At 39.5% G+C, this 108,175-nt stretch overlaps 4 protein-coding genes across 5 annotated transcripts; 2 read left to right on the top strand and 2 right to left on the bottom strand.

The window, feature by feature from the left end:
- Positions 1-988: 988 nt before the first annotated feature.
- LOC140232511 (uncharacterized) lies at positions 989-45,394 on the top strand. Its single transcript, XM_072312605.1, has 41 exons — positions 989-3,096; positions 3,442-3,563; positions 5,739-5,888; positions 6,609-6,778; positions 7,372-7,510; positions 8,002-8,259; positions 8,864-8,994; positions 9,551-9,668; positions 10,152-10,379; positions 11,807-11,934; positions 12,181-12,424; positions 12,793-12,969; positions 13,714-13,875; positions 14,538-14,618; positions 15,002-15,161; positions 15,825-16,062; positions 16,772-16,848; positions 17,226-17,344; positions 17,978-18,151; positions 19,112-19,291; positions 19,947-20,051; positions 20,380-20,624; positions 21,154-21,241; positions 21,701-21,812; positions 22,343-22,502; positions 23,014-23,103; positions 23,589-23,689; positions 24,485-24,608; positions 25,597-25,759; positions 26,811-26,898; positions 28,047-28,171; positions 29,962-30,038; positions 30,812-31,026; positions 31,807-32,023; positions 32,585-33,632; positions 35,890-36,090; positions 37,198-37,261; positions 37,831-38,159; positions 39,533-39,649; positions 40,495-40,767; positions 41,284-45,394. The coding sequence occupies exons 1-41, from the start codon at positions 1,071-1,073 to the stop codon at positions 42,031-42,033; spliced, it is 9,774 nt and encodes a 3,257-aa protein (XP_072168706.1). The 5' UTR covers positions 989-1,070; the 3' UTR covers positions 42,034-45,394.
- Positions 45,395-48,904: 3,510 nt separating this feature from the next.
- Positions 48,905-79,603, top strand: LOC140232504 (retinoblastoma-like protein 1). The gene is made up of 20 exons (XM_072312599.1): positions 48,905-49,077; positions 54,751-54,884; positions 55,938-56,135; positions 57,683-57,747; positions 61,679-61,804; positions 62,917-63,077; positions 63,602-63,666; positions 64,309-64,471; positions 64,980-65,228; positions 65,658-65,789; positions 66,950-67,032; positions 67,721-67,841; positions 68,605-68,848; positions 70,052-70,375; positions 70,972-71,153; positions 71,680-71,856; positions 72,624-72,789; positions 74,380-74,525; positions 75,218-75,448; positions 76,251-79,603. The coding sequence occupies exons 1-20, from the start codon at positions 48,937-48,939 to the stop codon at positions 76,428-76,430; spliced, it is 3,288 nt and encodes a 1,095-aa protein (XP_072168700.1). The 5' UTR covers positions 48,905-48,936; the 3' UTR covers positions 76,431-79,603.
- Positions 79,604-82,667: 3,064 nt separating this feature from the next.
- LOC140233045 (protein O-linked-mannose beta-1,4-N-acetylglucosaminyltransferase 2-like) lies at positions 82,668-88,231 on the bottom strand. 2 transcript variants are annotated; one of them, XM_072313154.1, is made up of 2 exons: positions 88,111-88,231; positions 82,668-84,954 (listed from the first exon to the last, which is right to left on the bottom strand). In XM_072313154.1, the coding sequence occupies exon 2, from the start codon at positions 84,804-84,806 to the stop codon at positions 82,956-82,958; it is 1,851 nt and encodes a 616-aa protein (XP_072169255.1). In that variant the 5' UTR covers positions 84,807-84,954; positions 88,111-88,231; the 3' UTR covers positions 82,668-82,955. The 2 variants fall into 2 exon arrangements, with proteins under 2 accessions (XP_072169255.1, XP_072169254.1); XM_072313153.1 differs by having other exon boundaries at positions 88,155-88,211.
- Positions 88,232-94,634: 6,403 nt separating this feature from the next.
- LOC140232885 (uncharacterized) lies at positions 94,635-96,206 on the bottom strand. The gene is made up of 2 exons (XM_072312998.1): positions 95,914-96,206; positions 94,635-95,283 (listed from the first exon to the last, which is right to left on the bottom strand). Exons 1-2 carry the CDS (start codon positions 96,204-96,206, stop codon positions 94,635-94,637), a joined length of 942 nt encoding a protein of 313 aa, XP_072169099.1.
- Positions 96,207-108,175: the final 11,969 nt, after the last annotated feature.

Here is a 108,175-nt window from a genome sequence, read left to right on the forward strand (position 1 = left end):
GACGCACACCTCAGTCACAAATGTGACTGACATCCTTGGTAAACTGATACACACCAGAGTCAAAATTTTCATGAAAACAGAACAGTTTTGCATGCATATTATTCAAGAATATTTATTTTCTTTTGTTTTATAAGCATAATTTGTGAAAGTTCTAGTTTCCCTTACCCTGTATGTACCATAATAAGTCACTTTGCCAGTGATACTAACTAGTCACAAGCACATCCACTGCTGCATTTGCCATAAATTTCAGGATTATGATATTTTGCAATTTGGGACTTGCAACACAATTTTGCAAGTGGTTAAATTCATGACTGAGAACCTTGTTGACAGAATGAGATGAAGTACAAATATGTACATCTGCTATGTATTTTCACTTCTCAAGATACAAAAGAGTAAAGTGTGCATTTTCTGCCTTGAAGACAGTAATACAGTGCCTGTAAGGTCTCCCACTTACTGTACACAAATCTCTACTGAATTTCTTTGTTGACATGAAATCAATGAAAGCAACAATATATTCCTTCGACTAAAATTGCTATTCGATTTCGAGAAGGAAAATTATTCCCTGGAAGACATCGTGGATTTGCAATTCTGCATGAATACTAAATGGTCTTCACAAGCTGTAAAGGAATTTTTTTTCCTGCCTGATGCTGCAACACCTTTTATAGAGCAATTTTTGCAGCTAAATTGGTGACAAATTACTTTTTGTTTTTTAAGTGTAAACAGTATTCATAAGTAAAACAAGCCAGTATTTGTGACTGATTTAAAATAATGCAAATTTCTACCCGATTTCCTCTGTGTAATGACTGTTGCCTCTCATAACACTGTCACAGTTGCTTTTTACATTGTCTCCATTTATGAACTTTTTTTCTTCTACTTTAGTGTATCCAGAATGTAGCTTATTAAGTTGTATAATCTTCTCACAATTGAACTGATTTGCAATTGATATGAATATTCTGCCTCAATTTGGCAGGTGTATCATCAGTGACAGGTGCAGCCGGCTCTTACAGATTCTCTGCAAACGTCCCGCTGCTTCATTAGCAGTGACAGAGACATTTAAGGAGGTATCAAAGATGGACGCTGATCCGGAGTCCTCTGGGACTCCTGCAAATCCTGGTGCAGATGAGAAAGAGGATTCAGTACCAAACACTCTTGGTCTCCAACTTCTAGCAGGCCTTGCTTCTCCATCTCCGCAATCCCACGTCCAGGATGTTGCTCCTTCAGCCACACCCTCAAGTGCTGGTGCGACCGCGAGCGCTTCAAGTGGGGCAGTCAGCCCAAAAGGGCAGAACAAGGTTACAATTGGTGTCCAGCAGGTGTCAACCATGCTACAAGATAAGACACTGAAGCAAAGTGGTCAGCAGACCTACTATATTACCAAGTCAGCAGGCACTGGTAATGTCACAGGAAAAACGGTGCAACTGAAATCGCCAGGCGCAAGCAAACCATTCCTGATCCAGACCTCTGGTGGATTGGTTTCGGCGTTACAGACAGCGCAGCCAGGACAAAAGGTGATCTTGACTGGTGGTAGTATACAGCAAGCGACATCGAATGTTGGCGCCACCATTTTGACATCCATCCCAACAACTTCCACTGTACAAGCCACACGAAAACCCATAATGGTTTCCCAGCAAACTCCAGGACAGTATAAGATTATCACTAAAACGAGTCCTGTTCAGCAGAATAAATCTCCACAACCAGTCAAACTTCAGCTACAAGTCAAGGATGCTACCATTTTACAGAAACTGCAGCAGGCGGGCCAAGTTGTGACTTTGGGTGGGCAAGGAGCTCAAGGGGAAACCAAACAACCTATTCGTTTTGTGCTGCCGGGAACCTCAACTGGCACAACAGGTGCAGGACAGATTCAACTGGTGCAAACTCAGCAAGGTTTACAGAAGGTAATCACATTGCAGCAGCCCCAACAACAGTCACAACCACAGCAGCAACAGCCAGCAGTACAGCTCTCGCAGCCACAACAACCAGCAGTACAGCTCACCCAGCCACAGAGCAAGTCACCAGTTCAATTCACAGTCGTGCCCCAGTCTGCTGCAGGTAGTACAGGAACATGTCTAGTGGTGGTTTCACAGCCATCTAGTGCTGCTGGCACTGTGTCTGCCACACCGACCAGTCCTGTTGCAAAGTCGCAGTTAGTGACACAACCTGGAAGTATAAGAATTGTACTCCCTCAATCTCAGGCTGCTGATGGCTCCAAGGTGGCAGATGCCACAAACATTTACCAAATATTGGCCAACAACAAAGTACAAATTCCCAGGGTAAGCAATGTGAACACACTAACTCAGGGTAAAGTGAAGCTTATACCAAGTAGTGTTGGGGGCAATGTTGGAACATCACAGGGCCAGACATGCATTATTGTCCCATCATCAGTTGGTGGTAGTATAGGCAAATCAATTACTATTGCAACTAAACCTCAAGCCACGTGCACCACGACTGTTGTACCAACAAGCAAAGTTTCCCCTGCGAGAGCTGGAAGTACAGTTGTCCGTATCGTATCAGGGGCTGGTGGGCAGCAGATTGCTACAGTATTGACTACAACAGCCAACACCCTCACAAGTTCAGCACAACCTAAGCCAGGAGTTCAAACTGTGCAGGTGGTTTCTCCAAATAAGGCGATCTCTCTGTCTCCAAAAGGTGGTCAGCGAACAGGCGTGTCTGTTACTCCATTGTCCATCATCACAACCACCAGTACACCCACCGGTCCCAGCATCAGATACGTCACTAGCACCGGTTCAAATGTTGCTGGCAAAACCATTTCAGTTGTGCCAACTATTACGACCCAATCTCTCACTACAGTGTCCACTGGTGTCCAACAGAAGCCAGTTGTCAACAAGAAAATTGTAAGTTTTACCTCGGTGCTGCCAAAAGCTGGTGCTGCCACAGAAACTGGCTCGTCGATTGTCGTCACATCCCCAGTCAAAGCTGCTCCTGGTGTTGCATCCACTGTATCAGCTTCTGGTAGCAGCTCACAACCGCACAAGATGGTTCGCATACTGCCAACCAAGCCAGGCCAGAAACCCACTCAACTAGTCATCCTCGTCAACCAGACAGCAGCTAATATTGGAGAGGAAGTGAAGGAGATAGGTAATGTAGCATTTATAATGAAAGTAATATTTATTTATTTTTATTTTTTTTTCTTTCTGGCATGTTTGATGAGTTACAGTTATTTGCCCATAAGATATTGGATGATTATATTGGATTATAAAGATAACATGAGGTCATCATAAACAGTGTCTAGAATTTGTGTGAGAACCCTTTTTTGTTTTTTTGCTATTCTTTTAATATTCTGTATTAATCATTGTTTTAGTATGTTTCAGTTATGTGAATTGTAATGGTAGAATGTATGTTCAGGAAAATGTGAAGCTGTTCACTTAATATTTTCATTTGAAATGAAGTTTCATATGTACCTTTCATATTCTATTTTTGTAGGAGAAGAATTGAATAAACTGCAAAACCAGCCCAAAACCCAGGAAACAGTGGATAAGCTGAAACAGTTGCAAGCTCGTCTTCAAAATTTGCAAGTTGCTGCCCAGTTGTCGGCTAAAGCCAAGGTTTGTGTTCCAAGTTTCCAGGACCATGAGGTTGTTTGCATATGGAAAAATCAGGATGATTTAAATGTAAAATTGTGAAAATTTTTGCATGAAATCTCTCTCGTACTTGCCAAGTTGTTTGGGTTGAAACATATGTGACCGGCGACAACGGTTTCAGGCAAAAATCGCGAATTTTGAAAATTCATTTTTTCACTGAATCACATTGCCCATTTCGTAAGCTTTGCATTGATATAAAACACTTCTATTCTTCGGCACCATAAGTGGGCATAGAAAGAGAAATAAAATACACTTTTTAAGTTGTTAGCCTGACAAAATTGCGAGAAAACAGGCTTTGAAGATTCACCTCTTTCTCAAAGACAATGTCCGAGCGGCGATGCGAGGGGAGAATCACCCATCCGTACGATGGTGCCAATTGATGTTAAGCTCCACCTCTAGCAACCACATCGCCTTCTGATTGGCTCACTGAGAGAGTCAAATTTCCTGGGCACCTTCCTCGGAGCTCAGGGTATGGAGCCGAAAAACAATGCGTTTCGCTCGGGTTTGTTTACCAGTACGTCTTTCAAATGGCGAATACGATAATTACACGTATGGTGTACATGTACATGTGTATGGTGCATGCATTACGCAATGGCATCCACACGCCATGTCCGTGTGCATGTAACAGGAGCAGTGGCGAATCCACACATTTACAAATCGCGTTTTCATTGTGGTTGATTTGTCTTTATCATTGGCGACCCTTTTGAAGGCAGAAAATTGCTAGTGCTGACAAGGGTCACGCTTCTGTTTGTTTTGCTTTTACAAGACATGCATATAATGTTGCTTTGATCGGTGGTGCTAATTGAATATAATGTTGCTTTGATCGGTGGTGCTAATTGAATTAAAAAAAAACAAAACAAACAAACAAACACGACTCGTAAGTTTGGTGCGAACTTGACGTGTAGTATTTGAATATAATTGGTCACATGTGACCGCTCCTTTCCTCTCATCTACCTTCCATTGAGTCAGTCTGCTGTCATAATTTATACTACATGTACAAGTAGACAAATTTGAGAATATTTACACTGTAGTTTTCTTTTCACACGATTATGTTATGCTACATGATTTTTGTTTCACTTCCGTTGTCGAACATTGCGGTAGAATAGTTTGGATAGAAAGCCAAACGAAGAGCACGCACTATACAGAGCGAGCGTATATAAACCACTATACCAAGAACAATGGAGCATGTAATCGTGCACGCGTGGACAAAGCATTCCCCAAACGCTGCAACTGGTGTCTCCGAAAGCCGAATTATGTAAATATGTGCGACGCACCAGCCAATCGCGTGCGAGACCCTGCGCCGTAGCAACGCTGGGGATATTTGCGCGGCGTTCGAAAGAAGCTCGAAACTGACGAGTGCGATCCAATATAGGGTGCTTAAAATTCCATTTTCGATAGGAAAAACTTAGTCTTATGCAATGAAATTTAGTGAAGATGTAGAAAACATATCAAAGATTCGATTTCTGCAAAAAACCTAAATCGACAAAAATAATGGTCAAAATCTTTGTACCCCGCCTAGGAGGGAATTTGCTCTTGCGACTTTTGCCTGAAACCGTTGTCGCGGGTCACATATGGAACACAGATAGGTTCTGTTTAATTCAGATGGGTTAACTCCACAGAGCAATGGGCTGTAACCTCCTCCAATTGTTAGATTTTTTTTTCACTCTAATAACTTGAATCTGTGATGTGAAGGTAATGGATGACAGTCATTGATAATGATTGTTGCTTTACTCATGATTTGCTGCATGATTCAGTAAATCTAATATAATTACAATGTTGACAATCCAAATAAACAAATTTGATGTAAAAGTTGGATCAGAAATGGGGCATGCCCAAGATGGTTATCAGGCAAGGTGTATTTGTTTCTCTTTGATACTATGTTGTCCAGACTGAGAGCCGATAGCACATTATGAACAAGAAAACACTGGGAGAACTTAGTATCAGATATTGTATGTAATACAAGAATCTTGTTCTTGTCCCTCTGAGAGACAAGCCTTATATCATCTAAAATTTTGCCATGTTACCACTTCTTTCTTCTCAGTTCGCTTTGAACCAATGCTTGGATTCTTTGAAAAGTATAATAACTGATTCTGTTGCTTCCTTCGCTGGTGCACATACTTCCCACCTATTTTTTCACAGGGACAAGGTTCAGTGGAGGAGCCCCTTCCGACCAATGAGAAGGAGCGCAAGAAAATGATCAAGCAGCGCAAGTTGCAGGAAAAGGCAAATCGCATCATCGCAGAGGCTGTCGCGAAAGCCAAAGCTGCGGGAAAATCAAACATTCCAAAGGTATACAGACTAAAGAGTAGGCCCTTTGCTAGCTGTAGGATGAACATTTACTCTACCAGAATACTCGAAAAGAAAAATCTAGAATGGAAATGTTGCACCACTAATCATACTGTCAAGAAATAATAGATGTGATTTTGTAGGCACTTAACCCATTGTATAGAATAAGACTCTCATTGCTGCGATCTCATATGTGTTTCTCAGCCATTAATTAACCAAAGTCCAATCCTTGTGGATTCTTCTCGCACCAAATTTTTGAAATTATTTTGATTTGGTGGGATCACAGAGAGTTGAAAGATGGTGGCTTGCTAATTTTGCTAGTGTTTATAATGTATTGCAAGTTTAAAATGTAGATAATTAGCCTGGAGACGAGTGCCTGGTTGCAGAGGTCCATTACACATTCTATTCCAAATCAGACAGGACGTTTGTTTGAATAGGGCCACAAGTAATGGAGGGGACAGCAAGCAATGAGGGAACAACTCCTTGCTCCTGATTTTTTTCTAACGCAATCACCCAGAAATTATAAAAAGAGAATGGAACAAGGGGGGAAAATCATCATGGGCTGTGTGTATTTTCTAATGACACTCTATAGTTTAGATGGTTTCACATGATTGATTCCAGCAGGGTTCTAATTGTTCCATGTTTAGAGGTGTGCACTCGTCCTTTCGCCCTAATTTGACGTGAACGAATGACCGTTTCGCTCGTCTCCTACTCCCTAAGCAGGTGCTGAGAGATAATGACGAAATTCCCCCCGAGCTCTTGGGAGAGATAGAAGAACTGGAGGCAGAGGCCAAGAAAAAGAAGAAGTCCAAGAAGAAGTCCAAGGAGTCCAAGCAGCCCAAAGAGAAGAAGATAAAGGAGAAGAAGGTGGTGATTGTGAAGAAGAAGCCCAAGTAAGTGGTATTAAGTTTCTGCCGAATTTAATAAAATCCTATAGCAGCATTGTGGAGATATTGGAGGAATCTGTGAATTGAATTGTGGAAGCTTCCTTTTATCGGTCCTCGCAATATCCCCCAGAATGCTGTAAGAAGTTTGCATCAGTGCTGTAGTAAACTTTCCTCTGATTCCCTTCAGGTTTGTCATTGGAAATTATCATCATTCTCGACATTGCTTTTTAAATTTGTCTTTGCTAATTGTTATCTGGTTGCTTTACCTAAAAGTCAAAAGCAGAAAAAAAAAACCGTAAGAAAATCTATTATTTCAGTGTGAGAACAAGAATTTGACAGTCTGCCAATTTCACTTTTGTTCTGCAATGTAAGAAGAAGTTTTATGAAACCATGAATGGTAACTGTGAAGGATTATGTTGATCATGGCTCTAAGATATTAAATTACTGTCTTTAGTGATGGCAAGAACATAATTAATGAATGCAGGAAATAGTTGAATTAAGCTCTTACCATCACTATGTATGAAGAATGTAGTCCGTAAAATTTCATTTCATTTAAAGTTGGGCTTTCATTTGTGCATTTTTTTTTTTCTCTCTCCCAGGAAACTTCCTGCAGCAGCAATCAACAAACTGAAGCGACAGAAAAGAAAGCATGGAGAGTTCAGCGGAGAGAGCTCAGACCTGGATGAGACCCCACCACCGTCTCCTCCAATAGACGAGATGAATGGACCTGGCATAGAGGTAAATTTGTCCCTACCCTGTTAAAAAATATGCGTATCGTTTCGATTGAGATAGATTGTGGGGCTCTTTCTGTGTGCATCAATTAAATTGACAGTAAAATTAGACGTTCAAGGAAGGCCATGACAATTAAGTTTTGCATTTGTTCTGCCAAAGTAAACATTGATAGTCTTTTTTTTTTAATGATGGCGCATATCTCCATGCCTTTGCACTGAAAAGGTGTACTTGCATGCATCCACGTATACATGGTCATAGAAGTCCGATAATAATTTGATGCTCCTGATGATTTATCATGCAGTTTGTTGCTGAAAGAGGGTTAGTTTTGTGTGTACAAGGTCACATATCATTGACACCATGGTTTTAGCTGTTGTCAATTTACCCACCACTGAAGAATCCTACCGAGGACTTTCTGTCGGGTCAATAGAATTCATGGCATGAAAGAGTCATTGCCTCTACAGCCAGTGATTCATCCTTCTCTACCATTCATTGAGCAGAAACGACGGTCCGCCCGCAACACGAACCGGAAGCGTTATACAGAGGACTACGACTTCAACATCACCTCTGACGACTCATCGGATGACGACGACAAGAAGAAGAAAAAGAAGAAGAAGATTGACCCCAAGATCCCGATTCCCAAGACCATCAAGCTGAAGGTCAAGACAGAGAAGCAGGACGAAGACGTGGACGTTGAGGGTGTCTCCGAGATCGATGTAGTCTCTCTCGAACCATCAGAGTCTACAAAGTTTTTTGTGGTAAGACATTTACTGAAAGGAGATAGGGTGGATTCTTATCCTACGCACAGACATAGCACTGTAATCTCTGTAGTTTTGCTTGAGAAGTGTGAAGAGAATTATTGCTGAAAAGATGTTATTAAGTTACAGAAAACCCATCACAACCCCCCTGATTTGGTGAGTGAAGCGATAGCCTTCCAGATTCCATGTTTGTCACTCTCAGTTATGTTGTGAGTTGCTCCTTACAGGAAATATTGCATAGCACTAAGTGAAGCCCAGACAAGGAGGAAGCAGTTATGAAGATAATGGTAGTTTTATCCTTCAGTGTGCAGAAAATGTATACCATAAATGTTGCGAAGTCTAATATTTTTGTCGGCAATTAAGGTCAGCGAGGTTTGGGCTCTGCAAAACAGGAAGCCTTTGTGACAAGCAAGTCGCTGAGTGATCAAATTCTTGTCACTGTCTTTCAATTTGAGACACAAAATATCCTCTGGGTTCGGAGCGCTATACGTTTGTCGATGACGTGATTTACACGTGATTGTGAAGACGAACCTTACAGTGTGACCTTAATTATGGGTGTGAGCATTACCTCCTCATAATCATAGATATTTTTGATGTATTGCAGGATAACCCAGATGAATCACAGGCCAATGTTGTGGAGAAGATTCTGGCCAGCAGGATCACCAAGAAGCCTCAGATTCCTGGTGAAGCCCAAGTGGGAGAGATTGAGGAGTTCTACGTCAAGTACAGGAACTTGTAAGTGTCCATGCCTTCATTTGTAGTACGGCGAGGTTGGGAGAGGAGGTACTTTGGTGATATTTGCAGGAATTTCATTACTTTGTTATCGTACAGTTTGCTGGGGGGGGGGGGGGGAGGGGAGTTGATAATGGAAACAGGCAAATTGTGTATAATGATAATCTAGCTGGGAGGCGAGTGGCTACAATCACTATGCTGTCTTGGTATACTATTTACCTGTCAAGACCTTGAAAGAAATAGAAAATGTGATTTCTTAAAATGGCTCAAATATGTGACCACGAACAAAATTATCAAAAATATATGTGAACATGTAAAATCGATTAAGTTACAAGAGACTAAACAATACTTCAGATTATGCATCCATGACGATTTTTCCCCCTTTTGTAATTGTGTAATTTTATTTCTTTATATGAATTCACTCACATAAGGCATTTCACATTCCATATCAGTTGTGAAAGCAGTACTCAGTTGAAAACTGTTACCATGACAATATGTTGTGCACGAAGCTAAGAGATATAACTGAACCGTGCTTGATACTGTTCTGCACTTCCTGTAGCTCATACCTGCACTGTGAGTGGTCCACAATTGAGAAGCTGTCGGCAGATCCCAGGATCTTCCAGAAAATCAAGCGGTTCAGACTCAAGCAGCTCGCACAGTATGGGATGGCATCAGAGGTGAGAGGAGAATGCATGTGGCTTTGTTTGTGTTCACAACATTTTTTGCAGCAATATTGTAATACTGGTTCCATAGTTTTACAACATTTGAAGTCAAATATGTGCATTTAGGCACCCAGAAGAAGTGATTATTTTCAAAGTCATGCCAACTCCTTTCAAGTGAATTCAGGAAGTGCTGGAGCATATTGACTTGGCTTTTCAGTCTGTTAGAGCAGTAGGATTTGATACAATTTATGATATACTTTCTCAGAAGAAAAAAAAAAAAAAAACTACATTGAAAAGAGGCAAGGCTCTTTATAAGCTCCATTTGAGTCCCAGATCTGTAGCCTTCTGCTGATGCTTTGTACAAATTTGACAATTAAATTTAACATAGCACAAGCTTACATGTCACTGCAGTGGCTGCAGTATCATGATTCACTTGTTTTCTCATGAATACTATGGCCTCACTCTCCTCCCCCCCCCCCCCCAAATTCCCGGTGATAGTTTGATGAGGGCGAGTACTTCAACCCGGACTTCACCACGGTGGACCGCATCCTGGACAAGGCCATCACGAAGGATGAGGAGTCGGACGAGATGGTGACCCACTACCTGGTGAAGTGGTGCAGCCTCCCTCACGAGGAGAGCACCTGGGAGCTGGAGGAGGATGTGGAAAGAACCAAGATCAAACTCTACGAGAAGTACAACAAGATGCCCTCCAAGTCAGAGAGACAGGTTAGACATAGTCCGGCACACAGGGTGCTGTCACGCTGGCAAGAGATTGAGAAGTTTAAGATTGCGAAGTCTTCGCGATCTTTTGTCCTCCGGTCGCACTGGCAAAAGATCGAGAAGTTTGGCAGGGGTGGCATATGTGGAAATATCCCTAGTTGGAGTGGGAAGTTTCACCGAAAGTTTTGCAGGAAGTTTGTGGTCACATTGGCAAAACTTTGAGATCTTATTCCAAAATTTTGTGAGGAGCCAAGATTCGCAAAATTGAAATGCATAGAAATAGAAAATTTCTTGTTTACATGAATGCATTGAATGCCATTGGCAATTCGCGAAAACATCATGCCGCATACATTTCTGGTTTTACAGTGTACAAAAAAAAAAAAAAAAAAAGTTCCCTGTGTTGGGAATTGGTTTTACTTATTGAGATGCATGTGACAGTCAAGTATCTCCCTGATTTTGCTCTGTGGAGTTCCCCTGAGTTTGGTGGATGACTGTTAGCAGCACTGGCCATAACTTAAAAGTTTTTGTTGTAGAGCAGCTATTTCCAGTGGTAGATGGGCTTGCTTATGTTCTGTGGCATGTAAGCCCATTGAATTAACCTTATTTTATTTTTAAATTGTGTGTACACCCCGTTTGTTTGATGTGATTTATGTCATAAATTGAGGTTTGAGTATCTGGACAAGGGTTGAAGTATGATTCAGGAAGTGTGTCATTATTATAGAATTTCAGGTAGTGTTTTTTTTTCCACAAATAATACAAGGATTATTCAGTAACACAAATTTTCCCCTTGTAATGATTTAAAACATTATATGCAAACTTTATTTTAGTGTTTCAGTTAATGGTCTAATGTATTAAATGCATTTTTGGAGATGACCTGAAAGTAACAATGTTTGCATGCACAGCATATGTTAGGAACTTCTTGGATGGATGTCTGAAGCTATTTTCTTGATATGATGATGACGTTTCGTATTCTTACAAACCGTACTGGTGACTCTCCACCAAATCTGATCAAGAAACCAAGTGCTGTCGAATCCACCCTGTGTCGTCATGTGCAAAGCAGTAGTGTTCTTCAGTCTACAGTTACAGAGACGAAAACATTAGATAAAAATAAGTGAGCACAAACCATGTTTAAATTGCAGTATTAAGTTTAAATGTTTACTGGGCTTCACAAAGAACGGTATGAGTACACTGCTTTTATGTGCAAGCAGAAGCTTTTGCAAAGTGGAGTCTGAATGTGATGAGAAATAGGTGAAGTAAGAGACATTTTATGTGAATGATCTGGTCAAAACCTTAGTTTGCATCTAAATGTAAATGTATGTTAGTGTATGTATTGTTATGCATATATTCTAGTATATTTGTTTGGTTGGTGGTAGATTTGTTAGTTTGCTATTCCTTAAATGTGTTGTTTCTTCCTCTTCCATTGATATGTTTAGCGCAAACCCAGACCTAAGGCTAGCGATTGGAAGAAACTGGACAAATCACCCAAATACAAGGATGGCAATGTCCTGCGGGAATACCAGCTGGAAGGGGTCAACTGGCTGACCTTTAGCTGGGCAAACTCGTAAGTAGCTTTGAAGAGCCCTAGTATTATTCCATACTATTACAAACCTTTAAAAAAAAAGAATTCTTGCCTACCTCTACTTTTTTTTTGTTCTTTCTTTTCACTTTTTGGAGTATGCCTGGCCGTGAATAGAAATTTTTGAGGAAAAAAAAGTATATGTTAAGAATAAAAATAGATTAATAAGTACCAATACATGAAAAGTATATGGGCCTTACACTCATCAAAATGATTTGTTACTGCCTGCAGGCAAAGTTGTATTCTTGCGGACGAGATGGGCCTGGGCAAGACAATCCAGACCATCGGCTTCTTGAAGGAGGTGGAGAAACATGGCATTCGGGGCCCATTCCTGGTCCTCGCTCCACTCTCCACCATTGCTAACTGGCAGCGTGAGGTGGAGTCCTGGACCGACATGAACAGCGTGGTCTACCATGGCGGGTCCCAGAGTCGACACATGATTGCCGAGTATGAGATGTTCTTCAAGGACGACAAGGTAAAGAAGTGGTTACAATGTGTTTCAAGGCAATGAATAACCTTTCTCCAACATATCACAGAACTTTTTTTTTTTTCACCTATGTACCACATCTTGTAGCCTGCACTCCTCGCAAAACCTGTCTGTGCAATTAGTTGAAATGCAAACATGTGGCACTAGAGCCTTCTTGGAACCTATAAGTGGTGTCACAACTAGGCAACGCTTGTTTCATACCCATCTCCAGTGGGCAGGCATAATTATTCCCATCTTTTGGTAATTCCAGGAATCATTGAGGTAGTATCCTGCTACAGCTATGTGTTTATCATGACTGAGTCGTAAGCCATTGTAAGTAAGTCTTCTGACGGTGCTATTGGTATTCTCTTGAGCAGGGGATGAGGATCCCAGACCTGTACAAGTTCCAGATCTTGATCACAACCTATGAGATCCTGCTGGCAGACTGCCAGGAGCTGAGCGAGATCGAGTGGCGGGTGGTGGTCATCGATGAGGCCCACCGGCTCAAGAACCGGAACTGCAAGCTCCTGGAAGGACTGAAAATCTTGGACATGGTATGACATACTTTCACTTCTTAGATGGAAGCCCTGTGGCATACCGCACATAAATTGATATCTGGCTGATCGGAACCCAGCATCAAAAACTTTGTTGAATAGCTTCACCATATATTGTATATTTGAGGTGTAAATTGCTTCTCTGAGAATCAGAAATTTTGTTTTAGGCAGTCTCCACTTGTTGGTATTGAAAGATGGAATACTGAAGAAATATTTAGAGCTTTTGTAGGATTCACATGCTAGAAGGAAAAGAAAAACAAAGAAACAAGCAGATAAGTTTGAAAAAAAAAGAATTTTGAGTTGAATTGACTTGAACTGAATTTGAACTGAACCGAACTGAACCATGATGAATTGAATTAGACTAAAATGAATTGCTTGAATTAGACTAAAATGAATTGATTGAATTGAATTGAATTGAATTGAATTGTCTCTGCTTTACCTCTGTCAATACCAGTGACATCTTGTTTGCATACTCTCAATGGCATTCTGAGATTGTGGGCATGGAAGGGTTCATGTCATATTGAGCTTAATGTGCTCGGCTAGATTTGAATTTCACTTTTCTGCATTTAGAGAGTCTCTTGTAGTAATGTGCCATCAAGGAAATTCTCAGGTGATATTTCATGCCATAAAACTGGCTCAAGCTAGGCTTACTCTGGGTAAGATTTTCCCAGTGAGGCATGTTGAGGCATTTGGTAATCATCTAGCCCTTCCCCCGCTCTCTCGCCATCCCTCTCTCTCCTACAGGAGCACCGTGTCCTCCTGACGGGTACGCCCCTTCAGAACAACGTGGAGGAGCTGTTCAGTCTCCTCAACTTCCTGGAGCCGGGCAGGTTCCGCTCCAGCAACCAGTTCATGGAGGACTTTGGGGACCTCAAGACGGAGGGCCAAGTCGAGAAGTTACAGCAGGTGAGTGGAAATGGAGTGTAGATTTGACACAGATGCAGTTTTTGTATGGATATGAATGGTTGTGTATGTTATCACAAAGTCCCTACGTGTCGGAATTTGTGACGTTGTGCATTTCTTAAATAGATATCAGTGGTTGTATTAGTTATCAAGAAGTATTTACATGGAGGATGATAGCTCAAATTCTCAGATACCTTCTGATTATGGCTTATATTGTATAACCTTTTGGTATTGACAGCTCTGCCATTGATTACATGGCAATTTCATATTTTAAGACTGTATCCACAAATGAATGAAATGCTTTTTACAGGGTAAGTTCTATGTGGCAAATAAGATGACTTAGTATAATTGCATGGAGACCTATCTTCTGAAGAAAAAATATCCCGCATATTTTCGGAAGAAAAAATATTTCACATGTGGTAACTGACTTCGCGAAGTGCATGTTAGCAAAATTGGCATATGACTCTTGCTGTATTGGATGAGAATTTTTGTGTTAAATCAAGATGGCTATCTCAAAGTGTCATTAAAGTAAGTCTGTCTTTGAATTATATTTTCTGTTTGTGTGAGAGATGTTTGTCCCATTTACACTGGTGCTCATTGTTTTCATCCCACTTAGTAGTATACCAATGTGAACATTATGTTTCTTCCTTCGCCTGCCTATGTAGCTTCTGAGACCAATGATGCTGAGACGTCTGAAGGAGGATGTGGAAAAGAATTTGGCTCCCAAGGAGGAAACCATCATCGAGGTATGAGAAATAAAAAAATTGGTCTGGTAAAGATTCTGGGTGATCATTACCTTTTTTCAAATTTGCGTTTTTGTTGGGTTTGTTTGGTTGTTTTTCTTTGTGTGTGTGTGTGTGTGTGTGTGTAAGGGGGGGGGGGGGGAATAGTCAAGGGAGACATACAGGTTTATTTTGAAATTGGTAATTGGATAATTGTTCATTTCGAACTGTAAGGGCATATCTTTCATGTGATAAACTTCTGTTTTTTGATGGAGGAAATTCCTGGATTACTTTCAGATTGGCAGGAATATTGATATACAGATGTTTGTCCAAGCACCTTCTGAAATACGTCCCATAACGTTACATGGCATGTAATGCAAAAAACCGTATCTTCACTCTCGGAACAGGTTGAGATGACCAGCATTCAGAAGCGCTACTACCGTGCCATCCTGGAGAAGAACTTCAGCTTCCTGACAAAGGGGGCGGGCTCCACCTCCAACCTGCCCAACCTGATGAACACCATGATGGAGCTGAGGAAGTGCTGCAATCACCCCTTCCTCATCAATGGTCAGTTGGCAATGTCTACTCAGCTGGTCACTCCTTTAGAAAGGTCACAGCTATCTTACGAGCATATGAAGAAGTTCCTCTTGGAATGGAAAAAAGTCATAACAGAGTATACATGAAATGTGATACGTGACATGAGGCAAGCAAAAGATGTCTCGAGCAGTACAAAAGGACAAAATCCACCAAACGTTGTGATTGCTCTTTTCAAAACTTGGAGGTAGTCAGGTATCAGATTTGACTCATGGTTTTGATACGATGAAATATTATCGAATGGGAGCTAATTGTGTGAGAGGACAAGCTTCTTTGTACAACCTCCCCGTTAGTGTAAACTTATTGCATCGGGCAGTGTATGGAAGCTTTATACTTCGGTAAATGAAGATTTGGTTAAACTTTGTGATGACAGTACTGATAATCCCACATATCTGTACTTTTAACATGGCTTTCAAACACCAGAATTAGTGCTAAAGAAAATGCAGGATGTTATGGCACATATTATTTTGATCATAGAATGCCAGTAGATTTTCACTAATGTTCTTTAAACAATTGAAGTCGTCCAGATATAACAGTCAATGTCAGAACTGTGTGATTTAATGCGGTCACTTTCACCATGGTGCCCTCCTAGCATCAACCCAAGTTGATTCGTTTCCACTTCATTGTCTGTCATAGGTGGAGAGGAGCAGATTGCCAAAGAGTTCATCGCCGACGAGGGTCTGGCGACGGGGACAGTCATCAGTGTCCAGGAAAACCCGCTCCTCCACCTCAAGGTGTTGATCCAGTCGGCCGGCAAGATGGTGCTGCTGGACAAGCTCCTGCCCAAGCTGAAGGACGGCGGCCACAAGGTCCTCATCTTCTCCCAGATGATCCGTTGCCTGGACATCCTGGAGGACTACCTCATACAGAAGAGGTAAGGACTTCCGACCGGGGGCGTGGTGGCTCTGTAACTCTTATTGTTTGCACTTGGCTGAGTAAAACAGTTTGAAATTAGTAGAAGTATGTATTTTCTCTCATTCAAAGTGATAATCTGTTGAGAGACAATTCATAGCAGTGCTTATTTCCCTTCATTTCTCATAATAAAGGAACAGTGAATGGAAACAGAGCAGCACTCATCATACTCATCATACAGATAACAATGTCTTGTGCTGTGATTGGCTTTTCAGTTTAGGATGCTTGCCATATGAGCAAGAGGAGAAATGGGCATGTGTTTCCTCATTCGATGGCAAGTGATTGTTTTGGGAACAAAGTCCAATTGAAACGCTGTGTTCTTGAGGTGATGATGAATATTTGGGTCTTACCTTCCATTCTGGTGACTCTCCACCAAATCTGATCAAGAACCAAGAAGTCTCACAACCCCAATATGACCTCATGTTCACATCCATCAATTGATGTGATGGTGCATCACATCAAAGGGTGATGACATGTAGACGGTAATACAGTGAACTGAGGGATCAGTGACTTTGAACTCATTTTAAAGGGAAGTGATTGCCATCAACATTTAGCATATAAACAGTTGAAACCATTTTGGACCAATGACAATCAACAAACTTTCATGTAATTGATACTTAAATGTGAATGCATCCACCCTGTGATTAAAATGTGACTATTTCCATCTTTAGGTATCTGTTTGAGAGGATTGATGGCCGAGTGAGAGGTAACATGAGGCAAGCTGCAATTGATCGCTTCAGCAAACCAGGTAAGCAAGCCTTGATCCTTAATTTTAACAAATTTCATATCTTCATATATGAAAAATTATTTGTCCACTGTATGGATATCACTGATGTCACCATGTTGTATTGTTTCCTTCAGCATTCTGTCTGTGAAAGTTATGTTTTTTTTTTGGTATACTTGACCATGCAGTACAAGGACATTTTTGGAATCTGCCATTCTGAATGAAGTGACCACTCCAAATGAAGTTTCATGAACATAACTTAAGTGAGGATATGAAACAAGGTTTATTTCAAGAAATATTAAGGACAGAGAAGTGCTTTTGGATTCAGCATTGGTGATGAAGAACATCAGATGGGATAAGAAATGATAGAATTTGCAACTCTTCCTGTGTTCCCCTTCCAGATTCAGACCGCTTTGTGTTCCTGCTGTGCACCAGGGCTGGAGGCCTTGGTATCAATCTTACAGCTGCTGACACCTGCATCATCTTTGACTCTGACTGGAATCCGCAGAATGATATTCAGGTGAGACTACTGCACCTTACATGTCACATTTAGTTTGCTCCCCTGGCAGAACCACTTGGTGGTTTGTTCAAGACCAGCCTTGACACGATGGTCTCCTCCAAAGCATTAAGCAAAACTAGTGCTTGTATACTTGTCATTCCTGAATGGTATAGTCTAAATAGCTACACTTACATCATTATGACAGATCTTCCTTTGTGCATTAGGAGATATGTAAACCCTTCCTTCCATCCAGATATAAAGATATTTATATTTCCCGAAGTTACCAACACTTGAGTTAGTATTTATCTTGGATAATGTAAGTGACATTCCTTAGAGTTTGTGTGTCCCCTTTGCAACCCTGCAAATTAGGTTACTTTGAGACCTTTCCTCAGAATGATAAAACAAGACTATAGATTTTCAGTGAATTTCTTCTGACCCCCCAAATATTCCAACTGCTATTCTCAGCTCAAAGGGGGAGTGTTTTCTCAAGTGACGGGGGTTATTTTCATTTCTTTTTGAAAAATCGTAAGGTGTATTATGGAAAATTTTCATTTACGATGTTGGGAGATGTGGTAACCCGTGTCACCTATGGTGTTCACAGTTTGCGTTTTAGTGCACTAATGCGTTCTATCATGGTGTGTCTTGCTCCCACAGGCTCAGGCTCGATGCCACCGCATCGGTCAGGAGAAGGCAGTGAAGGTGTACCGCCTCATCACCAGAAACTCGTACGAGAGGGAGATGTTCGACAAGGCCAGCATGAAGCTTGGCCTGGACAAGGCCGTGTTGCAGTCGATGCGGGCAGACAAAGAATCCAGCTCCTACAACCCTGTAAATGGAGTCCCTTTTGTTTTCAAGTAGTGTCCCGTTGCCCTACCTTCCACCCCCTCTTATGCAATAGCCTTGAATGAGGAACCAGATGTTTGCATAGAAACAAAGTGATATTTGCAGTTCAGAGGGGCATTTCATGAAGCATGTTGTGCGACAAAGTTGTCCGACAAATTTGCTCTCAGCCAATCAGATGCAAGGATTCAGTAATTTCAGAAGCTTGTAACAGCTTGTCAGAAAAATATCCGACCAGACTGCTTCATGAAGTGCCCCCTGGTCTTCCCTTCTTCACACTCTTGAGAACAAGTATAGAAATGATGTTTTATGTGATTGAGGTAGCAGCCTCGGCAATAACATGGAAGGGGGAAAGTGCTGTGCATGTGATATAATGCAAACACTCTTGATATGCTCTATTGTTACATTTTTAGATAGATAGATAGACACAGATTTATTCTGATCAAACAGAAATGGTACATGGCAGCCCAGAGACTGAATGATAACAAAAAAGAAAAAAATGATAATTTTCCTAATAATAATAATAATAATAATAAGGTCTTATTTACCCAGGGTAGCCTCTTCAGTGTTGACACTGCTCTACCAGAGGGCCTTGCCATTATTATTACCCTAGCGTTGCCAGGTACCCATTTATACACCTGGGTCGAGAGGGACACAGTGGGTAAAAACATCTTGTCCAAGGACGTAAGCACTGGGCGGGATTCGAACTCGGGTCCTCCGATCGGGAGTCGGGAGTCTTATTCACTGTGCCACAGCGCCCCCACTCTGAAGTTTTGTTTTAAAGAGCCCCATAGATGTTACAAAATGGTGTCTTAGATTTAAAGAAGTTGTTGGTAGGCTTATGATACGCAGTAGCAATGTAAGCATCAGTGACATGAAAGACTGGCCTGTGGTTGAAATCCGTATGGATTGTGTATCCAAACACAATCTGCTCACGCTTCTCTCCAGCAGCAAGCTCTGTCGAAGAAAGAGATTGAGGACCTGCTGCGGAGGGGGGCGTACGGCGCCATCATGGACGACGACGACCAGTCCTCCAAGTTCTGCGCAGAGGACATCGACATGATCCTGCAGAGACGCACACAGGTCATCCAGCACAAGCCTGGGATGAAGGGTTCCTCCTTTGCCAAGGTGAGTGTCATTCCTCATCTTTCAACTTTGTGACAACTATCACTGAAATAGCACTATCTACATATTATAGCAGCAGTGACACAACATCTGCTCCTGTGACAATTGCTGCAGTCTTATTTTCTCCAAAGACTAAGGATTAGAGTTAGGTTGTGATAGGGCTTTAGGTTTAGTTTGATACGAGGATTAGGATGAGGGATAGGGCTATGTTTGTGGGTAGAATCTATGTTTGGCCTCGCATGCAGATATTTCATGGGAACAATTGTCACAGGAGCAAATGTCATGGAACCTATAGCAGCTCGGAACAGATTTTTAGGCTCCATGACATATGCTGCTGGAAGTTGCAATATCATGGCTGATTTTCATTTCATAGATACCATACATATTCTTTCCTGGTAAGCAGTGCCAAGCTTGCTGTACATTCGTGCCTCTGCGTCTTGTTCATTTGGGAAGAGTTGTAATTGCATCAATTTTTGTCAGATGACAAATATATGACCTCAGTTTGAGGAAACGTACTTCCTAATATGCTGCTATGGTATGTTTTGTGATTGATGATGTAACGTCGCATTCGGTGATAGTAAATATGTAATGGGTGAAATAGTAAGGGACGTTCAGGTGCTTTGAATGACGTGCAATCATCCTAATTCCTCCCATGCAGGCCAGCTTCACTGTGAACTCTGACCACACGGACATCAACATCAATGACCCCGATTTCTGGCACAAATGGGCCAAGCGAGCTGACATCGACACCACTACAGGAAAGGTGGGTTTGTTTGTGTTCATGTGGCACATCTCTTCCATGGTAGAAAAAAGAATATATGCCTTCATCGTCCGATTATTTGGATGAAATCCCAGACTTGACCATACCTGTAATTCTTCATGTAGACTAAGTTGATATATGGCCATGATACAGAATTTTACCATTTTACTTGTGATGTGTTGCTGACATTCCTCATATACTCATTGAGCATATTTTAAAACTTCTATGAAGAAATGTATTCTAAAGTAGTGGTATAAGTGTGTATGACGTTTTTGAATCGGGTCATATTGAAAACATGCAGTCAGTGACAAGGTTCTCTCTGCCTCCCCAGGACGAATTCCTCATTGACGTTCCGCGGCAGCGCACCAAGACCAAACGCTTTGGTGACATGGACGAGATGCTCGACCTGACGTCGGACGAGAGCGATGATGACCGCAAGCCGCACCCGCCGCCGTCCAGTGGCAAGAAAACCAAGGAGAAGAGGGAGCCGTCCCAGCGGCCACCCAAGAAGCAGCTGCAGGCTGGCTGGACGAGGCTGGAGTGCTTCCGGGTGGAGAAGGGGCTCCTAACCTTTGGGTCAGTGCCTTGAGCAATTGCAATCTGCTTCAAACTAGTAGTGTCCTATCAGTATTTGATATTGAAGATCATGACATTTTCTCTGTAACCAGAAACCCTGTGAATCTTGATGATTGGCCTTGATGAAATCCTGTTCATCACATTTTCTCTGATTTCTTTGACCCTGACCGCTAGTGGCTGACACTTGAAGGTTTAGCCAGATGCAACTCCTTTTCTTTTTCCCTGCATACTATAGCAGGTCTTAGAAGCTTATATTATATTTTTCCATTTAAGACTCTTAGTGGCTTTCTTTTTGTCAAAAGGAATGTAAAATCTGCTTAGAGCTTCAAGCAGCAAGTTGCCCAAAACACAGCAACAACAAGACACAATTATATCCCCTTTCCTTTAGCTAATAATCTTTTTCCTGAATCCAATGCATTTCATAGTTGTCATTCGGCTCATCTGTTTGTGTTTCAGCAGTGGTAAAAGTAGGTTGCTATATGTTTTTTTTTTTTGTTTTTTTTTTCTCTCTCTCCCTTTCTATCTTCAGATGGGGAAGATGGGATGATATCCTAGCTACAACAAGATTCAAAAGGAGGCTGGGAGAAAAGGATGTTGAATCTGTTGCAAGAACAATGGTAAGAGGAATACACCTCTTCTCTAATGTGGAAAGTTTTCATGTTGGACATATCAGAATTTTGATATTTGGCATTGAGCAAAATTGACATCTCGCCCATGATGAACTAGACTAAATTTGTGATGCAAGTATGTTTCATTCAATTTTTATAATCATCATTTTGCACTAACACAGTACATTAGCATTCAAAGTCATCACATGACACATGCATCAAATCAAACATACAAATGTTACAGTCCCATCTCCCGCCACTCACGTAAGATGCGCATGTTCAAAGTGTACACAGTCTGCCAGGAAAATCACTGGGACTATAATGAGACTCTGAATGATTTGAATGCAAGATATGTGTGTTGAAATTCTAATATGTAAATGTCCTGTCGAAACGTACACGGATGGGAACAATACTTGTAGGTTATGTACGTTTGTATTCGTAAGAAGTGTTTTGGATGTTTGTTTCCAGTTGATGTACTGCCTGCAGCACTACAAGGGAGATGAGAACATTAAGAGTTTCATCTGGGACCTGGTGACCCCAGCACCTGATGGAACAGTCAAAGACTGTAGGAACCATAAAGGTACTTAAAGGACATGCATATTGAACCCTTATGTCGTGACACACTGATTATTTGCCCCCCATTTTAAAGTATGCACAGAAGACAAATGTTTTGCAAGCTGTTTTGACTATGTAAGTGTACACAGTATGTTGTGATTGATGCTTCTCTGAAAACTTGGTTTTTGTTTGACCGAACCTTTCAAACAAGCAGACAAATGGGGCTGGGGGGAGTCAATTCCTTTTGAGCTGTTGGTATTTGTATGTCGCAGGGATTGCCCTCATGTGGAGTGCTGTAAAGAGCTGCACATCAGAAGTTTTGCCATGTAGACATTCAAACAATATGTAATAGTTTAATTAGTAGAGGTGAGTTTTTGAATGCTGAGCTCAGACATTCAAGCAAGATACAGGTTAGCAATTAGCCAAGTGTTCAATACCCAAACTCGAAACAGTGTGTGTTAATACCAGTACACTGTGAGTGATTAACTCCAGTATACAGAAAGCATATGGCAGTTCTTGTTAAACTGTAATTGTCGAATGTTGCCGCGTTTTCAGGTTTGTCTGCCCCAGTGCCGAGGGGCCGGAAGGGGAAGAAGCCCAAGAAGGAGCCGCAGCCAGCCCACATCAGTTACGACTTCAGCGCCAAGGACCAGAACCCAGACCTACTCCTCACAGACCAGGGCTACAAGAACCATCTGAAGAGGCACTGCAACAAGTAGGTTTCCTAGGCCTAGACCAGCCGTAAGGAAGGATTACCCCCAACTATTTATACACTGGTAGACAGCCAAAAAGTGTCTCCGGGGCCGTATTTCATAAAAAGTTGCCATGGTAGCAACTCTTGCTGGAATAGCAGGTGTTATGACAACAGCAAGTATCTTACTTCCTGGTTGGATGCTGCTACAAGAAGTTGCTATTCGAGCAGAGAGTTGCTGTCCTAACATCTTGAAATGGAACCCGGATTTCCCCTCGTGCATTTGATTCACGATATCAAAATACATGATCAGTGCACTCCTTTAACGAATGTACGAGGATATTACAGTTTTAAAGCATAAGTGGAATATTTTTCTCAAGTCTTGCTGTGATAATAAGTCTTCATGGAGTAGAATATCAGTTGTGAGTAACTTGACTCATTGTATCCTATCCAGTTGTTTATATATATGTCATGATCATGTAATTTGTCTGTCTTCATGTTCATGCACCTTCTTTTTCTTCCTTCTTGCCTTCAGGGTGCTATTGCGTGTGCGTCTACTGTATTACCTCAAGCAGGAGGTAATTGGAGACCTAGCCGAGCAAATTGAGAATGACGTCAGGGCAAAGTGAGTTCACTAACCATCATGTGCATTTTGATAGTAATCAACTATGTAGGATGCAAGGCATAGTGCACATTCAGTGATGACATTGCAATTACAGAAATGTGAAGAAATCTTGGATATACTATGCCAGAACAGGGCGGATTAGCCTCATTTTTAAAGCCCTACCCCCTTGTATTTTGCTGAGATATTATTGAAAGCATGGAATGTGCATGATGTGGTGTTTATCTTGATATAACCAGTGTTATGAGATGTGCAATATATTGTGGGGAAATCAGTGCTGCATCATGACCACTATTAGTCTGAAATATCTTACATGTTTCATACAGGCATTTGGAGCAAATATCGATTGCATATTTCGTAGGTGTATGCTCTAAACAGTGAAGCTTAAGCACCGTTTTGTATTTACCAGTAATCCATAATGCCTCTTTGGCAGCATTTGAATTAAGAGTGAAAGATTGCAATGTTCCTTTCCCCTTTTACTTGTCCAGATTAATGCCCCTTGATGTCCCCGTCCCTGAGGGTGAGCCACCGGTCGGCTGGTGGGACAGTGAGGCTGACCACTCACTCCTCATTGGTGTATTCAAACACGGTAAGCCAGAGTTGGACGCGGTCACAAGTCTGGTGTACTGAGTAGATTTCACACTCCATTCCCATGTGCATAATTTCAAATTGACTGACATTGTTCAGGTATCGCAAAAAGCTTCTGTAACATACATATTGATTATCATTCCAAACGAATCGGTTCTGTGAACAATACACTTGCATTTATTTGATAAAGGTGTCTGACAAGCTGTGTGGGAAATGACTTGGTACGGAGGACACAGGTTTAGTCTCTCCAATATCTAAAAAGTCTTAGCTGCTAATATCCAATTGTCACACCCACCTGTGTCATTCCACCCATTCAGGATCTAGTGCATTGTACATAAAACAGAAGAAGAACAAAACAAACAAACAAAACAAAATCTTTACCATTTTATCAGTGTTACGTTCTTGATGCATCAGAACTTCTGTGCTCCAGTTGACATTACCAGGAGAACTTTTTGATTAGGTAGTGTTTGACTCTTAGGCAAGATAGTTGTTTTTATTATGTGTCTATCAGGTAGGAACGTATAGTAAAAATATCACATTTAAAGGAAAAACTCACATGCATCACATGCATCATCATGTTAATGCTCATAGGGAAGTGTCTTGGAATTGCGTAAGTATTAAAAGTTACAAACACATTTCAAATTGAGAATGATGATCGTTAATTGACACATTCCAAGGACAGACTTGAAGGTTGATCGATATAAAAGTGAGCTCTAGTTTCATTGACAAATACTAGTAACGTGTGACGTGATTCATTATGGTGAGGTCACCTTGAATGTGTCTTTCAATGTTACAGGGTATGAGAAGTACGCAGGTATCCGTCTGGACCCATGCCTGTGTTTCAGAGAGAGGTGCGGTGTCCCGGATCACAGAGAGATCATGGCTGCCCAGGCTCAGGAGAATGAGGACTTCAATGAGAGGTAGCTTTGATCTTTTAGAAATTGTCTGTAAAATTTGTAAGATTTACTTTATAGCAAACTTGTGTTTCGTCTCGGTTTCCTCATTAGCACTCCTCAGGCTTCATGCCCTTGTGAAGCAGATAAAACTGTTTTTCCTTGTGGGACATCTGAATCGCAGTGTATCGTGAGTTTGTGTAGACCATTCTGAATTGTGCAGAGGGTGATACACTTGGTTTGTGTGAAGCAACACATAGTTTAATGAATTTTTGTATGAGATTCTGCGTAAGTTCAGTGCCGAGGTATGAATGCCTTTCACATAGCCTGGTGTTGACAAGCCCATTATTAGATTTTGGGGCTAGAATTTCTAGGATGAAAGTGGCAATGTATTCTCGGTGCTGTATGAAAAGCCATTATAATGGAAGGGATGTCTTGTATTGGTATGGATGAATGTTATTGTAAGACACCATTTTTAAAAATCTGTGACATGATGAGTTGCCATGCTAATACTGAAAGTCTCTGGTCTTTGGACACAGTGACCCATGAGTTACACCAACTTCAAACTAAGGGGGCAGTGGTCCCCGACCCTCTGATCACAGATGAACCTTGTCCTGCCAGGTTTTTTAAGACAGAAATGTCTTAATAATTGCTGCTGTGAATGTAGTGAGTTATGGGGGGTTAATTACAGCAGAATCATTGTTCTTCTGTCTCGGGGTGCACTGTAAATGTTCTTATTGTTGCTGAATGACTTTTATTTGAAGCTGTTTTGAAGTAGAGTGTGATAACTACTAATACATTCCATTTTTTGCTAGATATGATAACAGTATAGATCGTAGATTGCAAAAGAATTATGTTGTTTGCATTAGAAGATCAGTCACTGAAAAAAGTCACATGGCTTATCAAAAGCGAAGATTAGATGGTTTAAGAAAATGGCTGAACTTTTTGCAAACCTGAAACAGCTTAGAAGAGTGATTAACTGATTGATATGTATTTTGCTCCGCCCTCTGTGCAGCCAACTGGACGTGGAAGGTGGCGAGGGGGAAGGCATGGAGGCTGATGACGGAGATGGTGATGGGCTTGGAGGAGAGCTGAGTCAACAAGGTGCTATGTCAGGCAAGGAGATTCCTGCCTCAGCTATACCCAAGCACCTCAAGGAGGACCAGGATGCCAGTGCCGTAAGTAATATTCCTGGTCCCATGGTACTGTAAAAGCTGTTACATTTGCGTGGGTTAAATTTTACCTAAATCACTTGTAGGGGATGCAAATTGAACAGCATAGGATGTTATCATCACTTGATCTTGATTGCATTCAGTTTGTGATGTAAAAATATCAATGTGCTCATTTTGTGGCATTTGGCACCTTCCGACAAGGGGTGAAACCATAACCATGGCCATGGCTGGCCAGACACACGTATGCCACTATGTCTAATGCTACATGCATCCCTCTTTATTGACAAACCTCCATTGTGAGAGAGTGCAGTGATCTTGGTTGCTAGGAATGCAGTTCAGTGTTGGAGTGAACATACAGGCATTGCTTAGTGCACGTTAAGGTAGCCTCAGTGTCAAATTGCAAAACAATGTCTCATTAAAAAATGTCCGACCTCAATCGGCAATAAAATAGCTTTTACAGTACATCACAATAGTCTTGTGTGGGTGATGATGTATGGAAACATTTTTCCAACAATGTCACAATACTGTAAAACCTGCACCTCGCAAGACATTCCAGCAGTCTGAAAGGCAAAGTCCTCAACAACGTGACTGAAGTGATATTAAGCCTGAGCTGTTCATATGCGCTGATAGTGGATTAGTAGCATTTCCATCTGTGACATGATGAGTTGCCATGCTAATACTGAGAGTCTCTGGTCTTTGGACACAGTGACCCATGAGTTACACCAACTTCAAACTAAGGGGGCAGTGGTCCCCGACCCTCTGATCACAGATTGGCTGCATATATTTCTTCTGGAAGTCGTTACCCTTTTTATATTACATAATAAATCCACACCTTGTAGATACATATAAAAAATGTAATCCAAAATTACACCAACAATCATATACTTAAGTATGGTGGGACAGGGTATGATTTTGAAAGCATAATTTGTAGTGATGTTGAACATGCCTTGAAGCTGCAACTGTTGAAACCTCTTTTGTGTGCAGCAATAGAGAGTGTTTATAAAAAGTTAGTAATTGCTGTGCATGTACTGATGTTTGTATTGTTATCCCCGCCCAGGATGAGTCTGTCTCACCGGCGAGCACCAGGCCCTCATCTCCTGCACCACCCAAACCAAAGCAACCTTCCTCTACCGTCATCGTGCCAAGTAAGGACAGTCATAAATTATGTCAAATACTTGATATGGTTTGTGTGTGTGGGTGGAAGTCCATAGAAAGACAATTTATACTTATTGGAATTTATTCTATTGGTGAAATATCTCTGTGTCTTCTCTCATGTACAGTTGTGTCATCACCTTGTGAAAGTTTTAATTTACTTTAGGAGAGTAGTATTGGAATTAGATGACAGAAACACAAAAAAAAAAGAAAAAAGAAAATGCAGCATGTGAACTGTCGAATTTACTTTCTTTTTTTGCACAGGTACAGTGGACTTTCAGAAAGTGCCTTTATAAAGTACCTTTAAAAGTACCTTTCAAAGTGCCTGTGTTTGAGTTTGAAGTTTTCAACTCATTTTCAGTCAAATACTGTATACGCCATATATTTCGCGAGTCTAAATTTTCGCGAATCAGGAACTCCTGACAATTTCGCGAGTTGTTAAATTCGCGATCGTGGAGTCGTGTACTGAACGGACAAATGTACATGCATACGTCACATTCACATCGGGATCGGAATTAATATTTTCGCGTATCTTTAATTTCGTGAATAGCACCCGACTCGCGAAATTCACGAAAATAAAAACCTCACGAAATATTCGGCGTATACAGTATAGAGAAAAGCATACTCACTGCTGCGTGTATAGTTTTTGTATGTGTGAATATGAGATGCTTTGCTTGAAGATGAACTCAGCATGATACATGGCAGTGGCAGGTTGGGTTTCACCATTCTCTTGAGGTGATGAAAGAATTCATACATTTTCTCACTGATTTTGTGATGGTGTTCTGCAATGCTGATCAAGAGTTTGGTTAACCCAGTCAGCCAGAATTTCCTATCCCATGCCCTCGTTTTTCATCATGCCTCAGTAAGTCAGACTGACTTAGTGGCCGTAGTCATCAGAATCTGTTACATGTAACCTGATGCCATGCAGGCATTATGCGGCCTTTGGCAAAGTCATATGCAGTTCGACCTCAAGTTATCCAACCATCACTTTTCTGGATCTTTCTATTATCCGGTAATGAGCTTGCACACAATCATCTACATGATTTCATGTGTTTTCTGTGCAAAATCAAGTCAGCAAAAGATATGGCGTATATGTGATTTATTGAAGGTGTTAATGGATATTGTGTGCTTCCTTTTACAGCTGCTGTACCAGGCAAACTGCTCTTCCCAACAGCCCCTGACCTGAACACCAGGTTGAGGCGACTCGTGGCTGCTTACCAGAGAGACAACAAAAAGAGACAGCTGAAGGCGCAAAAGAGAGAAAAGGTATGGAGCAATGTCTAAGATCAGAGTTCCCATGGAATGAAGTATACATTTGTGGATAGAAACTGCAGGCCCTTTTCTCCTTTTTTTATGCCTCCGCCACGAAGTGGTGCCGGAGGCATTATGTTTTCGGGTTGTCCGTACGTCCGTCCGTACGTCTGTACGTCCGTACGTCCGTCCGCTTTTGTTTACGCGATAACTTGAGTAATATTTACTGGAATTTTACCAAACTTGGTCCAAGTATGAAGTATGATGGGGCAATTATTTGATTAGATTTTGGGTGAAATCAGCTAAAGGTCAAAGGTCAAGGTCAAATCATGAAATTGTATCCGCTTACGCGATAACTCAAGACTGCATCAAGCAAATTTCACCAAACTTTGTTGGAGGATGATGTATGATAAAACAATTACTTGATTAGTTTTTCAGTGAAATCGGACAAAGGTCAAAGATCAAGGTCAAATCCTAAAATTTATCTGTTTACGTGATAACTCAAAACTGGATGAAGCAGCTTTCATCAAACTTGGTCCAAGGATGATGTATGATGGGACAATTAGTTGAGTAGATTTTAGTGACATTGGCAAGAGGTCAAAGGTCAAAAGGTCAAGGTCAAATGCTACAAATGTTGCAATTTCCCCCATATCTATGCAATGCCCCAAAGGTATTTTCTTGAAACTTGGTGTGGACATGTACTACTGCGTAAAGATTCTCCAGAGAGAGTTTCATGTCATAAGGTCAAAGGTCAAAAGGTCAAAGGTGAGGTGAAAATGTTGCAATATCACTTTTCTCGCAAATGGTTCAATGTATCTTCGTGGAACTTGGTAAATATGCATGTACTGACTGGCAGGGATTATCTAGGGAATTTAGGGGTCATGGGTCAATAGTCAGGGGGTCAAAGGTCAAGGTCAACTCCTCAGAATTTTATTATGTCCCTCATATACTAGTATATGCAATGCTTGCATTATTAGTTTCAAAACTTAATACATGCATTACCTAATGGAGATTCTCCGGGAAATTTCCAGCCAGAAGGTCAAAGGTCAGAGGTTTAGGGTCAAAGGCCAGGTTTCAATCCCCCCCCAAAAAAAAAAATAAATAAATAAATAAAAATATATATATATATATATATATTGTACCATCATTACACTCTTTCTTCATACCTTGGAAATTACTCAATGCCTAAACTAATAAAAAGGTCCATCAGAATTCAAGTAAAAATTCTCAATTCCCCAAATATGTGTACCTGCACTCTTAAAAAAATTATAGCAAACCCAGATCAAGACATTTCTGACAGACCTGTCATTTCAATATTTTGCCAGTTATGTGAAACTGTCATGGATTACACATTGTGAAGACATTGTACTATACGCCTATTGGGAGAATCATGCATTATGGCGGAGGCATCAGTCGCCATAGCGACATTTCTAGTTTCTTTGATTCTTTCATCCTGGTGAATCAAAAAATAGGCATTCTGGGTTTTGCATTTGAAACATTCTTTTAGACTGGATAGAACTATACATTGCAATCCTCAGATATGAAGCTTCAAAGATAACCCTGTAAGTTTGCGCTGTATAAAGATGTTATCATCAAACTGTCTTTTGAATGTGGTTTTTCATGCTGTATGTGGGGAAAAAAAAGAAAAGAAAAGGATAGATTACCTTGATTGAGTAAAAGCCTCAAGTATTTCACCAAAGCAGGTATTGATGGTTAGTGAGTTTGTAAATAGATGTAAGTGTTGGAAGGAAGTGACTGAGAGGGGATTATCTGTAATGCTATGTTGTCTACCTCTAATCTTTCAGAAAGAGCAAGTGAAGATGCTGAGGATGCAGGAGCAGCTACGCCAGAGGGAGTTGCGCAAGATTGAAAATGCTCAGAAGTAAGTTGTTGGAGAGATCATCGGTCTCTTTTGTGTTTGTGATATCAAACCATCAGCTCCAAATTCCTTAGAGAGAAGTTGGTAAATTGTCCGAAGAAAATTTAAATGTAGTAGATTCGCAAAGGATAAACATTGTAATGATGTCTGTGAATGATGTGAACTATAAAGAGTCGTAGTAGTTGCTACATGTCATTTTACCATATTCTGCATGATATATGTTGCTCATAATGGGATATTTTAGTGTCTAGGAAGTCTGGGAGGACAATATGTGTTATTGTGGATGCATTGTGGCTATCTAAAAGTCAGGTTTCTTTGTAGATGCAGCATTCCATTTTGCATGGGAAGTTATGAAATTAACTATTGTAAAACATGATATATTCGCGGCATGAAATTTCGCGAATTGGAGCCGATGGCCTTTTTTGTGTCATGAAATTTTCTTGAATTGACACTGGCATTCAATGCATATAGTGTAGACAAGAACTTTCGCGTGCATTTTAATTTCACAAGTCTTGGCACTCGCAAAATTCGCAAAATTAAAATGCGCGCGTACATTTCTCATTTTACAGTAAACATTCCTCTTACAAATCATCTAGGGTCATCACAATGATCACAGGTCTTGCATAATCTGTGTATATATGAATAATCTCTTCAATTTACGAGGTGCTAAACAAGGAAAAGTGATATTAAGGGGAACCTACAGAACTGGTTCGGTACTTGTCTCATTTTACAAATCTCTAACTTTTTATTTATTTTTTGTTGTAATTTTCCCACAGGTGGTCACGGCGAGAAGAGGCAGATTTCTACCGCATCCTGACAGCGTTTGGCGTGGACAAGGACCCCAACACGGGCAAGTACCGCTGGGAGCGCTTCAAGCGGCTCGCCAAGCTGGACAGGAAGTATGAGGAGAAGATGACGGAGTTCTACGAGCATTACTACTCCATGTGCCTGCGAGTGTGCAAGAGGGCAGATGAAATACCAGAGGGATACGGTATGTATTCAAATTCACGATTCTTGCGTCATATTTGTTTTCAGTTTGTCATTCAGTTGGGATATGGTATGCTTGGCCAACAGTCTTTCCTCTTCTGTTATTTATCATATTCGAATATATCTATGTGGAAGGAGATGAAAGTTTTGTCTTTTTCCATCCATAAATTGAATGTAAAGTTATTGTTCTCAAGTTCAATATGCATACAACTTTATGGATCCTGGGTTTCGATTCAAAGGCATGATGTATTTCAGGTTGTGCTCATCCAGCTGCTAAGAACGTGTAACAGAGTATGCATCAAATAAAAGTCAATTTCAATCCAAGCGAGATGAGCTGGTGTGATTTTGCTGCACTCTTGAAATGATGACAAAAATATCATTTTCACTGACTCACTGATGGTGTTCTGCAATGCTGATCAAGAGTGAATTTGTTATACTAACAAAGTGGCCCTGTCGATGAACCGTTTGTTTTGCCTCGTGCATACCTGCTGACTGTTTCCATCTCATAAGAACTTTTTTTTTCTTTTCTTTTTTTTTCAAAGGAGCTGCTTCATTTAACCTTGTGGTGATCCAATTCCCATTTTCGCACCATTTTCTCCCAATTATTCCTATTTACAGAATTTTAGAGTTGCCAGGTATCCATGTGGGTGTGAGGTAGCCTTTTTTTCCATGCAGATATTTACAAGTGTGACAGGTTTGTCCATGACAGTGGCAGGATAAATACGGCTTGAGATTACCCATAGGTCAAACTGCCTTAGAATGTCTATGCTTCCATCTCTGACAGCCGCCACACCCTTGCAAGACTTCACCATCGAGGAGATCACAGAGGAGAGGGCCAGCAAGTGTCTCTCCCGCATCGAGCTCCTCAACAAGATCCGCACGCAGATCCTGCCCCACCCCGAACTCGACGAGCGGCTGAGGAAGTGCCGGCCCAGCATGGAGCTACCCGACTGGTGGGAGCTGGGTCGCCACGACAAAGACCTCATCATCGGTGTCTGCAGGTGGGTGGCCGCATCACTTTCCCTACTCCCTGCATTGTGTTTCTTTGTCAACTGTTAGAATAGAATTACCAAAAAAGTGATATCACAGCACATAAATTGAGTGCGCTGTTTGCATTTATCCTGATGTTTTAAAAGTAATTTGTCATGTGTAGGTTAGTTACCTAACAATTTGCTAATGATGCAAATGCCAAGTCAGAAAGGAAATGGGTTTTGTCTCATAAGAGGACTGATGCTGGTGAATTCTTCTCCATTGAAACACACCCATTTGTGTACCTAGTTGTGTTAATAATTTCCTGTCGGGATTCTTGTAGATGAACGGAAGTATGAGAGATGTGAATGACTAGACATTTTGATCTTCATTCCTTAGCGTTGCGTTAATCAGAGTTTGTGCCGTCTTTCCTTAGCGCATCATGGAAGTGGAGGAAAATGAAACAAGTTCTGAGGGATGTGTGCTATCTTGAGGTCTGCATAGCATTGCTAATCGCTAAAAATTTCCCAGCCATCTTCGTTATATTACACTATATATAATTATTTTTTGTCCCCTCCCCCCATGGCTTCTAGGTATGGAATAAATCGACAGGAAAGTCAGCATGCCATGATCAACGATGAAGAGCTGTGCTTCAAGGAGCTGAAGGAGAAGTTCCCTGAAGCGGCTGCTGCCATGCCTCCCCCACCCACAGCCATTGGACAGCCAGGGGCACCTGGCATGCGCTTCGGCCCCTTTCAGCGGAGGCCTGGCCTGAAGAAACCGGGCCCCAAGAAGGGTGTGCCTCGCAAGAAGAAGCAACCTCCTCCAGGGGCTGCACCAACGGGCCAGGACGGAGGAGTCACTGCCCCAGCAGGTGGACCGGAAAATGTATCGCTGGGTAATGGAGAGGTTGCACATGACGTGAAAAGTGAAAGAACAGGGGAGAATAATGGCAATGTGGTGCTCGGGAATGGAGATGGGGGTGAAAGGACTAGAGAGGGAGAGCCTACGGCAATAGAAGGGGAAGAAAATGGGGAGCAGAGAGATAGGCTTGGCTTGGCAGGACTAGACTCCAAGCTGCCTCTGGACTCGGGGCCAAACAGTTCAGATAGGTTAAGCCAGGGGGGTAACAGCATGGATGAGGATATGGATGAGGGCTTGGGATCGGGCCGCGACGATGATGATGACGACGATGAGGACAATGAACCAAGACAAGATCAGGAAGGATTGCTCAAAGCGGAGAAACTTGAACTTGCTGACGATAGCATGGACGGCTCAAGCAAAGTCTCGGGAAATGAGGATGACGAGGCGTCCAGCTCGTTCGCTCTCAAAAGCGAAAACATCGCGAGCAACTACTACCTCGACGATGAGACAAAAGATGGAGTTGGTGCTGTAAACTTCCACGCAGAGCATGCCATGGACAGTGACCACGCTGGTATGGGGAATGAGGCAAGGGAGGAGAAACCAGCCATGTCAGTTCTGCAGCAGGTTTTGATGCAGGGAGACAGGGCAAACAACATTCCAGGCTTGAAGAGGGAAGATGGCGCATTTATCGCTGGGGGAGACGGAAACAAACCAAGCAGTACTAAGAAAAAGGAGACGGCCCCAAAGGTGGTTGTCCCGACATTCCGGTGGCCAAAGGTAAGCAATGGATTCTTGTTTCACATCCATTGTTGCAATTGCTGAATGAAAGAATGTTTCAGTTGGTTTATACATGTATGGTAACATGCTTTCTAAAATGAAATATGTGTGAACATTTGAAATTTAGGCCAACATGCTAGTATATCTGTGAGTTGCCATGGATGAAAGTATTAACTCTGGTAAATGATGACAGCTCTTTTTATGCCTCTGCCAACGAAGTGGCCGGAGGCATTATGTTTTCAGGTCGTACGTCCGTCCCGTTTTGTTTTTGTCGATATCTCAAGAACCGTGAGGTGGTTTTGCATCAAACTTGGTATGAAGGTATATCCTGGGGGGATAATACTTTGTTTGGATTTTAGGGTCACGGGGTCAAAGGTCAAAGGTCACAGGTTATTTTGTGAAAAAAAGGTTTAAATTTCAAGTATTTCTCCATATCTCGCAAATGGTTCAAGGTATCTTCATAGAACTTAGTTTATATGCATGTACCGATGGGCAGTGATTACCTAGGGAAGTTGGGGGTCAGGGGGTCAAAGGTCAAGGTCAACTCCTCAAAATATCACTACTTTCCTTATATTTATGCAATGCCTGAAGGATTTTTTTTTAACTTGATGTATGCATGTATTAACCAATATATATTCTGTGGGAAGTTTCTTGCCAAAAGGTCAAAGGTCAAAAGGTCACAGGTCAAGTGAAAGTGCTAAATTGCACTTTTTCCTCCATATCTCAAAAGTAACTCAAAGTATTATCATGAAACTTACATATTTATGCATGTTCTACCTAACAGTGATTCTCTTTGGAACTGTGAGGTCAAAGGTCAAAGGCCAGGTTTAGATAATACTATTTTACCATTTGATACTGAAATTATACTTTTTCTCAATACCTTGAAAATTACTCAATAGGCGTGTCTTCATCAGCCCGAAGTTTCAAAATAGCGCGCTATCTTGCGGTTACCAAACTAGTCCGATGTCAAGATAGCGCGCTATCTGTGTAGTGAAGACGCAAATAGCGCGCTATTTGATCGGGAAAATTTCCCCCGAAATCTTGGTCTAGTTCGTGAACTAGAGCGCTATTTCGGGTGCGTCTCCATCAGCCCGAAATTTTCTCGATCCCTCCACGCTTCTGGTTAGCCAGCTGGCTATTGAAAGCGCATGTATAAGCTAGTGATTGTGTATAGTGCATACACTCACGGCGTATTCAAGGATCACATGTGTGTACTAGGCCTACTGTTGTTGACATCTTTAAAACCAGGAAGGTGATTCCGTGCATGCTTGCTGTTTTTTGTAAACTTCTTCTTCTGGTCCACTCTACCTTAGCTAAAGATTCTTGCAGATTGTGTGTATTTTGGATTTGTTTAAACATTGCAATTCGTTCATTTCATATAAAATGTGTCACTGGACAGAAGAGTAGCGTTATTAATATCCCTTTGGAGAGAATTTCCTGTACTGCTCACCTCCCTGGTTGTAGTATCGTACATACGGTGTTGTAGGAGATTTTGAGCGGGAAATCCACTTTCGAACAGCGAGCCAGGCAGAGTAATGATGCAAAGTGCGCATGCGTCAATTTTCTGACTAATTTCCCGAAGTAGGCTGTTCGAGCTGATGAAGACGCACATTCGCTCTATCGGGCTATTTTCTAAGACCGCAAAATGTCCCGCTAGTTTGAACTTCGGGCTGATGAAGACACGCCTAATGCATAAACTTGTAAAAGGGTCAAAAGTCAAGTGAAAATCATCAGTTCCCCCAAATACCTGCACTCTGACGTTTTAATCATTCATCCAATTGAACCTAGTTCTAGGAAAGTGAACATTCAGCACATTTGTGGCAAACCTGTCATTTTAATATTTTGCCAATTGTGTGAAACTCATCACACATTGTCAAGACATTGTACTATAGACCTATTAGGAGAACCATGCATTAATGCGGAGGCATACCAGTCGCATTATGGCGGAGGCATACCAGTCGCCGTAGCGACATTTCTAGTTCCCTTCTAAATTCTATTCGTTGTTTTTTTTTGTTGTTGTTTTTTTTTTTGATAAACTTTCAAACTTTCCAGAGTTGTTTTGGCTTAGTTTAGTTTCCTTCTTTTAGTGACCACCACAGAGGAATGGTTACAGAGTTGTACTCGTTGGAAGTTAAACTGACAGTGCGTGTCTTATGATAGATCAGAAAAACAATGTGGACAAGTCATTTTACTTAGAGTGGAAGTGTGTAGAGCCCCACAAGACTCAGAAATGTTGTTTGGTATTTTTGTCCACCAGGACCGAGTGATTGTTCACAGACTGGAGCAGCTTAGCCATCTTGTGCTGAACAACGAGTGGCCCGGGCGCAGGCACCACCACCAACCCCCTGTAGTGGAGCCTGTCTTTGAGGACACGGATGCGCCGGGCCCCAGGGGAGGACTGGAGCACAACTACGCCGGTGGCATGAGTGCGGGACGGAAGAGGGCTGCCCCACAGCTGGTTAGTGCTCGGGGATTTGTGACACTGAAGGAGGTTTATCATTGGAAGGAACATGGGAAAATATCTCTGGGATGCTCGTAACCTAACTGTGTACCCACATCGTGATAATTTCAAAATAATCATATTTTTACCATAAGATAGTATTTGCAACTGATTGACAAATTGCCCTACATCGACGTAAATAAGCACTGAATTGATCAGTGTTTTAGTAGTAGCCATGATAAAAGATCATGGGCGTACATACTCGAGTAGGATTCGAACCTACGACCTCCTGATCACCGGACAGGCGTCATCTCCACTAGACCACCGAGCTTTCGCCCAACAGCAAGTGTTTGTTCTAATCCTTATAGCATGCAGCGGGTACTGCGTAATTATCCACATTCATGGGATTATAAGGATTAGAACCAACACTTTCTGTCAGGCGAAAGCTTTATTTTCGTATGGACTTTCAGTGGACAAACTTGCACCACCCCTTTTGTATTTTCATCATTTGAGTTACTATAAAAATGATGTGTTTTTCCTTGACACGATGATCATATTGATCAGAATCCCTATGGGGCAGGCAATAGCCAGTTGAGATAGGCATGTAATTGCCAACACAAATATTAGGGCTCGGTTAAACAGGTGATATTTGACAAGTAGCCTAACACTAGCTACCGTAACTACGTCATGATCGTGGGGTCAGCCTGCTAACACTGACCGATTTCAAGTTTGGGGAGTATGGCTGCTACTTGTACACGTATTGAGACAGCACAGACACCTGTTCTGTGCGTATGAATACGCATGGATATGTCTAGAAAGAGGGCTATTAGTGAAAATTAATCTGCACAAAGTGTGTCATTCTCTGTTGCCTAACTTGTCCAGTATGAGTGTGCCTTCCTGATATGATGTTGACTCTCACAGAGAGAAATGCAGACATTTGAAATCTGAATAATCCTTGTGATTGACAACTTAAAATAACTGATCAGGAAGCTCAAAACATCTGCATAGTTTTGCAGGGATAAATTCGTGTCACAAAGTGACACAAATAAATAAGTGTCACAAAGTGATATAATTGATCTTTTTTTAATCTGATTTATGTTTCTTTGTTTGGATTTATGTTGATAGAATCCCGATGGAACAGTCAAAAAGAAGAAAAAGAAGAAGAAGCTGATGTTGGATGCGCAAAGAGGTAAGCCTTTTGTTTCATCAATTATTGCATTGTGTGCAGCACTCTGGATGGCTTTTATGAAATGACTCGTATGCTGCATTCTGTGATACTGTAGTGGAAGTCGAGACTTCATCCTCTGTGATGCTCGTATCTCTTTCCTCAGGTACAACAATGTACCAAGGAGCTACAACAATGTACCAAGGAGCTCCAAAAGCTCTTGAGAGAAGGAGTACAAGTAGGAAATATTGAAGGAAACATTGAATGAAACATTAAAGGAAACATTAAAGGAAACTTTTTTTTTTTTTTGATAAGAGAAGTTTGTGGCCAAAAACACCACCAATGCACAGACACACACACACAGACAGTTGGATTTCCAACCACCAAAAAGTATCGTTTTGAACAAAAAAACAAAAGCTAACAATTTTCCCACCTTCGACATGATGTACAGAGCTTTAATGTTATTGAAGGTAATATTTTCTCGAGTTATTAATTTCCGTAATATTGGTCAACTCACAAGAATAAAAATACCATTAAATAGTCCACGTATACAGTACTAAAATCTCCTCTTGCATTTTTATATGTTAATCTAGCTGCCCAGTTTGCTGCCCTCATGCGTCAAAACCAGGCCATGATGGCGGCATTTACTGGTGGTGCCCTTCCTCCAATGAGTGAAAGTCCCGCAGCCATCCCAGCAGCGACTCCGGCACCCCCTGCTCCGCCGCCGACGTCCAACTACCACATCCACGACACTGAGTTCAAGGCAGTGCCGGACTTTGTCAGGGAAGGGCGGGGCCCGGCCGAGGGCAAGGTGGTCGGCGTGCTGGACCTCAGCCGCAAGGGGATGGTCAAGAAGAAGAAGAAGGTCAAGGTGCAAACTGTGAAGTTGGATGGAAGGATAGTCAAACTCAAGAAGCCAGTGGTAAGTGGTCAAGAATTTGTAGTGTTCAAATATAGAGGGATTTTAAGACTCAAATTTTGGTCCACATACACTCTTCCTTGCTGTTGTACAGAGATTGCACTTTAAATGTGACCCCTTTCTCTTTCCATTTTATGTGGACTATTGCATAGTGTTGCTTAAAAGTGAGAAAAACCATGGGACTGTTGAGAGATAACATGGGAAAAAAAAATAGCTGTCAAACTTGGTCTTGTTTCATCATCTGAGCACCATTGTGAGGACTAATGTCACCTAAGATGTAAAGGCATTCTGCATAATAGTGATTCAAAACTAGTACAAGAATGTGCTTGATAGCTGTTTCCATTCAGTTGCTGCATTTTCTTGTATGCTTGACAATGAACTTGTTTTGAGGCTTGAGTTCTTATGTTTTCAAGGATGACCACACCTCGGGCATTGCAAGCAATCACTGCTAATCTACCCAGCTTTAGTGACATTCAGGCCAGGAAGTTTCTATATTATCCCCTGCAACAATGGGAGTAGTCTTTGAATGTCTGGAGCTGTGGTAATTAATTTTCTTGACAGAGTACAAAGGAAGAGAACCCAGTGATCCCCCTCTCCCCTGGTGGAATGGGTCCTTTTGTCCTCCAAAGGAGACCCAAGTAGGCCACACAAAGCTTTCTCAGAGAATGCTGCTCTTAAAGGCAGGAAGCACCTGCATTAAGTGTCTCGGGAACCACATTGAAGAGAGTGTATAATAGAATGGGCATTGAAATCTCGAGCAGCAGCCTGCCCCAGCACTTCTTTTGATGTGATCTTACACTCAGACAATGTGCTCCCCCCCACCCCCCCCCCCCCCCCACGCACACACACAAATCAGAGTAAAGCTTATCTGATGTTCTCGACAAGCATGCCATATTCTGAGGGGAGATTCATAGTTGTATTAAGAAAAGGATGGGTTGATTAATTGTGTAATATCTCTGCACAGCAGTGCAAGATGTAATCCTGGAAGACTCACACATTCTAGCTGCAGTTCATGAACTTACAATTTTGTTCAGTCTCTTAAACCTGATCACAAAATAAGACGATGCAGATAACACTTGATGTGGAATGTGCGTGTACAATTATTTTTTTTTGTGTGTGAAACTTCGTCAAATTTTGCAAGGAGCCACGACTTAAAATGTACACAAAAGTTTTAAATGTTGTTGTTTTTTGTTGTTGTTTTTTTACACAGTGGATTGGATGCCCATAACATCCTGCAAAAATTTCCCGCTACAAAAATGCTGTTAGCTCCGATTCACAGAAGTTTCATGCTGCGAATGTTTCTGGGTTTACAGTAATGTCAGTTAATTAAGAAAAATCGTTAGCATCTCTTCGTTCTTATGTGGATTTCTTGTCAGGATGCCTCCAACCCACTGGCCAAGCAATTAAAGAAGAAAAAGAAGAAGCACAAGCACAAACCTGGCTCAGGGACTGGTCAGTCAACTGACCCGACCACTTCCACAGCAGCTTCTGAAGTAAGCATGTGATGTGAATTTTATTATACAGTCCGACCTCTCCTTGTCCTGACATGTCGGGACTGTCGGGCGCTTATCCGGATAAGGGATTTGGCCTGATATGGGAGACTCATTGTTTAATACACGCGGCTGCCTACCCAGCGGTAGCTACATGTGCAAATGTATCAATTTTGCGTGGACATGTCACATCCTCATCATAGTTGTCCCAGGGGTCAGCTGGTCTGCGTTCAGAATTCTCTGATAATTTGCTCAATGAACTATCGCTTGTACCATGCCCTGATTTAATGAAAAGTTTTCAGTTCAAGTTCTTGCGGTGATTTGGGGGTAGTGAATGTCTGAATGCATGTTATTTATAGATGAAAATTAGATGTGAATGTATGTTAATTATGTTGGGAATAGTATGTAATTCATGTGAGTGTGTATAGGAATTTGTTTGAGTTTGAAATCCCATTGTCTCCGGTAATTATGAGATTGGTAAAAAAAAATCACACCGAGATCGCTGCCAGATAAAAGAAAGATTCAGATAAAGGGAGGCCGAATAGGAGAGGTCGGATTGTACCCCCATCTAAAAGTAGCCTTGTAGGATGTCAGCATGCATAATTAATGTTACCTCTGTTATTTACACATTTCCATATCCATTTTCTAATGTTATATGATTTTTTTTTTACCATTATGGATAACATGTCACATTGGAGTGGCATCTGTTAAGTTTAATTTTAAACTTCCTAAGGCTGCTTCACTTTTCAGTTACAGTCTTCCTTCAATTTTATTTTAGTTTCCTGAATGTTAAAATGTTTGAAATTAGAGGGGGAGTTATCATCTTATTTCCCCTCAAATATTCACAGTCTCAGGAATCCCAGGAGGACGCTGGGAGGGGCGTGGTCCCAGCATCAACCCTTGGCTCGCCTCCTGTCAAGAAACGCAAGCGGCTGAAGAACCCCATCCGACTGGATGAGAACCAGATCACGGGGGAGGAGAAAGTGGGCATGATCTCCCGCGAGTCTGGAAAGAGGCTAGCGGGCAAGCACTGTCCCTCCCTCAATGCCCTGTCCGATTGGCTGGTCAAGCACCCCTCATACAATGTGGCCATGGAATGGGGGAACATTGTCAAGACAAAGGTGAGTTGTGAAGAGTTTTTTCCTTTTTTTTGTTAGAAAAGCAACAGTGTCTGAAACGGTTTATTGACACTTCTTGTACGGCCATTTTTGAATGTTTGTTTTTCAAGTTCATACGCAGTGCTTGATTTAAGTAGCAGACACTTAAATAAATGCATTGAAAATATGTGCCTGGGAACCCAGTGCATTGCTATTCTGCATTTTATGTCCTTTGTACATTCCTTCATTTAGCTCCTATATCCAAGTTTATCATGTATTTCTATTTTTTTTTTTTTTATTCCAGGCAGCCTTGAGTGATTTATGCTTGTATTTACTTCCTTTTATCTGAAATTAATTAGAGTCAAATGTTTCTTTGAGTTTGTATCTGACACAGAGTCAGCGGTCCAAGAAATTCTTGAATAAACTAACTGTTAAGAATATCTTGGAAATTGTGCACCATAAAATCATCTGCTGTAAATTTTTATCAGAGTTAATGGTATGAATTTAAGTGTCTTTGTGTTTTATTCACTTCTCTCCAAGGGCTACTTGCGCGAGGAGCTGAGGGATCGTGTAGCAACCAGCAAGTCTCGCCACATTCCCATCAAACCTGCCCTGACAATGGCCAGTGGCATCACTCCCTCCCCAACCCAACTGACAATAGGCAGACTACCTGGGTCAAAGGTCACTATGCAAATTGGACAGAACACCTTAGGGGGTATCACCTTTCCAGCTACTTTCTCTGGGGTTGGGATGGGGCAGGTGGTGTCCTCCTCAGGGGTGGACATGTCTTCTCCGGGAATCAGTGTCTCTGCCCCAGGCATCGTGCCGGGTCAGGAAGTCTCACCCAAGAAGAAAAAGAAAAAGACGGCAAGCTCCTCTCCGCAGGTCGCTGCCGTGAAAAAGAACATTCTACCACGGACGATAACAGTCGATGCGTCTGCAGCCAGCCGCCTGGCCGGAATCTCCCCGTTCCTCCTGCCCAACACAGGCAACGTCTTCTTCTCCCCGTTCCTGGCCCAGCAAGGCGTGCTGCAGACGCCGGGCAAGACGGTCAAACTGGCCAGCACCGGAGACTCATCTCCCGGGACAACGGCGACGACGGGTCTCGTCGTCCCCACCATACAGGTGGTGGGCGCCGCAGACAAAGGCGGGAGGAAGAGGACGCATTCGGAGACCGTGGATGGAGCCCGGCAGAAGAGTGAAGCTGCACAGGCAATGGACAGTGATGATGATTCAAGTGATGATGGCGATGAGGGTCAGCTGACGTACGATGGAGCAGTTGGTGTATGATGACAGTCTCTCCCTGTCCTATTCCACATCTAACGTTATTTTGAAATCACTTCTCTTGCAATTTGGACAGGTTAATTTGTGTACAAATGGAACAATAAGATTAAAAAAAAGAAAGTATACCTTTTGATGTGTACTAGGACTGATGGCACATTAAGTACTCCAGAAGGCTGTTTACATCCCTTGGTAGACAAAATTTGGTGTGTGATCCGTCTATCATAAATGTAGTGCTTGCAGAGGATGATGTACAACCCTGTCATTAAGTTATGAGTATATATTCTCAAAAGATTTGTTGTTGTTGTTGTTGTTTTGTTTTTTTTTTTGTTGTTTTTTTGTTTTTTTTTGCATTTCAAAATCCTTTTTTCACACTAGTGTCTGTCATCTGCACACAACTTTGAACATGTTCTGCTCCGGTCCACATACTCTCACACAGTTACCTTGGATAACAATTATGAGTACCACCCATAATGATATGAATAGAGTCGTGAGCTGGAAGATATATTGATGAAATGTTCTTACAAAGGGTAAAATATGTAATGAAATGGCATCAGGGAAGCCTGGGACATCCCACGAGGCCCTGGAACTGTCAGCCTTCTGATCGTCCACCCTCCTTCATGATCCCCCTCTCTCACTAGCTTTTAGCAACAAAATACTGACTGGCGTTCCAGCAAGTCTTTGACGATCAGAACAAAAAGAGATTTGTGTGGTGTTGTGTGCAGTAAGCAGGGTAATTTCAGTGCACTCCCCGCTGTGCTTGTCCAAAGTTTCAGTCTTTGCAATATCCATCATACAATGTATGGTGATAAAACTCACAGTGTGTATTTGATATCCCACAACTGTAACCGCTTTGCTGTGAAGATATGCTGTGACTATTATTTATAAACCTACAATACTTTTTTAGCTTTAATTTCAGTGTATGGTATCACACCCATGTGTCACAATGGCCTCACATCTCAATGTCAATGATACACACCGGGCTTAGTGAATATTCAGGATCCAAAAGCCCTATTATAAACTTCTACAGCTTCATGTGGGTGGGCAGGAAATCTTGGATATATTATGTTTACTGCGCACACCATGATTTTGCGGGGGTTTCATTTTCACAAATTTTGCCCAAGTCCGCTGATATTTGTGATATCAACAACTCACAAAAAGATTGCCTCTTGTGACAGGTGATATGCAAAGTATGGTGTCTTCAATGTGAAAAGTGGCCGATTTTTCATTTGAAAAGTGACGATACTAAATTGTCTCAAGTCGTGGATTTGCGAAATATTACGCTCAGGAAATATGCATTAGACAGTATTTTCTCTTCACATGTATTGAAACTAAACTCTGGTGAGGGGTTTTATCTCAATTGTAGTCTTTGTCGCTTGATATCTTGATATAGCTGGCAAACCTGTTTTAGCATTTGGTTAATCGTCATATCTATAGTAAAGGGAATTTTGTCCCTTGAAGTGTAAGGCCATCATTGAACACAAAAGCACATAGATACTAAGACAGCCTGAGCTTACACCTATCAGTGTATACTGTCATTGTTTCCGATCAACATCTATGATATTTCCTAGTCCTCTTCAAAGTGTTCAAAGTGTAGTACAGGAGATTCTTGATATAACAAGCTGCGTAGGACCTTTGAATTTCCTTTGGTATATTGAGCATCTTGTTATTTCAGGGATAAATACAAAATAGTATAATAAATGGAATGGGACCTGCAGAATTACCTCGTTATATCAGGAATCTGGCTATGTCCGTCCTCGTTGTAACAAGTACCCACTGTGTACCTGGGGTACCATTTCTCCATTACACTCTTAAATGAAATATCTGTAAGGTTTTTATTGTATGTTTTTATTTTATAAGTTAGTTTGCCTCTTTGCTTTAAGCTTTGAGAGATGTTCTGAACTGGAATCTTGAAAGGGCTTTGCATAAAGTCTTCAGCAAACACATTATTTTCATTTTAGTGAATAGACTAGGGAACAAGTCTCTTTTTTTTTGTGGGGGGGGGGGGTTTATTGTTCACTTTAAAAGTGTTGGAAATACATTGCTCCATGTATTCTGTTTACATGTACCAATCATGGCTCTTGTCATTGAGAAGCAGAACTGAAGTACAAACAAGTTTTTCAATTTTGCTAACAATTGTGAATTTTGAATATATATGTGTACATACAAATAAATTCTTTGTTATCACCTGCGTGCAGAATATGATAAGTCATGTGAGGATTATATGAAATACAGGAAGTATTCCCTTTACTTGAATATCTGAACTTTATCATCTGAAATGTGTCATTCTTTTGTGTTGATTTATATGAAACTGATAGCGATTATCTGTGAATGGAGTGCCTGAACCTCTAGCAATGCAGAGAGATGGCAAACATTGATCCTCTTCATATGAGAGTCGACTTTGTGGAGGAACTGTACATGCATGTTAATCCATTCAGTTGTCATACTGAGTTTTGAAATCCCCATAGACTTAAAGGGGCATTCCAGACGATTTTCATAATTTCACATCATGTAGTACATAAATCGACAGCTCCATGTATAGATTTGTGGAATTTCTTGTGGTCTTTGAGCAGAGAAACCCAATACATACTCTGAAAAACCTTCTAATTACACTGAACATTGTTGATGACATAGGAGGCTCACATACACGATTTCAGAAATGTAGCAGTGTAATTCCATTACAATACCGCTTGCTGAACAAGTTCACCTGTGTGGAGTCTATGCATGCCTTCTTCTGTTCTTCTTCCTTGAGAAACCACTCAAGCATTCTTATGGTGAGACTGCCATGTCATCTCTCTTGTTCATTGCAATTTGGTATAAATTTTGAATACATTCTTATTCCTTATCCCAATCACTATAAATTCTGAAACTCTGTACCCGGTATAAATAATATGTAGTTGTTCAAACGTACAAATCTGAAAATCATCTGGAGGTCTCCTTTAATATGCAGGCCACCAGGTTCCCGTAAGGAACAGGTTAAGTGCAATTTTTATGCAACCTTTACATGATGTGAAAAGGGGCACTGTGATTTATGTCTCTGGTGGCCAGGAAAAGTCAGATATTGTGATGGTCACTATTCGTTTGTATTGCATGTATGTCTATTAGTATGCAGGGCAAATAGCCACACATTGCACACCCGTAGCTGGGCAGTCGGTTGTCAGGGTTAGATGACCAGAAATGACCGTAAGCCTTGAGACCACCTCATGATTCATTCACATTTAATGGAAGCATACCATAGTACTGAGTTTATTAGACCACTCCAAGTAGAGATGTGTCGTTCTAGTGGGGTTGAAAACAAAGGAATAAAAAGCATCCAATAGGAAAATATGGATTGTCGAGTGTAACACAATTTCATGTGGAAACAGAATTGTGTGGAGGAAAAAAAAGGTGCGTTCATATCGGTGAATAATATATGCATGTCTGTGTTGATGTGTGGATTGCAAAGTGTCTGTGTTTATCTTGATTTAAAGGGGCATTCCAGATGATTTTCATAATTTAACATCATGTAGTACATAAATCGACAACTCCATGTATTGATTTGTGGAATTTATTGTGGTTCTTGAGCAGAAAAACAATACTTTGAAAAACCTTGAACAAATTACACTGAACAAGGAGTATGAATTGGGAGGATCACATATTTCAGTAATGTAGCAGTGTAATTCCATTACAATACCGCTTGTTTGCGAGTTCACCTGTGTATGATCTGTGCATGCAGATGCCTTCTTTTGTTCTGCCTCCTTGAGCCCCAAACTCGTGCATTCGTATGGTGACTCTGCCATGTCATCATCCTTGTTCATTTCAATTTGTTCTAAATTTTGAAAATATTCTTATTCTTCATCCCAGTTATCATATAATCTGAAACTCTGTCCTCACTATAACTAATTTATAGTTGTTCAAATGTAAAGATTTGAAAATCATCCAGGAGGTCTCCTTTAAGGCTCAGCTCTCAATTCATCAAAACTGTCAAATAACAATTAAAATAGTTCATTATATATATAAATATATATACGCAGGGCTCTACATTAGTGGTCGCTCGGGGCCACGTAAAATTGATCCTGGGCCACCAAAGTTTTCTTTTGGTGGCCCAATTTGGCAGCTGAAATTCTAAGTGAATTTTTATTTCCTATCACTTTGGGCCACTATACATCTCTTTTTCAGGCCACCAAAATTTCAAATTCAGAGATTTTAGTGCTCGAGCAGGCCAGCAGAGAAAAAAGAATTACTAGTAGTGTCGCGCCCTGCAATATGTACATTAATTCATATACATAGAATAGTAATTACTATGATATCCACAATACAGGGTACCAACCTTTTTTTTTTTAAACTGTATCTTTACTTTTTTAAGGTAATAAGTGTCTTTTGCACCCCAAGCATTTTACAACAGTGGAATGACAAGACCACAAATTCCAGTACAGTGTATAGGAGTCTAGACTACACACTGCAATGGACGTGAAGTTCTATATGGAACATTGTCATATATGTGTATTCCAGCATTGTGCGAAGCAACTCGTGAGGATTAAACCCTTGAGCTAAAGCTAGTTTTTATCCTCTGTGCAACTGCTGTAGATATTTGTTTTCAAATTCATGTAGTCCCTCCAAACAAGTAAAAACGAAGAAAAAGAAGAAAAGTATAAAGCAGACTAACTAACAGGACACCGGAATGATCATGTAAGGGAATAAATAGACTCTTTATATTTTATACTGACAGTTCATGCGGTCTATTCACGATCATACCTTTCATATTTTGTATTCTGCACAATGAGTATACACAGAGTATTACTCATGCGTAATACACTGTACATTCACACATACAGATGCGTAAACACATCCATATTTTTCACTTCAAAACCTTGAGAATAGAATAATGTATAGGTGATTTCTATTGGATGGATAGCAGAGACTCCAACTCTCTCGTTTTCGACGGGAGATCTCCCGCCGAAAGCCCATTTTTGCAAAATCTCCCGTTTTCCCGCTTGAGATTTGATTCTCCCGCCCTGGCTCTGTGTCTTCCTTTGGAAAGGATTTCTTACTTATTGCCATCGTATGTTGAAAAAATAAGCCTTAGATAAACGAGAGAGCATCTGCATGTAGAACCCTATCTATGGCCCTGGACCCGGCCGCAAGGAACTTCGCACTCATGATGTGCGCTTTGCGCACATCTTGGGCACATCAACTTGGAGTCTCCTTGCTAGGGGTTTCAGGCGGGAGAATCTCAAGATCAGTAAGTACTTGGGGTTGGAGTCTCTGGGATAGTAAATGTCAAAAGGAAAAAAAGAGTGAAGAAATGAAAGAAATTGGCTATATTTACACATTTTTGAGTCACATATTTTTTTTTTTTTAATAGCTTAATCTGGTTGAATTCAGATAATACAGCATAATTCACTTTGAAAATATATAGGCCCTATAAACAACTACATGTATTATAGGACCTACAATCAAGAGAATCATAGAAACAAACCTTCCTCACACACCAATAATTTTGTTAATTTCTCAAAAGTGTATTATGGCCATCTGTGATGTCAATTTGCAGAAGATAAGAATGTAAATTTCTTGAAAAGCATATATCAACACTTTTAATACAAAGTATCTGCATTAGCGGAGAGATGTGCTCCCAGCGCCCCCCCCCCCCCAATTTTCATTGTTGCCAGTTAATATGTGTAAAAGTCTGCTGGCATTCCATGCTGATTGTGATTTCATCATCTCAAGTAAAATCAAGCAAACAACATGGTAGAATTACACATAAGATTGGACATGAAATATTCTGAAGTGGTTCCTGTTGGTTAATTTATTGAACACGCACAAACCCTATATTAAAGAATCAATTTTAGATTGATATGAATAATATTATTGAAAAATTTCTTCTCTTTCAACATATGAACAACAACATCAACAATTAACTGTCATATGGTTACAGGTACACTGTATTACAAAACAATGAACTGGGATAATCCATTTTCTTCCTGATATTGATGATTCTCCCATGAATAAAAACAAACAAACAAAACAAATTAATACGTTATGATTTAGTGAAGATCTTGGGGACAGATCAAATAACTTCTGAGCTGACAACCTGATCACCGACAATTTGCAAGCAAGCTTATGGGATATAACACAGTCTCATAAACACACTGACACTACAAAAATCCAGTAACTTTCACATCTTTGTCAGATTCCTGAGAAACATCAATTTTTGCTGACTGCATGAAGTGGATCATATGGAACCCTTGTGAACACGAGTGGGAACACGCGCGCTGTTCATTTACTACTACCATGGGGGTAGGGTCCATGCTACTACCAAGGAGGTACTCGCCTAGTACCTCTTTGCTACTACCAAGGAGGTTACCTCCTTGCTACTACTCGTAGCGCTCAGCTTTTCACACCCTTGTCCCCCCTCTCCTCCCCCGTCGTAATGCATATTCATGACTTGCTTTTCTTTGATTGGTTAGTTGGCGTTAAAGCTCCAGCATGTGCATGCTAATTAGAATTTTCACGCCGATAATGAAATTATCCTTCCGCGGGCTCACAGTTGACAAACTCGTTCACAAAGTTTTCCTGATTTATACAACAACAATTATGTTTATCTCATCATTTTATAGGATTGAATAAAATCTTTGATCAAAATCAGGCTGTATCAGTGCAAAGTAGAGGACATAAAATTCTTCTAGACTTAAAAAGTGTGAAACTGTATGTCACTGCGCGGATGAACATTAGCGACGATATGTTTTCCCGCCCTTTTCAGCTTGTGATCATTTCGCGTCTCGGTCGACCGCGAAGACGTGATCCTTAGTCCCACATGCATATCTCCAGCGCTGTTTGGGAAACTACTGCTGTGACGTGGTATCGGATATTTTTGTTGTTTTTCGATTTATGTTTCAGCATTTTGTCTCTAAGTCTGCGACACATATTAGAAAGATGGCGGATCCTTCAGAAGAAGACGTACCCAGCACAAAGGATCGTTTTGAAGAGTTATGTATGAGCTTAAATTTGGATGATTCAACGAAGACGACTGCTTGGGAATCGTACGAGAGGATTTGCGTAAACTATACGCTAGAGGTCAGTATAACACTTACAAAAATCATGTAGTCTTCGAGTACCCAAGTTTCGACGGACGAAAATAATAGGGAAACCTGCCATTGTTAGAGAGTGGTCCCATGTACTGGGAACTGTGGTTGTTATTCATAGGCTTCAAAAGCTTGACTCTTGTCTTTCTCTCTTTCTTCCGCTCCTTTTTGTTCATTTCAACTAACTCAAAAGAAGAATCTAGATACGTTCTACATGTGCAACATTTCGTTCGTAGGCCCAGTTTCTGTCTTGGCGTAGTCAGTAGGGACTCCCACTCTACCTCTAGTCTTAGCCCGCTCCCACTCCAGAGCTCAATTCGTATTGAAACTCGTAAGACGTTCAGAACCACTGCATAGCATTGTCATATAGCACTGCACTTAATAGGCTAAAACAGCTGCTGGAATAATTTAGATTCTGCCTGCTGTAAAGCTTACCGGTCATAACGTCCCCACGTCAAAACGTCCCCGAGCCAAAACGTCCTCGGGTACGACCAAAACGTCCCCGGGCCCAGCTGGCACCAAAACGTGTTCGGGTCAAAATGTTCTATGTCATAAATTTTTTATAAAATCTAAGTATCACTTATCAATTCATAACGGTAAATGTGAAGAAATTTTGTTATTTAGAGCAACATTTAGGTAGCTCTCTGCTAGCTAGCTGTGCTGCCATGCGCGGTGTCTGCTCCTGTGCAACGCGAATTCGATGCAACGCAGTGATCGCCGAGCGAGTAGTTGCGATCAAGATTATTCCCATAAGTAGATAAGTGACAAGAAAAAAAAAATGGTGAAAATTCCATTTCTTCTGGACTCGAATCTCACTCAGATGCAAGTATTTAGGTTACTGGATAACTAGGGTGAGTTTGTGCATGTTTGGAGGTCATTCGACAAACAGGTGCGAAAGTACCTTAGCGTCCATATGCGCCAGAGTGTATTTTCTTCATGAATGTGTGCATTTGACCCACAGAGCGCGCGCGGACAAAAGCGGGGACGTTCTGGTACGCGACCCGGGGACGTTTTGGTTGGAACACGGCGGGGACGTTTTGACCGGATTCGGCTGTAAACACCACCGTGAAAATGTCAGCTATTCAAGTTGTGAATTTCTTATTTCATGTCTTTTGAACTTGTTAAGTTTTAGACATCTAAACTGCCTTATCCCCTGGAGAAATTGAACCTTGACTCTTGTCAGGCTTGGCTTTTATTTGACCGACAAGTATGTGTAATTCCGCGAAAAACTTCTCATTTATAGTAATGACATTTGTTGGGTCAGTTTTTCGCTTCTCAGACAGACACCATTACATAAGCCATTGCAACGGTTTCCACCGTTCTGGCTGAAACGCAACTTCCACCCAGTTCCCCCCGCATAAAAATGGTTATTATTATTTTTTCCAGCTTGGTTTTCAAACCATTCTGGAAAAAAAAAATACAGGATTAATCAGTAAACATTTTGACTCACCTCTTCCACTGTTTCTTCCTGTTTTCTGGACCATTCTGGTTGTTTCCTCCACTTCTTTGCAGCGCTCCCCAATTCATCGCCGCCTTGGTTTGAAAAATGACCGCACAAACGTCCATGGCAAGCCAAATGCTCATTCACAATATTACAGCGTTAAATTTAGCACTCGGACAACTTACTAGTACTTTAGTTAATAAATGTAAGTGTACCGGTGCCAGGCAATATAGTGATTGTATGGAGCAATGGCGTATCAATGGTGTCTGTCTAAGAAGCGAAAAACTGACCCAGCAAATGTCATTAAATGAGAAGTTTTTTGTGGAATTAGACATACTTGTCGGTCAAGGCTTTCATTGACTGCTTTTGTCTTGAGAACCTTTCAATTCAAATGCAAACAACAGTCTACTAAGTAGGCTTATTGCAAGATTTGGGGGAATTCTGTGGTCTCCTCCACTGATATTTAAAGTTTCAGGGTTGCACACTAACACATTTTTTTTTTTTTTCCCTGCTGGTCTGACCTGTCTGTTGCACTAGTACCCGGTATGTAAATTGCCAAGTTTTTACATTTTTTACTGGTAATTTCCTGACAAAGTTACTGGTCTGACAGTGATTTTTACTGGTCAGGGACTGTTGGACCATAGGGTTTCTAGACAGAAAAATCTTGTCTGTCCGGAGGAGTCTTTTATCATTTTTTTTTAACTTTATTGGCTCTCCGTAGTAGGAGGGGATTCGTGAAGCCAGATGCAGTCTGCATGGAACATATCCCTGTCCCTGATGACCAGATGCAGACTATCTTTCGGTCAAGTCGGACCAGTGCCAGTGTGCAGCATTGTTATGTTGATTGTAATGTTAGACCATACATATTTCAAATTATAGATTGTTTGTTTACATTTGATATATGTGGGAAATGTGTGACAACAAATAGCCTATTAGTATAAATATCGCCTCTCATTTCTATTTGAAAAGTCATGTTTTTCTTCTAGACTAGAGATAGACGTCTACTGTACACATCTTAAAACCTGCAATTGCACACGTCTACAAATGTGTAGAAAAGGACATGAGGTAGACCCTAGATTCTATATCTCCTACCATGAGAGTTCTGCATAGTCTACATGTATAACTTCTTTCTTTTCTTTTTAATCAAATGATACATACAAACCCTTTATACACCCAGTTTCACAGTACAATTAAGGAGCCTCAGCACGCTCTGTGTTACTGTTTAAGTTAGCAATACATCCTAACATTAAATAATAGATAGTGTTCCAGTGGAACAATCTTCATTTGTTCCAGTGGAATAATCTTCAGTTTTGCCTAATAATAACAGTAAATTTAGAATGATCAATGTTTACTTTTCTTTGAATAAGAAAAACAGTTAAAGGGAACTGATACTCATTCAGCATCTACATAGGTAGTATTCTATTTTCATTTTTCTTGCATAGCGAAAGATAACTTGATTCAAGATGAGGGAATGATATTACCTTGATATGTTAACAGTAAAATGTCATGTACTTTTCATGCATTAAAGAAAAAAAAACAATTTTTTTTTTAAATTCTCTTTATACATTGTATCATCTGTACTTCAGTTCATGGTTTTCCGCTCGACAACCAGATGGCAAGTTCCTGCTATGACAGGAATTGGTGTCTTGTCATCCAGCAATGGCTGCACCAAACGTTAAAGATTCACATTAATTTAGCATTGAATGGATTGTCCAATTTTCCGCAAACTTCACTGATTTGTTCATATAATTTCTGCCTTCACTATAAAACCTACTAGACTTTGATTGTATCATTCCCTTTAATGCAGTACTTTTTTTTTCCACTCCCAAAGGAGAGAAATTTACTTGGAAAATGAGTTAAAGTACAATGTAGTTTCCTTCAGTTTTGATTGGTGTACCAGAAGAATGATTTCCTTGTAACTCGCAATAAATGGAAGTTGGGTCTCGATATGTATTGTCACAATGCGCAGCATGGAAACTGAATAGCAAATTTGTACTTTCAGACTGAGATCAGTGAATGTTTAATACATTAATCAAATATTTAGAACCAATGGATGTTCCATTATTCAGGCATGGTATTAGTAGTACACTGTAGTAGAGTTACTACTACTGATCGATGTGTACCACTACTACTTCTACTACTACTACTACTACTGCTGCTACTACTACTACTATACTAGTACTACTACGTTGTACTACTACTACCTACTACTACTACTAACTACTACTACTACGTAGTACTACTACTACTACTACTACTACTACTGTAGGAGCTGAAATTTTCGCGGTGGTTTTATTTTCGCAAATTTCGCGAATCGCCTTTGAACCGCGAAAATAACAACGCGCAAATAAGTAAGTTCAGTTAGACCCTCGCAAATAATCCGCGAAATTAACAACACGCGAAAATGTCCTCCAAGTAGCAATTTGCGAAAATATCTGTACGCGAAAATTTCAGCTTGTACAGTACTACTACTACTACTACTACTACTACTACTACTACTACTACTACTACTACTACTACTACTACTACTACTACTACTACTACTACTACTAAAAAACTATTACTACTACTACTACTACTACTACTACTGCTACTACTACTACTACTACTGATGACTATACTACTACACCTGTAGTAGTAGTATTTAGTAGTAGTATACACCTTCTTCTTTTTGTGTGTGTGTGTGTGTGTGGTCATATTGTCCTACTGTACATGTACCAACATCATTTCCTCATCTGATTGAATTCATCTCTCTGTTCTATTAATATAGAACAGAAATATATTTAATCACATGAAGAAATAATGTTGGTATAGGCTCAACCATGAACCAGTGTCTGGTAGTTACAGTAATTACCAAGAGTGAGATGCAATTATTGTAATGATCAATGAAAGATTTGAGAATAGATACTGTAAAAGTGGAAATTTTTGCGGTGTTGAAATTTTCACGCATTTTGCGCAACCAGAAACTAGCGCGAAAATAAAAGCACGCAAATATTTTTGCTTGCTGTATATTTCTGTGTGGGATGTCTTGATTCCGCGGAATTAAAAACACATGAAACTCTTCTTACCCAGCCAAGCACGAAAAATTAGTACCCGGTAGCGCGAAAATATCCACTTTTACAATAACCAGTAATTACAGAAAGCAATCAGCCCAGGGATAGAGCATTAATTGTGTATTAATCTAGTTTTCTCCTACTCTTGCAAAATTTGGATAGGTATATTTTTGTTTGAAGTATTTTATTGAAATAAACCAGATGCTGAGAAAGATGGTTGATATAGCAAGTGCATTGTGTGCATCCTTGCTACAACTGTAATGTCTGCAGTTTGTAGTTAGATATCCATTGGAACTTTCTCCATCTTACAACTTGGTCAAACCAGTGGTGCAATGCTAAGTTACTTTGTGATTTGAGGAGTGAGACATGGAAGCTACAGTTGTACACAATGATACAATATTTTGCACATCTTTCCTATACAATTTGCAAATTATTTCTGTACAGTGTAGACCTACAATGTACATTGATGTACATGTACCCGTATCTTGCATGTTGATGTTCAGTCTAAGGCAGTGAATACTTTGTTATTTAGGCCATTTTCTGCTTTTGAAAGCTGTATTTGTCTAAGGAATTTTATTGGGAACAAGGTTACATTGTTTTTCAGTTACCTGATGAGTACAGTGTAGTTATACTTAGGTGTGGATAAGTGTTGACATTGAATGAGTATTCAGAATAAAGTTACCTTGGTACTGTATTGCCATTTATCTTGACCGGAGTTGAGTGTTACTGATGAGCGTGTATTATGCTGTGGTTCACTATTAGTGGTTTTAAAAATGTACTTGCTATATTGAACAATATAGGGTCCTACCCCTGTGAGGAGCGAATGAAAATTGATTCAATCAGGCCACGTCTCCCCAGGCTATTGCGTCTTTAATAACCACCTTTCCAGTACCCGGGATACAGATGATGAAGATGCATCCTTGAGACTTTTGCGCACCAGTTTTGAACAATAGAATGCAAGTCCATGTGATTTATATATTACAAGTACATGTAGTAAATGCACTCAGGATTATTAGTCAATTGAATGCTCTTTTGTCGGCTCAGATCAATGTTAAGTTCACAACTAAATGAGGAATGCAAGTACCATCGCACAAAAAGAAAGATGCAACGGAGTATGTTGTGCAAGAACCATTATCTAAGTTTGCGGTTTCATTCTCTTTTCACCTCACAGGGAGATGACATACAGTGGCTTGCATGTGCATTGTACGTGGCCTGCAGAAGGAGTGTCGTTCCCACGGTTAGCAATGGGATAGTGGTTGGCAATGGTGTGTCGCTCACACAGCTCCTGCGATCAGCCAAACTCAGGTAAACGCTCACCATCAAGACAGCAAATTGTGGAGATTAAATATTTTGTTTAGAGAAAGTCAATGTGAAAGTTCAGTTTATTTGGGCAATTGGCAACCTGGATTAAAGTTGGGTAAAACATTGTGGAAATATCATAGAGTATTTGCAGTGTAAGGCCCAAAATGTGGTCAAAGGTCAATGTTCTCTTCCACAGACCCCCCCCCCCCCTTTTCTGTGGCCCCTGCAATGACAGCATTTAGGTTGCAGTGTAGCATGACAATATTTACAAGTTCTCATGGGGGCTGATACAAAATTGTGGTGAGAGCATTAATGCATGTCACTCTTTTACATTTCATGATACAAGCACATTTTGTTGTAATCAATGCCCTCGAGATACTTCTAATCTCATATTCCTCCTGTCACTTTGTGTGTTCATGTGTATATAAAGCAATACTCAATGCTAATATTCTTCTCTGATGGCCCATTTTGGCCACTAAAATCTTGGGATTTTATATTTTGGTGGCTCAAAATAGAAGGAAATGTAACATATCATTTTGAATTTTACTTGCCCAATCAGTCTACATATTAAAAGATAACCTTTTTTTTTTTTTTTTGGAAATTTGATGGCCTGACATGATTTTTTTTAGTCAAACTCTATCCATGCTATGATTAAGTCATATGAAAGATGTTACAACTTGGCCATAAAAGGGTCCCCTTTTGGCCATTTCATTATCATTTGGGGGTTATTATATCTGCAGGAATTGTCTTTGTTTGACCAGATAGTAGAATAAAGCATATTTTGTGCTTTGCAGTCTTCCAAAGTTTGATAAGCCTTATAAATTTTTTAATTTATTCAGCACTGTTTTATTTTTTTTTTCCTTCTATGAATGTTATGTCCCATCAGTAGCCAACTCCCATTTGATATATATCAATATCTTCCATGGGAGTGAATGATGTGATTTCCTTTAAAGTTACAATCATCATCTACAGTAAGCTCAAGTCTAAGGTCCCCCCCCCCCCACATCTTCAAAATTTCTTTTATCATCACTGCATCTTCTTCTGCTCTACTATCAGTGTGATACAGTTCTTCAGCAAGATGAAGAAATGGGCGGACATGGCCAACCTTCCCCAACAGTTTCGTGACAAAGTGGACCGGCTTGAGAGGAACTTCGCCGTCTCCACGGTGATCTTCAAGAAGTACCAGCCCATCTTCTACGATCTCTTCAAGGAAGGGGAGTCAGTGCCAAGAACCCACAGGGGCAGGAAACACAAGTAAGGATCATGATGTCACTGTGGCACACACCCAGTAGAATAAAATTACATTTTTTTTAAACCCATTTCCGCATCACAATCCCAATACTGATTATTCATTTGTGTGAATAGGCCTATACAAATGTATACATGTGCAGGTGCCAAATATTGCCAGCCACAGTGGTAGCCATAATTTGAATGTTCTTAAAGACAGTAGGCTTCTTCACCATTATTTCCCAATCTGTTTATTAAAAAAAAAAAGGAAAAAAAAAAAGATATATATATATATATTATATATATATATATATATATATATATATATATATATATATATCTGCAGGTTACAATTACAATGTCAGAAAAAATTTCAAAATTTTGGATAAAACTAGCGGCTATTTTTTCGCAGGTAAAAGTGAAAACATCAAAGTCCATTTGATCTGTCTGGCTTCAGTATGTTTGTTGTGTGTTTTCTTTTTGTAATTGTCGTCATCTGTTGACATTTCCAGTCATGTCAAGAGCAAATTTATGCCTGGCAATAAACAGTATGATCTGTCATGACTAGACGACAAAGTGTTTACCGTTCAATGTACACGTATGGGAAATGCTGAGGGGAAATTCTGTTTTGAGCAGGCCTGCGCTATTTGTGGTTTTTTAATGTACCCCGTGGGCAGTGAGTGAAGACCGATCCAATCGGACCACCCCCTCTCCCTGTGCTACTGGGTCTCTGAAATGAAATCATGTGCCATGTTAAAGGGGTGGTTCAGTTTCAGGAGAGATGGGGTTTGAAGTTTCCAACATTTTTTGTTATGAATTTTTGAGATAATAACAAATGTCTTACAAAATATGAAAAAGAATATCTCTATAATTCTAAGAGGAATTCAGAGTTTGTTTGATAAAAATTGGTTTTGAAATAGCTGAGATATCCAAAACAAAGCAATCGTAGTAAACTTGGGACCGACCTTTTATCAGATCATTTGTTTTACTTTGTTGTTTGATATCTCACCGATTTCAAAACCAATTTTCATCAAAGAAACTTTGAATTCCTCTTAGAATTGTATGCTTTTTTAACATTTCATAAAGTGGTTTCTAAGTATCTCGCAAAAAGTTAAAAGCTGAATTCTCACCTCAACCAATGCTTAATCCATCCCTTTAAGTTATCTAAAGGGCTAATATGTTTGCTTCAAGATTTGAAATTGATTAGACCAATTGAGAGAATCATTTGCATGACACTAACACATGATTTCCATAACAGGAGATGAGATATGGTAATGGCTTACTGCTGTATTTGAAACTTACTATGGAGTTGTCTCATGTAGGCCTTCACATTGTACAGCTGTATGTCCTGTGTCAACTTCCATCATGACATGTGCAGTGTCTTTATGCCGGTGTCGACGTGATCTGCTTTACAGTAATTGTCTAAGTTTGACAATGAAAGAAAGTTCAATGTCCATTTTGAAATGCCTTGGATGTAGTAAACGTGTTTGCTGTGCCACACATTTTTTCATTGTGCATCAGAGCACAACATTCTCAGGCTGACTCTAAATACATTGTGCTCTTTTTCATTGTAGGCGATTACCCTGCACAAGTCAAGATGTCTTTTCATTCTGCTGGACTCTCTTTGTACTCGTAAAAGGTGAGTTAACATGCACATTTATCCATGAGACTATACTGTAAAACGAGGAACGCTCACATGCATTTTAATTTAGCAGATTTTGCAAGAGCCAACATTCACAAAATTAAAATGCATGTGAACGTTCTTGCATACAGTAGTATATTGAATGCCAGTGGCAATTACCTAAAAATAATTCATGCCACGAAAATGGCCATCGGCTCCAATTTGCTAAATTTTCATGCTGCAAATATGTCATGATCTACAGTACTTTATGGGGAAGTTTTTTTTTTTTTTTTGTATTATGTCATGGTTACTATGCATATAAGTAGTAAGTGCATGCAACATTATGTTATAAAGTATTCAACTGATTGTGAATGTCCCGATGTGATATTCTTTTGTCTATCAGCTCATGTTGATTCAGTGGAATAGAATAGTTGATATTGCATTATTCATAATAGAGGGGATGGACTTGTGTATGTAGGAATTAGTTTAGATTCCATGAAAAATGTTTGTATCCTAATTTCAGGATTGTAGCAAGGAAAAAACCTTGCTGTGCTTTTAGCTTATAGTTCATTAATTGGCACTCTGGGGTCCTCAACATTGCATATCATAATATCCTAGACTCCAGAACAATTTCCATGTTTGCATTCTAGATGTGTGCATATGATTGCAAATCATGTAGGTATATAGGCACATGCCTCTTGCTTGTCTATGCTAATCTATTTACTCAGTATTTACTTGTCTATTCTATGCTGTGCAAAAACAAAACAAAAACAAAAACAGAGATATTAAAATTTTAAGTTTAACACTTCTACCAAATTATCCTCTATTACTGATTGACTGGCAAATACACACAAATGTACCAAACAGGAGATATACAGGGCCAGTTAATTACAATAAAAAGAGAGAAAAAAAAGTTGGTGTCAATTAGCCGAGGGATATCTACATGTGTAAATACAGCAAAGCATTAACTCTTAACTTGGATAACACGGTTGCAGAGCAAGCTCTGATGACTCTGAACAATGTACAGATAGTCTTGGGTCATGTTTCAATGCTGTCTCAGTACAAACAAAAAGCGAGGGGAAATTGAACTTGGAGTCAGTTTGAAAGAAAGACATGTTTTCGTGATGATTCAACAGACCATATCAAAATGTCAGTCAGTCGCACCAGTCCAATTCACTGCTTTGTGTCACGACTCTGTGGTGCCAGATGTTTTGTATTAATGTTTCAGAAGCACTGATGTCATGCCTGTCACACAACATAGCTTCTCAAAGCAAATAGGGTCATGCAGTTTTGGGTTGATGATAAGAAAAAAAAATAATAATAATGGGGGGGGGGGGAAGGTGATGAAATTAAACAGAAATTAGTGGGTTGTGAAATCTCTGCTGTCATGCATGTGTGTATCGCAAAGTGCCTGACTGTGACATCTTTCTTTCTTGCATGGATTGCTAAACATCATGTCGTTACTTTTAACCTGTAATTGTCTTTATGCTTTAGACTTTCCATCAAAATATCCATTATTGTAGACAGTTATGACTTCACTGTGGTCAAATTCCCACCAAACTTAAGAGTGTTGTTTTCTTCATACACTGGAATGTCCTATGGCAAACATCTGTTGGTGTTGTTGTAGTGTGTATGCTTACCAGGTATGTGGTTCTGTTCTCATTTAGTCCATCACATTAACTCTGTCATTGCTTTTGACAACATGTTTTTATGCCATGACAGTGGCATTTGGGAAGTATTGATCCTCAGAGAGTTAACTGTGTTGGTGTACTGAGCAGGGCACGTAAACTCACATTGACAGTATCGGTCAAGATGCAAAGTGCCGGGTGTAATGTTCACTGTGACAGTTTCATCTTATAGCAGAGTACATTCACAGTCTACCAATTAGTCTACCAGCTCAGTAGCTTTTTTGTTGATACAAAGCAGTAAGTAGTGTACTTCATCAATACCTTTCTGTGACATTGCCCCCCTTGAAATCAATAGTGTGGCATTGATATCCTCCCCCTGTTGTGGAATATTGCGGTGGCTGGATATTACCCCATGCGCTGCATGAGGCAGCTTACTTCCCAAAGAGTATTGCCTTATTCCTAGTTTTGGTTTCAGACCCATGTTTGCATTTCTCTCAGGGTCAGTTAAGAGGTCATGTTACCTTTGTAAAGCCCTGATAGTAGGCTGCACTTCAGTCTAGTGCTTTCTTGGTGATCCAAGACATGGGGGTGTCTGCTTACACTCCCGTGCTCTGTTCAGTTTGAATGTTGTGAGAGAGGTCTAGAACATAGACTAAGGTGACCACAGAGTGAACTCAACTGTATTGCGACCCTGATAAAGGATCCTCAATTGTGATTGGTCCTACAAGTGACTTGTACACCTGAGTAGGCACGCCCAGAAGGCTTTTATTATTTACCCCTTTGTCATGTAAATGTGCCCTATCTGAGCCTACCAGGGTTGACAAATCTGTATGTACCTGTACTCTTCTTACAAGTTTGGACTTGCCAAAACTGTTTTTCTTGCAAGAAGTACACGTGGGGCATGAGCTCGTTAGAAGCACCAGCAGAATGGAAATTATCTGTATGAAAGGCAATCGGGTAGAAACTCTGACTTAATCACTCGTCCACAGGCGACACTGCTGTTGGGACAGGGTTTATTCATATCCAATCACGTAAGATTGTGTTTTGTCTTTGCATTCCTACAAATTTACTTTAAAGGTCCAGTTTACCTTTGGGAGCAGTGATTTCAAAAATTTTCAAGATATCATATTTGATGCATATGTGTAGGTCTGTTGTATCATAAAACATCCTACCATATGAAATATTTGCAATAAAACCTAAAATATAAGGAGATATCAGGGTTTTTCTCAATAAACCGTAACTGTATACGGTTTAGTCTGGAAAAATTTTTATTATAACTATTGTTCACATTTTGTGTATTTAACAACACTTAACATCGATTATACGGATTCAAATTTTGACAGTGGTTGTTTCTATCCCTAACTCACATTTTAGAACTATTTTATAGCACTAATGCTTTCATCTGCAAATGGTAAATTATGCCTTTAAATAAGTGATCCTCATTTTGTTATTAAATTCGATGATTGGTAATGACTGTTGAACATTAATGTGCATATGCCGCAAAGTCAGTTCTTGTATTTTGCAGTTGTACATGATATTTTGTTGTGGCTGTCCCTTGCCAAATGTTGGCCTGTGCAGTTATTTGTAGATTTGGTGAACTGTAGTACATGTAGTAGTCAGTGAAAGTGATACTGTGGTGCCTGCATGTTGGCATGTTTTGTTCATATGCATACAATGCACCGGTGATTAGCTCCATAAGGCTTTATGGATTAATTGCAATTCCACAATTAGGTTTGGCTCCATTTGTGTCAATTTTTTTTTCCTCTTCATGAGTACTATGCACAGGAAATATAGCCAAGAAGGAAAGAAAACAACATTCTATATTTCCTTCTGTAATCTGAGTGTAAAATTTGTGGGTATTTCCCTGTTTTTCATTGTCAACTCTCTTTCTTTTCAAACTAATGACAGGACAGCATCAGCTAGTTTTGAACCATGATACCAGTAATTGACTGTGTACATTGGATATTATTTGACAGTGTACATTGGATATTATTTGACAGTTTCTGCAGCTGGACTATAGTGTGAGCAGCAGAGATTATTTTCTTCAGCATCCTTTCTTTACATGCCCAGCAGGCTGTATCTTTTGCATGAAATATCATTCTTGTCACATTGAATTATGTATCATTTGGCATTCATATATATGCCGCAAAGTCTGACTGCAAAAGTTCTGTGATGAAATTTCAGCCCGCATTGTGTGCACTCACAACTTATCATTGTCTCACAAACCAATACAGGGAATGAAGTAAAGAGAAAGAGTAAGTGTGTGTGAATTCCAATGTTGCAAGCTTTTATAGTAAGCCATTTGTTCTGGTCTTTTGCAGGTAACTTTCCAGCCATAAGCGATGACCTCGTGAACTCCTACCATCTCCTTCTGTGCAGCTTGGATCTGGTCTTCGCCAATGCAGTGCTGGCGAACCGGCGCGACCTCTTGAACTCCGACTTCCAAGGTAAGCCGAGCCAGTCACCTGAGCTCCATCCAGGGCAGTGCGAGGAGTGGATCAAAATCTGTTTCTGAGTGTGCCATGATCATGCCAAGATTAGGGACTACAGTTCTACTTCAGTATCACATTATATGGGGTGGGGTGGGGTGGGGGGGGGGGGGGAGGAGAGGAATTGACTGAAAAACAGATCTTTTCAAATATTCTTTGAATGTTTTGCTCGAACACATGCATTCAAAACCAGCCATAAATTACCACATGAGTTGTAGCCACAGCCACGCATTTGAAATAATGTCTCTACCATGTCTTTCTATCCTGGTTAAAAGGAAACATGTGGTGTCAGGGTACATGTTATAACTTTAGGCTCCGCCCACGACAAAACCTTGTTGCGTTTCCTGTAGTTCCCTTTAAGTGGTAACGGTATCTTCTTGAGATATCTCTGGGTGTACTTGTGACCAGTACCTCTAATCATATGCATCAATCACTGTGATATGTGTTTTTTAGGTAATGCCACATTGGGCGCAATGTATTGGGAACATTGCTGTGTGCAGCATCATGATTTGTTCTGGCATTGCTGCTGCAGATTCAGAAAGCTCATATGAAACAATGACCATGCATTTCTTATAAGACAATGGCATATTTTTCTTTAACTCTTATTATTGTTTTTATGATATTACCATTCATGACAAAAAAAAAATCTATGAACCACTATCCTTTATTGTGTAATTGCAAAGGATTACCCACATTGCATTGGGATATATAACACATGTAATTTTTGTTCATTATTTGTTTCAATAACAGCACATACAATAAAAAAAAAAATCACAGAATTCAAAATACTCAAACAAAAACTGCTTTTCTCTCAAAATATGTTTTTGACTGTTGCAACTGTTTTTGCAAATTTTGGCAAGAACTTGTCCCTCCTGTCAGTTATGACTTTCGGCTGTATGACAGGAGGGTATGCACTACAGAAAGAAGCTTACTCAATACTATTGTGTTAAAGCATGTGACAGCGCTTGTCGTATCAGCTGACATCTTTATGATCTGTGATACTCTATTTAGATGTCTGTATTGAAGCTCAATATTCCCTCAACATTGTGGTTGTATGCATATCTCTTCAGGTCTGCCCCAGGGATATAACAGTAAGGAGTATCGCGTTCCACAGGAGGCTCCCTGCATTATCGACAAGCTCTGCGAGGTATACGATGGACTGGTCCTGGAAGCCAAGTCTATCAACGAGCACTGGTGGAAGCCACACATACAGAAACTGATAGAAGATGAGGTATGAATGCATGTGAACTTAGCATGTAGCCAGTCTCATTCCCAGTAGTTATATTGAAAATCATTTGATAGGTCTACAATTAGAATATAATAGAATAATTGCGTAAAGCTTAATAGTTACTCATCAATTGAAAAGGCACTTTATGAGGAAATTAATCCGTGCGTATTTGTCATATATTTGTTTTAATTGTGGTTTATGCAAACTATGGTAAGATTGTGTTTCAATACTTTCAAGGAAAATAACAGTGCTAAGTTTGCATCTGCTTCCAAATTAACTTTATGAAATTACAAACATATCTTTTTATGCAGTCAGTATTTTTCAGAGCATTATGATATTTTCACCACTTTACCTACCAGTATTGAGTTTAATCTGGATAGTTTTCACAGACGGATTTGATGTATATTTGTTTCATTGTTTTGTTCTCTCTGTCTTATTTTCTGTGCATGTTTACTGTAAATGAAAAACAAACAAACAGACAAACCCAAAACCAATCATCACTGTTCTGTCTCATCTTCACACTATAGGATCTGGAGGGAAATGTAGAGAAACTGTCCAACATTTTGGATACACCCAACTTTGAGTCAAACAAGTGAGTATTCATCTATGAATGAATAAGATAGATACAGCATAGATTTAGAGATCAAGCTTTAGCATTATGATCTAGCCTGAATTCTTTGCAACATGATGCCAGTATAGGATTACCCAAGACAAGCAATATACATGCCTCTTTCTGCATGGTGCTCATTAAAAGAGTCTGAAGATCAACCTCGTGTATTTCAATAACTCACTGACCAAGAGTTTCAAAGCATGCAAGAGACAATGAATTACATATTGGACCACACACATGAATTAGTGTATAGTCAGGAACATAGAGACAGACAAACAAACAAAATGAGATTATGAGGCCACAGAGTTAACAAATCGGCTGTTCTAGAAGAAGTTAACCCGTAGAGCATCCAATGTTTATACATTTTGGATATGTTTTGCTTGGTTGTGCAGGCCCTTTCTTGGAAGAAATTATCATCTTTTAATGGCAGTCAGTCTTGGAAAAGTCTGTCTTATTTCTTGTTTTCACATCGTGTTTTGCTAGTAAAGCTGAAAAAGTGTTCATGAATTCGCCAATTGAAATGTCTCTTGGAAGCTTTTGCAGGACCCAATTTCCTAAAAGTACCGACTGCAACAACTATATATATATATATATATTTTTGTCGTCGTTCTTGTATTGAAACAGCAAGAACATCTGCAAGAAGTACGAGGAGTACGTCTTGACGATCGGAGACTTTGACGAGCGGATCTTCCTGGACAAGGATGCGGACGAGGAGATCGGCACGCCATCCAAGTCGCTTGCCTACAGGGAGACAGAGGAGGCCATGAAGAGACCAAATAACCAGAGGGTGAGGATGCCATTGTCCATTCAGTGACCAGACCAGGAAGATAGGGCCAAAGTTTATATTTCACTTCTTAGGGGTGACTTAGATAGGGAACTCCCAATAGATAACATGAGAAGAGTTGAACGAGAAACACAGTGAAAGTTCCATTGAAACCAGGCAAAATTTGTAGGAAAAAAAAATAGAATATTGAAGTTATCCTGTTGTCTTGTAACGTTGACATATGTCACAACTGTATGACCCATTTGCATAAGGCCATGGTTTCATTATCTGAAAAGTTACCAACTAAGTTTAAAATGAGAGAAATATACTTTATTTTGGCTTTTCAGGCTGTATGAAATGCCAAGATAATGAAGAAGGCATAGACTTCTTGCTTAGCTTTTCAGATGTTCAGTCATGATTCATACAATTGCAGTTCATTTTTTCATGTATTGGTCTTTTTTTTTTTGTCAGCTATTTGCCTAATATATTAATCAGATGATTTTACCATGCATCACTTAATCATATCTTGCAGACCAACGACCTATGTCCGGCAACACCGCTGACCAACAGGCGCTACCTGAAGGAGAAGGACCCCAGGAACACCCCGGTCTCCACGGCGACCCAGGCGGTCAGCAAGCTGCAAGCCCTGCTGACGGGGCGCAAGTTGGAACCCAGTGACACCCTGGAGAGCATCTTCAAGGAATGCTCGGAGGACCCCTCCGAGGGCATCTCCGAGAGGGTGAAGGAGATGGGGCAGATCTTTTGCCAGAAATACACCCAGGTAAATTTTGGCTTACATTATCTCTTCAGGATAGTTTCACCCAGTACGCTTCAGGATTTTCTATATAGGGATGACTAGGCAAGTGCTATCCCTGCCATTGCAACCTCGAGCATACCCTGTGAAAATGTATGATATGATGCAAGGTGCACACAGTTAGAAAAAGAATTATTTGTGTTCAGGTATAAAGCTATCAGCTTTTTGTTTTACTTGGAATTATTTTTTGTTTCTTTTGTCCTTGTTAAGATAGCTTTGCTGCAAGCTGATTAGCTGGACAACAGAACGAATGAACAATAACAAAATTTTAACATTTGCTTCTCCTACTACAGTGTTTATTTAGTAAATGTCAAGGAAAAGAAATGGAATACATACGCAGTTTGTTTGATTTTCTTGTTTGCTATGTATTTATGCTGATATTTCTCTTTTGAGCAGCCAGTGGATGAGGGGAATGCCGGATCTCCCCTGGACTTTGCCAAGAGGAGGCTGAAACTGGCGGAGAGTCTCTACTACAAGGCTCTGGAAAGCATCATGCTGGCAGAGAGAAAAAGACTGTCCAACCTCACAGTGAGTATATCTCTCCCTCCCCTTCTGTCTTTCTCACCCCCTCAAGCTCTCCTCCTCCCATCCTCATTATCTCACTTTGTGTGTGCTTTCAGTTACTGAGCAGAATACTATCTTCATTTTTGTTGTGATCATTCAGTTTGGAGGCATTATTTATGTTCCGTTATTTGCAGAATCACAGCAGATAAATGCACTGTATGAAATGATGGGGGGGGGGGGAGTGATCTTCTTTGCTGGCAAGGTAAGGAGTACCATTTGTATAAATGCATTTAAACTAACTTCATTTATTGTGATTACTGTTGATACAGGATCAGATGCATCCATTTGTAAAGCATGCATGTATATGATTAAGTGTGTTTTTCATTGCTTTTCATTGTAAAAATGCCTGTTATTGGGCCATGAGATTTAGATTGTTTGATTGATTGTCTAACATGTCTGTAGTTTTAATCACATTTGGACAGGTTTGTTGGAGGAAAGCTTAGAGGCTTTGGAGGAGAATAACATTTGAAATTGTGATTTGCGCCCATAAATTTTGAGAACTACAAGGTTAAGCGGTTTCCCCTTCAGATGCATTGTAATTATGAGGTCACTCCAGGGATGTATCCAGTGCAACACTGACAATGAATATGATAATTTTAGTGGTGTTCTCTGATTCTTACGTGTTGGGAACAGCATGTGCAATTCGTGTGTGAAGCTTCTTGGATTGATACAAACTCGCAGTTTTGTGTTGTTCGTTCCCATCTTAAAGGGATGGTACAGTATTGGTGGAGATGAGAACTGGGCTTTTAAGTTCTTGCAAGATACCAAGAAAACACTTATGAAATAGTACAGAGCATACCATTTTACGAGGAATTCAAAGTTTATTTGATGAAAATCGGGTTTGGAATCACTGAAACATCCAAAAACAAAGTAAAACAAAGCGATCGTAATAAAGTGTGGGTCCCATACTTTATTAGAATCGCTCAGTTTTGGACATCTCGGCCATTTCAAAACCAATTTTCATCAAATAAACATTGAACTCCTCATGGAATTACATGCTCTTTCATAAGAGGTTTCTCATTATCTCACCAAAAAAAAAAAAAAAAAATGTTAGAAACCTGACATTAGGTCTCAACCAAAAATATACGATCCCTTTAATATCATTTTCTTTTCTTTCTTTACAGCACCTTCTGGAACATGACCTGTTTCACAGGTCACTCTTCGCATGCTGCCTTGAAGTTGTCATCTATGCCTACAACTCACAAAGGCAAGTAGCATTTGTTTGTTATGTATATTTTTGTATATTTTATTTCACAGTTAATGAAAGTTATCCGAGCCAGTCAGAATTTACAAAAAAAAAAAAAAAATCAGTCCCTTATCAGTGTTGTTTTTAAGCCCAGTGGCATGAAAAGTCACAGAGACCAAACACGAATACACCAGCAGACACTCTGCAAAGTGACAGACTTCAGTTACTTGCAATGATGTCAATGCTAAAAAGGCGGAGAGGGGGGGGGGGATCTGTCTCCTTGTGTTTCTTGTTGCAATCATTTTCTGACCTGGAAAAAAAAAATGGCCTTTCGTGACTTTGAGTCTAGAGTCTTGTGCATCTTCTAATGTCAAAGTTTAAATATTGGACAAACACCTATATCATCAAGGGGCATTTTACAGCGGTGTTAGTACCAAAAATCAAATTTCCCCGTATGTAACCTTGTGAATTAGCATAGAGTGAAAGGAACCATATTACAATCATTCGTTTATGTTAATTAGTTTGTTATTTAATCATATATGTCCCATACTCATTGGGGTTAGGGTCAGTTATTCAAGGTCATAGTGTGTTGTGGACTAATTTCTTGTTGTTGTTGTTGTTTTTCATTGCTTTACTGTTACAAGGTACAATGCTACAGGTTAGAATGTTATGATTTACAATGTCACAATTCCTCTCACTTCCCACGTAGGACTTTCCCTTGGGTAATGGAAGCTTTCTCAATTCCACCATTCCACTACTACAAAGTCATAGAATTGATACTTCGAGCAGAGGATGGTCTTTCGAGAGATGTGGTGAAACACCTCAATTATGTAAGTATCTTACGAAAAACTGGAGAAGAGGATCTGTTGGGATCCTGTTGTGAATTCTCTCCCATTTCCAAGGAGATGGTTCAAAATGGAATGAGACCTAAAACATATATATGTTGATTTGAGTGACTGCAGCAATGAGAAGAACACATCAGTGAAGGTTTTAGGAAAAGCGGACAGTCTGTTCAAAAGTTTCGATATCAAACTTTCACTGATGTGTTCTACTAATATTGCTTCATTCACTCAGTCCACATGTATACTTGAATTTCATTCCCCATTAAGACAATTTCACGATTTTCACAATTTCCCATGAAATAACATGTTATGTATGAATATGCTTCACACCAGAGTATGAGTGCAAGAAGAGTGTCAATTGATGTTGCAAGCATGTATATAATAAAAAAAAAAACCAAACAAACAAAAAAGAAGAAAAGAAAGGAAACCCAAAACAAGTGTGGACACACCTCTAGCAAACTGATTGAAATTTCTTGTAAAACAGTACAGTGTGATGCGGATAATGAATTACAGTGTCCTACCATCAAAACTAATATGGTTATGTTAACGAAAGTCTCATTACAATGAAATAAAAACTAAGGCCCCAAAATGATCATCAGTGTATCTTTGTATACTGTACTGTTCTGCTGTAATGAAAGTTTGATATAATGAATGAACACTGCCGGTCCCAAGGACTTTCTTATAAAGAGAGTCGCCTGTGTTCTGTCTGAACTGAAGTCGACAATATTTTTAACCTTGTTTGGCACGGCAGATCGAAGAGGACATTCTGCAGGACAGGGCGTGGCGGAGTAACTCGCCCCTCTGGGACCTCCTGAGGGATACGGAACTTGGGGTGCCGACCTGCGAAGATGCCACCATCCCCGGCCAGACGGATGCAGGCAAAAGCTCCGCCCAAGGGGGCGTGTCCTCGACCACCACCACCGCCGGCTCATCCCAGGGCCAGAGCCTGCTGTCACCCATTCAGCACAAGAGGGTGATCCAACTGGGGGGCAGAAGTAAGAGCAAAACTTTCTCGTGTGAATTGCACTTTAAAGGGATGGTATAGTTTAGTTTTGGTTGAGATGGGGCTTCAGGTTTTCAGCATTCATTTATGATTTTTTTTTTTTGAGACAATGACAAACATCTTGTGAAATATGTAAGAGCATACAATTCTAAGAGTGATTCAAAATTTATTTGATGAAAATTGCTTTTGAAATGGCTGAGATATCCAAAACAAAACAATCCTAAAAAAATGGTGGGACCCACCTTTTATGAGGATTGCTTTGTCTTACTTTGTTTGTGGATATCTCAGCCATTCCAAAAACGATTTTCATCAAATGAACTTTGAATTCCTTTTAGAATTGTATGCTCTTTGACATTTCATAAAGAGGTTTCTAAAAATCTTGCAAAAAGTCAAAGGCTGAAACCTCACCTCAACCAATACTATTCCACCCCTTTAAGAGAAGTACCATTTGAGTTTGAATGACTCTCTAGTAAAGTGTGGAAGTTGTTCATATATGTTTTTTGGTGTTTGTATGTGTGCATGGTGATTTTGGCTGGTGGGGGGTGGGGGGGGGGGCGGTTGGCTTGAGCTCATACCAGTTTACCAGATTCAAATCTCTTGACTTATCTTGGTGTGCGTCACAGTGTGTCAGTGCCGAACCATTTACAAGCAAGTTAATCAGACTGATCAGTACATGGTATTAGATTGAATTTCAGTATTCTTAACCATATGCAAGCAAGCAAATCACGATTGATGAATGATTAAACCTTCTATGTCATCAGGTATGTAAGTTTTTCTTTGATTTCCCTAACATATATGTAATAATAATGTCTTCTTTATCCAGGATAACCTCTTCAGTGTTGCCACTGCTCTACCAGAGGACCCTGCCATAATTATTACCCTAGTGTTGCGAGGAACCCATTTATACACCTGGGTCAAGAGGGACTTGATGGGTAAAAAAATCTTGCCCACTGGGCGGGAATCAAACTCGGGCACTCTAGTTAGGAGTCAGGAGTTTTATCCACTTTGCGTCAGCACCCCCACAATGTTCAATTTCTTTTATCGTCTCAATTTTCTATCCACATATGTAGGATTATAGATAGGGAAATGAAAGTATTTCTTTGGTATCTTTACAGTCAGAATCTTCAGCACATTACTTATCCAGTTTTCACTGTAATCAGGGACTTTGACTTCATATTTTCTTCCTTCCCTTCAGCCGACACAATACTGCAGTCCCCGACATCAGCGCACGACAGATTCAGCTCCCCTTCTCCCGGGACAGCGCGACGTCGCCTCTTCACAAATGATGCAGCATCTTCCTCATCGACCACAGACTCATCGACATCAGCCACGACGTCGAGCACCGCTGCCCCCTCGGCCACAGAGGCGAGTTCAACAAACTCGAAGCCCAAGGATAGCATGGTTGTGGGGAAAGTCGCTCCAATACAAGCTGTGTCGCAAGTGGTGACTGGTGCTGTCACCACCACAGCCAATGTTGCTGCAGCGTTGTCTCCAAAGAAGCAATATGTGGTACTGCAAGGTACAGAAATCCTCCATGGAGAACATCTTGAATCCTTTGTGAAAGACTTGAAGTAAAAGCAAAAAAAAGACTAGAAATAACTTGGAAAAAAAAAGGATCATTTTCTGATAATTAGTTGATATCTTGTTGTTCATGTGTGTGAAAAGTCCTGTGTCCTTTCAATAGCGTTAGTAGTGTTTTGTGTGAAGAAGAAGAAAGGAGACAAATTTGGTGCATGCCAGTAGCTGTTGTAAATCAGTAGATGATGTAGACAAAGTGAAGGATTTGACAAATCAGATGGCCACTACATGCTTACCCACATTTTTTCTTGTGAAAAATGACCCGCTGTGACACTGAAGAATTTTTCCATCATATTGTATATCGTGTTGGAATCATGGAGAAAGAAAATAGATGATGAATTAATAAAATTGTTAAGTATTTACATACCCTTGAAGTAATTAACTTCACCGACACTGCCAAATACAAAATCTCCTCAGAAAGGCCAGGGTATTTTTGTGTGCATTTTTTGCGAGCATCTTCCCTTTGTTTTCATAGTAACTCGGGTGTCATGGACAGCATTGATCAGATTGGATTTTTCGCACATTGCCTCTGCTCAGGTATCCAAGGTACATCCAAGTACATTGTGAGTCCAGTCAAGCTGTTCAGCGTTACGTCTCAGGTTCCGTCTCCAGCCAAGGCTAAGACTGCCGAGGGGGAGGCGGGGACTAGTGCTGCGTCATCCTCCGCTCCGGCTGCTAAACCGAGGAGGAGCGGCTCGCTTGGTATCTTCTTCAGAAAGGTACTTGGTTCCCCATGATTGCCTCCCACTTATTTTTCTTGCTTCGTGGTGGTATTGAGCTGTAACAGTGTCAATGAATCTCTTTTGGGAAATGAGTGCTTGGTAAAGTAGAGTGAATGGAATTTCTACAGGGCGCTCCCATTTCAATAAATATAGTTATAATTAAGTATTTTTTGCACCAAAGTGAAAATTCATGTCCCAAAATTCCATTTGGTTATGACGAAATTTTGATGTAAAAGAAGAAAACTGTTGGTCCTGCAGACTTGGTTATAACAAGTCATTTGTTTGTGAACATTGCAATAGATAATGTTGATGTTTATAACATTGACATATATGTGTATGGATATATACATATGTACATTGAGAATATATGCAGCTATTAAGAACATATTTGAATTTTATAAACTAGCAGTGTTGTTGTGAAAATCCTTACCTCAAACATCTTACTTTTACAAAAAAAAAGGACGTTTTCTTGTTTCCATCAGTGTCCAACAGATGATAATTTGTTTTGTTATTGTGCATTAAGGTTTACCACTTGATGAACGTGCGCCTGTTCGACATGTGCAAGAGACTGAATATCAACGACGAGCTACGGCGGAAGATCTGGACGTGTCTGGAGTACGCCCTCGTCAACCGGACGGATATCATGAAGGATCGGCATCTGGACCAGCTCATCATGTGCTCCATTTACATACTCTGCAAGGTGAGCATCACACACCCACAGCCAGTGACCTTTAACCTGTATTGTGACATGGTCATGTATACTGGCTATTGACGGAGCGTTGTGTTCGTGTTCAGTTATGGCAGAGTGCTACAAATATTTACATGCACAATCAGCACACAGTCATTGTCCTTGCCTATCAGTGTTTACAGTTTGCATTGTCTGGAAATTGCTTCCAATTTTCAGGCAATGTCCCCAGCATCCCTCTTTCATTCATATAAGGAAATGTTGTGGATGCAAGTTGACTGTGTACAGTTTCTCTTACTTGACAAATAGTCATACATTGTGTATACAGTGCACTCCCGTTATAATGAACACGGTTATAACCAAGTTCCGGTTACAAAGAAATAAAAATTCAGGCTGCAAAATTAACTTCTCTATGTTTTTGATTGTTCATTTGATCGGTTATGACTAAGTTTCGATATAAGCAAAGAAAACTGCCAGTCACGAGGACTTTGTTATAACGGGAGTCCACTGTACACTAAGAAGTTTGATCTGAACCTGGTGTAGATTTGTAGGATTCTCAAGTAAATCCCCTCCCCCCCCCCCCAAAAAAAAAAAAACTGCTTCTCATCACTGATTCATGTCTACTGTGTTTAGTACACAGAGAAATATTGAAAATACTCCTGCAATCCTAATGACAATTGCTTGTATCATGAGCAGGGAATGAGAGATTCTTCGCCGGAAAAATGGGTGTGATAACAGTTTTTTAAAGGAGTTAATTACCTTGTGACACCCGTCCCCTCCAGGTAACGAGCAACGAGCGCCAGTTCCAGGAGATCATGAAGAACTACCGCTGCCAGCCCCAGGCTGCTAGCCATGTCTACCGCAGCGTGCTGATCAGCTCTAACCAAAAGGGATGTAGCAGCGGCAGCTCCACCAACGGGAGCCAAGGGTCCCCCGAGGGAAGCAGGAGTAAGTCCTTCCAGCTATCCAGGGTTTGGAGATAATTTATATTAAAAAAAGATAATATCACAATTCATTAGAACTTGCTCAGAATTGTGCAAGAGTTCTTTATATGCCATATACTTAGCGAGTCTTATTTTTTCTCAAGTCAGGACTCTCCAACAAGTTCGCGAGTGTCTGCATTTGCAATCGTGGAGTACATTAATGAATGGAGAAATGAACATGTGCATGTCACATTCTCGTCGGGGTCAGCATTAATTTTATTTTTTCCGTGTGTTGTTAACCCTAAAAAGACTGGGCTATTTTGGTAGCTCGAAAGACTGGGGGGGGGGCCTAAAGGGCCCCCCCTTAAGATCTCGGCCGTGGATTGCGCGATCGCCGCGGAAATTTGCACAATGGTAGTGTGCGATGTAATCTACAAGATCGTATATTTACATTTTCCAAAATAGTCTTATTTTATTTTATTTTGATTAATTATGCTAATTTATGCGAGAAATCAGACTCTTTGATCTAAATCAGTAAATAAAGCTCCAAAAGTGCTCATTTTTGGTCTAATTATTCTTTATGACATTCTTCGCAAATGTACTTGAAAAAAAATCCGGTATCAAAATTAATTTCTTATTTATTTTATTGTTTTATGAATTTCTTACGTATTTCTTTGTTTTTTCGACCTTTTGTTTTTGCTGTTTTTTTAAACAAAATTTGTGGCAGACACTTTTTGAAGCTTAATACTACTAAAACAAATTAATTTTAGCCATTGAGAGTAAAAATAAGCATATTTATATGAACCATGTGAAAAAACTCAATTTGCATTGACTTTGTACACAAAATCACATTTTTGAGCCAGTTTCGGTCTCACGTGCATGTACAAAAAGTTATGTAACTTCAGAACCGTACCCCCGGGCGTCACAAATTTGGCGTCAAAATGTGCAGGAAACTCGAAAGAAAAAAGTCATAGAGCATCGCGGCGAGAGCATTGCGTGTTGCAGAGTAATCGCGCGAAATGTCGAGGGGGGGGGGCCTTTTAGGCCCCCCCCCCAGTCTTTTTAGGGTTAATTCATGAATAGCACCCGACTCGCGAAATTCACTAAAATGAAAACCTCATCAAATAAGTGGAGAATACAGTACATTTGTTTTTTTCACTGAAATCAGCATGTTGTTCTCAATTCAGTTATTTCTTTGTTGTCAAGAGTTGCTGCCAGAATCAAGGCAAGAGTTGTAATTCTTTCATTGTTTTTGTTTGTTGTTGAAGAAGGGACAGTAAATGCCAAGCTTTAAGTTTTTGTCAACATGCCTCAAGCCATATGACATGCACAAAGGGGATGGATCTGCCCCACAAAAAAACATTAATCCTGTTTGTTTGATTTTTTTAATTTTATATATGAGGTGAAGCTGCAGTTTGCATTTTTGTTGCCAATGTTCAGATTTGCAATTCTTTTGGGGGAAATAACTCATAAGTGGGTGTCACCTCATGTGACAATTTCTGTAAAGATCCTCTTACCATCATCATCATCATTAATGTGCTGTCATACTATGACCATGCTGATAAACATCCAGGTATACTTATATTCTACATCTAACCCCTATATCTTTTTCTAGCTGGAACTCCATCCCTGGTACGGTCAGCTAGCACCTTGCCTGTCCCCCATCCGAGCAGTGCCCCTCCCACACCCACCAAAATGGCCGGCACAGCATCCACCTTTGATGACGAGCATCGCGGAGATCTCATCAAGTTTTACAACTCCGTGAGTAACAAAGTGTTTCATGCTTTGGGATGTACACTGACAGTGCAGAAGAACGTAGTCCCTATCTCATTTTGTTTTGTAACAGCATAATGGGTTTACAAATGTCTTCTTGTGTGTAGCCATCCTCTGGAGGACCCATGGATGCAATTTTAAGTAGGTAGAATGATGACATTGCTTGATATGCTTTACTAGGAGTTTTGTCTCTGTTTTCTAGTATATATGTCACAACCTAAGATAATTTTGCTGCAGACAGCATACTTGCCAACTAGTAAGATTTTATCAGATTCAGTAAGATTTTTTATGTTAAAAGTAGCAAAATCAGATTTTCTGTCAGAGAAATCAGATTTTAAAAAATATTTAGATATACCTTTCATGTGTATTTTCTGAAGATTTGACTGAAAGTAAGATTTTTAACTTCAGTTTGCATATAAAATAAGATTTTTGCAATCCACGAGTAAGATATTTCATCTTGAAATGTTGGCAGGTATGAGACAGTAACAGTGGAAATGCCATGTGCATTCTGCAGATCATGTTGGGATATTCTGTCACCTTTCCCCAGTTGTTAGTGTTAGAATGATTCTGACAGGGAATATGTATGCAGAAACATTCCATCGTCATTTTGTCAAAGACTGTCTTGTATAACGCCGATGGAAATGAAGTATTGACTTTCCAATGCTCCCATCTCCTTGTAGGTCTTCCTGTCCAAGATGCAGCACTTTGCCCTCAAGTTTGAAACCTCGGCCAACGGCTCGTCAGACAAGCTGGAGGCCCCGCCTCTATCCCCTCTCCCCGTGCCACGCCCCCACATGTTGTCGCCCAGAAAGGTGTCGAGTCGACACCAGGTGTACGTGTCGCCCCACAAGAAGCCCGTCGGGAGCCCAAAGAAGACCATGACCTATGTGTTTGAGAGGAGTCCTAAAAAGGTGAGATGCCATTTCTGGCTTCTCTCTAGCCACATACCATTTCAATGAATGCTCTTGGGATATTTGCAGGTATGAGTTCAGACAGCTACAAGTAGATTAACGTATTTTTTTCACTTGAAGATGGGTTATCTTTACGAATGGCCTAAGGAAAATGAGTACAGAGGAACCTTACTATAAAGAGGTCGGATATAACAAAACCCTCTTATAGCAAGGTGATTTTGCAGGTCCAAACACTTTTCGTATCTTTGTTTTTTTGTACACTTATTTAGTAAGAAACCTGATACATGTATAACAAGCTAATTGTGATGGTTTTTATGTCTTCCTTATAACCAGGTTCCCCTGTAGTATACTAGTTTCACTTAATGCAGCAATCATGCTTTAAATTAATAGTACTCAGCAAGATGATCTCTGTTTTGACAAATCTGATAATGAATTCTTTTGATTGAACTTTGAGATTTTTTATCTCAGTGACAATTTTTTGCTCTCATTTTGTCGATGAGGTAAAATGAATATTTGAGGTTTGTTTCTTTTTAAAAAAAACTTGTAACACCTGAGCAACTTTTTCAAGTCAAGTTTGTGGGTAGATTGCTTTTTGTATATTAATTTTTAGGTCACAAGGCACTGAAATTGGTCCTATTTTTCTTCATTAAAAATGTGTTTCCATCATACTTTAGTCATCACTAATGGTACACAATTCAGTGCATATACCTGTATACCTACATTATGACTGGGAAGTAGTAAAAGTAATGCAATTTTCAACAATAAATCAATTATGAATCAAATAATTCTTTGTCTATGCCAGGTCTTGAAGAGCATGAATAACATGGTCAAGGCAGGAGGGGAGCGTGCCATAAAGCGCCAAATTCTCGGGGATTCCACAGACAGTCCTGCCGCAAAGAAACTCTGCGTTGGCAGCACCAATCCGTCACTGCAGACACGCCTAGCAACCGTCCAGTCCGACAGACAATCTGCAAGCTCCTAGGAAAGTGCCATGCCTTACCCGTGCACCATTCCTGCCGTGGATTATGGTTACCCGTGACATATAGCTGGGATTTGTTCCCCCCCGTCACTGACTCACCGACGGTAGGAGAGTACAATCTTGAATGGTGGTGAAATTGGACACACATAGATTGGTATTGTAGAAAAAATCAGTAGCCATAGAAAAAGAAAAATGACGAATGCAGCAGAGATGCCAGCTCTGTCTCGTCACAGATGCGTCTCACCAAACCTGTTTTGAGCCGAACACGGTACGTTGTGCAAAGGCCATTGCGGAGGGAGCAGAAAGACTGCATGGTTGCTGGTTGAACTTTTGGCCAGTACTTTTGGAGATCAGTGCTTGAACTCTCTTGTGTATCATATAGTATAATTTCGTATAACCTTCTTTTTGAGATTGACTGATGTTCATGACAGTCCATATTACATGTCTACAGTCAGCACCATCACTTCTTACTTAACAGTAATGATTTTTCAAAGCCAACATCACTGCAAGTCAAATATCGGAAGTCTATTTCATTAAGAATGGAAGCACCACATTTTATTTTTTTTTTTTAGAGTTATTGTCAAAAACAATAAGCAGGAAATAAAATTCATTTGCTATGGTTGTAGGTAATCATGTCATGATTATGATTAAATTGTTGTAAGGGTATCCTCAGTAGTACAAAGTGTGATAAAGAATCATGTTAGTGCTACTAAGTTCCTTTCATTCATAAACCTGATTGTCATTCCAAGACATATTTTTTGCAATGGAGATGGTGAGAATTAGCTTCACCAAATCATATGCACTCCACTTTTAACAGTTTTGTCCAGTTTTAGATAACAATTTGTACCTTTCTTAAGAATCGCATGTCCTGAAGAGAATAATAAAATGCCCAGTCCTTTTCTGTCAAGCAAAACAAAGAAAAAAAAAAGGAGCAAAAAAGAAGACAGTATTTTGAAGCTCCAATCTAAACAATTTCTTCACTTGTTTGAAGTGAAAGACGTCATCGTGAAAAAAATTATCTAGATATCATGTTCAAGAAATCATTAATCATGGAGTCTGTGGCAAATGTAGCTTCAAACCCCACCAAGGGTAGGACAATGCCAACAATTGCACGAAATATCTCGTGAATATAGAGTGAGAGCAGTTCATCAATTTTCACATCAAATCAAATAAGCTTATGAAATTTTAGTAATGCAGATTGAAATAGACAAGAGAGAAAAAGAAGAGGTTTTCCGTATTTGGCTATGCATAATTCACATTTGCAACGTTCTGTTCATCAGCCTGTCTGTATTTTTCTTTGAAAAATTCAAATTTGCAGCATTCTATTCATGATCCTTTTCTATATCAATTTTGCAAGGTACTGTATGAGTAAGCGCTTTGGGCATTAGCAAAGTTACTGAAATATGTTTTGCTGTCAAGGCTTTGTTTTAATTGCCGATCAAATTTGGTTTGTGAAATACCCACTGATCATCATTCTCTCAGATTTTTTCAAGAGAGGACATTTTTACGTAAGATCAAATTGCAACCATTTCATTCAGTCATCAGCTTAGTTTAGCAGCCATGTTACTGTTTGTCCTTTTTATTGGTGAAATATGATTTTTAAGCAAAACAGATAATGAATATGCAATAATTGTAAATATGTAGATATCGTTTGCGTGTATATATCTTTTGGTGGCCAGGAGCTGGGGTCTTGTATGTAGTTGAAATTTATTCCTAGAAGATATCGTGGTCAAAATTTCACCCCTTTCAAAAAAACAAAAAACAAAAACAAAAACAGTCATTTTATGGATATTTGTTGAAGGTTTGTCTGTGCACTTTGTGTAAAGAGTCCAAAGGGTCTTCAGCCCAAATGTAGCTTGGTTTCATATGCTCGTCAAAACTGCTAACAAAGTTGTATTAGTGACAACTTTGCAGATCTGAAATTTGCCATTTGTGCTATTTCCTTTTTTTTTTTTTTTTTTTTTTTAATTGCAGTGGGTATTCATCACATTTAATGTGTATTTCTGGTCAATTTTATGTAGGGTATATGTAAGTTTTTGAGCAAACAGAAAAGCCTCTTTGGACAGTCGTTTTAAAGGTATGGGTAGCAATCTTGTCTAACCCGTTAATGGGTTTGATCTTATACACATGGTTTTTGACATCTTATATTGCCAAAGCATTTTATACAAGTGCATCCATTTGAAGTTTGTTGCTACACCAATCATGCAAAGGCTGACGTCAGAAGGTATACATTGAGTTCACTAGTCTGTAGCAATCATGATCAAACAACCGATTTTGTAATCATGGGTCAGATCAGAGGCAGTGCATTAACAAGGGTTAAGATTTGCAAACGTTTTACAACACTTGCACTTGTTCTTATGATAAAAAAAAGGTTTAGCTTAGAAGGTGCTCTTTTTTTTTCTCTCTGATCCAACATAAGAGCATGTTGTTTTTGTTCATTGTTTATTTGTTTTTTCTCCACTAGAACATGGTAACTCTGGGATGCAATATTTCTACCTTCTTCTTTTGCCAAATGAGTAACCATACGAGCAACCAGTATTTTTGTATTGGGTATGGAATAAACAAATCCACCAGATTACAATGCCCGTTCCCAGGTACAAATCAGAAATAAAAAAGGGTCTGAAGTTACTTGCATCTTGCAGTTAATGTTTGAACACAGCAGTAGATACAGTGTTACTACCCAGGTTTAACCCAGTTTTTTTTTTTTTTTTTTTTTTTTTTTTTCAGGTAAAACAGTAGGCAAAATGTTCACATTCCTCATGTCTTGTGTAATCACTGTGTTCCTGTCAAGGCATCAATTGCAGTTGAATAATTCCTCCAAAGGAGTGTACTTCAAAGAATGAATCATGAATTTCAAGAGCTGTATTTTATACTGTGCGTTTTTAAAGAATTGATTCCATGACAATCGGGAACATGAAGAAATTTTAACAGGCTCCTTTCAGGACAGCAGTGCACTTTTTTTAAAAAGCATTTTTAATAAAATCCTTGCCTTTGCTCTTGGAGATTTTACAGGCTATTCGATGGAACATGTAGAGTGATTTCCAATTGACCAAGATTCATTTGTACAGATCCCATGTGACTTCAAAGTGTAGATTTGCGTCTACCACCATTCAGTAATCATGTGTGTGTGAAAATTTTGTGAATTTGCATTTGTATGGAAGTATTACAAATACAAAGTTCAGAATGTAACAGCGTGCCTCACTCATTTTGTGTTTCATTGTTTGTGGCCGATGAGGTGTGAGGAGACGAAGAATTCATGAGTGCTTTTTTGCCCGGGCGTCGATTCATTTGTCAGTGCTTGGCAGAGTTGGCACGCACAGAGCTTGACCATCCAGGCCAAACACCACAAGGAACATGGATGAAAATGACTGCCCTGATAATTTTTCCCTGGTTTTTAAAGGAAACCAAAACCCAACGAGCAATGTGGAATTGAGTGAAAGCAGCAACATTAGTAGAACACATCAGTGAAAGTTTGAGGAAAATCGGACAATCGATGCAAAAGTTATTAATTTTTAAAGTTTCAGTGTTGTAATGACTGGATAAGGAGACTACTAGAGTTTATGATACATTTGTGGACAACAATATTATAAAAAAAAAAAATTAAAGAATATTCCACAAAAATTCATTTTTCATGAAAATTACACATTCCATCAACTTGATACTAAGACTAGTAATCATTGGGCCTGCTTTCTGAAAGCGGTTAGTGAAGTGCTCCTTCATTACGCTAGAAAAGTGAAAGCATGTTGAATTTTCTTTATATTTTCTTTATCTATTGATGTCCACTCATGATGTCATAAACTCAAGTAGTCTCCTTATCCAGGTACCAACACCAGAACTTTTAAAATTCATAACTTTTGCATCAACTGTCCGATTTTCCTCAAACTTTCACTGATGTGTTCTACTAATGTTGCTGCTTTCACTCAATCCACATTTCTCTTTGGGTTTTGGTTCCTTTAAAACAATTTGCGTACATGTAATACAAGTATCACATATATCTACGCAGCAAGATATCGTCGGTTGAGAATGATAAGATTCAATTCAAAATTCAAATTGTTTATTGTCATGCACTACGGCATAAAAATCTTTGCAACAGTCTCCATTAAAAATTTCACATGTAAAGGAAAATAAATATGTATACATAACTGAAGGACAAGTAACATAACACTAAACAAAGTACAGCAAATACACGTATTGTCACGTATGGACGAAAGTCACAAAACAATATTGAAGAAGTTGACTCAAAGATGAAGAAATTAAAACACAAATGTGAGACGAAAATGGAAACCGTACAGTCGCCGCGGTGCAGCGCCCTCAGGGCGTTAAGTTGCCACAAAACCCATAGGCCCGAATTCACGAAGGTGGTACAAATGAAACCATGGTTTAAACCATGGACAAAAACCATGGAGCGCCAAGTGTCGCATGGAATATTTCGTTACGAAATTGGTCATTTCGTTGATGAAATGATTATTTTGTAACGAAATGACACCATTTTGTAACTAAATGAACATTTCGTCCACGAAATGATAATTTTGTTAACGAAACGGTCATTTTGTTGACGAAATGACCAATTTCGTAACTAAATATTCCGTGCGACACTTGGCGCTCCATGGTTTTTGTCCATGGTTTAAACCATGGTTTCTTTTGTACCACCTTCGTGAATTCGGGCCATAGTGTTCAAGACCACTTAACACCCTTCTCATTCTCAACAGACGATATCTTCCCTAGGGTGACAAGACCAACCAGCTCAACCTGCTACTTTTTTCATCATTGGAGGGCGTTAATATTCCGGGAAGTCAAATGGTATAGGCAGATAGTCTGGAAGCCAGACTACCTCCTATCTCAATTGCCGTCTAGATTCAAGATATTTGTTGGTATGGGATGGCTACACAATTAGCAGAATGTTTGGGGCAGGATCAACTTGCCAAAAACACTGATTCACAGCTACATGTAGGTGTACATTTTGTACAAACTGCACACCCACGAATGTGGCGCACATTACACACTCGCCACACACAAGAAGTAGAGGGGCAGTGCTCCCTCTGTGGGGTAATCTACAAGGACTCAAGTTTCACTTCTGCAGCATCAAAGCACAGAATACTGGAAAGATTCAATCATTGCCAGTATACAGTTTTGATAAATACATGTACCTGGTATCATGATAATTTCACGAGCTTTGCATTTTTACCTCTAATGACATAATTCAGTGGGTATGATGCACTGATGATGTGCATAACTGAGGTATAGGCAAGAAATTCACTTCTAAGTCTTACATTTGGAAAATGTGATGGCTTTCAAATAATTTACAGAACTTTATTACTGAACAGAAAGAATTGTCCAATGCTTCCATACGATTTTTAGATTTATTATCACTTTAGAAATAAATTACACACACATATTTTGTCCATCCAAACATTCAAGAGCATATCCAATATCACACATTCACTGAGAACACATTCGAGCCAATTTTTTTCAAATAATAGAATTTCCATTTACAACAACCATACAGGGGTTCTTGAGATAATGTGATGAAAATATTGACGGAATGATTGACATTAGATTTGTGCTCAGATGTCTGCCACTTGTCACAATTATTTCTGAATTTGTATGTGTTACTGCAAGGGAATGCAGTGAGAAAGTCCAATGATTATGGATTCTAACACTTAGTTACCAATAATCAATACTCTCGTCGGATAAATTTGTGAAATTTGACGTAAAAGAAAGGAATATGTAAATTCAAATAGCCCCTCCAAGAATCATTGCTACAGTGCTGGACATTTCTATAGTTCACGAAATTCCATTCTTCATAGTGAAAACAAGTTGCCACTTTTCACTCCAAGTGCTGTAAACGTGGAAATTTTCACCTTGTGGGAATTTAAAATAAGAAAGCTATAGAATTCTGAAGTTTACCATGTTGTCATAAATTGGTAATATGAGTCACAGAATTCAAGTTGGTACCGTACAGGGAATTCTACAGCTTTCTAATATTCAGTCCAATGTGGATGATTTGAGTCATTAAAGTAAAGAATAAGATCAGTAACATGAATCACAGAATTCAAGTTGCCTATTGCCACTGAACTGTACACCAAGCTATCTGATAATTTATTCAACTGTGACATGAGAGCTTTGGGTGTATTTCAGTTTGCATAACGGAGAATTTACGCAAAACATCTGCTTTTCCTTTTACAGGTTTCTCATATCTATAACCCCCCCCCCCCCCCCCCCTGCACACACATATGATTACAGTGGACTCCCGTTATAACAAAGTCCTTGGGACCGGCAATTTTCTTTCATTACATCGAAATTTCACTATAAGTAATATAACCGAACAAATAAACGATAAAAAAGCATAGAGAGGATAATGTTGTGGCCTGAATTTTTATTTTGTCGTAACGAGAATTTTGTTATAACCGTGTTTGTTATAACAGGAGTGCACTAGTATTTTCAAGTAAAATCTCATACTGAAGATATCTTCAAAAACAGTTTCTTTAATTGCACATCAAGGATTCCAAACTAAAATCTCACATGCTCTCATGTAGTCCTTGGAGGGCAGGAAGTTATGATTGCATAAGGACCAGTTTTAGAGTCCATTCTGCATCGTATCCACGCAAAGTAAACTTTGCCTCTTTTGAATCCTTCTGTAAATGTATGGCTAGTCATCGACAGGACAAACAATCCCGCATACACTTTCCCTTCACCTTGCTCTTGGATCAACACTTCATATCTAACGTCCGGCTCACAATTAAGATTGACACCTTTGCATGCATTCTTCTGAATGCTTACAAGATTCCATGGGGGTTGCCACGACAACAAAAGACCAACAGTTCCATCATCATCATCATCATCACTATCACTGTTATCTGTTGAACTTACAGGAACTGAAAAACATGAGATGTTTCTGACTGATCCTGGGAGCATGGCAACTTTGTTTGGAGGGGTACTCGACATCCATTTCTGGGCTTCAAGACTGGCATTCTCTATGAGGTTCAGTATACTAGAAACATTGACCATTGTGTCTTGGTATATTCTAAAGAGCCACTCTGGGTCATTGCAGCATAGGTGTAAAGGCACTTCTGCACTGGCAAGAATACGCTTCTGACTCTCGGTGTCTAAATGAGATATCCCTCCAAATTCTGGCTCAGCGTCAGGGTGCGTGACAGTGTCATGAATATTCATGTTTCTCCATGTTCTGTAGCTGATCTGCATTCCTCGAAGACCTGCCAAAGTTTTGTAGGGGGTGTAATTGTCCGGATTAACGGCATAGGGAAACATTTCCACCAGAACAGAAAAGCTTGGGAGAAAAATTGAGAGGGCCAAGAGAGAGCCGTGCATGCCGACAAGTCCTTTGGCACAGGAGATTAACCGCACTAGCTCCACTAGGGAATGTGTCTCTAAACTTGCAACCACAACATGGGCATCAAAGTGTTGAGCAATTGCCGTGGTAATTTCCAACTCATTCAGAATCAGTCTATTGCTCCTACGCGATAAGATTACAAACACATCATTGTCATCTACCTTTGCAGCACAACAGGCACCCACTCCAAGTTTTGATTTGACGTAGGATGTAAAAGAGCGAATTTCTCTCGAGGTGACTGTGGCATTCTTGAGAGGACCCTGGGGTGATACAAATCCATACTGATACCACGTGGTCCACTTGCTTAGTCCCACATGGATCTCTTCAAAACAAGTGAGAACTGATGAGCGGTTGTGACGCAGCTGCGAAGTCAAAACGGGGCCTTGCTGGGAAAAATGTTCATATATTTGGAAGTATTCTCCTGATTCTAGGCCATCATTCATCAGGAGGGTGGCTTTGGGTGAATTGTCTTTCACATCCATCAGTCCCAAGTGTTGCATGGTTTGAAAGATGGGCAAGAGATCATCGTGAAATATGTGCATGAGGTTGCCTGGATTGAAGCGATTGAACAATAAGAACTTTCCCTCGTAGTATTTTACGTCACTGGATGTAGAGGCAAACGAACTGGGTACATCAACGTAGTGGAAGTATTGCGTGTTGTGGTCTGCAACTGAGGACAGATCAGCAAGGGCAGGCTGGTGACGATCCTTCGGCAATCCAGCGTAAAGAGAGAGTGGGGAGTGGAGAAACACAAAGTCGCCATATTCTGGGCTGTAGCAGAGATTGCGAAAAGTGCACTGTCTCTCTACATTGCTCTGTCCCTTGCACCACACACTGGTACCATGCTCCACAAATTGTTCTTTCCTCGCTGGCACAATGCGAGAATCTTGCTCGGAACTAGTCGGACGATGGGAGTTCAGCACGTTCGCTTTGCAGTCATTTAGCTGCAGGTGAAGGTGGTGACAGTAATATACACAGTAGGCACAAGCTGGGATAAGAATAGTTAGAATGATGGGTGCGAGCTCCATTGTAAGTCAGCGCCAAAAGTCAAAGGAAAGAGTTACACGGTCACAGTCACGGGAGGATGTACGAGATCCCCTGGAGTCCACCGTTGCAGGTTTGACAGTTCCAGCATCTGCTTGAAAGTCACCAGGTTGACAACATCATCAGTGCTACCTGAATTGTAACATGTAAAATATAGATGATTATTGATACTTGAAGCATAACATATAAATAATTGTATCTCTTTTGAATGTTCATAATATGTTTATGTTATTTGTGAATATCATATTTTCTTATGTTTCATATTGTGATAACATGTTATGCTATTTGGGATATGATAAAGAAAGGAGAGCTCAGTAATAACTACCTTTGTTTTATTTTTCACATCATCCACTATCTGAAAGCAGGAGGGAAAGGATTCTACCATTGGTCAAGTTGAAGAATAAAGAGGCAGCCACAAGCAAAGAAGCAGTGCCCTTTTGTAAACATAGTGATTTTTGAGTTCTGCTAGTGTGTACAGTTGTACTCTGTCATGGATTCCCTGTGTTTTTCTTCACCTTTTTTTTTTCTCTGAAGCAGCATCTTCGATTGTAAATTTCTTCTTCAGCTCCTTTGTGTCTTGGCAGAATCAAAGTAGTGATCCCTGAGTAAAATCGGCAATAATTTTCTTTTTTAATGAGTAGATATTTCATTTATGTATGTGTTCATGTGATTTTATGCATTGGATGTGGTTATGTTTAAACTGTATTTTGACACTTGTGGCAAGTTGTAACTCACACAAAAAAAAAAAAAGTGCAAGGAAGTTGAGGAAAATAATGCCGTATTTACAACAGATCTACAATCTATTCAGAGATGGCAGCAATCACAGCAGCAAGAAGGAAACATGGTACATGTAGAAGAATTTCCCATAAATTCTTGTTTACGGATAAAAAAAAAAAAAGATTGGCATGCATATCTTTATATACAATAAAGAAATTAGTCAAGCTCACCAATTTCATGATTTATTTCTCAAGTGTCTTACACACCATTTTGCATGCTTTGTAAATATCACATAATACGGCTTTCAGACTCTGCTTGCCACAGCTGCTTTCAAACTGCTGAACTCTTGTGTGCGCAAATAGATCGCACAGTCCACACAGCAGAATGATGGTGGAAGATAGCTCTCAAGATCAAGAGGATCTATCTCATATCTGTTGTTTGAGAGGCCAATCATATCAAACCATACAGTTAACAGGCCATCAAACAACAGCGTATGTCGAAAATTCATGAAAATTGACTTAGTCACATATTTCAGCTTAATTTTTAGTATTCATAATCTAACTCTTGACCAAATATTGAAATCATAACCCATTCCGTTACTGAGATATGACGCTCCCTCCCAGTGGGAATTGTTCAAATTTTGTTGGCAAAAAACGTAAGCGGCAATACGCTTGCCCCGTGGCAAAACAACATATCTACATGCGATACATATTTTGCCATCTAGGACATGTTTACGCCATAGGCTGCGCGCCACGCGCAGCTGCAGAAGCGTGCACATATTGACATTGTACACATACGCGTGCCAGTGATCGAGACTTACATTGTTTTGCCGCACCTGTATCAATAATGGCAATTGCCAATAGTGTGGTTATGTTCAGACGGCAAACCAACGACAATGTAGATCCAAGTTGAAGTATGTTTTGATTAAATGCAAATTATTCTAAAAATAAAGGCAGGGCTGTCAACATTGGAAACTAGTTGAGAGTGAGACTCCCATAGGCCAATGCTATAATTTAGGAGTCAAATAACTATACACAGCCCAGTCGCCGCTGTACATACGTAGCGCGACAGGGCTGTACCAGCGAAGCTCCAAACACGAAGAGGGTCCAACGATCGCATGCGATCGGATTGAATTTTGATACTTTAGATCATTTTTTGTCACTTCAAACTCATCTGACGAACAAAATGATAATGAGACTTCATATCTATGCTATGAATATTGAAATTTAGATTTAATAACTTACCTAAAATGATGGTTATATGCAGCATGTGTGAACGGTTCACGAACGGTACATCGTCTTTCACGCCAGGCCATTTCCAATATCCGGGAGGTCACATGATCTGAATGCCCTTTCAAAAGGTCGCGCTGTCGACCGTGCTGCTACACCAACACTCAAGCAGCGCATCGCACGCACGCAAAAGATTTCCGCAGAGATCCAGGCGCCATTTTGAATTCTGCAACGATGAACCCCGACGGTGTTAGGGAATCCGCCAGAAAGTATCATTTTTTGGTTCCACGGACTTATCACGAGGGCTCTCAATGGACTTACGAACCTTCTGTAATACAAGCATGCACTCAAGGTGAATAACGTTTGCCACGGACTTATCACGAGGGCTCTCAATGGACTTACGAACCTTCTGTAATACAAGCATGCACTCAAGGTGAGTAACGTTTGGTAATGTGTACATTTTTTATAAAGAACGTATAAATTTTCATAAGTTTTGTAGTTGTGTTGTGGTTCCCCACTTTGAAGGTGCCCGCTCGCTGGTCAGACGCTGTATTCGCGTAGCGTATTAACAGCGTCTGGTCGGGCTAGGAGTCAAAATGAGTGAGAGCAATAGAAATGCATGCAAATGAAATAAAGTTTTAGAGTGAGAAAGGACCAAAATGAGTGAGTCTCACTCTCAATGAGTGAGAGTTGGCAGCCCTGTAAAGGATCTAGTGAAATTAATTAGCATACACTGTATACTGTTGGTCCTTTAGGGTAAGATATGAATTGAAGTGTTGAACGAAAACAGAAAAAGAGCTGTAGGTTTCCGAAACTTAACGCTTAAAGCTCGATTTACAGGAAATGAGGTTTGATGAAGATAACTATACACAGCCCTGTCGCTGTACACAAGTGTAAGTCGCGACATCTGGCTTGGTCGGGCTAGGATGAAGATAATTAGAAGATCTGTTATAACCAGTGTAAATTTAAATGTTTTTGCCACCTCACTTCAAGGCCCAAAGCCAAAGCCTTTACTACGTAGGTCAAAAAGGCCGTGATTAATAAAACTGTAAAAGCTTGGTGTATAGCTCGCACCCTGCAGCAATCCTAACAACTGGTTACTGCGGCAGCGCCCCGGGGTTCGTTGGTATACACCGAGTATGCCACAATATTTATGAGGGGGGGGGGGGGGGGAAGAAGAAAAATGATCGCGTTTTGTACACAAACATATATTTCAGTATATGGGACTAGCAGTATACATCTTTTAACAGCTTTCTACATGCCGGGATGATCTTTTACCTTAATCGCAACTACAAGATGCTATACCACTAGCGGTAAAATATTACATTGCACAAACACTCACATAGTGATTTCTACTTTGGAAAAATGAGAAATCTAACAGCTCACACTTTACGAAGAAATACTGCAGAACTCGTAGTTCTTGTCGTTGACATTCCCGGTTTGATGTAGAACGCCATCTCCCGGTCATGTCTAACCACGTAATACACTACTCGACTCGAATGAATGGGGGGTGCACTGCCCGTCGTTCAACCTTGTAGATCTCACGACAGAGTACAAATCAAGGTTCAAGGTTATAGGTGAAATACACGAAAGATGCAGTGCATTTCGTTTTTCGATGTTGAATAGACCTACTTGTTTTGCTACATCCAACCCAGTTTTGAAAATTGCAAGGGATTGGGGGGGGGGGGGGGAGGAGTTTCAGCCCAAACTCTAACAGACACCTAACAGAGGTCAAAACACCTAAAAAATCCCAAAGTATACCATAATAAAGTATATAGTAGTTACACTGGATTTTAAAGCAAGTGTATCCAGTCTTTAAACATGGACCATAGTATTTCTTTTATAGAGATTCGCCTTCATCTACCAAGGCTTATAGGCCCTTTGCCTTTAACATTCTTTACTTGGATATTTTTTTTTTCCACAGATTCATTTAAGCATCTCTGGTTGAGCCGCATATAAAATTAGGGCCTACAGGAGTGAAAAAATAGTTGTTTTTATAGCTCGTTGGCTGTTTCGTTGAGTATTTTTGTTAGAATTTTATTTAAAGGTGTGAGACCAATGTTGTGTTCTATTATTGTTGATTGGTTTGTTTTGTATGTTATGTTTTGTTTGTGATGGAGTAAAGCGGTTTTGATCATGATGCCTTTATGAAAGTGGTTTTGTCTGAGAGTGAATTTGTATGTGCTTTTGTATGACTGAAATGTATTACTTTTGCGAGACCCGCGTTCCTTGAACTGTGTGGGCATATATTATATAGGGCCTCGTGTCGATTAAAGCGTTGGAAACGAGAAAGTGTTCATAATCGCGATGAAGGTGGGAAGTGGGCAGTGGGGTGGGCAGTGGCGGCTAGTTCTTTCTCACACCGTTACCATGGTTACCACTCCGCTCTGAGATGAGAGTTGAATTGAGGTGAGAAGAGTGAGAAGCCACATATTTTTCACTGGGCAACTTTAATGAAATGGAGAAAAGAAAAGGGGAGGAGGGGGAGGAGGAGGAGGAGGGGAGGGTGGAAGGGGGAGGTGAAAGCAAAGGGGCCCTGTAGAACGAGAGAGAAAACCGAATCAATGGTAGTACAAACTGTATGAACAAAACACAAAAAAAAGTGAAAAGAATACGGACATCACAAATGTTTGTTTGGTTTTTTTTTTTCTATATCGGATCGGTGCAGTAAGAAATGTAATCAGTCACATGAAGACTCAGTCACAGTCACATGAAGACACACCCTATAGCAGCAGGCATCCATGGAGCCCAGCTGAGCTAGTCAATGATAAGGACTTAATTTTAAAGGATAAAATCGTCTTTAAACAAAGCCACCGAATTGTTACTTAAAACAATATCCTTTGTCAGCATAGCTGAGGGTTTTTTTTTTCCTCTCTCTCTCTCTCTTAGGCCCAAAACCGGCGCCATGTTTGTTAAGATTTTTATTTTTTTATTTATCTATTTTTTAATTTGTTATCTTTTTTTTCAGTTATTTATTTATTTATTTTTTTATTATTATTATTTCTTTTTTTTTTTTTTTTTTGGGGGGGGGGGGGTTTATAATTCTGGTGCCACTTCCGGGTTTCATCAGCTATCAAGGAAAAAAAAAAGTCTACAGTGCAACTTTCTCATTCCATTTCCGGGTTTCTTCAGCTGAGACAAGCAAAAAGAAACACCTCGTACAACTTGCAATTGCAAAAGCTTACTTCCAGAGTAATATTATATATATGATATATAAATATATATATATATATATATATATATATATATATGTGTGTGTGTGTGTGTGTGTGTGTGTGTGTGTGTGTGTGTGTGTGTGTGTGTGTGTGTGTGTGTGTGTGTGTGTGTGTGTGTGTGTTCCTATGTATTGTGAAAAAAATGGAGCCCGAACCCCCTCCCTGGCCCTCAGTTCCGCCTGCCCTGAGGCCTGGTTGAATTCTGTTTGAGCGAGAAAAAATAAATGTGTCACGCATAGCATCAACATTGGAGTTCAAGCGTAACCAGCCAAAACGTAACACAATGAAAATCGGTTATTTATCAAAAAGGCATTATGATTTTTCTTACATTTTTTTTATTACATTAAAGAAATAAAAGATGAGATTATCGCATACCTAATTTTGTGGACATGACTGGGGGAAATGACTATAGTAGGTCCTACATCGGTGATTTTCAACTCTGTAAAAATAAATCAGTTGCACAAAACAAGTTGTTAGAGGGTTGTAAATATAATTAAGAATAAAAAGCAACAGCCGAACTAGGCCATTTACCTCAGAGATAGGTAAGATGAGAAATGATAAACTCAATGATAATATGTTATAATCCGACATATTAATATCACCATAATCAGCCACCTCCATTTTATTCTTTAGAGTATATTCACATCATGCATATGTCGTCGGATATGATTTTATCTTGTTGTGCTATATATCTTGATAATGATTCACTGATTTTTATTTCACCTATAAACGAAGAAAAACAAAACATAGATTATAGAGACAAATCAATGTCTCAATACAACACCAGCTGGTCATGGTGGGTTTTACATGATAAAACCATGTTAACTTGAGCCTATTGTAATATATAATTTAACATCACACGAAAGAATGAATAAACTTTTATAAACTTTTATGAGTAAACTTTTAAAATTTTATAGCCCCTCATTTCATAGTTTGACACCTCTATGACATATCCCAACTAACCACACGAAATCTCACTGCAATACATTCCCACCACAGTAGCAAACATTACATTGTACATACTACAGCGAATATTACACAGTGTCATATTTTACATTTTGTGGAAAATGAGCAAAGAATTTGATCGTTGAGAGCATACCTTATAATTGGTGCGGAGTAATTTCGTAATATCGAAATTTATCTTTTTTTAATCCTCTACAGAGGTACTTTATTCATTCATTTCCAAAACTTTTTTTAAACAATTATTGAATGGGCACATACTCAAAAAGTACAGATTCATCATAGGCTACTAAGAAAATGATCTTATCATGTTTGATGCAATCTCAGAAACATTATCTAACAGTATTTCATTTCTTAAACTAATCCATATTTTCAAACTATTGTATGAATGCCCTTGAAATAAATGCATCATGTATTGTTTACAAATTACATACTGAGCATATATCAATATTTTATTCATACTTGTTACATTTGGATTCTTTGATTCCACTCCAATAATCAACAATTTCTTGTTTAATAAAAATATTTCTCTAAAGGCGAACTGAATAAAATCAGTGATCTTTTTCCAAAACATAGACACTTTAGGACACTCGCAGAAGAACATGACTAAAGGTTTCTGTTTCAGAGCAAAATGTACACAAATTGTCACTTACAATTTTCCATTTGAAAAGATTATATCTATAAGGTGAAATACAATGTAATGTCTTGAAGTAGCATTGCTTAACTTTGCTGTTCCTTAGTTTTCGAAATTGTTGTTTTAAAACAGTATTCCAATCAAAATCAGTATTCAAATCAAATCTCTCTTTCCAATATAACAATATATAGTTAGGTCGCTTTTCTTACTCTCACTTAACAAATTATAAAATTGTTTCGATGTTGTTTTAGATAATCTGATATGATTGTTGTCCTTTATTGCATATAAATCAATATCACATGAAAATATTGTGAGCGTTTTCACATTCATCTTCTTCTGATATACGTTCCACCCATATCTTTGGAATTGCCTTTTTAAGTTTTGAATAGTTGTACTTAAAGTCCACTAATTATTAGAATTAAGAGCTCAACAAATTGACTCACGAGATTTATAACATCCATTTTCAACTACATCATTAAGTATCAAGATACCTTTCATGTGCCATTCTTCAAAAACCAAAGTTTTTCCATTAAAACGTATATTGCTGTTATACCACAATACTTCATCTAGTATGTTATTCACATGAAAAAAATAATTATATCTTAATTCGCACCGCGAAAGTAAACATTGAGTGTAGAAACGAGGTAGTCTATGCTTCTTGCATAGTGCTAACATATCTTTACATGAACAGTTCATTTTCATTTATTTTATTTTATTATCATTATTTATATATTTCATTAGTGGACTTAGTGGACCGATTTTCTCTACCCAAAATTTGAGCATAAACTTCCTTGGCGAATCTGGATGACAATTTTGATAATTTGCGAACCACGACAAATACAACGATTGGGGAAAATGGTGCAGAGTAATTTCGTAATATTGAAATGTATTATATTGTTATGTCTGACGTGAGTGTCAGTCTGTGAGGGAGAAAGAGTAAGAGGGAGGGAGAGAGGGAAGGAGAGAGGGAATGAGGGAGGGAGAGGGTAGACCGGTGCGGAGGGGTTGCCAAGTGCGGCCGACACGGCGCGAATCGGTCACGAGAGTTCGGCAGTCGGTATAGATGCAAGGAGGTGAGACTCGCCTCCCTGGTAGATGCAGTTCACCAACAACAAGAGCTATAACCCGTATCATGCACCTGTTTGACATCCGACTCGATCTAGTTGGGGGTCACGTAAATATGAAGTGAGACAGGAATCATGAATATCCCGTTTCAGACCCCACTATAATGACTAACTTAAACTCTTATCGACATTTATTATGTCTTACCCCTCAGTGGCAGAGTTCAAGCAAGGAATGTGAGTGCAGATTTAATATGCTGTTCCCGCCCGCCTGGGGGTGCCTGGAAGTCAAATTGTACAGTGCTTGGTTTTCATTCGGTCCGTGCCTTCTTTTTCGCTTGAAAAATTCTATAAAAATTTGGAATTTGATAACGTGTGAACATTCATATAAAAGGTCCAGCATCATTGCCAACAGGTCCCTGAGAATTCCGCTTCGTACAAAACTCCAGGCTAACTGTCAAATTCATAATCGTGCCTGTGCCGCACATTGCAATACTAAGCCATCCTATATAAATTATGAAGACTTCGGCCTCAACTTTGGGATTCAAAAGAAGTTGATGCCGATAGAAAATAGAGAGAGAGAAAAAAAGGGAGACGGGATGAAATGTTAACACTCTTTCCTATACTCCCACTGTAGCACGCACATAAATGGAATTGAGCCTGAGCTATTCGAGTTCCCGTATTCACTTCTTTTTTTCCTGCAAAGCATTGTATTTACCCGTAAAAAAAAAAAAAATGAAAAAAAAATTGAAAAAAAATTGAAAAAAAAATCTGTCATTGTGTTCTTAAAGAAACACGCAACTATAGATTCGTTTATACAGACTGTATGAATGACAAAGGGGAAAGGAGAGAAAGAGAGGGAGAGAGAAATCTGGATACACAATTTCTGAATTCCGCAAGGTCATGAAAAGTAATGTTTACATATTGAGTGCATTCGTCTATGTCTTGTGCCAACGCACACACAGTGGGACAAGGAAATATCAAAATAATGTGAAGATTTAACAGTACAGTGTATTTGATGTCGTCATTCGCTACATGAGAGGAATAGCTGATGATACAAAATGATTTTTAGATTAAAAAAAATACTACAAAGGATATATTCTATAGGATTTTATGTATAAAAAAGGAGAGACAGAGAGAAAAGGGCAGAGAACAAGACCTCAGAGTGTGTTAGTGTGTCAATGATAGATAACGTGAGAGAATAGTACTTATTAAACATGAAGATACTAAACCTCCGAGTGTTCTTCTACTGATGGCAGCTGTCTTTGCAGGAAATATGGAATGGACATTTTCACAGTTTTTCGCAGACATTTAACTGTTTCCTGAGTATCATATATGTAGCAAAATATAAGAGCTGAAATAATTCTTTAGTGATAATGGTATCCTATCATTCCTTAGAAATGCTTGGACGTCAGCCGAATGAGACGGGGAAAACAGTCTGATTCATAATGCTGCATTCCAACTGATGTGTGTGTGTGGGGGGGGGGGAGGGGGTGGGGGAGAGGGGGATTGGCCGCCATTTTTAGCCGATGGCAGAATAGCATCTTAGGGATGGATCTGTACTGCTTAAACAAAAATGCAAATTCTTTAAGGGTTGGTGAGAATGATGAACAGATCCTCTTCGGTTGTAAAGAAGCAACCTCAGTCTTGAGGGAATTCAATAATCGAGTAAATCTATATAATCTTTCGAAATCATTTATGATAGTTTTCATTTTAGCTAATAAATTACAACAGAGACGATAGTGACACGAAGAGGCCAACATGTTGTGCCCTGCTGGTGTATATTTTTCTTCACACCAATAGTCTTTTTAAGTACAGTAAAACCGTTTTTCTCAAGTGCTGATTTGTCATTTCGAGTAGTTATCTTATTTTTTCCTTACTTTCAGTTTCCTCTTTAACAAAAATGCTTTATTTCTATCACGAACGCTTTGCTGTATCATATTAAAAGGGGGATAATATAAGGCTTTTGGAGTACATTACAAAGGTATGTCGGATGTTACACCGTGATTCGATGTTCATACATTTCCTCGAAATATTTCATCGTCTCGTCGATTCCCTTGATGACGTCGGGTGTCAGTTTTTCGCGAGGCACCGGCGTGGTTGGCGGCATGAAACACGAACTCCGCATGGCCCGCCCGTAGAAGGGCTGCATCTGAATGATCTGGTCATCGCCACACTGCTTCCACGTCTTGCAGATGTCGATCGAGGGGTCCCACTGCATCAATGACTCGCTGAACGGCAGCCCCACCAGCTCGCAGTACTTCTGCAGAATCTCCCGCGGGTTGTTCAGGAGGTCGTCGGTGTCGATCACGATGGGGTCCGGCTCGATCTCCTCGCGGACGTACTTCCAAAAGTCGTAGACGTCTTTGATATAGTAGCCGGAGTCCATGTGCTTGCAGTCTTCCAGGAGGTCGAAGGTCCTCTCGTCCGCTGCCGTGCCAGACAGGAGACCCTGAGACATGAAGTGGTCGAAGTAGGCTGTACGGAAAGACTGGATGGTTCTCTCTGGCGTTCTGATGAGGAACGTGTGCCGAAAACCGTCGGGAAGGTAACGGAGCGTCTTCTCGTTCAAGGCGAAGCACATGTCTTTGACGAAGACATGCTTACTTTTTGACGACTCCAACCGCGGTTTCAGTTTTGAAAATCTAGATCAACGAAAGGAGGAAACAGAAAACAAACTGAGCATGATGCAAAATAGAAAATGGCCTATTTTAAAGGGATGGTGCAGTATTGGTGGAGATGAGAATTGGGCTTTTAACTTTTTGCAAGATACCAAGAAAACACCTATGATATAGTACAGAACATACCATTTTTAGAGGAATTCAAAGTTAATTTGATGAAAATCAGGTTTGGAATGACTGAAGCATCCAAAAACAAAGTAAAACAAAAAAAAATCGCAATAAAGTGTGGGTCCCACACTTTATTAGAATCGCTCTACCGGATATCTCAGCCATTTCAAAACCAATTTTCATCAAATAAACGTTGAATTCCTCATAGAATTACATGCTCTTTCATATTTCATAATAGGTTTCTCATTATCTCACCAAAAAATGTTATAAACCTGAAATTAGGTCTCAACCAAAACCATACGGTCCCTTTATAGTATTTGATTACCGTATGATGTCTATTGTAAATGAGTAATCTGAAGAAACATTAGACTTCGACGGTCAATGCCAGTTACTCTGGCAGTGTAATTATCTTGAAAAATGTAACAACATAATAGATGGATGCCGTATTCCAGGAGAAGAAACTTTAACCAATGTGTGATTGCTTACACGATCCGGTCAGTTATCACATTGGAGTTGGTCATCTTCCGCATCAGCTCGGTGGTCTTGGCAAAGATGGCCTCGTTTCCCTCTAGTTCCATCGGGATCTCTTGCCCCGTCGCCGCCTGGAGCTCCTTCGAGGAGAGGAAACAGTAGACGAACGGTTCGGACCAGACTTCCATGCCCTCGATGAAAGTGAGACACTTTGACAAGGCGGTTGAGACCGTTCTTGGGCTGCACCAGAGGAACACACGGGTGCCATTTTCTTCCCCAATCGACGACGAGCAGTTGTTCTCCGCCATTGTACTTTGCCACTTCGAGCAGCGTCCCTACTTCGTACATTCATCAGATCAGAATGTCTCCCATCTTTACCCGCACCTGTCTCAATTTCGTTGGTGTTTTGGTAAAACGCGGTGATTGGTTGAATGGTTGAATGACTATAATCATTCTGTAATGCACAATCATACATACATTATACCTTTTCATTCTCGGTTGTGTACTTCATATTTCTTTGCGGTTGGCTTAGTTTCATAATAAGTATGGGCATTCTTCATGTTCATTCTGGAAATGGTGTGTTCGTGGTCCGTTATCATATAGAGCTACACGTTTGCCGTGAAATATAGAATGGTGTCTTCCAATCACACTCACCACGCTCACATAAACACATTCACACATTTACATACCCACACGCACGCTCGCTATTAAAGAAAGAGAGAGGATGGGGGGGGGGGAGAGATTTCGAAACAAACCTATGGCTTTACACACCAAAAAACCTCAAACAAACAAACCTCTACAAACATGACAAACGAAAAGAAAAAAGATCAAACAAACCTGTACACTTGAACAAAAAACACCCCACACAAGAAACAAAATAGAAACATTGTTGGTGGTTGATTGTTATGTATGTCACAGAAGTAAAATGCTCCAATCAGGTCACGTTTTACTTTGAAACTACTGGTGAAGATTAGGATCAATGTATAGAGGATGGAGAAAACGCTAATGCTAAAGCGGTAAGTCGATATCTCGGTACATAAGGATTATACGTGTCCGCGATTAAACATACGCATGCGGTTGATACAAAGGGTATATAAGATTCAAACGAGTTCAACAATCTTAGAGGAAAAGAATAACAGTCGTAAATAAGTTTACAACATTATCGTTCGACATGATGGATATCGATTTTTGAAGATAATTTTTATGTAGCTGTGAGATTATATACAAAGAGGGAAGAGAACAAATAATTTAATGTTCCAGTGCTGTTCAATCATGTTAGTTAGATTTTAAAGATTTTTTTTTTTTTTTTTTGGGGGGGGGGAATAGAAAGAACCTACCAAAAACATGGTAATTTGATAAGCTAACCCATCCGAAAAAAAACTAGATGATTTAACAAACGAACACGTAACAAACTCTACACTCAAGCAAACATACAAACATAAATCAGCCTGAAAAAAATAAACAAATAAATAAATCGAGCAGAAGGATCGAACTCTTATCGATGTGTCCGGGTATATCCATGGCGTGCAGAACTAAATTTTCTACGTGGATATGCAAAGTGCGTAACGAAATATATAAAATAATGATTTTACCTAATCATTAATCAGGATAATTGATTATAGGCACGTGCATAAAACAGCTAAGAAGTCATTCCACTCTGTTTAGAATGCATCGAAGTAGACATATCGGATGTCTTTTCCTTTCTGCTATTCCCAAAATATAACTCATGTCACTTTTTCACTGTTCTCCAAGAGATAAAGATGGCCGCCTCTTTTTTTGCTTCTTCTATTTCCATCTAGACTTTGTTTGTTACTATAGGCTGTGGCTGTAGCACCGTTTATCCAGGGACTACATCATACCACCCGCAACCTTATGGTTATCAATACAATAGTTTCGATTCACTCCCTGAATTGATACTTGAATTGAAGGGGGGGGGGTACAGGGGTATAAGGGGAACAGAAGCAGTTGTTTGCGTGTCTGTCTACGTTCTCATTGTCAAATTGAAATTCCTGATCACATTTTTGTTCCTTTGCGATGGAATAGAGGATGTTGTTTGCGTGATAATTCACTTTTTTTTTATGCGAATGCTATTGATAAGAGCCATGGGCAAGGCAAAGAGAATTGGTACACACGATCTGAGTGTACGCGTGAAATCTGGTGAACTTTTATTCTAGGGTGACTGTGGAGCCTATAAAATGGAGATATTGTATTCATACAAACCCTCGAAGCGGGAGCAGTCGTGTTATACAAAAGTACTTGGCTTGTACTACAGACTGGTAGCATCGTGTCACGTCGCGTCGCGTCGAGTTGATTGAAACCTCACCATTCGTATAAATGCTCCAGAATAGGAGTGCATTCTGATATAACCACTGGTAAAACTTATACTAGGGAAGTAAGTGGATTCGCATGAATATCGTGTGTTCGGGTCAGATGAAGTAAGTCTTTAATTTATGAGGAACCTATAAATAGCTGGCAGGTTGAACGGGGCTTTTTTAAAAAAAGAGTTCTTTAAGGCATGAAATATGGAATAAAATATGGAATAATGATTTTTTTTCTTTAATCGTATCATTCAATAGCAACGAAAGAATGTTAACTTTCTTCTATTGGTACAAGATTACTCAGCCTCTATATGGCCCAAAAGTTTCTTCTTTTTATGTTGTATTTTGATGTTATTTCTATCAACAAGTTGGTTTGATTTTACTCTTTTTATTACAACTTTAACATTATTTAACATGGAGTGGAATAGTGCTTAAATCATTACACAAACCGCTATACTCTCATGATATCATACTGGAGTAGCAAAACCTCCTTTAAGTGCAATATAATTCAATATCGCAATAACTCTGAATTAGCAGCAGTATCTCGGCATTATACAATCACCGCGTTTATCGTGCAAACCTGTCACATAATTATGTCAGAGACAAAAGAGCACTTAGTCAATTAATATTGACTGAATGTAAACACATATGACAAATAAACATGAATATAAATGGTTACAGATAAAGTAAAAAAAAAAAAACTGGGGTATATTATACAAACAGTTGACAATATAGATACAGATACATGGAATCAAATTAAGACGATTGTACAAAATGAATAAAGATATAAATAGAAACATAGATACCGGTAGAGTTTGTTGTCATGTTGTACCTTATGAAAATAAAATCGAACAGATTTTTGTGTTTATAGATTGTCACATTGCATGAATAAATGGGAAAATGAACTGCTTTCCGGTACTAGGAGCAAGATTAACGTTTTTGTAAAGGTTTCTCAACAAAATACAATGTACCCTCAATAGGAGACTAATAATGTTTCCAATAATTTAACCACCATACAGAAATCTTTGGCCATTTCAAACAATGGGATGAATTGTAAAGTGATCATGAGAACTAAAAAAAAATCGTATGCATACTATAACTGTGCGCGTAAAAATGAACGGCACTACCAGACCGCGGTTCTGATTCCTCCACAGACTTATATGCGGCCACTAGCCAAAGCAAAATAGCGCCATCTATACAATAATAGAGATTAGTCGCCGTTTAGTTCGGTGAGATTAGCCTCACGCTCTTTATCTATCGCATTGATGGTCAGAGAGATGTCGCATGATATTTATACTGTGTAATCGACATGAAACATTTTAGAAACCTGTCTAAAACATGTAAGTTTCATTTAGTTTTTGTCCAATTTCTCTTTTGTGTCTAGAACTTTTAAAGGACAAGTCCATACCTCCATAGACATGTGGGTTGAGTGAATGCAGCAATATTAGTAAAACACATCAGTGAAAGTTTGAGGAAAATCGGACAATCCGTTCAAAAATTATGAATTTTTGAAGTTTCAGCTCAGTCACGGCTGGATGAAAAGACTACTATAGCTTGTGATGTCATATGTGTACAACGTTATAAAGAAAGAATAAAGAAAATTCAACACATTTCCATTTTTCTCGCATAACAAAAGAACACTCGACTTCTCTCTTTCAGAAGGCAGGGGAATAATATTACCCTTAACATACGTCAGTAACAAGTCGAAGAAATTTGCACTTTATTCAAAAAGTAAAGTTTTGTGAAATTCTCTTTTTATTTTCCTTATATCTTTGTACGCATATGACATCATACACTGTAGTAGTCTTCTTATCCAGCAGTGACTGCGCAGATATTTTAGAAATTCATAACTTTTGAACGGATTGTCCAATTCTCCTCAAACTTTCACTGATGTGTTCTACTAATATTGCTGCATTCTCTCAATCCTTATGTACTACAGTATATGAAGGTGGTCTTGTCCTTTAAATCATGCCTTCACAGTTCGATATTACAGTATATAGCTCTTTTCGAATGAGTAGATTCTCTTTGAACACGAATAACCTTATGCTACTTTTCATTTTTTCCATCTGACAAGATGGCTGGATAGCCAATATTCAGCTGCACTACTGGTCTTCCATGGGGTTCAGTATAAAGTTGTGAGTACTTTGGGAGGACCACTTCACCGAAGTATGCATCCTGCTCCTTGCGATGAATGAGGGAAGCGGGACCTTTTACGGAAACTCACACACGGAACCTCCGTTACAGGGCTCACACGGGTAAATAATTCCCCATAGAGACGTGTGTTAAAATCAAAAATGCAAAACAAAGACAAAAATCTCTAAAATAGCTGGGAGAAATAAGGTGTTTCATCTTCACTAACCTGGATAAGTGAGTTATACCCTTTCATCCATAAAATTCCCAAGGCGGGTTCTTCAGCTCAAACTCTGTCCAAGGGTCTGCAAAGCCAGACTACGAGTTCTTTTTCTCTCTCAAAAAAAATAAAAAATAAGAAATCACCCATTTTCTGTACATGCACCCAATGAATTGTCCCTTCAAATTCCATGAGAAAAGCTTTCATCTTCCAACCAAAATGCAGTTTGTAGAGGAATTCATACTCAATATCTTCTGCATTATTGATTTTTGATTAATTGTTCTCCATTCATTTTGGTATCTTTGGTACGAATTTGTGAAGGGGTCTGGGACATTCCATTTTATTTACAGGTGTGAGCCCTTTATGTCCCATCTAATGTCAGTCAACAGACCGACTTTCAAGATAGACAGTAGCGCCCCCTATTTTTTCTGTGTGCGTATTTGTAGATTTGTTTTTCAATCTTTCTTTACTACTCTACTTCTCGAGACTCCTTCTCCCCACCCCCTCTCTTCTCTCGCTCTCTCTCTCTCCCTGCCCCCCTCTCTCAATCTATAAAGGAAAGCGTTGATTTTGCACAGGTGACTACACACTATATATCGCCCTCCCATGTGATTGCTCAGTATAAATATTGACAAATTGATGACTTCCCCTAGGGCCAATACCTACAAAACCACAACAGGAATGGCTGTCACGATAGGTATTGACGAAACAGTGTTCTCAGAACAAAGGTGCTTCCAATGCGGCGGATCATTAACCGGCTCAATGTCAAAGAACCAATGAGTTCTGAGAAATACTCCCTACTTTTCCTTTTCTGGGTCAATGTTTTAGAATTCATTCACATACAAAGGTAATTATATTCATACATACAAAGTAATGGTATTCATTTGATTGATTACTATGATACAGCAACGTCTGATGGGATTATAATATCTTGCTTGATGACTTATAATGTGAATATCTAATATGATGTGAAATGAATGAACGAAGAGCAATGCTTTATAGCCCAGGTGAGGCAAATAAATTTTTTCATGTCCCCCCACCACCACACAAAGTGAATAAAATAAAACAAAATAAACGCTATAGGCTGAATCATCACAATGGTTGCTGCCAGGGTTGTTACCATAACTCTATCCTCCATCCTAAGCGTGTTAACATGAATTAATGTAATATTTTAAGCAGTATTACAGGATTTTTGTTGAAGCATCAATTATCATCGTAATTATAACCATGGATATTATGTTATGCATTAATTTCATACAATCAGTTTCATTGTTGTGAGCTTTGCATCACTATATGTTCAAGAATATCTACCAAGAATATGTAGGCCTATTTAGTGAACACGATGAAATCATAGGCCCCTTTGTATGTTCGCCCTGGTGTGCCATCTGTAGTCTATAATCAAACAAATGTGATCTCATGATATATATATATATATATCATATATCACACATTTATATATATAGTATATATATATATATAATATATATATAAAATGTAATATATAATATATAATATACAATATATGATATATGATATATAATATATCATATATCATACATTTATATATATATATGTATATATATATAGATATTTAAAAACATATATGTACATATATATATATATATATAAATATATATATATATATATATATTACACACACAAATATATGTATATAACATATTTGTTTCATGCCTGTTTCTGTTTTCCCTTTAATAAAGGATACTGATATAATTAGAGTGCTCTTCCTTTGCAATGCTTTCTGACTTTTTCTGAATCTCTTAGAGCTTCATGCAAACCTATATTTGGACAAACAGCATTGTCTTGAGAATGTACCTCTTTGTCTCCTGCGTTTAATCGCCTGTCATGTACACTGAAAATGGAAATAATTATACTTAAACTTGAAAAATACCTATTATGATTATGTTTATCTTATTAACATGCTTTGTACATGACTGTATGTTTATTGCACAATGCTATTACTTATGCGTATCCATATGTGTAATATGTTTTGATATTTTTTTGATCATTGCCTTTGTTCTGCTTTGCGTCTTTAAAATTTAGGTTGAATTTGTATTTGATTGAGTGCAAAAATAAACCAAACCAAACCAAAATTCTTGGCAAGCAAATTTTGATATTTGAACAAAAAATGCCACCTGCACTTTGCGTTAATGTTCAAATTTTGATGATGAGCGATGATGACACGTTGCCTTGTGATAATGTTGTCTAGATAAAACGTTAGTCATAACCAAGCATTAAATAGGAAATGTCCAGATATAAGTTAGTCTGATAAAAAAGAGTAAAATTTTACGAGTTCAACGGTAAAAATTTGACAGAAAATCGGATGAAAAATAAGGAAGTTAAAACATTTTGAAGTTTTGATAATTTCTCCAAAATAGTTCTTGTACAGTGGGTATGAATATGCAAATGAGTGAGCTAACCATGTCAGAACCTCACAATTTTCCATTGATCGTGTAAAAAAAAAATGACAAAAATTCAATGTTTCTGTCGTTGAAGTCTGAAACATGATGTTATTCCTGGTTGAATAACTTCAGAATAATGATCAGTTAGATATATGAGGATTTGAGCCTCGGGCATAATTGCGTTTGAATGAAAGACAGAAAATTTCACAATTTTATGTACAAACTATATGGTAAGTTGTGAGGGAAAGGCATGCTCACTTTTCCATTTGCATATTCATATTGACTGTTCAAGTATTGTTTCCCCCAAAATAGCGAAACTTCAAAATTTCAGAACTTCCTTATTTTTCATCCGATTTCGATCAAATTTATACCGTTGAACTCGTAATATCTTACTCTTTCTTATCAAACTGACTTATATTTGGACTGGATTTCAACTTTAAAGGGTTATTTGCCAAAGTCTGCTTTGTCACCTATCCTCTTATTACTCATCCTTTCGTACTTCAGTCTTTCTTATCTCTCTTGATCTCCTACCTCTCTGCTTTTCTCTCTCTCTATTTGCTTCCCTTTTTAAAAGTTTTTATTGTTCTTTATCTTTAACTCACAATGCTTCTTTCTTTCAGCCGTTTTGAGGAGTAGGCCTATACTCATTGAGTTAATCTGTTATCATTCAGGATGTGACATTTTGTAATACTCTGTATCAATCTCGGTGGAAATGTTTGTCAAGCCAATATTCAAAATAGTTTTCCCGTGAGATGGGTAATAGCTGTGCGTGTGTGTGTGTGTGTGTGTGCGTGCGCGCGCGCGCGAGCGTGTGTGTTTTACTTTTTAGAAATCATTTTACTTATATCTTCAGTAATTCTATTCAAAACAAACATAGACCATATTGATCCCTTTGCAAAGGTGGTCAATAGCAAAACAACTAAACGTTTTTAGGTGGATGCAATAAGGAATAAACAACTAAATGATAGAATACAACAAAGACATCGAATATGATACATGTAATCTATATGATAGTTATGTTCATTACTGTTCAATTGCGAGTGTGTGTGTTTGTGTGTGTGTGTGAGAGAGAGAGAGAGAGTCATGCAGAATTTGGTGTCATTTCTTTTATATAAACATGGTATGATCTGAACAAAAGACCCCAAAATATACTGCACTGTATGTTGAAAAAAAAAATGATTTGGCAGCACAAGAGAGAAGAATACAGCTGCTTATTTATTTTTTTTCATATTAATTTCGTTGTTAACATGGGCCTGATATTGAATGAAATTCAAATAAAGAATATCATAAAACAAAAGTGTGTGTGTGTGTGTGTGTGTGTGTGTGTGTGTGTGTGTGTGTGTGTGTGTGTGTGTGTGTGTGTGTGTGTGTGTGTGCAGCAAGCGGTCTAGCATTTTCTTTCCAGTGCTTGCGGTTTGGTTTGGTTATGTTGTTGTGGGTCTGCTGCGGTTCTTGTCACGTGGGACGAGGTCATCAAAGTACAATTTTTGTTTCCCTAAAAATGGTGATATTGTATAGTTGATATAACGGCCTGTTTGACTTCCGAGACCACACACCAACATCACTGGTGAATATGTGCAAGACTGAGTTATAGAGTTTACCTGTTGTACTAAAGTGCATCTATCTACTCCTAAATTTAAGACGTACCGATGTTCACATGGAAGATATGTTGATACTAGTTGTATATATATATACTTTCATTTCTTTATTTTACTTTTATTTTATATGTTTACATAAAAAGTGTATAATGACAGTGAGACCACTTCTCAAAGAACTAAAAGAAAATCTCTTGATCAATGTTGGTTCCACTCTAACAAAAGCGTTACAGCAATACTGCTCTTCCACAAGAACCGAATTCAACCATTATGTAGTCCAACCTGATATAATATCCTGAACCACTGCGGGATGCGAAATTATTTTTCCCGCATAAGTTCCGGACCCCAAGTCTCAAAACTTCAATTTATTGACGGAATAAACGGCAATATAATGTGAGATACTATTTGTATTACATGCAATACTTTCGGTGTGTTGAAAATTTTAAAAGTTAAAAGTTAAAAGTGGGATTTGAAGCAAAAGGTGGAACTCGAACCTGGGACCTCGAGTGTATGAGTCTGAACATACACCATTTGCCACACGAGATATCGCTGCAAGCAGACGTTCTTTTTTATTTTTAGAGCGTCTTGTTAATGATTACGTCATACGGTCTAATGAATATTCATACATTCTCTCACGGGGTCCGGAACTTATGTGGGAAAGATGATTTAGCCTGCGGGATTCAAACTGGACTAGTCAATAAAAGAACGCCTTTTCAAATAAAGTTGTTTTGGTGTTCTTATATAGATAGCATATTTTAGCCAAGGAGAAGGTATTCTTGGAACGTGGAAAATGCATGGAGGCGACACTGTCCATCAGTGAAGGGACATTATTTTAGAATTCCTTTTCAGCCATTGTGACCTTGAAGCGAATGTAAAAATAGCACCGAAAAAATCACGTTGGTTATGAAGTTGCCATGCTCGATGTTAAAACAGTCAATCAGGGGCGCTGGTGTCGGATAACTAATACTTTACCATCAGTCAACAGAATCTCTCGTATACCTTATTCAAGTATTTATGCATAATCTGAACTTACACACATTCTACCTCCCATTCTTCTATCACACACGTACACACACACACACACGCATTTACTGGAAATCCCATTGTTTTGGTTGACATGAATACAACGTTAAGATCACAACGTATGAATATATCTTCATCATGTTCATACATGCAGTTACTAAAGTTTGGAAAGTAATTCATATTAACTTTGTGCCATGTCCAAAAAGGTGTTTCCACAGTATTCGCTTTTAGTTTGTTTGGTACTTCATTTGCATAGAATGCTGGTCTGAAATGAGAGCGATGAAGATAAAGAAAGTGTTTATGAGTAAAATGGCGAGCTGAAACCGGGCATATTCTTTGTAAACGGAAAAAAAAATACGAAAGCTGCATGTGAAGACGACATATCTTGCAATTTTCCAGCTAATATAGCTAAACCCTTTAACAAGAATAATATGAAAATAATATCAAAATTAGGAACTCAAATTAGGGCAATGTAATTTAAATATATAAATGATAAGTATTTGAATCAAAGAAGACTTTGCGTATTATTTACAAAGTAAAGTTGGTTAGAAAGATATAAAATTTCTTAAATACCGAATCTTATAACTCCCGACACTTTTATTTTTACCAAGTTTCTCGAAAATCCATATCTACTGAGTAGAACATCATTCATTCTATTACCTAATGTTCATTTATCCTGCATTTTTTGTGGTTCCAACAATAACAATTATCATATACAAAAACAAATAAAAACTACGATTCAATTGGGGAAAACAGTGACAATGGCATAACTCTAAAGTTTGTAAAAATGTTTTCTCTCAATAACCGCAAAAAGCTCGATTCTGCATCAATCGTCTATTATCATATAAATAAGATAGGAATTATACGTTCCTGAACCATGAACCATGACAACACATCAAATCGGGCAACTCGGGCTAAGAAAAAGTAGAGTGTATGACTATATGATGGAACTAATGATCGGGCTTCTGTTCATGCTTATTCTTCTGTTCAATTCACACAAGTTCAGATTTCATATCCATTTCATTCACACTTATAAAGAGTGAATCTGAGCAACATAAATGGTAAAGACATCAAAATAGGCCAATGTGCCTATAATTTACGTTTAAGTGGACAAAGGAAATTCAACATTGAACACTGCAGATAAAGTACAATATAACAACCGATATGACACATAGACGATGTATAAACAAAAGCATTATTTCAACAGTGTATAACCTGTAATTGATGTAGGACCTATAGGGGTCTACAAAGGCCTGTAGAACTACAATCAGCACTGGTCCTATACATTTTGTAACAACTGCTTATAAGGTAACACTGCAAGATGTATCCATACAGAAATCACAAACACATCCAGCACAAATAGATATATAAGAAATTAATAGAAATGATTAACTTTTTTTGATCAAAATTGTCAATGAGGGATTGCTTTTACACAATGACTTTATAGGCAGTCCATTCTACATGGAGTTCCTGAAATTTGCCGGATATGATAACAGAAAGAATGACAGTTTCAGACAAGAGAGTCATTAGGCGCTGTCAGACTGGCAATTAAGAGAAGTTTGAGATCGCGATCTTAAACTTCTCGATCTTTAGCCAGTCTGACTGTGCCTGTTATTTTCGTTTTTCATGAAAAGTGAGTAAAAATTGTGGGTCTTCCCTTCATCCTGGTGACATCTTACTGGCAGGGGGTGAGGATGCTCGAGTGCGATATGGTTTCCCAAGCCAGAAACACGCTTAATTATAGAGCGTCGTGTACTAGTAAATAGGTCAAGAATTCGCCTTCTGCATATTCTGGGTTGCAGTTAAGTAGGCCTACTATGGATTAGACAGTTTTCTCGCAATGGCTTTTCATAATATCTACAGTGTCCCGCTCTGACTGGTTATTTCTTCTGGCACATGTTACTGTTAAATAAGGGAATGCAGTCAATTTGCTGCTAACAGCAATTTTAGTCAGCTTTGTATAAATACCTAAATGAAGATATTTATCATCGTACATTTCCCGTATTTTCGCAGTTCTCCGGTAGCAACCTTAATAAATCCTCATCAAGAAGACATGCCAAAACTTATGAAATGACGATAAGCACTCCTCCCTCCCTGACTACGTGATTGATAGGTTTATCCACTTAGGCAGATGCAGCGAAATCTTATTCTACTAAGCTCCCTGACGCTTGCCCGACATAGCAGCAATCAAATACTGCGTTATCCTCCCCCTTCACCTCCGTTCCCGATTTCCAGTAGGACCTAGTTAAAATATAGAGTTGCAGAGGAGCAGGTGAAATGAGTGTCGTATTTCTGAACACGTGTGGGGCAGACCATCACTGCTTAGGGATTCTTGAGTGATCAACTTCATTTGGTGGATGAAGTCGAAAATTTTTGAAGTCCAAAACTCCCAGAGCAACGTCAGGGCATCTTGGATATATGTGGCTTCAGAACAGGCTTCACTGCATTCACCATACTGCAGGTAGGTTTTCAGAGGTGATGTTCGTTATTCCGAAGATTCGTTAATCCGAAAATGAAATCGGGCTCGTTATTCGAAAGGTTCGTTAATCCGACGAAAAGGGGTCTTTTTTT

Source organism: Diadema setosum, chromosome 9 (genome assembly GCF_964275005.1).
Source record: "Diadema setosum chromosome 9, eeDiaSeto1, whole genome shotgun sequence".
Taxonomy (NCBI): domain Eukaryota; kingdom Metazoa; phylum Echinodermata; class Echinoidea; order Diadematoida; family Diadematidae; genus Diadema; species Diadema setosum.

Coding starts and splice junctions, on each gene's coding strand:
- LOC140232511 (XM_072312605.1), top strand. CDS start 1,071: ATGGACGCTGATCCGGAGTCCTCTGGGACTCCTGCAAATCCTGGTGCA. Junction 9,669..10,151: donor AGTATGGGATGGCATCAGAG/GTGAGAGGAGAA, acceptor TCCCGGTGATAG/TTTGATGAGGGCGAGTACTT. Junction 33,633..35,889: donor CGACATTCCGGTGGCCAAAG/GTAAGCAATGGA, acceptor TTTGTCCACCAG/GACCGAGTGATTGTTCACAG.
- LOC140232504 (XM_072312599.1), top strand. CDS start 48,937: ATGGCGGATCCTTCAGAAGAAGACGTACCCAGCACAAAGGATCGTTTT. Junction 61,805..62,916: donor CTTGAACTCCGACTTCCAAG/GTAAGCCGAGCC, acceptor ATATCTCTTCAG/GTCTGCCCCAGGGATATAAC. Junction 74,526..75,217: donor TCATCAAGTTTTACAACTCC/GTGAGTAACAAA, acceptor ATCTCCTTGTAG/GTCTTCCTGTCCAAGATGCA.
- LOC140233045 (XM_072313154.1), bottom strand. CDS start 84,806: ATGGAGCTCGCACCCATCATTCTAACTATTCTTATCCCAGCTTGTGCC.
- LOC140232885 (XM_072312998.1), bottom strand. CDS start 96,206: ATGGCGGAGAACAACTGCTCGTCGTCGATTGGGGAAGAAAATGGCACC. Junction 95,284..95,913: donor GTGATAACTGACCGGATCGT/GTAAGCAATCAC, acceptor TCGTTGATCTAG/ATTTTCAAAACTGAAACCGC.